The sequence below is a fragment of the Dermochelys coriacea genome, chromosome 2 (assembly GCF_009764565.3).
Source record: "Dermochelys coriacea isolate rDerCor1 chromosome 2, rDerCor1.pri.v4, whole genome shotgun sequence".
Lineage (NCBI taxonomy): Eukaryota > Metazoa > Chordata > Testudines > Dermochelyidae > Dermochelys > Dermochelys coriacea.
Window position 1 is genome coordinate 192,867,190 of NC_050069.1, and position 144,179 is coordinate 193,011,368.

The 144,179-nt window shown below is 43.2% G+C and overlaps 1 protein-coding gene across 1 annotated transcript; it reads right to left on the reverse strand.

Moving 5' to 3' along the window:
• Positions 1 to 21,562: 21,562 nt before the first annotated feature.
• LOC119850867 (collagen alpha-4(VI) chain-like) lies at positions 21,563 to 113,549 on the reverse strand. The gene is given in 40 exon segments (XM_043507126.1): positions 21,563 to 24,238; positions 26,634 to 26,899; positions 27,134 to 27,227; positions 28,749 to 28,805; positions 28,808 to 28,939; positions 28,942 to 29,418; positions 30,526 to 30,616; positions 34,489 to 34,502; positions 44,690 to 45,190; positions 46,322 to 46,333; positions 52,084 to 52,120; positions 53,381 to 53,416; positions 57,253 to 57,315; positions 57,688 to 57,750; positions 57,866 to 57,901; positions 62,099 to 62,149; positions 62,878 to 62,940; positions 64,514 to 64,576; positions 65,484 to 65,546; positions 65,731 to 65,756; positions 68,929 to 68,965; positions 81,492 to 81,527; positions 81,652 to 81,705; positions 83,048 to 83,113; positions 85,096 to 85,158; positions 85,462 to 85,515; positions 85,603 to 85,647; positions 88,336 to 88,362; positions 88,881 to 88,952; positions 96,495 to 96,844; positions 98,932 to 99,507; positions 101,993 to 102,577; positions 103,026 to 103,583; positions 104,613 to 105,164; positions 106,194 to 106,817; positions 107,562 to 108,167; positions 110,178 to 110,765; positions 111,181 to 111,786; positions 113,268 to 113,350; positions 113,494 to 113,549. Coding segments are annotated over 40 exon segments (7,956 nt in total). The 3' UTR covers positions 21,563 to 24,065.
• Between the last annotated feature and the right edge of the window lie 30,630 nt (positions 113,550 to 144,179).

Consider the following 144,179-nt stretch of genomic DNA (forward strand, 5'->3'; position numbering starts at 1 on the left):
GCTCAGTGTGCTTTAGGAGTCTAAACAGTTTGTTCTATTCTGGATGACACTTCATTCAACTACCTTCAAGCACACTTCATGTAGCTTTACATCTTTCATCTTGGACTCCTATATGAATGCAGCCCTATTTAAAGGGCTTAGATAGTAGGCCTTATATTGGCCCCCTGTACAGGAGATAAAGGATCACATTCTAAAATCAATGCAACTTGCATAGGGAGAATTTATCCTGTAAGTCTGTGATGTTTCTGCTGTCTCTCAAACTTTTTGGATTGTAGATTTATAAACTAATTTTGACTACCTCTAAATTTGTAAAAAGAAAAGGAGTACTTGTGGCACCTTAGAGACTAACAAATTTATTAGAGCATAAGCTTTCGTGAGCTACAGCTCACTTTATCAGATGCATCCGATGAAGTGAGCTGTAGCTCACGAAAGCTTATGCTCTAATAAATTTGTTAGTCTGTATTTGCAAAAAGAAAAGGAGTACTTGTGGCACCTTAGAGACTAACATGGCTGCTACTCTGAAACCTGTCTAAATCTGTAGTGACTTGAAACACAAACAAGGCAAAATATAAGAGAAAAGGTTCTGAAGGGAGAGAGCTCTCTGCACTCTGACAAGTTATAAAAACAAATTAAACAGCCTCTTACCCCAACAGAACTGAATCTCCTTCAAAACCCAACCAAGTTACTCCCCTTCCCCATACAGATTGAACCCCATCGAATGTGGCAACCCACTTAAATAGATACACCTAACCTTGCAGCAAGCCCTGAAGGCCAACAGCTCAGGGCTATTTGAGACCAAGTGGTGAAGCTTGTTTCAGAGCAGAAGGCTCTGAAAGGAGATTGCTCTATCACCAGCTGCGTTTCCTTTAAAGTGCTTGGGTTACAGCTGAAGTGTCTCCTCTGTGCACAACTGTAACCTTGTGGCATAATGAGAGGCTGTCTTCCAAATAGGAAGGTCTCAAGCCATTGAGGGGTTTATAGGCCAACATTAACACCTTAAATTCAATCCTGAAAACAACAGGCAACCAGTGCCATCTTGAAGTCCAGTTTTGGCTCATTTCTTGATATGAGGCCCTCCTCTGGTTTATTAAGTGTAGCACCCTTTAAGGCTATCAAAGTGGCAGCAGGAAAAGAATCCACAGGGACAGAGAAGGGATGTGTGACAAGGGAAATAATCATGAGTCATCAGGTTGAAGGAAAATGTGTTTCCTGAATGTTGGGCACCGGTTCTCTGTTCATTAAACTAAGGCTATGTCTGCATTGCCCTGCAGTTTGAAGAGGACTAAGTGGACATGAACTAGGAACCATTTATTTCGGGCCCGCAGTGTCCACATGGGGAGTTCCAGCACAGCATCTGGTGTGCATTACTACTCACGCCTCAATAGTCCAAACAGCAGACAGTATAGACAAGCCATGATCGCTGCCAGTCCACTTGTTTCTGACTACAGCATCTGTTTGATCTCCATAGCAAAATATTTAGGTAATTAATTTTATTTATTTATTTTTTAAGTAAGACCTAACCTCTCCTATTCAAATGTGAACTTTCCTTGGCTGTCTTTCATTTTCAGCCAGCCCAATATATCAACATTTCACTCCAGTGCAGAGGAAGAGCATGAGATCTATGCACCACGCAAAATAAGGCTTAAATGATGCCTAGACCTGGTGCATGGGTTGAATTTCACCCTTGGAGTAACATTTGGATGAGCAGGGTTCCTTTGTCATTAAATTTTTTTGTCAAACTTGGGTTATGCAGCCAGATACTGAAACAAAGGCCAGAAAACATACACTGGTCTGTCAACCTGACATATTCTACCCCTCCCACCCCCGAACTGTGCAGTGCTATTCCCTCCATTCTGGCCTCAAAGTAAATTATACATATTCCATTTATTTTAATGACCCTGTTATTTAGTGACATGCCTCTTAATCCAGGAATATGTGATTTGTTTAGGTTTCCACATTTCTTTTTAATCCAGAACATTTAATTTATTCTCTTTTGGTCAGCAGAGCCTGGTTACAGTGCTTTGGCTCTAGTGGTAATTGTTCACTTACTTCCAGAGAAAGGTGCTTCACGAGTTCACTGGTCCTAATCATAGTTGGATGAATATCTAAACTTGGGCTCACATGATCCCATTGGCATAGGCCTGGTCTACACACATTCTTGCATGGGTTAAACTAAAGGTAAACTTCTGTGGGTTTAAACCTCAGAGTATTTACACAGGGGTTGGATTGGTTTACCTAAAGTGATTTTTTAAATAGTTTGTTTGTTTTTTAAATTGGCATAACTTCTGCATTTAGACACGCCCACATATTTCCCCAAATATAACTTACCAAGGTTTCATATTTCAAATATGCTTCTTAGTCAAGCATGAATTTTTAAGTTTATTTTATAAATCTTCCTCAGATGAGGCTAATATGCTTTTGCCCACAATGCCACTAGGGACCTTGCAGAGGAAGCATTGCTTCCTTCATAAATATTTTCCAAATGACTAACACGCCAACTGGTACAGGATTTTAACATCTTCCCTACAGCAACTTTAAAGCCATAAGACCCTGGCATTTCTCGTTCACCTGCACATCTACCAATGTGATATATGCCATCATGTACCAGCAATGCCCCTCTGTCATGTACATTGGTCAAACTGGACAGTCTCTACATAAAAATAAATGGACACAAATCAGATGTTAAGAATTATAACATTCAAAAACCAGTCGGAGAACACTTCAATCTCTCCGGTCACACGATTACAGACCTGAGAGTGGCTATCCTTCAACAAAAAAAACTTCAAAAACAGACTCCAACGAGAGACTGCTTATTGGGATTTAAATTTGCAAACTGAATACAATTAACTTAGGCTTGAATAGAGACTGGGAGTGGATGGGTCATTACATAAAGTAAAACTATTTCCCCATGTTATTTCTCCCCCCATGCCACCCCCCACTGTTCCTCAGACATTCTTGTTAACTGCTGGAAATGGCCCACCTTGATTATCACCACAAAAGGTTTTCCTCCTTCCCCCCCCACCCCCCACTCTTTCCTGCTGGTAATAGCTCATCTTAAGTGATCACTCTCCTTACAGTGTGTATGATAAAACCCATTGTTTCATGTTCTCTGTGTGTGTGTATATAAATCTCCCCACTGTATTTTCCACCGAATGCACCCGATGAAGTGAGCTGTAGCTCATGAAAGCTTATACTCAAATAAATTTGTTAGTCTCTAAGGTGCCACAAGTACTCCTTTTCTTTTTTGTGAATACAGACTAACACGGCTGCTACTCTGAAACCTGTTATTATGCAAGGCACTGAATTTAGCCGTATAGAGTGGAAATCTATCAACTTCATGAAAAAACTCATACAGATACAGACAGACATCATCTTCCTCTCCAAATGCGAACAGATGGACATCATACCAAAAGGACTGGAGGTAAAAAATCCATTACAATCTCCATGCCACACAGACTAGGCTGACAGCTTGTGCCACATACTCTCAAAGAAACTGCGGAACCACCTGATCAACATCCTCTACAGCAAACAGGGAAAGATTAAGAATGAGCTCTCAAAACTGGATACTCTCAAAGAAGCAACCTTCCACACAAACTTCCTCGTGGCTGGACTTTACAAAAACTAGACAAGCCATCTACAACACACACTTTGCTTCTCTACAAAAGAAAAGGGACACTAAACTATCTAAACTACTACGTGCCACAAGAGGCCACAACAGTGGTTCCCTTAACCCACCCAGCAATATTGTTAATCTGTCCAACTATACTCTTAGGACAGATTCTTCTGCTGGGCTATCTCGGGGCCTCTCCTTTTGCCCCTCCACCCCCATGAACATGATACAGTTCTGTGGTGACCTAGAATCCTATTTTCGACATCTCTGACTCAAGGAATATTTCCAACACACCTCTAACCAATGTATTAACCCACAGGGACCCTCCTACCAACACTACAAAAAGAAGGATTCTGGGTGGACTCCTCCTGAAGGTCGAAACAACAGACTGGAATTCTACATAAAGTGCTTCCGCTGACGTGCATGGGCTGAAATTGTGGAAAAGCAGCATCACTTGCCCCATAACCTCAGCCGTGCAGAACACAATGCCATCCACAGCCTCAGAAACAACTCTGACATCATAATCAAAAAGGCTGACAAAGGAGGTGCTGTCATCATCATGAATAGGTCGGAATATGAACAAGAGGCTACTAGACAGCTCTCCAACACCACTTTCTACAAGCCATTACCCTCTGATCCCACTGAGGGTTACAGAAAGAAAATACAGCATTTGCTCAAGAAACTCGCTGAAAAAGCACAAGAACAAATCCGCACAGACACACCCCTGGAACCCCGACCTGGGGTATTCTGTCTGCTACCCAAGATCCATAAACCTGGAAATCCTGGGAGCCCCATCATCTCAGGCATTGGCACCCTGACAGCAGGATTGTCTGGCTATGTAGACTCCCTCCTCAGGCTCTACGTTACCAGAACTCCCAGCTATCTTCAAGACACCACTGACTTCCTGAGGAAACTACAATCCATCGATGATCTTCCTAAAAACACCATCTTAGCCACTATGGATGTAGAAGCCCTCTACACCATTCCACACAAAGATGGACTACAAGCCATCAGGAACAGTATCCCCAATAATGTCATGGCTAACCTGGTGGCTGAACTTTGACTTTTGTCCTCACCCATAACTATTTCACATTTGGGGACAATGTATACCTTCAAATCAGCGGCACTGGGATGGGTACCCGCATGACTCCACAGTATGCCAATATTTTTATGACTGACTTAGAACAACACTTCCTCAGCCTTTGTCCCCTAATGCCCCTACTCTACTTGCGCTATATTGATGACATCTTCATCATCTGGACCCATGGAAAAGAAGCCCTTGAGGAATTCCACCATGATTTCAACAATTTCCATCCCACCATCAACCTTAGCCTGGACCAGTCCACACAAGAGATCCACTTCCTGGACACTACGGTGCTAATAAGTGATGGTCACATAAACACCACCCTATACCGGAAACCTACTGACCGCTATTCCTATCTACATGCCTCTAGCTTTCATCCAGATCATACCACTCGATCCATTGTCTACAGCCAAGCGCTACGATATAACCGCATTTGCTCCAACCCCTCAGACAGAGACAAACACCTACAAGATCTCTATCATGCATTCTTACAACTACAGTACCCACCTGCTGAAGTGAAGAAACAGATTGACAGAGCCAGAAGAGTACCCAGAAGTCACCTACTACAGGACAGGCCCAACAAACAAAATAACAGAACGCCACTAGCCATCACCTTCAGCCACCAACTAAAACCTCTCCAACGCATCTTCAAGGATCTACAACCTATCCTGAAGGATGACCCATCACTCTCACAGATCTTGGGAGACAGGCCAGTCCTTGCTTACAGACAGCCCCCCAATCTGAAGCAAATACTCACCAGCAACCACACACCACACAACAGAACCACTAACCCAGGAACCTATCCTTGCAACAAAGCCCATTGCCAACTCTGTCCACATATCTATTCAGGGGACACCATCATAGGGCCTAAATCACATCAGCCACACTGTTAGAGGGTCGTTCACCTGCGCATCTACCAATGTGATATATGCCATCATGTGCCAGCAATGCCCCTCTGCCATGTACATTGGTCAAACTGGACAGTCTCTACGTAAAAGAATAAATGGACACAAATCAGACGTCAAGAATTATAACATTCAAAAACCAGTCGGAGAACACTTCAATCTCTCCGGTCACACAATTACAGACCTGAGTGACTATCCTTCAACAAAAAAAACTTCAAAAACAGACTCCAATGAGAGACTGCTTATTGGGATTTAAATTTGCAAACTGGATACAATTAACTTAAGCTTGAATAGAGACTGGGAGTGGATGGGTCATTACATAAAGTAAAACTATTTCCCCATGTTATTTCTCCCCCCATGCCACCCCCCATTGTTCCTCAGACGTTCTTGTTAACTGTTGGAAATGGCCCACCTTGATTATCACCACAAAAAAAGGTTTTCCTCCTTTTCCCCCCCCCCCCACCTCCTTCCTGCTGGTAATAGCTCATCTTAAGTGATCAGTCTCCTTACAGTGTGTATGATAAAACCCATTGTTTCATGTTCTGTGTGTGTGTATATAAATCTCCCTACTATATTTTCCACTGAATGCATCCAATGAAGTGAGCTGTAGCTCACGAAAGCTTATGCTCAAATAAATTTGTTAGTCTCTAAGGTGCCACAAGTACTCCTTTTTTTTTTCTTTTTTGCGAATACAGACTAACACGGCTGCTACTCTGAAACCTCATAGAATGTGTGTGTGTGTGTGTGTGTGTGTGTGTGTGTGTGTTGTTTTAGAGTATTATGAATGCCTGTTTATGCCACAATCATACAAAAGAGTGCTAAGGATTTCTGGACCTAAAAGGATAACTTTTTCCTCCCACGCAGAGCAGCATGGTTCTTATATATACAGAGGTACTAATTACAAAACCTGTCTTTCAGAGATAATGGTAGTTAGAAGAGTCAGCCCTAGGACTGTCTAATATGGCCATTCTGATGAACTGACACCTGATAATACTCAGATGGGGAGACCAAGGTGCCTGCATAGAGAATAATGGTAAGGTTGATACCCTATCTCTGTGGGGCTTCATTGTAGAACCCCAAACAACCGTCCAAGAGAAACTCTAGCATAGCTGAGATTGCCAGAGCTCTGCGTTATGATAGCGTCTAGAGGCCAAGCCCCCATTGTGCTAGGCTTTCTACAAACATAAAGGCAGTGCCTGCTCAGAAGAGCTTGCTGTTCCACCTCATACCAGAAATTAACCTTTTGACCGGATCAAAGATTGAAGTTTCCTAACTGAGTTCTTCAGGGAACCAAAATGCCTCAGTTAGGCTAGCAGAGGACTCTTTGCTGAACTACACTTCTTTTTTTTGATATCCAGGCTGTTAACTATAGGTGGTTCAGAATCATATGAAGAATGGGTTCCTGCTACAAAAAGTCTGGTCCCTTCTACAATTGCAGTGGAGGTTCCTTGGTCGTCTAAATTCAAGCAGTTGCCTTCTGGGTCAGTGGAGGATGTCAGCTCGCGCGCGCTCTCTCTCTCTGCCTCTTTACAAGACGGTTCAAGTAAAAAATAAGAAAAAGCATAGTAGTGAGGGCTGAGGCAGCTCTGCATTCTCAGCTACTAACTTCTCTAATGAATACCCAGATTAATTTACACATCTAAATTTGGAGGTATAGGAAATCTGTTTGGGAGGATTGGCAGGTGTAAACACAGTTTCTTTGTAGCCAGAGTTAGGAGTCCTGGCTCTTGCCACAGGTCACATCAAGGCCGAGGAAAAAATTGCCTCAGAATGAATATTTTATACACCGCTGCAGGGATTTAACCAGAATGCTGTTGCACTCAAAGCAAGGATCATACTGCGAGATGACACACTACTGGCTTGCCACCAAGTAGTGTGTATGTGGTACTTATTCTGGCTATTTACAAGAGGGAGGTTATGCTGTTCATCCTGGTCTGGGGACCACTTAACCAAGAAGTGTACTGGAACAAATACCCTGATAGTGGGAATAGCCTGTTGAATGTCCATGGGAACATGAATGGACACCTCCTTGCTCCCTCCCCACCCCCCGGCCAATACCCATGTAAGTACTTTAGGAGACCTTGTACCACTCAGGGCTTTACTCAGTAAAACAGGAGTCATTTTGAACAAGAGAGGTTTTCTCATTTACCTGCCTGTAATCCCACAATGGTGCAGCTGCATGAGGAATGGAGTCCTCACATGCCTCCATTCTGGGCATAGACTGCATGAAGTGCTCCTAATGTGGATACACCCTATAGAGGTGGAAGGGTGGAGAGAGACACTCCTTGTTGCCTTTCAGACTAAGCCCCTTTCTCTGGCAGAGTGGAGGATCCACGGGCAGGACCCAGACAGGTACAATTCCCGTTACCCTGCAGTCTGAAGCAGGGCTTCACAGGAGTAACGGGATTTCTGTGTAAGATGGGGGTAGGGCAGCAAGCCTGGCACAGAGAGAGACTCTGGGAGGAACAAAGGCCCAGGAAACATACACTCTAAGGCAACGAGGAGTCCGGTGGCACCTTAAAGACTAACAGATTTATTTGGGCATAAGCTTTCATGGGTAAAAAATGGGAGGTAAGTTGATAAGAAGTGGGGGTTTTACCCATGAAAGCTTATGCCTAGAGAAATCTTAGTCTTTAAGGTGCCATTGGACTTCCCATTGTTTTTGTGGATACAGATTAACACAGCTACACCTCTGATACTCTAAGGCAGGAAGGCAAAGGAGAAAGGGTTCAAAATGAGAGCTGGGAGAATAACTGATTTTTGCAGTTCAGTGGCAGTTTTTAAAAGACGTTCCGGTTGAAATTTTTCATGACTTGAAAGTCTGCTTTGGGTCAGGAGTCAAACCTGGGTCTCCTACAGCAGAGGTGTGTACCTTAACTACTGGGCTAAGAGTGATAAGCAGGATGGTGGTGCTAGAGAAGGAACTGGTGGTGATGCTCCTGCTCGCTGTTTTGTAAGTGACCTAAACTACTAGTGTCCAATTTGTATAGCTGAGTCAACTGAAACTGCTCTTTGACAAACTATTCAAAAAAATTCACCTGCCTCTACTCAAAACGTTGTTGTTGTTGTTTACCATCACCTGTTCCTGAACGGTATGAATTACTCCCTTGAGAAGGGACTGCCTGCTTTTATCTGTTTGGGATCCAGAACTTCTGGAGTTCACCAGTCTTATCCCTGAACAGGCAGGCTGTGAAGGGTTCTCATCTCCTTGGGAATTCTCATGCTCTTGAGTGAGTGTTGGGGTTTTTTCCATAGTGGAATTGCAGCTTCAAGGAGGCAGGAGAGTGTAACGCTACGTCCAACTCAAAACCCAACACCCCGAAACAGCAAGGGTTAGTGGCTTATGGCAGCATTATGGCTTATAGCTTGCCTTTGAGGCTCCTGAAAAGCTGCTTGCAGGACAGTGCTGCTGTAGTGGAAGGCAGAGGGAACCCCTCGAGAGGCGATGGACCAGAAGGTTAGTGTCTCAATGCCCCCTCAGATGAGGAAAGGGAGAGTAGAGCTAGAAGTTGAAATTAAGTTGCAACTGCACAAAAAACATGAGTCTAGAAAATTGGAGAGGTTGTGGGGGGCCCTTAGGGCCTCACCCCAAAAATATGAAGGGTTGCCTTAATAAAAGAAACACTGAGTTTGGAACAGAAGCTTGTTTCTCACTTTATTAAAAGTGTACAAATTCAGTCATGGTACAGAACTACTCATTAGAGCATTACTGGTCATTGAAAAGAGTTTCCAGGTCCGGAGGACGTCCTGGTAGAAGACCAGCAGCTCGGAGAGGTCTCGCGGAAGACCTCTCGGATGGAGATAAAGGAGCTGTCAGTCGTATCGGAGCCCTCGGAAGCGGCACAGGAAGGCGTGCGCCAGTACGCTCCACGCCGGACTACCTGCACCATAAAGGAGCCTCTGCAGGGCCTGGAGGTGGAAGACATGGACCTGAGTAAGCAGACATTTCAGGCCCTGCCCTCCCTGCTCCAGGGGTAGATGGAGAACCCCTACAGGGACCCAGTGCAGTCCTAACCAAAAGAACTCCAGAATCAATGTCCGGAGGTTGGCCAGAAAACCCGGGGTCAGGACCAGGGTGTTGAGCCGGTACCAGAGCATGGACAGGACTAGTTGATTAAGCACCAGCGTTCTCCCTAGAAGGGAGAGGCACCGGAATAGTCCTGTCCATTTCCGGAGCCGCTCTATCACCCCGCCCTCTAAATTCTGCCAGTTCTCCGGGGGAGAGGGATGCGTGGCAGAAAGGTAAACGCAGAGATAGAGCAGCAGACAGATGGCCTGAAGCGTGGGTGGGAGGGAACTCTCCTGCCACCAGTCCCCTACCATCAAGCCAGAGCTCTTGACCCAGTTGACCCATGTGGAGGAGGCTGCCAAATAGATGGCCTGGCAAGCCTCCACCCACGCCAAGTCGCCCGGGTCCTGGACCACGAGGAGCAGGTCATCAGCGTATGCCGACAGGACCAGCCGCAGCTCCGGCTCCTGCAGCACCAACCTTGTCAACCTCCTTCGAAGGAGAGAGGAAGGGCTCGATCACCAGAGCCTACAGCTGGTCCGAGAGGGGGCACCCCTGCTGTACTCCTTGCCCGAAGCTGACCGGTTCGGTCAGGATCCAGTTGAGCCTGACCAGACACTCTGCGGAGGTGTACAGCGCCCGGAGAAAACCCACAAACTGGGGTCCGAAGCCAAATGCTTGCAGAGTGCTCAGGAGATACCCATGATCCACCCTGTCGAACGCCTTCTCCTGATCTAAGGACAGGAGGGCGAACGACAGACCATCCCTACACCTGAGTTCCAAAAGGTCCTGGACCAGATATAGGTTGTCGAAGATGCTGCGGCCCAGTGTAAGTCTGGTCTGGGTGGACCACGTCCGCCAGCACAGACCCTAGCCCCAGTGAAATTGCTTTTGCCACGACTTTGTAGTCCATGCTGAGGAGCGAGACGGGATGCCAATTTCGTAAATCGCGGCGGTCCCCCTTCTTTGGCAATAAGGCGAGCACGGCTTGCCTGCATGAAAGAGGGAGGACCCCGCTCTGCAAAGACTCGGCCCAGACGGTGACTAGGTCTAGGCCGAGGACGTCCCAGAACACGCGGTAGAACTCCACAGTCAGCCCGTCCATGCCCGGAGATTTATTGGTGGGCATGCGACGGAGGACTTCCGAGAACTCTGCCCGAGTGAGAGGCAGCTCTAGCCGGTCTCAGTCGCCAAGCTGACCGTAGGGAGCTCCTCCCAGAGCACTCTGCAAGTGTTAGGATCAGTCGGTTCTGGGGAGAAAATGTTTGCGTAGAAGGCTCTCGCCCTCCCACACATCTCCACCGGATCCGTGACGGGGGTGCTGTCTTCTGCCAGAAGGTAGGTGACATGTTTCTTGGCCCCCCCTCTTTTTCTCCAGGGCGTAGAAGAAGCGGGAGCCGCGATCCATCTCCCAAAGGAGACGGATGCGGGATCGAACAAAGGCCCCCCGGGCCCGATGGTCCTCGAGGGCCTGGAGCTCCTCCTGCTTCTCCCAGCACGCTCCGCGGGGGGGGGGGGGCAGATCCTCGGAGCTGGTGGCCAGATGCCTCTCCAGCTCTAAGACCTCCCATTCCAACTGCTCTATCACCGCATCCCTCCGTTGGCTGGCACCCCGGGTGTAGTCACGGCAGAAGAGCCAGACGCGCACCTTCCCTAGGTCCCACCACCGCCGCGCCGAGGGAAAGGCATGCCGCTGCCTCGCCAGGCCAGCCAGAACTCCTGGAAGGACTCCACAAAGCCCGCATCCTCCAGCAAGCTGTTGTTGAAATGCCAATAGACCGGTCCCGGCCCCTCCGCGCAGAGGGAGGCCGTCACAGTGGCTAAATGAAGGTCAGAAAATGGGGTTGGCCAGATGCTGGAGAAGTGGGCTCGTGAAAGATGGAAGCATGATAAATAAATGCAGTCCAACTGGGAGTGGCTCGACCGATGGGCCTCCACCCGGACAAAGGTGAACGTGGAAGTGTCATCCAGGTGGTGGCCACGCCAGACGTCCACCAGGGAGTGGTGTTCGACTATCTCCTGGAGGGCAGCGGCAGCGGCCAGGCTCTGCTAGGTCCCCGAGCGGTCCTGCTCCTCGAGGGTGATGTTAAGTGATGCCCAGGTGATGCCCAGGACTAGGTACTCATGAGGCTCCAAGGTGCCGAGGAAGGCGGATGCCTGCTGATAGAATTGCAGCTGCTCCGGGCTCGCTGCCGGGGCATAGATGTTAACGAGGTTGACTACGAGCTCCTCCATGCAGACCCAGAGGTGCAGCTGGCATCCCGGCACAGCCTCGGCGACCCTCCCAGCACCTCGGGCCGTAGGTCAGGGGAGAACAAGGTCGCCACTCCAGCCATACGAACTGTGAGATGGCTAAAGAAGACCCTGTCTCCCCCAATCCAGCCACCAGCTGTCTTCGGTGGTCGGATCCGTATGGGTCTCCTGCAGGAAAACCACAGAGTACCCCCCCACCCCAAAGGAAGGAGAGCACCTGGGACCTGTGGAGACCCATCCTACAGCCGCCGGTGTTCAATATTGCGATGGTAAGAAGAGCCATGAGGAGGGCTGGGGGGATTCCTCGCTGGCAGGGACGCTCGTGGCTCCCGATGGGCCACGCAGCAGTCCGTGACCTACCCCGTAGGTGAGTAAGGAGTCAGGGAAGAGGTGGACTCGCTGGTAGGCCGCGGTGCCCTGCCTCCCGGTCCTTTTACCCTCCCCCATGAGGGCCCTTGAGGCCCGGAGGATTTGATGAAAGTCCCCCCATTGCTGGAGAGCAAGCTGTACTTTGTTGCGGGAGCCACGGATGTCTTGTAAAAACCTCCCACAACTCCTCTCGCAGTGCATGGGGGGGTGGGGTTATGGTCTCCTGGTTACTCCCCCACGGGGCCTTTGATACAGCCCCGTGGCCCACCAAGCCAGGCAGACAGGGTGCGGACCCCCGGCGGGGCTCCTGATGGGTTGGCACCACTAGGCCCGCCTGGAACCCTGGGGCGATAGGGGGTGGCGGAGGGAAGATAGCAGCACCTGGTGGGTCGGGACGGGTAAACACAAAGGCCGCTCCCTGGGGGTCATCGATTGGAAAAGGAAAGGAGACAGCCCCAGGGGAGGCAATAACATCTTGGGAGGTGGACGGGATAGGGGCAGGGGCAGGGTTAGAGGCGAGATTCTGGGCAGGGAGAGAGCTCTCAGTGATGCCGGGTGCAGGCTCTATGGTGGATTTGGCAGCCATGGCATCAGGAGGTGAACTCTCTTCTGTAGGGCCCCCTCCTGGGAAGGAGGTCGAATGCTCCTCACCAACGAGGGGTGCCCCGGTGGCTCGGGTCCCGGCCGCGTGGTACTGGCCATCGCCTGAACAGGCTCGGTGGCCCTCAACGGGGTGCCATCTGCAGCCGGGTTGATGGAGGAGTCCAGGCGCTCCTCGGAGGTGGGAGTGGAAGCAACGGTTAGGGGGAGGGAGCATGGGGAAAGGGGGGCTGGAGTGAAGTCGCCCAGATCAAGGCCCGCTAGCATAGGGTCATCCTCCCCCTGGGTGACTGGGGTCAGACCCAGGGCCTCGATCTCCTCATATATGGACGGGAGATCATTTTCCCCCACCCCGGGATTCTCCCCGCCAGCACCTGATGCGATGGTCGCCTCGGTGTACACTGAGGTTTCAGATGGCAGCAGGGCAGGGCAGGCTCCCTCGGGGCCTCAGAGGGGAGGGACTCCCGTGGAGAGGAGATACTGCCTTCCAGTGCTGCCACGTCTTCCCCAGCCAGCACCGGTGGATGGAACACACCCATGGGTAAAGCGGAAGGCTCGGCATCGGTGCCCCCCTTCCTGGTCTTCCGGGGGGCCTCCGCGTCAGATGGGAGGAGCGGAGCTCGAGCCTTCCACTTGCCCCGCTTCCCCTGGACTAGGGCCCAGCCCTCCATGGCATCATCCGGGGGCTGGCTAGCAGGGGTCGTGTCAGGGGGGCAGAGGTGATGGGTCAGGGACTCGAGGGGATAACAGTGGGGCAGCACAAGGCAGGGAAGACTCCCCTTGGGGCGGGCCCTCTCCCATGCCCGGTGGTGTCCCTACCGCACCCTCCTCCACAGGCCCCGCCTGATTACAAATGGCGGGGCTCTCTCGCTCGTCTGGGGTAGTTGGGGAGGTGTCCCTTGGGCCCGAGCGAGAGCAATGGTGGACTGGGAAGGAGGAGGGGTAGTTTCAGGCGCTGGGCAGCCAGGGTCGCCGGCGATGATGGGGCTGGTGCCCTGCCAAGACTCGGGGGTCCCGGATGCCCCTCCTTGCCGGGCCAAGAGGCAGTCCCTCCGGACGTGCCCCATCGCCCGGCAGAGGTAGCACCGGGCCTCCCCTGTGGAGTAGTGTACCCGGTAATGGGCCCCCTGGTAGGGGACTAGGAAGGACCCCTCCAGCGCCTCTCCATCACGCGCCGCCGGTGGCAGTTGAAGCTGCACTTGCCGGCGGAACGAGAGGACGTGACGGAGGGCGGGGTCTTTGCAGCCCAACGGGAGAGGGCTGATGACAGATATGGGTTTCCCCAGGGTGGAGAGGGCGGGTAACAGGGTGGCATTGGGAAGAAAGGGAGGGACAGAGGTTAGGACCAGGCGGACGCCCAGGTCCTCTAGTGGCTCCAGGGGAACGAACATGCCCCCTACGGCCAGGCCCTTCTCCACCCCCTCCTGGGCGGCGGCCTCCGATGCTAAGAAGAAGACGACCTTGCCATACATTTTGGAGGCCGCCACAATGGCCGTGGGCCCCACCACCCTCGCTAATGCCCGCATATAGGTCTCCACGTGGGGCGAGGTGGGCACCAGGAGGCAACGGACGCCGTGCTTCCTGGTCATGGTGGGAAAGGGGCCCCGGCCGCTATAGATGGCAGCGGAGGCGGTGGGCGGGAGAGACAATGTAGCGGCAGGCGGGGGGGCTGCTGCCACCTGGGCGTACACCCTGGGGGCCAGGGAGGGACACCCACAGAGCTGGTGGAGGGAACAGCGGGGAGGGACGCCCCAGCTAGTGGTGAGGCTGGGGCATTGGGGGCAGCCCCTGTCATGGAGAGCCTGGTCTTTTTAGCGGGGCCCTTCCCCTTCTTCTTACCCTGGCCCTTCCCGCCGGCTGGCGGGGCTCCCCCCCAAATCTGAGGGGGGGGAAGGACATGGCAGCAGCGGAGGTCACCCTAGTGCCCGTCGCTGCTGGCGCCCCAGCGGGAGCGGTGGCAGATGGTTCGGCAGTGGAGGTTGAGGCTTCCGGGGGTGACGGAGAGGCAGGCGGGGAGGGGCAGCTCGGGCTGCTGGAGGGGTCCCACCTGTCTCATCCCCCGCCATCGTGAGCAGGGAGGGAAGTGGAGATACCAAAAGAAGGAGGGGAAAGGGGAAGCAGGTCGACCACTCCTCCCCGCTAGGCTGCAGGCAGGGGAAGAGGGCGCCAAAAGGGGTGGGCTGGATGGGGGGCAATCAGGGGTTAGGGGTCAGTCGCCAACAAAGGGTGGAATTCCGGCTCCTCTAGCTGCACTGGGGGGGATACAACAACGTTCTGGGTGCAGTGAAGAGGGTTGAAACTAAAATGGGAAGTTGCACAAGCGCATAGGAGGGGGCATGGGCACACGGAGCAAGAGGCTAAGCAGGCCAGAGGTAGGGCAGGGCAACCAAGGGGCTAGCCTCAGAGGCTGGGGCAGGGCAAACAAACAGAGGCTGCAGGAGGAAATGGGCGGGGCAGGCAAACAAACTGAAGGTAGTAAGCGGGGGCTGGGGCATAAGGGGGGGCAAAAGCTGCAAAGGGCAAATGGGGCAGGTTGAAAGGACAAAGCTGGGGGTGGGCAGTCCAGGGGGTGGGGCATGTGCACCCACATGCGCTTGTGCAAAGTCTGTTTAGGGTGGTTGCTGCTTCTGGGCCAAAGGGTTGAATCAGGGCATGGCAAACCAAGCAAGCAGCTGAGTCCAGAGGCAGGAGCTGAGGCAGATGGTATACAGTCAGTGGGGGTGGTGGAGGGGGCAGCGGTAGTGGTAGTAGTGGAGGGGGGTGGGGGGACAGAGATGGATCGGGGGGCAGCTCCACGCCACACCCCCTGTGTCCCTGGAAACACACTCAAGACCCCCACCACAAGAGCACAGTTTGAAAGTTACTCAGTCTTAAGGCCCCCTCCACGGTGGTCTGCAAAGTCTCTAGGTGCTCCCCCACTGGTAGATGGTCCTCTTCTTCTCCTCCTCGGGGCTTCAGCAGCTCCAGGCAGCAGACTCCACAGCAGCAGCTCCAGGAACTCCAGGTGGTGATCCAGGCAGGCAGAAAGGACCCCTCTCAGGTGGTGGTGGTGTCCACAGCAGCAACAGCTGGGGTCCCTCACTCCTCCCTTCTGGGGAGTGGGCCAGCAGCCCCTAGCCCCCAAGGGGCTGCAATTGGAGTAGTAGCAGCACCCGCGGGTGGGGGGGTCCAGCAGCCGGCCAGCAACCAGGTAGCAGAGAAGAGGGGTGGTATCTGGCCTAGCCAGGGGAGCAGCTGGAGTAGAAACAGCAGCAGGGAGAGCCCAGGGCCTAGCAGCAGCAGCAGCAGCCCTCTCCTTCCTTCTCCCTCCAGGCCAGATAGTTACAGGAGAGCAATCAGAGGAAGAGCTATTGGTCCCCGATTAACCAGGTTCCTTTTCCCTGGGTAAGGGAACAGGAAAGGTTCCAGAACAATCAGGAACTTTCTGGAGACAATTAAGACAGGCTGATTAGAACACCTGCAGCCAATCAAGAAGCTGCTAGAATCAATTAAGGCAGGCTAATCAGGGCACTGGGTTTTAAAAAGGAGTTCACTTCAGGTTGTGGTGTGTGTGTGAGTGTGAGTGTGAGAGGAGGCGAGAGCGAGAACTTGAATGCGGACTGTTGGAGGACTGAGGTTTATCAAGCATTATCAGACACCAGGAGGAAGGTCCTGTGATGAGGATAAAGAAGGTGTTGGGAGGAGGCCATGGGGAAGTAGCCCAGGGAGTTGTAGCTGTTGCACAGCTGTTCCAGGAGGCACTCTAGACAGCTGCAGTCCACAGGGCCCTGGGCTGGATCCCGGAGTAGAGGGCGGGCCTGGATTCCCCCCAGATCCTCCCAACTCCTGGTCAGTCACAGGAGGAGTTGACCTGGACTGTGAATTCAGAAAAATGGCCAAGCTGAGGGCTGCCGTGAAGCTCCAGGGTGAGCAAATCTGCCAATAAGCGCAAGACCCACCAAGGTAGAGCAGGAACTTTGTCATATATCACATAAAATAACCTATATAGAATATAACAAAATAGAAGTTATAAAAGTCTATTCCAGAGTCTGCAATTAAAGATGGATGTAATTTGGTACAGATTTATGGACAAGGAGGAGATAGAAGTCTCTTTGAAGCATTATTCAAGTCACTTATTGGGAGAGAGCAGAAATCTCCTAGAAGTTTTTTATAGGCTTGAATATTTCATCTAATAAAAGAAGTAACCAAAAAATTAGCATGGGTGCTATTATTCTCCAAGTTCCACATGTATGATAGTAATTCTTATAAAATTTATAAAAATCACCTTTGCTTTTACTTATCTAAAATTACCACAATTTATCATTTTTGCATCAATATTGTGACTTAGCCCCACACACACACTTAATAGAGAATACTAATCTTTCTATAGCAGATACTTCTCAATTAAATTCCATAGGATAGTGTGAGGTCCCTAGAATAGAAGTTTTAGAAGTAGCTTCATATTGTTTCTATTTAGTAATAATTTTGAAGAGTGGTTTGTTATTGTATATAAGTCATACAATAGAAATGGACCTGTCCCTTTAAGAATAAGGTGCGGGCACATTCCAGGGGCTAGAGCAGTGGTTCCCAACCTTTTCTCTGCCACAGTACACCTTGACAGTTTTATTTATTTCAAGGCACGCCACAATATTGTCTCCAAATGTGGTCATGAATATTCATGAGCCAATCCAGAATAAGACTAGTAGGGCTAAAATCACAACAACCGTGGAGGCTAACATTAGATTGCGATCTGTCTTTTGTGCCAGAATTAACATTTTCAACAGTGGAAACTAACATTAAAGCTAAATATAAGAATTCTGGACAAGAGCATGCTCAGTGGAGAAAGTGATGCACCTGAGAATATTAATAATAAATCATTTCTTCTCATTCCCAAAATAGTTTTCCCAAATGTGTGTAACTTTCTCTCTCTCTTTTTTTAAATGCAATATAATTGTCCCAAACAGTCTTGCCAACCTCAAAAGATCAACAAATGAGTTGGACCCAACAGATCAGGAGCTTAGATCCCAAAATATGTGGTTATTTACAAAGATATTGGGGGTTTTTCAGTCTGTCTGATTGGTGAAGTGCCTCTGCCCAGAGAGCGAGGGTTAGTGCTGTCCATGCTCCCAGATGTACTGGATATGAGAATTCTGACCCCCTGCTGCAGGAGTTCCCACCCTCACATCTGCCCATCCCCTGCACAGCAATGAATTCTGCCCCCAACCTCCAAATCAATTCTGTGCCTCTAGTCTCCAAATCAGTTCTGTCCTCACCATCCACCAGTCCAGTGTCACACCAATTCTGTCCCCCCAACCCCCTGCCTCACCTCTGCTTCTCCCGGGGTTTTCCCCAACTCTGGGCGTACTGCAGCAGGGTCCCTGCTCCCTTCCAGGCTGGGGGAGGAATGACCTCCAGGTGCTCTTCCCCCTGTTCTGGCCAGTGGCTGTGGGTGAGCTGGAGCACAGAGGAGCCAACTTGTTGCTCACAGAAGGGAAGGGGAAGAAGGAGATTGAGCTTTGATTGGTTGCTCTGCCCTGGAGGAGGCGGAGCAGTGAGACAGATGACCAATCAGAATGCGGCTTCCTCTTCCCCTGTCCCCATTCTGCAGGACTCAGATTTGCTCTTTGAACCTCACTTTAGGGAATGGAATGTGACACATGTATAATACCTGAAAGGGGCCTCGTCCAGGAAAGCAAAAGTACAGACTGTGATCCAGCTCTAATTAAAATACTAATTAAAATACAAAGGAAGGGTTTTTGTGCTCACATGGAGTTTTTCCAAAAAATTCCACAGCACACCTGTTCAGGCCTGACAATACACCCGTGTGCTGTGGCACACGGGTTGGGAAACACTGGACTAGAGTGCCCTCAGTACCCCTGCCACTGCTCCAAGAGAATGCTGGCCTATAGCTGGATGGTGAGGAAGTCTCTCTTTTAGGAGCCTCTTACAGACAAAAGATTTGAATTTCCAGAACAAACCATGTTCTCTCTGAAGGCTTAGTCTTTTGATTAAGAATGAGATCATAAAAAATGTATGGAAAGGTTATTTTCGCTATAGGTCTAAGAATAGCTTATATAGAATCGTATTGGTTGCATATCTATTCTACAGAACATTTCTTTAAGTGTTCCGTTGAAGTCAATGGGCATTTAAACTAAGGACTTAGGATATGGTCTTGTGATTACAGGACAACAGCCACACAGCATGGAACTTCTTGAGGTACTTTTTACAGAGTCAGAGTAGGTTATTATGCTGTTTTCTAACTGAATGATACACTCTAGGGTTTGCCGTGGGACACCTGTACTTCATGGGTGCTGATGTCACTTGGATTCAGTCTTATGCCTAGCTATGCAACTAGGGTGAGATCTTTCATGTGTCTTAAAGTTTGATGCCCAGCTGCCTTAGGCACTTTTGAAAACTTTGCCTCTTCGGGCTTGTATGTACCTCACAACAGTCACATATTGTGTGGTGTTCTATCCATACATTGCATATGAGCACCTCTATCCCATCAGTCAGTATACATTGAATTGTTTCCAAAGAATTTGGAAACTAGCACAAAGTGTCTCTATAGCTCAGTGGTAATAACATGGTAAACTGTAAGCATGTATTTTGCACAACATTTTGTGAAGTCTGTTATAATCCATGTCAGGGCCAAATCTGGAGAAATCAGTGGAGAAAACTTCCAGGATCAAGCACACAGTAAATATAGTAGACTGCTGTTCAGTGGCAATAGAGGAGAGCAAGATAAGATTTTCTTTTTAAAATTTTTTATTTTTAGGAAGGTTTCAGTATATTCTCCTGGTTATTACACTTCAAGACATTTTCTGCTATCCGTTATCTCAATACAATTCCACTGCTTATTTTATATTCAAGTTCTTATGCCATACCAGTTGCTGTGTTGTCTGAGCCGATCAGTTTCAGTGCAGTTGCACTTAAGTAAAACTGATACACAGAGCCAAACTCTGATGTTAACCAAATTTAGTCAAGCCTAAGCACAAAAGGATAATAGCCAATTCAAAGAGAATGCTGGCACCCTGGTATTAACTGAAGAACTGCACATAACATTGCCAGAATCTTCTAAGAGAACTTCCACCACAGGTTTCCAGTTTAAATATATCTGTAGACATTGCATGTAAATATATAACTTGGAGGAAACTGTCTGATTTGTCTCCTTTCCTCATCACCTAAATTTCAAGTGGCAGTGTTTTTATACTGGAACTGTTATTGCTGATTCTAAGATGAGGGGAAACAGCCAGCAAACCGGATACTTCTGAGCACTGTTGACCAGAGAGACTTGCATGGCCAATTTATTTACCGGCATAAGCAAGCAAAACTATTTTGAGGTCAGTGGACATGAAAGCAATCTCTGGCATTAAACTCTACTGAAACCAAACCATGAACCCCATTTAAATCAACTGAGTTGCATTCTTTTATGCTAGTGTCTAATTTAGCTCCTAAACTAGATCATGTTTCTGACACTGTTTGGTCCTGTCAGCACTGGTTGATCAATTTATGCTAAAAAAAAAATTATAAATCTATGTACGTGAGATATTAGTTATAGGCTGATTATGCCTATGTAACCCCTACCACCACCACCACCAAACTGACAGTCTCAGAAAGGCCCAGGGGTGATTTACCTGCCTTTTTACCTCACAGGATCACTCTCCAGCAACTGATTCTTAGCATAACAGTGCGGTACCATGGATGACTGTTTGCACTGACATTACCTGTAATGGATAGTGCACTTAATTTCCCAATCTGCCAGTTTGGTACATATCACAAGTACTACATTAATTTTTTTTAAAGGATTGTTAAAATGTGTACTTTAGTTCTCACAGTCAAAGGAAACAAAAGGATTCTGTGTGGCTTCTTTGTGCTTGGACAGTTTGGTAACACATGCACATTTATTTTTATTCTACAAACTAAATTCCAATTCTGAACTGAACATTTTTAGTGGTTTCAGGCTCCCATTTGTACTATTAACTTTCAATAGTAACTAATGTTTAATAGTAAAATCTTTCCCTGAGGATTTGATGCTGATCCCACTTTTACAAGGGTAGTCTTGGCAGAATTCAATCTGTATTGTTCTATAATTATGATGGATATCTGTCTAAGCATTTTTTTCAATTTTTGATTTAAATTTTCATAATAAATGGGATCGGGTCAGGCAATTATTTAATGGCATTGAGATTCAAAAAGTCAAAGCTGCACACCTGTTAAAACATGGTCAACAGCACATATCAAAATATACAAAGTAAATATCTTTAATCAAACTCTAGTTCTCAAGCAGCATTTTTCTTGCTTATCTGTAAACTTTGATTATTACCAGTGGAAATGTTTTTTTTCATCTGTTTGTGTATATGTTGTAATTGACATTTACTAATTTTAAAATCTAATCCTTCCAAGCCTACATCGCGTAACTCCTTTGATATCAGTGAACATACGTCTGATTTACACCATGGTGGGGGGGGGAAATCAGGCTCTTTAGACCCCAATCCTTGCTTGGGGTTTGCTACCATGGACTTCTGGTTGCCTTACTGGAAGATGTGCTTTAACCAAACAAGACAGGCTTTTAGTTATACACAATTACTGGACTCAATACAGGGTAGTCTGGGTGAAAGTAAATGTCCTGTGATATACAGACAATCAGATTTCAGAGTAGCAGCCGAGTTAGTCTGTATTCGCAAAAAAGAAAAGGAGTACTTGTGGACTAAGGTTCCACAAGTACTCCTTTTCTTTTTTACAGACAATCAGACTAGATGATCTACTGTTCCCTTCTCAACTTGAACTCTATGAATATCCTGCTGCAAACTTGACCAGTTTCAGTGGCATTACTGACTTTCACCATAGGAAATCAGGAGGCCTGGAGGCTTTAAGATTGGCCAGAGTCTTTCAGCAGGATAGGCTTTAGAACATGTTTGCATCAGGTTTTTTTAAATAAGAAATCAATGAACTATTTCTCTAATCAACACAGAGAATCAGCCCCCTCCACCCCACACACACACAATGCAGTCCCACCACACAAACTCCCCAGCTGCAGCCAAATGGATACCATTTGGGGGTGATATCACTGTGATATCACGTCCTCCAGGAGGGAGACTAGATTGCATAGTAAGTGCTATGTGACCACCACCGATGTGGGGCAAGCTGTATACTGTTTCAAATAGGATGCTATGGGCTAGAGCCACAAAGGGGACTTAGGCTCAGTGTCGCTTCACTTTCTTTCAGATGCCTTGCCGCCTAATGAAAGTCACAGCCTCAAGCTGAGTGCCTAGGCTCCCATTACACTGCAAGGGGAGAGTTAGACACCGAAGAATAGGATGCACACTGAGTCGGGAGCCACCTAAGCTAGCCAAGAGGAAATGCTGAGGAGAGGAGTGTGGCCTATGCCCAGCCCCTCAAAGTCCTGATTGCTCTCCTAGAGTTAGGCGCCTAAGCCCTTTCTTGAAAAAAAAAATGGTGGTGATATTGCCACTGCCTCTACCCACCCCTTAACCTTTAGTCCAGTGATTAGAGCACTCACTGAGTATATGGGAAATCAAGGTGCAGATCACCGTCTGCCTGCTATGGAGCAAGGATTGGAACCCACCTCTACGGAGAGTGCCATAACCACTAGGATATAGGGTATTCTGGTTCACGTCTGTCTCTCCTGTTGAAGCTGTTCCACTTTGTGTAAGTAATTAAATATCCATTGGGACAGAAAAAGAGTGCGAGTGACTCTGTAGCCCAATGGCTAGGGTGCTCGCCTGGGATGTCAGAGACTCAAATGCCTGTGCCAATGACCATTTATTTAATTATTTATACAACGTGGCACAGCTTGAGCAGGTGGGATTGAAAGAGCCCCACCCCAGAATTTTCCATAGCCCAGCGGTTAGGGCACACGCCTGCCAGGTGGGAGATAGAGATTCCAATCCCTGCTCCAAATCAGGCAAAGGGATTATTTGAACATGGGGCTCCCACAGTCTGGGGAAGTGCTCTACCCACTGCATTAAAGGTCATAAAGAAACCATATCTTCCTTTGATATTTTGTGCATGGCCTGAACTGTTAGGTGTCCTCTGAGAACAGCTACCTGATTAGGCCCCACAGGTTAGCTAGATGGGGGAATATCTAGTCTGAGCATTCTGCTGGGCCTTAGGTATGAGCTCGGTGTCTGGACTATGGCAGTATGCACATGCTGAATGGCAAAATTTAAGGTGCCTAAGGACTTTGTCACCTGTCCTTGAAGGGGTCTAGCTGAGTTAGGGTTTTGAGGTCCTAAATTTTGGATTTAGGAGGCTAAAATGGCAGTTAGGCGCATAAATCCCTTTGTGTATCTAGCCCTATGGCTGTAAAGCCACATTGTTCCCTCGGCAATAAAACTCAGTGCCAGGTAGCATCATGAACAGGCTCTAAAAGTAGTAGCATAATGCACTTAAAAAAACAAAAACAAACCTTACCTGAAATTCTTTGCACTTTAAAGAAAAATACATGGTTTTCCCAGCAGTACCAAACACTAATGACTTAACTCTTCTGTATTTGTCCTACACAATCATTGGCATTTCGTCTGTGTACTGATCCCTCAGTGAAAGGAATTTGAGCTATGTTGATTTATATGCTGAGAAGCCAATCTACAAGGCTGTCAAAATCAATTTTAAAAAACACAGTGGCGTACACCTTAATATTTTAGGCAGAAAGAATTTATTCATATTGGGTTCTTTAAAAGAAGGCTGAGAATGAGGCTACATTAGATACAGACCAGAGTGACCTATCATAGCTCTACATCTTTTGAGAGCTAAAATATTGTTTTGGCCCATTTTTTAACTAGGATTAATACAGACCAATGAACCAAAACACTTTGACATTAATATCTCAGCGCCAATATTATTTTATAAAAATGTCTGAGGTATTGATTTATTTTCTTCAGTATGCTTAAAAAGTGCATGTTTTGGTGGTATGGAGCAATATCAAGAGTTAGTATTAATTTTTACCTTACCCTTTTAAATAATGCACTGTTGGCTAAGAAAATAATATTTCCTAGACCGGTTCTTCCTAAATCAGGCCAACTGACCAATTTTTGTAACTCCATTTTCATTATTCAGTTAGCAGCTAAGAAACAACTAAAAATGCCCTCTTGCAACATGGATTTTAATAAGAATGTATTTGTTTTACCTAAAATTTAGAAGCAGTATTGTTAACTTAGAGCTTTTTCTTTTAATCTCTTTTTCCCCATTGTCCTTACAGCATAGTTGAAGAAGTGAAGTGGTTTGACTATCTCCACTCTAAGAAGATGCTATGCACAAAGCTTCACATTCCTCTTGACTTTCAAATCTGTATTTGTTGCCTCCACAACCACCATACCAGAATGGAATGCAGACTTTCTGCTTTTTGTCATAATGCCATTTCAGACTGTAATCTTGACACTCTCCTCCATCATGATCCACTGCACAAGCATCTAAAAAAGGCAAATAAAGGTTATGGTTAAAGTTTGTGAGGGAGAGAACCAAAATCATCAGAGCTGGTACTTCAGAGGCAAAGAATATTCTATTCAAGTTGGCAGACAACAGAATTAGTAAGCTTTCTCGGGTCTTACTAGAGAACACGTTGTCTGTCTAGAACATGGTTGGTTGGAGGGAACACAATTCTATTCTCACTTCAGCTAGTGAGGTTTTGAAATGAGCGGAGCTACATAGGGGAAAACAGAAGTAAAGGGCCATATGGTTTTAGTGTCTAGGCTGGTTTATAAAACAGTTATACCTGGTCTATAGTGATCAAGCAAATCATGTTAGCATGAACTGTTCTAACCATGTAAAAAATGTTCTTATTTTATCCTATTGTAGATGTGTTCATCAAGAGGTGTTACCAACCACATATTCCTCCAGCAAACGACACTAAAGGCCATGCTTAACAGGAGAAATCCATGAAAGTCTCTGATCCGAGTTCAGTGGTAATAAGTTATATTGGGTATACGCTGTTCAGAAAATAAGTATAAGTAGTATAACCTGCAGCAATTTGATATACAGCAGACCAACTTTTGACCACATTTACACCAGTGTAAATTCAGACTCACTTGGCTGAAGTTAAAGGAGTGACTCCAAATTTTCACAAGTGTATGAAATCAGAATCTGGCACAGAAGGAAAGCCAGGTAACAGGAAAGCAAACAGGAGGATGTAAAATAGTGTGGGACAATAACTTTATCTTGTACTCTCCATCCTACCCTTCTTCCTCATCAGCATGGATATGCTGAATTGCAAATCAGTGCCAGTTACAGCTCCTTACAGCTGGGAATCCCAAGCGGTGGTAAGTGTATGCAGTGAATTGATGGAACATTTTTTTTAAGTAGGTGGTAAGTGAACCAATGAAGTTTGGGAACTGCTAGATTATACAAGTCTTTTGAGAAGTTTATATCACTATCAATGAATTAACTGATGGTTAAAAACCTTCAAGGTTTTTAACCATCAGAGGAGTGAAGTTTTGGAATAACCTTCCAAGGGAAGCAGTGGGGGCAAAAGATCTATCTGGTTTTAAGATTCTACTCGATAAGTTTATGGAGGAGATGGTATGATGGGATAATGGGATTTTGGTAAGTAATTTATCTTTAAATATTCAGGGTAAATAGGCCAAATCCCCTGAGATGGGATATTAGATGGATGGGATCTGATTTACTATAGAAAATTCTTTCCTGGGTATCTGGCTGGTGAATCTTGCCCATGTGCTCAGGGTTTGGCTGATTGCCATGTTTGGGGTCAGGAGGGAGTTTTCCTCCAGGGCAGATTGGAGAGGCCCTGGAGGTTTTTTTGCCTTCCTCTGTAGCATGGGGCATGGTTGACTGGAGGGAGGCTTCTCTGCTCCTTGAAGTTTTGAACCATGATTTGAGGACTTCAATAGCTCAGACATGGGTGAGGTTTTTCATAGGAGTGGTGGGTGACATTCTGTGGCCTGTGCTGTGCAGGAGGTCGGACTAGATGATCAGAGTGGTCCCTTCTGACCTTAGTATCTATGAATCTATGAATCTATGAAACTTGAGAACCATAAGCTGCAGCTTGTAAATTATATTGTATTTGCATTGCAGCAGTCAATCAACATACAAACGCTCCCCACACCCATGCATCTGCCGTTTGTCAACAGGAATTCTATTGAGTTGTAGATTTTCAAAAAGGTGAGGGGGAGCCACTAAATTAAATGTGGGTAACTCTTATGGAATTTTTGTGACAATATATCTAGTAACCAGATCTTTAACTTTCAGCCTGTTGTATCATGTAAAGAAAATCTGCAATGAAATACACACAGCTAGGTGGAAAGTAAACAGTTATCACTGGCAGGGTATGATGAGCCTCTGTTTGGATGGGGACGTACCTGATGGATGACGCAGTCCCTTGTGCAAGAATGGGTGGTAGGTGGAGTCATGGATGTACTGTCCCCATGCTAAGGCCTGTCGTCCCAGGAAAGGTTAGCGTTCAGAAGAAGCGACCCTGTTAGCTCACTAATAATAGAGCAATTTGCTGAAAGTGTCAATATCCTAGCAGGTTTTGAGGATTCAGTTTAATTTGGACTGACACGAATTAGCTGAATGTTTGTTTTGTTTAACTAGAACTGCTGCTGTATTTCTCTGATAAAACATTCTAGATCCAAGTTAAAGACTAAATGACAGCACCAGTTCTGCCCTCTGTTACACGCATGGAAATTGCACACAGCAAATTAGGCTGTATTTCATTTGTATGGCCAACAAAAAGCTTAAGAAGCCAGGGAACTGACTAAATACTATGAGTCTGAGACAAAGCCCATTGCAAGCAACAGCAGTCTTTCCACTGACTTCCAAGGGCTTTGCATCAGGACCTAGAAACCATACCATAGTTAGCATATGCAGCTCCAGTTTCTACTGTCTCCTCTAAGTTTTCTTCATTCTTATCTGGGACTTCTCCATATTCCTCTAGCTTGGTCTCTTTGGCATTGCCCTCTGAGAAATACTTCTCCTCAAAATCATATTTTTCTTCTTGTCTGACATCTACAGGTTCCTCCTGAGTGGCTTCTGTAATTTCTTCTATCATTCAGCTTTCCATTAGCTCCTCCAAATTCCCACCACCGTCAACTCCACCAAATTCAGGGAAAGGTATCCTGCAGGGGAAATACCTCACTTTAGCAATAGTTTGTATGTGAAGAAGATGCAAAAGGCTCATTCACTCAAGTTATTGCTAATGGAAAACTTTGGGCCTGATCCTGTTTCCAAGAAAGCTAATGGGAATTTTGCCATTGCCTTCAAGGAGACAGGTCCCTTATTTGAAGAACAGGCTGTACATATGCAATTGTACTCCCCACACCCCTGAAACAATTCAGAAGGAGTTACCCTACCTTTCCAGAACAGTTACTTGCTGTTGTGCATCTCCTCGATTTAAGGTTTCACACTCTTCTTGCAGTTCTGGAGAAGGATAACTGTTCATTCCTCCTGTAGGAAGAGCACAGGTAGCAAAGTCTAAAAAATGCATGAAATTATTCTTGTGAATTCAAGTAAGCATCTTTCAATAAATAAGCATAGCACAACTAGAGACACTGGAACCAAGAGACAGGACAAAGGGGAAATAAGTCCACAGAAAATAGCACTGGATATCACCCATATAGCCTGTCCCATAACAGAGGCTCAGGAAACTCCAGATTCACCTTGTGTAGATGCATCTGATTCTCTAATATACTGAATATCTTTTTATAGAAGTTGGAGCTTCTATTAAATGTATTCCTGATGTGGCTTGAAATCAATGACAGCTTTAAAATTAGAGTTGATGCTTCTATATTGCTTATCTCAAAATGCTTATGAACATTAACGAATTGTTCCTCAAATCTGTGAAAATAGGGAAGTATTATCCGCACTTTATGGAGGTGGGGAAAAAATGAGATAGAGAGTAAGTGATTTGCCAATGGTCACAGAGGAAGGCTGTGGTAAAACCAGGAATAGAACTTAGTTCTTCCTTGACTGCAAACCTGATCCTCTTCAGAATTTGGCCCAAGACATCATTAGAATGTAATGTTTTGTATTATAGGTATTTCTATGGTGCTCATCACCATAGTATCAGAATGGAGTTTACCTTCTTTTGTATACTAAGCGTAGTAAGATGAGGCCCTGAAACATGAACCCTTGTATCAGAGACCTGAACTAAAGTAATGGTCAAGACTTTGCTAACATAAAGCAAAGTTGAGCTGTGAGCCAGAGGCAGGCCCTGCTCCAGAAGTTGGCAAGAAGAAGGCTTCTAATTGCACGTATACACATATCTAAAAGGTATCAAGTACTAATAGGATGAACATGTGCAGAACATTCTGGTACAAACACATTCCACAGAGATAATGAGGAACAGGCTGTCCCATCCTAAAGGCAGGGTCAAAAGGATAATATGATGGATAGAGTCGTTTCTTCAAACCAACATGTACCAGAAGACAGGCAGAGGGGTTTTACCTCGATGCATCAGGAGTGATGTGTAACTTGTTTGTACCTGTGTATAAGAATGCATCCCTGAGTGGATAGCTTCGTCTGGCCTAAGGGGCAGTGGAGAGTCCTGCCACTGACTGAGCCGGTCCATTGTCAGGGGGCATATATTCGTAGTATGTCCTGTAGAGTCTATACGGAACTATTACTGTGCTTCGTTTGACAATAAACCTGGTTGGGTGCCTTCACACCTTATGAGTGTCTGTGGTCATTTGGGGTTCTCTCAGGGTCTGCTGTGTCAGCTATCTGCACAGAGCCAGGACAGCACACTGAGGGAACACACGTGCAACCAGCTGTTATCAGCATTGAACAGAGCAGAGCACCACACCGGTGAAATCTGACAATACTAAGCACGACACTATAAAAGCTCAAAGACTTCTATTACTAGAAATTCTTGCGTTTCTCATGACTGACAGTGAATGTGCATGACTGATGGTGAAGCATTTCTCATTGCTTCAATAACAGAAGTAAGTTGGATTGTGTGCTACTTACGTTTTAGGAGGTTCAGGAAGACACGACTAAACTTCTGAGCATATGCCATTTCAAGTTCAGAGCCCTGCCCAGTTGCACTAGATGCTGTTCTGCTGGGAAGCTCGAAAGCTCTGTCAGCTCGCTGCTGGTAATATAGTTTCCAAGTGCTAGGGTGAACATGATGAATCCTTGGCACTTGGCTTGCAGTGAGCCTCTCTCAGTTTCTGTCTGTCCCAGGAACTCGTCTTACTTCCAAGTATTGTAAATATGACCCTGTGTTGTCTCGGCTTGGGGGCTTTGAAAAATATATTGTCAATTGTCCATTGCAGAGCATGACCAATGGCAGATGGCCCTTCCAGCTGGTGAACAGATTCTTGGATATGTCTCTTCATCAAATTTTTACCACTGTACGTGATCAGATCAAACTCTTTGTTCACTGGGCTTGTGTTTCTGTTGGAGATAAAGCTTCGAGGAGCCTGCTGCACCAGTGCCACCCTTGCCCCTTCATCCGATCCCCTTGGCTGTGAGGTGATAACAAAGTGATTGAGCATGGTACTCACAAAGTCTTTGGCTCTCTCAAACTCATCGCTGTCAATGCTGCCAGAGCTGTCCATGACATAAGTGATGTCCATGTTCACCATGACTGGTGGGGGAACTGTCACTTCACAGTTTGTATCTGGTTTGCATTTATCTAGGCAGAAAGCATTGAACTGTAAGCTATTTTACAGTGTAACAAAAGCAATCACTTTAAAATTGCAGTGAGGCTTTTTTTTTTCATTTAAAACGTTTGTCCTAAAAATTATTTTGAAAGCTCTTCTAAGTTGGTCTGATAAACTACACTGACTGACTCCCTCTACATTATGTTCTGAGATCTCTTGGGACATAACACAGCAGTAGTAACAGAAAATGGCCAACATGTGTTGAAGAGCTCATCTGCTTTTTCTTTCCTTGAAACCTAAACAAAATAAACGATACTGGAACAAACTCTATTTTTTATAAAAAGAAAAGGAGTACTTGTGGCACCTTAGAGACTAACAAATTTATTAGAGCATAAGCTTTCGTGAGCTACAGCTCACTTCATCGGAGGAATGCATCCGATGAAGTGAGCTGTAGCTCACGAAAGCTTATGCTCTAATAAATTTGTTAGTCTCTAAGGTGCCACAAGTACTCCTTTTCTTTTTGCGAATACAGACTAACACGGCTGCTACTCTGAAATCTATTTTTTATCTGACTGTTGGCTGTCATTCCTAAATATATCTGTCTGTCAGTTCTCTTTTCCTTCTCCTTCCTGGAAATGTGTAAGTTATAGTAAATGAGCCTCCTTTCCCAGAAGCATAATTCTATTTTGAGTAACTTCCACTAGAAGGAAAATGCCAAATTTTATCTTTTCTTTCACCACGCAGTGGACAACTAAACAGCATTCTTATTCTTATCTCTAATTCTTACTATCTATCTTGGCTAGAAAATTATTGCGCTAATATCCGGAGGACCTGTAGCTGTGAAGGTCAGCGCATGGATACAACAACAGGCACAACTAACACTGATTTTTGTTACGTGAAATGAGCAGCCTTACCATAGCAGGTTTCAGAGTAGCAGCCGTGTTAGTCTGTATTCGCAAAAAGAAAAGGAGTACTTGTGGCACCTTAGAGACTAACAAATTTATTAGAGCATAAGCTTTCGTGAGCTACAGCTCACTTCATCGGATGCATTGAAGTGAGCTGTAGCTCACGAAAGCTTATGCTCTAATAAATTTGTTAGTCTCTAAGGTGCCACAAGTACTCCTTTTCTTTCTGCTTACCATAGCAGAGTGTGCAATATGTGATGCTTTCCAAGCGCTGATCCTGCTGCCTTTCCCAGATAAGCAGTTGAAATCTTCTAGTGTCATCCATCTGTTTTAAAGCAAACATGTAAGTAACTTAAACAAGAAAAACTGCACTCAAAGAATAGACCACTTTTCTGAACTCAGGGTATTTCTCTGCCGAAACAAACTCCATCAATAACTCAACAAGTTAATGGTTATAACACTGAACAGGGCCAAGCTAGAAATTGCATAACTTTATGGGTATTAGAGTAGCAGCCGTGTTAGTCTGTATTCGCAAAAAAAAAAGGAGTACTTGTGGCACCTTAGAGACTAACAAATTTATTAGAGCATAAGCTTTCGTGAGCTACAGCTCACTTCATCGGATGCATTTGGTGGAAAAAACAGAGGGGAGATTGATATACACACACAGAGAACATGAAACAATGGGTTTATCATACACACTGTAAGGAGAGTGATCACTTAAGATAAGCTATCACCAGCAGCAGGGGGGGGAAAGGAGGAAAACTTTTCATGGTGACAAGCAAGGCAGGCTAATTCCAGCAGTTAACAAGAATATCTGAGGAACAGTGGGAGGTGGGGTGGGGTGGAGAAATAACATGGGGAAATAGTTTTACTTTGTGTAATGACTCATCCATTCCCAGTCTCTATTCAAGCCTAAGTTAATTGTATCCAGTTTGCAAATTAATTCCAATTCAGCAGTCTCTCGTTGGAGTCTGTTTTTGAAGCTTTTTTGTTGAAGGATAGCCACTCTTAGGTCTGTAATCGAGTGACCGGAGAGATTGAAGTGTTCTCCAACTGGTTTTTGAATGTTATAATTCTTGACGTCTGATTTGTGTCCATTCATTCTTTTATGTAGAGACTGTTCAGTTTGGCCAATGTACATGGCAGAGGGGCATTGATGGCACATGATGGCATATATCACATTGGTAGATGCGCAGGTGAACGAGCCTCTGATAGTGTGGCTGATGTGATTAGGCCCTATGATGGTATCCCCTGAATAGATATGTGGACAGAGTTGGCAACGGGCTTTGTTGCAAGGATAGGTTCCTGGGTTAGTGGTTCTGTTGTGTGGTGTGTGGTTGCTGGTGAGTATTTGCTTCAGATTGGGGAGCTGTCTGTAAGCAAGGACTGGCCTGTCTCCCAAGATCTGTGAGAGTGATGGGTCGTCCTTCAGGATAGGTTGTAGATCCTTGATGATGCGTTGGAGAGGTTTTAGTTGGGGGCTGAAGGTGATGGCTAGTGACGTTCTGTTATTTTCTTTGTTGGGCCTGTCCTGTAGTAGGTGACTTCTGGGTACTCTTCTGGCTCTGTCAATCTGTTTCTTCACTTCAGCAGGTGGGTATTGTAGTTGTAGGAATGCATGATAGAGATCTTGTAGGTGTTTGTCTCTGTCTGAGGGGTTGGAGCAAATGCAGTTATATCGCAGAGCTTGGCTGTAGACAATGGATCGAGTGGTATGATCTGGATGAAAGCTAGAGGCATGTAGGTAGGAATAGCGGTCAGTAGGTTTCCGATATAGGGTGGTGTTTATGTGACCATCGCTTATTAGCACCGTAGTGTCCAGGAAGTGGATCTCTTGTGTGGACTGGTCCAGGCTGAGGTTGATGGTCGGATGGAAATTGTTGAAATCATGGTGGAATTCCTCAAGGGCTTCTCTTCCATGGGTCCAGATGATGAAGATGGCATCAATGTAGCGCAAGTAGAGTAGGGGCATTAGGGGACGAGAGCTGAGGAAGCGTTCTAAGTTAGCCAGAAAAATGTTGGCATACTGTGGGGCCATGCAGGTACCCATCTCAGTGCCGCTGATTTGAAGGTATACATTGTCCCCAAATGTGAAATAGTTATGGATGAGGACAAAGTCACAAAGTTCAGCCACCAGGTTAGCCGTGACAGTATCGGGGATACTGTTCCTGACGGCTTGTAGTCCATCTTTGTGTGGAATGTTGGTGTAGAGGGCTTCTACATCCATAGTGGCTAGGATGGTGTTTTTAGGAAGATCACCAATGGACTGTAGTTTCCTCAGGAAGTCAGTGGTGTCTCGAAGATAGCTGGGAGTGCTGGTAACGAAGGGCCTGAGGAGGGAGTCTACATAGCCAGACAATCTTGCTGTCAGGGTGCCAATGCCTGAGATGATGGGGCATCCAGGATTTCCAGGTTTATGGATCTTGGGTAGCAGATAGAATACCCCAGGTTGGGGTTACAGGGGTGTGTCTGTGCGGATTTGTTCTTGTGCTTTTTCAGGGAGTTTCTTGAGCAAATGCTGTAGTTTCTTTTGGTAACTCTCAGTGGGATCAGAGGGTATTGGCTTGTAGAAAGTGGTGTTGGAGAGCTGCCTAGTAGCCTCTTGTTCATACTCCGACCTATTCATGATGACGACAGTACCTCCTTTGTCAGCCTTTTTGATTATGATGTCAGAGTTGTTTCTGAGGCTGTGGATGGCACTGTGTTCTGCATGGCTGAGGTTATGGGGTAAGCGATGCTGCCTTTCCACAATTTCAGCTCGTGCACGTCGGCGGAAGCACTCTATGTAGAAATCCAGTCTGCTGTTTCGACCTTCAGGAGGAGTCCACCCAGAATCCTTCTTTTTGTAGTGTTGGTAGGAAGGTCTCTGTGGGTTAATATGTTGGTTAGAGGTGTGTTGGAAATATTCCTTGAGTCTGAGACATCGAAAATAGGATTCTAGGTCACCACAGAACTGTATCATGTTCGTGGGGGTGGAGGGGCAAAAGGAGAGGCCCCGAAATAGGACAGATTCTTCTGCTGGGCTAAGAGTATAGTTGGATAGATTAACAATATTGCTGGGTGGGTTACAGGAACCATTGTTGTGGCCCCTTGTGGCAATTTCCATCCGACCATCAACCTCAGCCTGGACCAGTCCACACAAGAGATCCACTTCCTGGACACTACGGTGCTAATAAGCGATGGTCACATAAACACCACCCTATATCGGAAACCTACTGACCGCTATTCCTACCTACATGCCTCTAGCTTTCATCCAGATCATACCACTCAATCCATTGTCTACAGCCAAGCTCTGCGATATAACCGCATTTGCTCCAACCCCTCAGACAGAGACAAAAACCTACAAGATCTCTATCATGCATTCCTACAACTACAATACCCACCTGCTGAAGTGAAGAAACAGATTGACAGAGCCAGAAGAGTACCCAGAAGTGACCTACTGCAGGACAGGCCCAACAAAGAAAATAACAGAACGCCACTAGCCATCACCTTCAGCCCCCAACTAAAACCTCTCCAACGCATCATCAAGGATCTACAACCTATCCTGAAGAACGACCCATCACTCTCACAGATCTTGGGAGACAGGCCAGTCCTTGCTTACAGACAGCCCCCCAATCTGACGCAAATACTCACCAGCAACCACACACCAGAACCACTAACCAGGAACCTATCCTTGCAACAAAACCCGTTGCCAACTCTGTCCACATATCTATTCAGGGGATACCATCATAGGGCCTAATCACATCAGCCACACTATCAGAGGCTCGTTCACATGCGCATCTACCAATGTGATATATGCCATCATGTGCCATCAATGCCCCTCTGCCATGTACATTGGCCAAACTGGACAGTCTCTACATAAAAGAATGAATGGACACAAATCAGACGTCAAGAATTATAACATTCAAAAACCAGTTGGAGAACACTTCAATCTCTCCAGTCACTCGATTACAGACCTAAGAGTGGCTATCCTTCAACAAAAAAGCTTCAAAAACAGACTCCAACGAGAGACTGCTGAATTGGAATTAATTTGCAAACTGGATACAATTAACTCAGGCTTGAATAGAGACTGGGAATGGATGAGTCATTACATAAAGTAAAACTATTTCCCCATGTTATTTCTCCCCCCCACCCCACCCCCCACTGTTCCTCTGATATTCTTGTTAACTGCTGGAATTAGCCTACCTTGCTTGTCACCATGAAAGGTTTTCCTCCTTCCCCCCCCTGCTGCTGGTGATGGCTTATCTTAAGTGATCACTCTCCTTACAGTGTGTATGATAAACCCATTGTTTCATGTTCTCTGTGTGTGTATATCAATCTCCCCTCTGTTTTTTCCACCAAATGCATCCGATGAAGTGAGCTGTAGCTCACGAAAGCTTATGATCTAATAAATTTGTTAGTCTCTAAGGTGCCACAAGTACTCCTTTTCTTTATGGGTATTGTGCCAGTTGTCCATGAGCTCCTGCAGCTGCTGTTCATAATTAGGACAATTAACATGTGGAGGAGACAAAACACTCAGAATGTAAGGAAAAGTTAGCAAAAAATAACAAAAATCAACCCCCACTCTGATAAAGTACATCTGAAATAAAACTTTATATAAATTCTGCATCCAAGTAGGAAGATCTAGTAGGTAAAGTGTTGTACTAAGATTCAAGATCAGCTTTCAGTTCTGGCTCTGCCACAGTCATTCTATATGACTTTAGGCAAGTTTAGCAACTCTCTCTGTGCTAAGTTCCTGTCTGCAAAATGGAGATAATAGCGCATCCTTTCTCCGACATTTTGTCTGCCTTGTCTGTTTAGATTTTAAGATCTTTAGGGTAGGTACTGACGTCTCACTCTGTGCTTGCACAGCACTAGGCACAATGGGTTTCAGATTTGGGCTGGGACTGTTAGGTGCTACTGCAAACAAATAACATAGCGTGGTCTCAGGTTCTGTGGTGTTTAACTAATGTGGAGAACTAGAAGAATTCTTACACTGTCTCCGCCTCAAAGAATTCTTTCACAACAATGACAACACCAATCACAATTACCATGTCCCCACTGACAATTTAAGAAAAAAGAATCATCTGACTGGATAGCACAGAGTGCAGAAAACCACACTCTTGATTACTTCAGGAAAAAAAATTGACTGCAAAATCCTTAACAAACATCACATCAACCATAATCTCTCCACCTGCCAAAAGAACAGCCAAATCGTACCCAAAATCTAAGCACCGGATAGTGATCAAACTGGCAAACAAAGAGTGTGCCTTTGTAGTCCTCAACACGATGACTATGTTAAAGAGGTCAACTGACAACTCTCCTATACCACCTACTATAAAGAACTCAGAAGACCCCACACCACAATTTACTCAGGAATTTAAGGATTCCATCAAATCCTTCCCCATACAACTCCAACAGAAACTCCACAATCTCACCCACCCACCCAAGCAACCTTCTACATGCTTCCAAGATACACAAACAAGGGAACCCAGGCAGACCCATCATATCTGGCCACAGCACCCTTACTGAAGAAATATTGGGACTCATAGAACCCATCCTCAAATCACTCATCACACAAAGGGCCAGCTTCATCCAGGACACAACTGACCTCCTCCACAAAGTCCACAGTATTAAAAGCTTCCCTCGGAACACCAGCCTCGCCACTCTGGATGTCACTTCCTTATACACCAACATCCCTCACAATGATGACCTCAAATATTTACAAGACAATGGACAACCCTCTGATATCCACCCCAAACACATCATCAAACTCATCCATTTCATCCTCACTCATAACAATTTTACATTCAATAACAAACATTTTGTTCAAACCATGGGAACAGCCATGGGTACGAGGATGGCTCCCCAATATGCCAACCTCTTCATGGCCACCTTTGAAGAATTGCTGGACCAAAGCACCATGAAATCAATAATACATCAATGATATTTTTCATCCTCTGGACAGACGGCTTAAACTCCCAAATAGATTTTCACCAAAACTTCAACAACCACCACCCATCCGTTAAGCTCTCTCTGGAACACTCCCACACTAGCATCGACTTCCTGGATACCACAATCAGTTTCAACAATGAAACCCTACAGACAACCATGAAGAAGAAACCCCCAGATCACCACACCTACTCTTCATAGATCCAGTAACCACTCCAAACACACCAAGAAATCAGTTATCTACAACCAGGTATTCAGATACCACAGAATACTCTCCAAGAGAAAGTCCAGGATATACAGTTTAATACTTAAATTTGCCTTTGCCAAGCAAGGACACTGCACCAGAGAAGTAGATTGCATCATGGAACCTGCCGCCCAAATGCCCCCAAGAGAACCTGCTTCAGTACAGAAATAAAACCCCCTATGACTGCACGCCCCTAGCTGTCACCTACCACCCCACACTGGAACTCATACAGGATATCAAACTGCCACCCATACTCAATGGGGACCCCATCCTTAAAGCAATATTTCCTGAACCTCCCAATCCTGACCTTCAAACAACATCCCCCCCAACATCACAAGCTCATCATCAGGAGCAAGCACCTTTCAAGATCCATGGATCCTACGCATGCCTATCACAATATGTGGTGTGCCTCATCCAGTGCACTAAATGCCCCAGTAACAAATATGTGGGTGAAACCAGACCCTCACTATGCTCTCAGATGAACTCACACAGGAAAATGATAGATAAAAGCAACCTATTACCTATGGGTGAACACTTTTCAGAAAGCAATCACTCTATATCTGACCTATCTGTCCTCATCCTCAAAGAAACCTGCACAACACTTTCAAAAGATGAGCCTGAGTGCTTAAATTCATAACTTTGCTAGACACTAAAAATCTGGACATAAGAGTGGCCATACTGGGTCAAACCAATGGTCCATCTAGCCCAGTATCCAGTCTTCCAACACTGGCCAATGCCAGGTGCTTCAGAGGGAATGAACAGAACAGGCAATCATCGAGTGATCCATCCCCTGTTGTTCACTCCGAGCATCTGACAAACAGAGGCTAGGGACACTCAGAACATAGGGTTGCATCCCTGATCATCTTGCATCTTGGCCAATGGCCATTGATGGACCTAACCTCCATTAGTGCTTTTTTTAAGCCTGTTACAGTTTTGGCCTTCACAACATCCCAACAATAAGTTCCATTGTATTGTGTGAAAAAGTACTTCCTTGTGTGTGTTTTTAAACCTGCAGTGTAATAATTTTATTGGGTGACCCCTGGTTCTTGTGTTTACCTAAAGGAGTAAATAACACTTTCCATATTCACTTTCTCCACACCAGTCACGATTTTATGTATTTCTATGATATCTCTCTGAGTCGTCTCTTTTCCAAACTGAAAAGTCCCAGTCTTTTTAATGTCTCCTCATATAGAAACTGTTCCATGCCCCAATCATTTTTTTTGCCTTTCTTAGTAGCTGTTCCAGTTCTAATAGATCTTTTTTGTGATGGGGCAACTTTGTTCCCCAGTCACCCAGTTCTGTGAGATCCCGTTGTCTCTTTGCAGTCAGCTTTGGAGGAGGCAGCATGGGCCAGGGGAGCTGAGGGTTGTGGGGATATGTGGGGAATACAAGAGCAGTTCCTCTGAAACTGTGACAATGATATGATATTTTATTTCATTTTTTCTAGAGGCCCTAATCTAGCACAGTGCTTAAACATGCTTAAATTCAAGCACTTGAGCAGTTCCACTGATTTCAATGGGACAACTCAGATGCTTATAGGTAAGCATATGCTTAAGAGTTTGCTCGATTGGGGCCTCAATGTCAGAATATATTTAATAAGAACTGGAAAGTCACACTATTAAACTTTGTAATATTAATAGCAAAAGTGGGCCAGTTATGAAGCTTCCATCCAAATTCAAGTTTCTAAACTTCAGATCCAAACCCAAGCCACTTCACAAGAGTGTTGGGATTCGGAATTCTGAACTGGTCATTCATAAAGATAAACTTCACCCGTGAAGGTGAAATCTGGACCTAGATCTGATCTTCCTCATGTTTCTGAGTGGTTTGGATTCTGTGTCCTAGTTTGGGGTCCATCTCTAGTTAAAAGTGAACTGTAAAGAGAAAACAGAATGGCAGGCAAGCTGAGAAACGTGACTTGACCATCCCTGCTAACTGGGCTGGGCACAGGAGATTGAGCAGAGAAATCCATTTTTATTTACTTTCTAAAAATTCTTTCAAACCACTATCCTCCTGCCATGAAATCTGTTTTTACAGGTTTGCTAATGATGCCCCATATTCATCATTCTGTGATACTACAGATACCAGAAAAGTCAGATGCCAGAAGAGACATCATAGCCCCAGGAGGGTTAGTATGAGATTTCTGGTACCTGTGGTGCCCAAGAGAGCCAATGTCTCCTTGTAAACCCTCAGAAGAGAGAGCAGATTTAAATGTTCAGAGTTCAAGAGGGCATGAAACTGTTAAGAGGTAAATGGGTGGGGTCCGCGCAGTCTGCCTGGAGGATTCAAGCTGGTGGGTTCGGACAGCCAGCCTGGGACGACGGATCCCCCTCGCCCCCCTCCAGGGGGTGTCAAGAGGGGACCACTGCTCGGATGGCCCCAGCCCCCATTGGGTGCATTTCCACCAAGGCGGTGCACCACAACTGGCTCTGGGTCAGCTGGGCCAGTGGACGGTGTGAGGCCGGTAGTGGCCCCCAGCGCGCCAGGACTGGGTCTTCTTCGAGTCGGGTTGCTTGGGAATGCAGCCCAAAGGTGGTGGTAAACTCCATCTAAGGCTAAATACTGGCACAAGACCGACAGTCAACAAATACCATAAGGGAAAGTTGAAAAGAACTTTGAAGAGAGAGTTCAAGAGGGTGTGAAAACATTAAGAGGTAAACGGGTGGGGTCCACGCAGTCTGCCTGGAGGATTCAACCCGGTGGGTTTGGTCAGCCGGCCCAGGACGATGGATCCCCCTCACCCACCTCCAGGGGGCGTCGAGAGGGGACCACCGCTCAGACGACCCCAGCCCGTTGGATGCATTTCCACCAAGGCAGTGCACTGCGATCAGCCCTGGGTCAGCTGGGCCCATGGATGGTGTGACGCCGAGGTAATGGCCCCGGGCGCACCGGTTCAGGGTCTTCTTCGAGTCCGGTTGCTTGGGAATGCAGATTTAAATGGGAGGGAAAGTAATTTTATATGGTTAAATTAGAACTGATTCCTGACATAATTATTGGGTGCTAATATTATCACAAGAGCTTTAAAAGAGCATATCAAAGGATTGGTTTACAAATATCTCTGTTCTTCACATCAGTGGTTGTCAACCTTTCCAGACTATTGTACCCCTTTCAGGAGTCTGATTTCAGCCCTAGGTGGCAGGGCTAGAGCTTTGACTTCAGCATGTATATCTTAGCTTCGCAGGGACCCTGCTTGCCACCCCCTAATGCTGGCCCTGCACTTACAACTCCACCCTCAAACCCATCCCACAACTCCCAGATTGAGAAATACTGATCTAGTATATAGAGCAGTATAAACACGTCAATGTCTGTATGAAATTACAGTTTGTACTAACTTTGCTAGTGCTTTTTACGGAGCCTGTTGTAAAACTAGGCAAATATCTAGATGAGTTGAAAACTAGGCAAATAGCTAGATGGTCTACCCTACGGAAGACCTCTACATACACCAGGGGTACTTGTGTCCCTGGTTGAGAACCACTGCTTCCAACTGATAAAATACATCAGTGCAATCGAGAGCTTTTTCATGTGTAGCTCTCTTTTAGAACAGTCTCCGTGTGTTATTACATAGTATCGTAAAACATGACATCAAATGTAGCTCTAGAAATCAAAACTCCTTTGTCTCTTGAGTACTTGACCTAAACGCTGCTACATACCATCAACACCTTTAAATTGTGCCCTCCCTGCCCCCCACTATCAGCAGTTATCAGTCGCCTCTGGTTTGAACTTTCATTTTCTTGCCTGGAGGGTTCCTGACATTTCTTGAATTTGCAACCCAGGGAAAAAACAACAAGACTGAAATGTAGACAATAAAGTAAATCTGAGGCTTCACAATAGTCTTATTTTGCTTGGATTACAGTTCCATATGGTCTTGCCCTTGGAAAGCATTTTTTACGGCAGGATTAAAATATATGGATCTGAAATATGTTGCTTTAGCTTGCCAGTGTGACCTTCCACTGTGGTGGTCAGACATATACCTTTTACTCATCCCGTTGATTGTAATATATTGCTACACAACAGGCAGATTAGCTGTGTTTAATAATGGAAAACAGAATCTGATCCTTAACTTCCTAATGGCAAAATTCCTCGTAGCACTGGTGGTAATAAGGACTGCCTCTTAAAATGTACTGTGAATACATGTAACGTGGTGGTCATTATGAGATTTTTGTTACTGCAGTTATCTGATGCTGTTAACTTCACTTACGGTGCTTGGATACACAAGTTGCTTATGCCAGAAGGTAGATATCTGTGCTTCTGGGTTTTTTTCCCCCTTGCATAAATTGAGGCAACAGTGGGATAAACCCTACAATCTTATTTTGAATCTATATTTTATTTATCAATTTTATTTTGAATCTGTATGTATGACACCAGTGGGACTTTTGCTTGAGTAAAGAATGCAAGATTTGGCCCTATACAGTCTAGTTGAGAGGAAAGAGGATGAGGAGCCCTGGTTAACCTTATTTTCTAATTACTGCAAATAGATTATTTATTTTATTCAGGTTCTTATACTACATGTATTACTCTGGTACCTGAGTACTAATTGGTTGTTTCACTTTGCACCTCTCCAAGTTGGGGCCAGAGCGATTTCATAGTCACAATATTCAAGCCAGTACTGGGAATTTATAGACTAGAAACAAATCTCAGGTTATCCTGTTTATTTTTTTGTATATCCATGTAATATAAAAGAACACTGATAAAGACACAAGGCCTAATTCTCCTTTCAAGGGTTGCACTGGTGCAATTGGAGAATTTGGTCCATTTTCTTTAGCCGTACACATAAGAAGAAAACAAGGAAAGAAAAAGTGGAACTACTAAGCATTGAGGTTGAGATGGAAATTAAAGATAATCTAGGTGTGGGCTAACACCTAAATGAATACTTTGCCTTAGTTTTTAATAAGGGTATTGAGGAGGTTGGGGAGTAGCAGGGTGGCTAATGGGAACAAGGATATGGAAGTAGAAACTACCACATCCAAGGTAGAAGCCAGATTCAAACATTTTAATGGGATGAAATCAGGGAGCCTGGAGAATCTTTATTCAAGAATATTAAAGGAACTGGCACATATAATTGCAAGCCCAATACTGAGTGGCTTTCATGAATCTGTGGACTCAGGGATTGTAACCTAGGAAAGGAGAATTGCACATATCAAGTACCTATATTTAAGAAAGAAATAAAAGATCTGGGAAACTGCAGGCCCGTTAGTTTGGCCAGAAGTGAATCAAAGGTCTTAAAACAAATTTTGAAAGAGAGAATAGTTAAGGATATCGAGATAAATGGTCATTGGGATAAAATACAACATGGTTTTACAAAAGGTAGATCATGCCAGACCAGCCTGATCTTTCTTTGAGAAGATAACCAATTTTTTAAACAAAGGGAATGCAGTAGATCTAACATATCTGGATTTCAGTAAAGCATTTGATACAGGTCCACATGGGAAATTATTTGTTAAATTGGAGAAGAGGGGGATGAATAAGAGAATTGAAAGGTGGGTAAGGAACTGGTTAAAGGGGAGACTACAGAGGGTCATACTGAAAGGTGAACTGGCAAACTGGAGGGAGGTTACTAATGCAGATCCTCAAGGACCAGTCTTATTTAATATTTTCATTAATGACCTTGGCACAAAAAGTAGGAGTGTGCTAATAAAATCTGCAGCTGACACAAAGTTGGAGATATTCCCAATATAGAGGAGGACCGGAATATCATACAAGAAGATTTGGACCACCTTGAAAACTGGAGTGATGGAAATGGGATGAAATTTAATAGTACTAAGTGCAGTGTCATAGCTTTAAGAACTAACAACAAGAGTTTTTACTATAAATTAGGGATGTATCAGCTGGAAGCAAGAGAGGAGTGGAAAGACCTGGGTGTATAGGTCAAAGACATGATAACTATGAACCGCCAACATAATGGGGCCATGAAAAAAGCTAATGCAAATCTAGGATGCATGAGACAAGGAATTTCCAGTAGAGATAGGAAAGTGTTATTACCATTATACAGGGCACTGGTAAGATCTCATCTGGAACACTGTGTGCAATTCTGGTCTCCCTTGTTTAAGAAAGATTAATTCAAATTGGAACAGGTGCAGAGACTGGCTACTAGGATGATCAGAGGAATGGAGAACCTACCTTACAAGACTTACAGAGCTTGGCTTGTTTAGCCTAACAAATACAAAAGCTGAGGGGAGATATGATTGCTCTTTATCAATACATCAGAAGGATAAACACCAGGAAGAAAGAGGAGTTATTTAAGTTAAGGGCCAATGTTGGCACAAGAACAAATGGATATAAACTGGCCATCAATAAGTTTAAGCTTGAAATTAGATGAAGGTTTCTAACCATCCAAGGAGTGAAGTTTGGGAACAGCCTTCCAAGGAGAGTAGTGGTGGCAAAAAAAACCTAACTTGTTTAAAGACTGAGCTTTACAAATTTATGGATGGGGATGATATGATGAGATTGCCTACAATGGCATATTCACGACTGCTATTAGCGAATATCTCCAAAAACTGGCAATGGGACACTAGATGGGGAGGACTCTGAGTTACTACAGAGAATTCTTTTCCAGGTGTCTGGCTGGTGCATCTTCCTGAGTTGCTCCAGATCTAACTGATTGCCATGTTTGGGATTGGGAAGGAATTTTTCCCCAGATCAGAGACTGTTGGGGTTTTTTTCCTTCCTCTGCAGGGTGGGGCACAGGGTCATTTACTGGTTTGAACAAAAATAAATAAATAGTGGATTCTCTGTAACTTTAAATCAAGTCTTGAAAGCATGATTTGAGGACTTCAGTAACCCAATTAGAGGTTATGGGTCCCCTACTACAGATATGGGTGGATGGGGTTCTGTGGCCTGCAATGTGCAGGAGGTCAGACTAGATGATCTTGGTTCCCTTCTGGCCTTTGAGTTTGAGACTTTGGCCTAGTAGGGCCCGATAAGACTGGTGGGTGACTACTGGTATGGTTAGTGTGTGTTTAAATCTGTTTAATTTGTTTTTATTATGTTTTGGGAATGCCTTTACCTTTAAAATAAATATGCTTGCCTAGAAAGAGCTGGGTGGTAACTTTTAACTGCTGGCAATACACTGTTCATAGCCCTTGAAGAGAAAGCAACACACAGGCAGGCACTGTCCATTAGGCAGATTGGCTTGCTGGGGATATCACAGTATGTGGCAGGGAGCTATGCAGCGTTAAAACTCCCTGGTCAGAACTTCAGAAGGGAATGGGTCAAGGCTTCCTGCCCAGAGAAAAGTGATGGCTGGAGAGCTGAGATCCAACTTGGCACTTCTGGAGTTGACCACAGAGGCGGGGATAGAAGTGCAGTTACCTGAAACTGTGACAGTAGCTAAGGCAGCATTTAGCCTCAAAGCCTGCCATTGCTGATGATACAGAAGGAGGAGAGAACTCAGCTTGCATCTTAGGTTGATCTGAAGGGCTGGCAACAAGAAAAAACGTTTTTATTTAACTTAAAACTGAGCATAGTTGATATAGAAATAATTCACAGATAAGGAATACGGAACCCATGGTACCATTTGTGGAGGGTTTCTTTGCAGAGAAAAACCAAAAACTTTAAACAACCCCTGAAATGTTTCCTTTAAGGTTTGGTAGCATATGGTATGCAACAGTTATTTTTCTATTTACTGTGCTTCAGCCTAAAATCATATTTTAAGACAAAAGCTTTCGTCTTTGTTGTAGCTAATGGCAATGCATTTATTAAAATGTTTCACTGAATTCAGTTTTCTTTGGGGAAAATAGAGTGGTTTGTCTGAAGTCTTCTGCATTTGAATGCTCCAGAAAATATGGCCCCAGGTTTGTACATAAACCAGGCTGTATGTGTTCCCTGACAAATGCTTAGCAACTGTCAATGTTAGAATGGAACCTTCTATGACACAGCAAGTGAAATGAGCATGGTGTAATCTGAATTTACACCAGGACAGACAATAACAGAAGTGAGTCAGTTGTTTGTTATTTGTCATGAAATAAATCAGGATTAATTTTAATTCAGATGTCACTAAAATATTCCCTTCTTAAAAGCTGTTATGATCTAAACCAGAGGTTCTCAAACTGTGGATCAGGACCCCAAAGTGGCTGGCTTAGACTTGCTGGGGCCTGGGACCCCAGCGGTGCAATGAAGTTTGAGAACCCCTGATCTAAACCTTCCTTTTATAAGTTATTAACTTGAGTGCATAAATATTCTCATGAACTAGCAAAACAACTGTTAATCAAAAGGATGATCACTTCTCACTGAGATTTCCCATTTCCCATTCCCATATCACTCCTGTGGTGAAGGCAATCACCACAGGAGTGACATCCAGAGCACCGAATTCCAGCACTGCTGTGTTGATGGAGGTAGCATCCTGTGATGGGCCACTAGTGAAAAATATGGCAACTTTTCTTACGAGAACACCCTGACGAACCCGCTTGAACACATTCCTTGCAATGAATCTCATGGCCATTCCAATATTGCGTCTGCCCGAGGACCTCTCCAGCGGTATTCTTTGGACTGCTTCCAGCAGCAAGCTGTTCCTCTGGAATTCCGGGAATCGGATGAGGTACCTTGTGTTGGTATTGTATGAAACTATGGAGATGCGGGCACCAGTCGGACAGTTGCTTTCACTGAGCTTGATGACCCGCAGCAAAGATATCACAATATCCCTCATTCTTTCAAATGCTGCTGGGGTAACATCTTCAGACATATCGAGGGCAAACACCAATTCAGTTGGATATACTGGACATTTGGCTGTACCTTGAAATAAACGTACTGTGTGAAAGGGTATCCATAAACCAATGTTGTCATTGCTTCTACAGTCTAAGGAAGAAACAGAGTATAGAGCTATTTACCTGATAAGCAAGATAGAAGGGAGTGAAGGGAGAGAAAAAAAGAGAGAATTACCCTTTGTTTTACAGTTACTTGATTAGATTGTATCCATTCATACAGTGGCATGAAATTACTATAAGGTGAGTGCACAACTGGTTGAAGGACCAAACTCAAAGAATAGTTATCAGTGGTTTGCTGTCACTTTGGGAGGACATATCTAGGCATACTGCAAGGGTCAGTCCAGAGCTATTTAATATTTTCATTAGTGACTTGGATAATGGAGTAGAGCGTATGCTTATAAAATTTTGAACATGACAACAGGCTGGAAGGGGCTGCAAGCACTTTAGAGGACAGGTTTAAAATTCAAAATGACCTTGACAAATTAGAGAGTTAGTATGAGATCAGCAAGATGAAATTCAATAAAGACAAGTGCAAAGTACTACAGTTGGGGGGGAAATCAAAGTACAACTACAAAATGGGGAATAACTATCGAGGTGATAGTACTGCTGGAGAGGAACCTGGGGGTTACAGTGGACTACAGACTGAATGTGTCATTAACGTGATACAGCTGCAAAAAGACTAATATGATTCTGGAGTGTATTAACAGGAGTGTTGTATGTAAGACACAGGAGGTAATTGTCCCACTTTATTTGGCACTGCTGAGGCCCCACCTGGAGTACTGTGTCCAATTCTGGGTGCCACAATTTAGCTGAGAAAGATGTGGACAAATTGGAAAGAGCTCAGAGAAGAGCAAGAAAAATGATAAAAAGCTTAGAAAACCTGCCCTGTGATGAAAAGTTTTAAAAACTGGGCATGGTTAGTCTTGAGAAAAGAAGACTGAGGGGGGAACCTGAGAACAGTCTTCCAATCTGTTAAGGGCTGTTATACAGAGAACCATGACCATTGTTCTCCATGTCCACTGAAGGTAGGACAAGTAATGGGCCTAATCTACAGGAAGGGAGATTTAGGTTAGATATTAGGAAAAACTTTCTAGCTATCAAGGTAGTTAGGCTTCCAAGTGAGGTCATAGAGCACCCATCATTGGAAGCTTTTAAAAACAAACTAGACAAGCTGCTCAGGAATGCTCTGGGTTTACTTGGTTCTGCTGCAGCACAGCAGGCTGGACTCAATGACTTCTTGAGGTCTCTTCCAGCCCTATACTTCTATGATTCTATGTGATACTCTTGCTTTGAATAAAGAGCCTGATTCAAAGCTTCTTGAACCTTTGGATTAGCTCCAGAATCTATATAATCTGCTTCTGTCATCAAGGGGGAAATTGTACCTTCTCTTCTATCCACTGGTGCAGAGGACCCTACAGCAGTCAAACTGCAGTTCTGCTGAGTAGAATTTAAGAAGGCCATGCTTAGGGTATTTACCTCCTTCATGGCCCGGAGCCCAGAGGTGTGGAGGTTGCATGTGTTCTATTGCACAGGAGGGTGGGGGCTCCATGGCTGAGGGGCAGGTGATAGGAAGGTACTTTCCTCTCTCCAGCATAGAGTTCCTCAGTACCCAGTTGAGTTACTTGCGCAAGGTGCTTTGGAGAGCAGGTTAGCCCAAATGAGAGAGAGACAAAGAGGAAGAAAATATTAATGGGAGCCAATTAAGGGAGATCATGTAGTGGAAGACACAATGAAGATGACTGGATGTGGAAGCTGCAGTATGTACATGATCCTGGACGGGGTACCTGAAAAGAGTTTCATCTGCATGAAGTGCCATCTGATAGAACTGATGGAAGAAAAGATCCGAGGACTGAAGATGCAGGTGGAAAGTCTGGTTGAGTTTAGAAGGGGGTTTGAGTGGATTATGGAGCAAAGACATGAGGCAGCTGAAGGGAAAAGCTCAGACTTGCAGATGGAAGCAGGACTGAAGAACTCTGAGGGGAAACTGCTGGGTGAAGAAAATGGACAATGGAAGCATGTGACTAAGAGAACCTGGCAGAGGAAAAGATGGGCTAGCGAAGGAGAAATAGAGCTCAAGAACAGGTTTGCAGAGTTGGAAAACGAAGAAGGGGCTCAGCAGGTGGTCACTGAAGGTGGAAGGGCAAGGAAGAAGAGAAGAGCAGCTAGTCTTATAGGAAAAGGGGAAGAGTCAATGGAGACTACACCAAATATGAGCCCAGGAGGATACAGGATGGGTTGAAGAGGATTACAAGGGAGAATAGGAATGGAAAGAACTTGCAGCCAGAGGGAACAGGGGGTAGACTGGAGAATCGCACTGTCATCAGGAAAAGGCAGGTCTACGTGATCGAGGACTCCTTACTGAGAAGAATGGACAGGTCTGTAACCAGAGCTGATCCAGAGAATAGAAGGGTGTGCTGTCTTCCAGGTGCTAAGATACGGGATGTGGACTTGAGGTTGAAGAGGATCCTAAAGGGAGCGGGAAAGAATCCACTGATCATCCTTCATGTGGGAACAAATGATACGGCTAGATTCTCGCTGGAATGTATCAAGGGAGACTATGCCACGCTGGGGAAGACACTTAAGGAAATCTAGGCTCAGGTGATCTTCAGTGGGATTCTGCCTGTTCCTAGAGAAGGGCAACAAAGGTGTGACAAGATTATGACTATCAACAGATGGCTCAGGCCATGGTGCTATAAGGAGGGCTTTGGGATGTATGGCCACTGGGAGGCATTCATGGACAGAGGACTGTTCTCTCGGGATGGACTTCACCTAAGTAGGGAAGGAAATAGTCTTCTAGGATGGAGGCTGGTAAAACTGATTAAGAGAATTTGGGGGAGATGGCTGGGAGATGTCCAGGTAATCTCCACACTGGATTTTAGCATTGAGAGGGAAGAAATCAAAGTAAGAAAGGATACAGCTGTGAGTAGGAGAATGGACATAAGGAGGAAGAGCAGTGTGGATACAAGTCTAATAGATCATACTGGCTGTAGAATGTCTGTGCCTAATCGGGTAAAGAATGTGAGCGAGGCCAAACAGCAAAAATTAAAATGTTTGTACACCAATGTGAGGAGCCTAGGTAACAAAATGGAGGAACTAGAGCTACTGGTGCAGGAAGTGAAACTAGATATTATAGAGATAACAGAAACATGGTGGAATAGTAGTCATGACTGGACTACAGATATTGAAGGGTATGTGCTGTTTAGGAAAGGCAGAAATAAAGGTAAAGGTGGTGAAGTAGCATTGTATATCAATGATGAGGTAAAATGTAAAGAAATAAGAAGTGATGGAATGGATAAGACAGAGTCCGTCTGGGTAAATCACATTGGGGAAGAAAACTACTAGAGCCTTCTCTGTGATAGTGCTTGGGGTGTGCTATAGACCGCCGGGATCTAATTTGGATATGGATAGAGCCCTCTTTAATGTTTTTAATGAAGTAAATACTTCATTTTTTATACTTCAAATACTAATGAAAACTGCATGATCATGGGAGACTTTAACTTCCCAGATATAGAGTGGAGCACAAGTGCTAGTAATAATAATAAGGCTCAGATTTTCCTGGATGCGATAGCTGATGGATTCCTTCATCAAGTAGTTGCTGAACCGACAAGAGGGGATGCCATTGTAGATTTGGTTTTGGTGAGTAGTGAGGACCTCATAGAAGAAATAGTTGTAGGGGACAACCTTGGTTCAAGTGATCATGAGCTAATTCAGTTCAAACTGAATGGAAGGATAAACAAAAATAAATCAGCGATTAGAATTTTTGATTTCAAAATGGCTGACTTTCAAAAATTAAGGAAATTAGTTAGAGAATTGGATTGGACTGAAGAATTTATGGATCTAAAGGCAGAGGGGGCCTGGGATTACTTCAAGTCAAAGCTGCAGAAGCTATCGGAAGCCTGCATCCCAAGAAAGGGGAAAAAATTCATAGGAAGGAGTTGTAGACCAAGCTGAATGAGCAAGCATCTCGGAGAGGTGATTAAGAAAAAGCAGAAAGCATACAGGGAATTGAAGATGGGAGGGATCAGCAAGGAAAGCTACCTTATTGAGGTCAGAACATGTGGGGATAAAGTGAGAAAGGCTAAAAGTCAAATAGAGTTGGACCTTGCAAAGGGAATTAAAACCAATAGTAAAAGATTCTATAGCCATATAAATAAGAAGAAAACAAAGAAAGAAGAAGTGGGACCGCTAAACACTGAGGATGGAGTGGAGGGTAAGGATAATCTAGGCATGGCCTAATTTCTAAGCAAATACTTTGCCTCAGTCTTTAATGAGGCTAATGTGGATCTTGGGGATAATGGTAGCATGACAAATGGGAATGAGGATATGGAGGTAGATATTACCATATCTGAGGTAGAAGCAAAACTCGAACAGCTTAATGGGACTAAATCGGGGAGCCCAGATAATCTTCATCCAAGAATATTAAAGGAATTGGCACCCGAAATTGCAAGCCCATTAGCAAGAATTTTTAATGAATCTGTAAACTCAGGGGTTGTACCATATGACTGGAGAATTGCTAACATAGTTCCTATTTTTAAGAAAGGGGAAAAAAGTGATCTGCGTAACTACAGGCCTGTTAGTTTGACATCTGTAGTATGCAAGGTCTTGGAAAAAATTTTGAAGGAGAAAGTAGTTAAGGACATTGAGGTCAATGGTAAATGGGACAAAATATAACATGGTTTTACAAAAGGTAGATCGTGCCAAACCAATCTTATCTCCTTCTTTGAGAAAGTAACAGATTTTTTAGACAAAGGAAACGCAGTGGATCTAATTTACCTAGATTTCAGTAAGGCATTTGATACCGTGCCACATGGGGAATTATTAGTTAAATTGGAAAAGATGGGGATCAATATGAAAATTGAAAGGTGGATAAGGAATTGGTTAAAGGAGAGACTACAGTGGGTCATACTGAAAAGTGAACTGTCAGGCTGAAGGGAGGTTACCAGTGGGGTTCCTCAGAGATCGGTTTTGGGACCAATCTTATTTAATCTTTTTATTACTGACCTCGGCACAAAAAGTGGGAATGCGCTAATAAAGTCTGCAGATCACACAAAGCTGAGAGGTATTGCCAATACAGAGAAGGACCAGGATATCATACAGGAAGCTCTGGATGACCTTGTAAACTGGAGTAATAGGATGAAATTTAATAGTGAAAAGTGCAAGGTCATGCATTTAGGGATTAATAACAAGAATTTTAGTTATAAGCTGGGGACTCATCAATTAGAAGTAACGGAAGAGGAGAAGGACCTTGGAATATTGGTTGACCACAGGATGACTATAAGCCGCCAATGTGATATGGCTGTGAAAAAAGCTAATGCGGTCTTGGGATGCATCAGGCAAGGTATTTCCAGAAGAGATAAGGAGGTGTTAGTACTGTTATACAAGGCACTGGTGAGATCTCATCTGGAATACTGTGTGCAGTTCTGGTGTCTCATGTTTAAGAAGGATGAATTCAAACTGGAACAGCTACAGAGAAGGGCTACTAGGATGATCTGAGGAATGGAAAACCTGTCTTATGAAAGGAGACTCAAGGAGCTTGGCTTGTTTAGCCTTACCAAAAGAAGGCTGAGGTGAGATATGATTGCTCTCTATAAATATATCAGAGGGATAAATACCAGGGAGGGAGAGGAATTATTTAAGCTCAGTACCAATGTGTACACAAGAACAAATGGATATAAACTGGCCATCGGGAAGTTTAGAGTTGAAATTAGACGAAGGTTTCTAACCATCGAGGAGTGAAGTTCTGGAACAGCCTTCCAAGGGAAGCAGTGGAGGCAAAAGACTTATCTGGCTTCAAGATTAAACTCGATAAGTTTATGGAGGAAATGGTATGATGGGATAACATGATTTTGGCAATTAATTGATCTTTAACTATTCATGGTAAATAGGCCCAATGGCCTTTGATGGGATGTTAGATGGGGTGGGATCTAAGTTACTACAGAGAATTCTTTCCTGGGTATCTGGCTGGTGAATCTTGCCCACATGCTCAGGGTTCAGCTGATCACCATATTTGGGGTCAGGAAGGAATTTTCCTCCAAGGCAGATTGGAAGAGGCCCTGGGGGTTTTTCACCTTCCTCTGTAGCATGGGGCACGGGTCACTTGCTGGAGGCATCTCTGCACCTTGAAGCCTTTAAACCATGATTTGAAGACTTCAATAGCTCAGACATAGGTGGAGGTTTTTTGCAGGAGTGGGTGGGTGAGATTCTGTGGCCTGCATTGTGCAGGAGGTCAGACTAGATGATCATAATGGTCCCTTCTGACCTTAATATCTATGAATCTATGTATATATTTTTTCTCTTTCAAAGGCATAGTTGAAATGATAAATTTCTATAGCTTTACTTTTTCCCTGATGAGTTTGACAGTGTTATCAAATGTAAAATGGATGGGCTAAAATCTGACTGTGTGTGTGTCTCGTTTATATTGTTAAAATGAGCATAGTACATGCAAGTGCAAGGTACCCCTGGAGGCTAAGGCATTGTATTTATCCATGGAATGGGTACAGCACAGGCAGTGGCAGTGCAAGATTCCCTGAACTATTCATCAAGGTGACCCAGCTTGTACCTGGAAGGGTTAGCTCTATGGGGGAGATGGTAACTCAGTTTCCACATCCTTTTCAGTCCATGGCCTCTGTGCTGAGTCTGCCAACAAGGGTGCTCATTAACAAGGACTGTGACCTTGGTGAATGATTCAGATACAGAAAAAATAAACGGGGAGTACAAACTTGTTTCTCATACGTTGCTGAATAGCCACAAGAGGTAACAACTTTCAGTCACTACCAGCTTGTGTCAGACTGATACCAGCACCTAGAGATCTCAAAGCCTCAGATCCATCCCCTGAGCCATTGAGTTGCCCATTATGTTTCCATTTAAAAACTGTGGCTATACAAATTCCAACGGGGGAAAAGAAATAAACCCAGTACTTACGGCAGTTTTCTTGTGTGAAATTAACAAGTCCACAAGGCTATGGGGGGGAAAATGAAAAGATGATTAAGGGCCAAGAGCCCGAGCCAGCTCCCATTGGAAAATCCATGGGACTCTTTCCATTGACTCCCATGGGAACTGGATCAGGTGCCAAATCCTGAGCTCACTTAATCCTGCATAAATTCAAAGTAACAACCTTACAGTCTGTGCAGTTACTCAGGATGTACACTGGTGTACTTGACAGCAGGATCTTACCTAACGCTATAGTAGAAGTTTCCTATATTTCATTGGACTCTTAACCTTTTTCAAATGTATGAAGTAGATACATTCTGAACTGTTCATTTTGTATAATGTATCTGTGCATTAAGATCTATAAGATCATGGGACAGTCATTGGCCTGGTCAGTGCTGCTGGAGGAGTGGAGAGGGTGCTGGGGGAAACCTGATAGTCTCAGCAGGATTCTACAAGATGAGGGGAGCACTATTCTGTGAAGGGTATATTTCTGCACCTTGGAAAAGGAGCAGCAGGTGCCCCCTAGTTAGCTCATGCTATTGACTGCTGAGTGATCTTGCCTGAGTTGGACATGTGCCTTAGCTAGCAGACATGTGACAGACCTGCAATAACCTGGACAAAGCTTATGGAATTAAGATAAACATTATTGATTTAAGTTTAATAATTTGAGGGTCCGTTGTATTAAAAATGTAATTGTGTATGTGTTGTTGTGGAATTGTATGTAACTGCTTCAGGAGACTGACTTGTGCAATCTCTGGAAAGTACTAGGAACTTCAAAGGGCTTTGGGGGACAATATGTGTGAGGTTGATTTCCAAGCCAGTACTTGGGGGGGAAGAAAATGCTAAGGGAGGGGCAAATTTGCATTTCCCTTCTCCCAAGTTACTTTGCTGTTTACCCTGGAAGTGTGTGTGCTTCGGTCAAGGCTTCTTTTGCCCTCTTTCCTCACTCTAGCACACCCGTATAAGAGGGCAGGGTCTAGCCCGAAGTCCCTTTTGAGGTTCTGTAAACTAGTCCAAATCACATAACTGAGAAAAGAGTTTTAATGTTTAAATTGTTTGCAAAACTTTTGCCTGGTTTAAATCCATATTAAAAAATTGTTTCTAAGTCCTTGGTTATTTATTTCACACAGGGCTGTAATTGTTTTACTGCAGCAAGTACATGAAGGAAGCTTTCCTTCAATGGCTAGTAGCAAACTCTGTACAGTCAATGCTTCTTCAATGGAAAAAAATGAAACTGTTAACTACATGCAGCATGCACTTAGGTTTTAGAAATGAGATGATTACATACAGCCATGGCTATGGTGCCCTTTGGTCCTTTGGTGCCCTGGAACAAATTTAACAGCGGGTTAGAAAATCACTCTCATACTAAGAGCAGGAACATATTTAATATATATTTAATGATGACAAAGGCCCTAGGAAAAAACCAGGCATTTCTGTGTTAGTGCACGTGTTGTTTTCTTGACAACTATTTATGACTTTCCAATGTGATTGCCCAGAATATTTCCCGACATGGATGTCTGTAGACTGTTGCACAGTTGGGATGAAGACTGTCACTTTGACGTACTTTCTCCAATGAGTTTTTCCTGCATGTTACCTAAATTCAGCATTTGCTGCTGCTGTGAAGTGCCATCATTCAGGATTATATTAGTTTCCAACGTTCTTGCTAGTAGAGGGTGTCACGGTTCAGATATATCTGCACATTCGACCCCTCTCAGTATGCAAGTGCAACCCTGCCAGGTGACAGACCTCTTGCCTTCGCCTCTCTGGAGTGGAATCCCACGATTCTCCCCTTCTCAGACAAGGTGCTGGGGTATAGCACCTTGTGTACCAATCCTGATTGTTTAGCAGGCCCAACTGTATTTTGCTGCCCCGCAAGACTCCCCTTGAGGAACTCTGACTTGTGTGTGAAATAGGGACCCAAACAGCCTTTTCAGAACAAAGTATTGCTTAATCTTATCTGCAGGAACACAGCATAATAAGAAAAGGGGTTTAACAGAACAGTCTGCATGCTTCTGTCTTACCTAAAGTGTAGGCAGGCCTATATATCCAAACACTCCTACCTCCGGGACTGGGTGGACATTCTGTACCCCTGCAATCTCTGCCTCTCTTTCTCCTCATTTTCAGGGGCTCATGTTTTTACTCACTCTAAAGTTCTTTGTTTCAGCATCTGAATGGAATTCCCCTGCCTCTGTGTCAAGCCAGGCATGTTGAACCCAGCATGTCAGAGGTAATCTTTAAAGGGATCAACACCTGTATTGTCTCTAAGTATCAGTGAATGTGTAGCTACCAGCAATGTTTGCCCACTTTCCTGTCTACATGCAAACTAACCCATGCCTAAATTTACCCATAAGTAATTATATAGCAAACACCACAGGAACAATAAAACCAGTGGATGGAACATATAATATTTGGAAAATATTACAGGCAGCTCCCTTCCTTCATAGAGGGATCCCCTGTCCTGGCTCCCCACAAGGATCCTGCTCCAGTGTGAGGCAGCAGACTCCCTTAAGGACAAAACAGGGAGGATTGATTGAAAACAAAGTGATTTAAGTCACCAATTTTAATCATTATCTAAAATCATCAAGGAGGAAACCTTAATTTAAATAACTGATTTTAATCTGGGTTTGCAACTGTATTTAAAGAAGGGTTCATTTAGTTGGTTGGTAACCATTACATGTTGCTTTGCAACTCAGGATAGCCTTTACGCTAAATTTGGTACTTCTCTTTGCTAACCAGGAGGATACACAATCGCTACACACATTTTTAAGCAATTATACCGATTAACATACATTTATTCGGATTTTTTATTTTTGCATTTCTCATTATTTTTTTAAATGGTGAATGATATAACTCTTATTTCCTAAAGTAACTTCATTCTTTCTTTAGGGAGGCAGTGTGGGGTAGTGATGAGAGCACTACACTAGGACTCAAAAAACCTGTGTTCTAGTCTTAGCTCAGCAACTGGTCCTGCTGGGTGACCTCCATGTCTCAGTCCCACCTGTGACTTGCACTCCATATGTTTTATGGAAATATGCTTATGAGTGTGAACAGGATGTAACTGGAAAATGCTTTATGCAAAAGGTCTCTTGTAAGGTATCATTAAAAAGCTTACAATCTACTGAGTGTGTTCATCCTATTTGTATGACTGTATCATTCTTGTACCTAAAACTAGAAATATGAAGTATTACTCTGAGGTCCTATTGTAATTATACAAAGTGTGGGCCATTAATGGTGGCTTAGGATCTTGATCGCTCCCATTAACTAGAACAATTGGTTGTAAATGGCTCTGTTTACTTGTAAGCCTTCCTGTGTCTCTGTAAGTCAGGCCAGAAAGAACGGAGGCTTGGGGCCTCACAGGACAAGTGACCAGGCCACCTGGTACTGGAATCCATCTTAAACCTGGTGCTTTTCCATTAAGAAGGAGGGGTGGGGACCCAGAGAGACAAAAGATTCCCGCCTTGTGCCAAAGCTATAAAAGGGGGGTGGAACAGAACAAAGGGGGCTGCCAGTCATGAGAAATCCCCTAGTTACCACCTGAGCTGGAACTAACAAGAACTGTACCGAGGAAAGGATTAGGCCCAGACTAAGAAGGAGTCTAGTCTGTGAAAGAAGCTTATTGGAACATCTCTGAGGGTGAGATTTACCTGTATTCAGTTTGTTAAATGTATTAGGCTTAGACTTGCGTGTTTTCTTTTATTTTGCTTGGTAACTTACTTTGTTTTGTCTGTTATTACTTGAAACCACTTAAATCCTACTTTTTATATGTAATAAAATCACTTTTATTTATTAATTAACCCAGAGTAAGTGATTAATACCTGGGGGAGCAAACAGCTGTGCATATCTCTCTATCAGTAGTAAAGGGGGTGGACAATTTATGAGTTTACCCTGTATAAACTTTATACAGAGTAAAACAGATTTATTTGGGGTTTGGATCCCATTGGGAACTGGGTGTCTGGGTGCTGGAGATGGTTGACTTGCTGAGCAGTTTTTGGTTAAAGTCTGAAGCTTTGGGGGCATGGACTAGACCTGGGTCTGTGTTGCAGCAAACTAGGGTGCCTGGCTCAACAAGGCAGGGTTCTGGAGTTCCAAGCTGACAGGGAAAACGGGCTCATAGGTAGTTTCAGCACATCAGGTAACAGTCCCAAGGTGGTCTCTGTGACCGAATCCATCACACCCCCCATTTGTAAAATAGAGATAATGATGCTTATCTCCTTATAAAGTGTTTTGAAATCTATCGATGAAAAGTGCTATGTAAGAGCTAGCTATTCTTCTCAGCAGTTGGTATAACCACTGAAACATGTTTATTGGCTAATACATGGTTCATTTTTTCACTTGGGATTTGTGTCAAACTGTATTTAGCTGGAAATAGGAATTCAATTTAAAATATACCAAAAAAGCACTATTTTTATTTGTTAATTAAAACTATCTTATGTGTTGGGAACATAAGAAATAGAAGTAGATTTATCAAAACATGTAAAATAATAGAGTTATTACACAAAGGTGGTATTAATTTAGTCAGTGAATTCACAGATTGTTTTGGGTTATCACAGACCAGATTTTCAAAGGTATTTAGGTGCTTAAAGATGCAGATAGGCACTTTTAAAAATCTTACTAGACACCTAAAAAGATTATAATATTCATAAAATATTACAGACAGTAAAGAGCTCAATTAAGTGCCTAACTCCCATTGAAATAAATGATATTCCCCCCAATTGTGTACATAATTAAAAAAGCAGCACTGTTTAATATTTGAGGTGGCCTCATTGATGCCGCATTGTATGTATGTATTTAAACAATTTCAATAGACTATAGTAAATTTTGGCCTTAACACAAGTTGTCATAATTTCACATTTAATTTTAGACACGTTTGTTTTTTAAAATAAAAGTGTGTTTAAGTTAAATAAAAATCCAATTTTGAAATTTTTCAATCAATTTTTATCTTCCCTGGGAGAGAAAAGATTGGGGAAGGTACAATTCTGCCCTCAGTTAAACCCATGCCATTCCATGGCCTCCAGCAGGTTTTCTTGGGCATAACTGAGGGCAGGATACATCTGTCTATTCATGCTTGACTCGTGAACTACATTTTATTGTGAGCAGCATTGTCAAATGCATCATTAATCCCAAATCCCAAGGTTAATATTCAGTTTTTAAATGTGGTACCTGTGGTCCTGGAGGCCTTTGATCCCCTGGATTTCCCTCTGAACCTGGAAATCCAGCATTTCCCTAAAAATAGAAACTCAAGAATAGTTATCAAGTCAAATTTTCAGTTGATTCAATGTTTATAAGGACAGACATGGGGACAGATCCATCGCCGACGAACATCTCCATAGCTTCATTGAAATCCAGTTGAGGAGCTGGCTACTGCAATTTAAATAAAGACGGTGTAATATACAATATAGAACAGCCCTCAGAAGTAATAGAAATCAGTGAAGAACATTAATGATTGAGATCATCATACCTCTTAGACCTTGAAGCAATAAAGTAATGAGACTGATTTTCAATCCCTTTCTGACTAGGGGCCACTAAACTCTAGAAACTTTATTCAAGACCCCCTTAACATATACTTATCAGAAAGAGTAAGAACATTATAGTTACCCTTTTTCCTCTAATTCCTTTGGACCCTCTATCTCCTTGACTGCCTGGATCACCATCTTCTCCCTACAAGTGAATCAAAACCAGAATCTCTGTAGTGAAGAACACACAGACAAAAATATAGACACACACAGTACAAAGCAACATCTACCAAAATCAGAAAATATCCATTTTATTGTACGTGTGGACCGGGATATCCTGGGAATCCAGATTCTCCCTGGTATCGGGAAAAAAAACAGACCTTAAAACTTTATTAACCTTTTCACTGCTCCTTATTTGAAGATGATATTTTTTAATCAGAAAAAAATTAAAGATTTCTTAGTTACAGTCAATTTAATTTACAACAGCCATTTCTCAGCCTCAAATGGCACCAGTCCATTCTGCCCATTTAAATCTACAGCAATTTAAATATTTCCAATGTTTTTTATTTCTCTTCTAATTACTATTTATACATTTTTTTGTTTCATTTTTAGTGAAATTAAGTGGAATTCTATTTTAGTGATCATATGACCATTGTATATGGTTCAAATCTCACTTTCCAGGAGCTGTTTCCTAATGGTACCAGTGTGTTGGCCCCTCCCTTATATCAATCAAAGGGGCATTCAGGTTCAAGGGATAGATCAGAAGTAGGGTTGTTTTGTTGTCATGTTTATGTTTACTCAAAGAAAGGAAATCATTTCACAATCTTTTGTGTGCTATTTGTCGGCAGGTAAGAAATGTAATAGCTTCCGTGACTACCAGTCAGAGCTAAAGTACATCCTTTCCTGACCAAGAAACTAGCAGAATTCACTCTGTGTCTTTGTAAGATTGTCCCATGCATGTGTCTGATTTAGGAAGCTCACTCTTCTGAATCTGGACACAGTGATTATTCTCACACAACCATCAAAATGGACGGTTGCCCAAGAGATCCTTCAAACATGATTCTACCACAACTATTTATTTCCATGGTAGACTTGTTTTCCTAAGGCATTGCATTTAATGAAGTGTAAGTTAGTTAGTGAACCTATACAATTTATTGTAACCTTTGTAGATGACTATATTTAAGGTTGTTCCCTTTGTTGTTAGGAGGATCCCAACCTTTTTTGGATTAGATTCTGTCTCCGCTTTGGCCAGGCACACCATGAGGGAGAAAGGAAATAAGGAACCTTGTATGGCTCACAGAAGGTTCAGAAATGGCCAAGCTCACCTAGTGATTAGGCAGATTGCTATCCATTTACTCCCCCAAATGGTGGGAAAGGGTGGGGAATGGATGGAGCCCTGGATCCCCCTTCTGCTGTGGAACTCATGGCCGCAGGAAGTTGTTGAGGGCAAGAACTGTTCAAAAAGGAACTGGATATTTACACTGGTAACAAGAATATCCAGAGTTAACATATTTAATAAGATTTTTGCAAGGGATATTAAATCTCATGCTTCAGAACTAATCTCTAGCACTTAGAGAGAAGGATGAGATGTTTGGACAGATTACCTCACTTCTGCCTACTACAGGGTTTAAACCAGTGGTTCTGAAACTTTTTTTTACCGGTGACCCATTTCACATAGCAAGCCTCTGAATGCGACCCCCCCTTATAAATTAAGTTTTTATATATTTAATACCATTATAAATGCTGGAGGCAAAGCAGGATTTGGGGCGGATGCTGATAGCTCAAGACTCCCATGTAATAGCCCCATGACCCCCGAGGGGTCCCAATCCCCAGTTTGAGAACCCCTGGCTTAAACCTTCCTATGGAGCATTTGGTGCTGGTCACAGGCAGGGATAGGACACTGGACTAGATGGACCTTGGGTCTGATCCAGTCTGGCAATTCCTTTATTCCTTGTTTCATGTACAGCATGCTGGATAATAACATGAAAGGATTCCATGCTTGGGGCGGATGCTGACAGCTCAAGACTCCCATGTAATAGCCCCATGACCCCCGAGGGGTCCCAATCCCCAGTTTGAGAACCCCTGGCCTAAACCTTCCTATGGAGCATTTGGTGCTGGTCACAGGCAGGGATAGGACACTGGACTAGATGGACCTTGGGTCTGATCCAGTCTGGCAATTCCTTTATTCCTTGTTTCATGTACAGCATGCTGGATAATAACATGAAAGGATTCCATGCTTGGGGCGGATGCTGACAGCTCAAGACTCCCATGTAATAGCCCCATGACCCCCGAGGGGTCCCAATCCCCAGTTTGAGAACCCCTGGCTTAAACCTTCCTATGGAGCATTTGGTGCTGGTCACAGGCAGGGATAGGACACTGGACTAGATGGACCTTGGGTCTGATCCAGTCTGGCAATTCCTTTATTCCTTGTTTCATGTACAGCATGCTGGATAATAACATGAAAGGATTCCATGCTTGTAAAACTACACTGGCTCTTTATGAAGAGAGCTATGATATTGACAGTGATATTGCAACGGCAGCTAGAATTCTAGCCAGGAGCACAGCAAATGACTTCCAGTGCCTCCTCCAAACTCTTCCCTCCTGCAACCCATGCTCCTCCCTCCAAGCAGGTTGCTATATTACTAAGTAAAGCTAAATTGCAATAAGCATGTCCACATAAGGTTTTGAACCAGTTTAAATCTTTTTTAAACAGATTTCAGTTCAATAAGAGAGATGCCCAAGACAAGGCCCAAGGTAGCTATCAAGGAGTTAAGTGATTTAACCAATAGAAATGTATTCAGAACTTCCAGGGAACAATTTCTATTGGAGCTGTCATTATCACCCTTAAGAGAGCTCAGGCTAACTGCAGCAGACTGGTAAAAACAGATAATTATTTAGCTGAAGTATGCCTAGCATAAAATTATGAAGGAGTTTTCTCTTTCTCTTAATGAAAGAAAAGACTCAAGGGGGAGGGGAGAAGGAGGGGTGGGGTTAGGAAACTTTGCTAAGAAGAAAAGATACCAGGAAGATGGCACCTGGTATGCCATTTGTTTACATATGAACTAAAAGGAATTATTAATGCATGCTTAGATCAAGACTGAGAAGATTCAGAGTGTTGTTTGTGCACAACACACTATCTAACATTGAATGTGAGGTGTATCAATATTAACAGCTAACATGGGTATGCTTGTCGGTTCTTTCTATATTTTTCAAAAACTTCCTTCCCAACCTTTGTCCTTCCTTTTATTTCTTTTTTTGTATGGCCTTTAAGTAGAACAGTTGTTGGGGATTAACTAGATAAAAATTTTACACAGAAGAAAGCAGATGCAGTGGAGCAAGTTCTGAGATTGATACTCATCTATTCCCCTCAGATTTATTTTTGGAAAATATTATTATAATATTGTCTGTTGATAGACTTTCTTATTTCTTAAAGCCAGTTTTCAGTGGATGGTGTCCAGAAATCTTTTATCATCTTTTGTTGTATGCAGGGTTTTCTGTTTATTCCAATCTATAAATATGCATAATGATTGGAACGAATATTATGGGATTTTTATTTATTTTGAAAAAGTATTATAAAATTTTATAGTCAGATTATTTTTCAAATGGGTCCCTGCAAAGTTACACATTTTTTGTTAGCAAATCATTGCTATCTCTCGATGTACTCGGGAAAGGGAATTGAGCGAGAGCGTGTAACAAGCTGGTTTTGCTCATATTTCCCCCTTTCTGTCTCCACATCCAAAACAAAACAAAAAAACAACTACTAAATACAAATATCTGGGGAGAAGTTCACAGCTTAGCGGACCAGAGCCTCAACTAGTGCAGAGGAGTTATCCATTGATTCCAATGGAGCTACGCAGAATTCTATCAACTTTGGACCTGGTCCTTACTTTAGATCTTTTATTGTAAATAATTTCTATATTTTTAGAAGAGATTATTTAATTATTTTTGTAAATAAATATTAACTTAGGGCTAGATGGTCCCTAGCTCTTTCTTGCTGAGCATAAGTGCATGGGGATGTAAGTTCCCTCTCCCTCTCTCCTCTGATACCCTTGCTCAACCAAGTAATGGCTCCTCAGATAGCTACTGCTCTCCAGCCACCACAGACAGGGAAGCAGCTTGACCAATACTTCCCTCGATGAACAAATTGGTTGGATGGAGCAGGGAATGGGAAGAGCCTTGGCTCTGCCCTCCACATACCAGCTAGAGTGGCTGGTTGGGTGCACTGGGGGGAGGAGAAATAAGCTGTATCCCAAAAGTCAGTGCAATAAACTGATTCCCCCATCTTACCCCCACAACAAGGAAGGAATGGTGTCTGCACCAAAGCAGTGTCCCAGGAGCCACTATGCCAGAACTGGAGGTAACTACCACTACTGCAGCTCCAAATTCAGAAAGCCTGATACAAAGGTACATATAACCGGGGATGGGATTAGCCTCTCGCATTCTGGGGAGGGACTCAGACAGTGTCCGAAATTTCCTTTGTCACAACAAATAAATGACTGGTTATTTATTATTAGGCATGACATTCCATGACAAAGACCTCTGCTTGATCTCACCTTTGCTCCTTTGCTTCCTGCAGGACCATACCCATTATTGCCATCTGGGCCCTGCATAGGTTGGAAAAGATACTGTTGGTTAGTTTCAAATGTAGAGTTAGCTGTAAATTCAATACTCCACTGGCCTAAAGGAGCACTCATGATTTTGAGACCTTAGAAGCTATGGCTGATTATGTAGTGGAGGGTGTAACAGACACAGTCTAGCAGCTATGGCAAAAGCCACCAAGAGATGATACAGCCTAAGGCCAATATCCTCCTCTCCAATCTACAGGGCACCTCACTTATATTTTCTCTCTTCCTCCAAGGGTCTGAGAGCAAAATTCTTCACTCCAATTCACAATGAGAGAAGAATTTTTCCCTGGAAGTCTCGAAAAGAATTTACAATAGGTCCAGTACAGAGATTGCATCTTGACTGGCATATTCATTTGCCTGGACTCCATACCAAATAAATATGATTGTAAGATAGTTGCTTGAAAATGAGAATAAGTTCTTTTGTCTGATGGGTGGCTGAAAAAGCGCAAGTATCTTCCTTGCAACAAAATAAAGATACATAGACACTAAGACCAGAACACACCACTGATGATCATCTAGCCCGACCTTCAGCATAACCCAGCCAAGAAGGCTGTGACATTAATGAGAAGACTGAAAACTGAGCAAAAAGATTTTAAAATATCCTAAATGGACAAAAATAGAATGAAAAAGAAAATGAGATGAACTGCAAGGCCTCACAATTCCCAGCAGTCAACACAGAGAACCTGAATAGGAAGAGCAAGACTTACAGGCGTGCCCCTTGGGCCAGTGGGTCCCAGCAGACTCATCTCACCAGGATCTCCAGGTTCACCCTATTATAATTTAAATACAAAAGAGATTACACTTTTTATATTTGACTTACCAAGGAGTATTTTGATTTTAGTACAAAGGAGTTAGTCACTGGGGTAAGAGTTGCGCTTGCATTTTCTGTAGATTAAAAGATGTAAATCGTAAAAGTTCAATAGCAGTCCAGATTCAAAGCTTTTATGGGGGCTTCTTCTCATAGGAACTGGAAGGCACAGATCGAGTCAGACAATGCTGTGTGCACACATGCAGCCAATCCCATAGGCCTTACTCTGGCAAAACTCCCATTGTTACCAGTGGCAATACTGCCTGAATAAGGACAGCGAAATATACCAAACACAATAGAAACCTGACTGGAACTCTACTGGCATGAAACACAAGTGATGTCAGAGTGAATTGAATTATTCAGCTTGTCATTGTAAAGTATGCTCTTCGTTATGTTCTTGGTTCTAGTTGGATTCCTTTCCACTATCTCATGATGCAGTTTATTCCAGCAAGAACCACACCAACTAAATAATAAAGCCAGACTTAGGAGACTGAGTGTGGCACAGCACTTCTTAGATGGTGACTTATTCCAGTAGGAAGCAGCATTATCTGGTGGCTACAGGCTGGAGACAGGGAGTTAAAATTTCTAGATTCTATTCCCAGCTTTGGTCTTCTCACTTCCACTATCTTAACCTCAATCTATCTCTGTACAAATTGAGTTTAACAATACCTACTTCAGAGAAGTTGGGAGGCTGAGTTAAGTAATACTGGTAAAGTACTTTGAAATCCTTGGATGAAACACCATGTATAAATGATACTGTTGCTTTTCTTTAATAGATTTAGACTGCATATCAAAGACATAACCACAGGTAATTCAATGAAAGGAAAGGAGGGGCTAAAAAGTCTTAAAAAGAAACAAATCATAAATCAAAACCTCCTAATGTGATATCAGACTAAAAATGTGGATTTCAATCCATTTGGTCTAACATCCTCTTGACCTAATCATCCCCACAGTACTCATGCTTGGTGGATTCCAACGTGATGGCCACTGTCTTGCTTGACACAAAAGGGATTGATTCAAGGACCGCCAGCAGTAAAACCATAAACTGCAACAGCTTGAGCTAAAGAGCCAAGGATTTCTTGTTGGGGTTATAGTGGACACATATCTTCTGCAGATTGAGCACAGAGGGGGAACTATAACACACATCTATGGGTTACCCCTGCACCCCAGCATGCAGGAGCTTTTTGTGAGTGACCCACGCCAAGATGGGAACCAAGGCATCTAGTGGTTAGAACAAGAAATGGGAAGTCAGGTTCCACATGTATCATCCTACTGTAGCTCTGCCACTGATTGGGCAACCTCGAATAAGTCACTTAGGGCCTGAGCCTCAAATATATTTAGGTACCTAACTCCCATTGAATCAGAGAGTTAAAGTGCCTAAACACACTGGACCTAAGCTTTGCTGCCTATATTTATCCATATGTAAACTATACTAATACTTACCTATATAAAAGGGGTGTTGTGTTTGTAAAGTGCAATGAGATCATTGAATGAAAGGTGCTGCAGAAGTACAATGTACTTCTTAAAATACTTACCTGTGGTCCTCTAGGCCCTGGATTCCCAGGAGAGCCTGCTGCACCTGGGGCTCCTGGATTAGCCTACAATCAGAAACACAAATTAAAGGATGCATTAGAAAAAAGATAATGGCTAATGTTCACCAGAGCTTGGAATGACTCTAGAAGTATTCATTACATTTGGCCCATCTACTGGCATTTCTCAAAGCTTTCAGGAACAACAGTAATAGTGATGTGCAAGACAGCAATGCAAATTCTTTTCTCTTTTCCATGTAAACACTTTGAGATTTCCAATATTCCTAAGATATTATTTGTTAAAGCATCATAGAGGCTATATATATACAAAGTAACTAGATCTGAAAGCACGAGTTTCATCACACAATTGAAGTTTATGCCTAAATCTTGATATATTTGTCCAGATCCTGAGTTACACTGGTGTAACTCCACAGTAATTCTGTTGAAGTCAATGGTGATACACCAGTGTAAGCGAAAACGGAATTCCGCCCACAGCCATCTATGCTGTCCTCTGTTCTTTCATCAGATCCCAGACTTGAATCTCATGGGCAAGTCCCTGTAGCCACTCCCAAATGAAAACTCTTAATAACTAAAAGGGTTTAGTTACACTGGTGTATGCCCAGAGCAAGCAATGGAGTTACTCCAGTATACACCAGTATAACTGAGAGCAGAATCTGGATCTAAGCGTTTTCACTATAACCGTGAAAGAGCTCAGTAACACAAAGTTTCTCTTCTCTCCTGATTTACAAACCAATATTTTCTTTCAAGTCCATTATTTTGGCACCATATTATCAAGGTCTACAATGACTAGTGTAACTCTCTCAGTTGGATATTCGTTACTAAGCTTTATTGCGAAAAAATCTTCCACTTGCATAGACCTTATTTACAAAGGTCCAAATATAATTTTGAAAAAACACACTATCGAGAAGTAGACAAGCATAAGGTGCAAAATAAGGATATATTCTTTAAAACTAACCTGAGGGCCTGGTATGCCTTGTGGTCCAGGAGGGCCTCTGACCCCCTGTGGTCCTCTTAGACCCTGGTGGATAAAGGACATTTTTTAAAAAATTATAATGTTGCTAATGTGCCAGGGCAGAATTTCACCCAGGATATTTGAAATCGATGTGAACAAAATATTCCAAAAGGAAAATAGAAAATTGAACCTAATGGCATGCTTTCTCCATACATGTCATGTAAAATAACTTAGACTTTCTTTCTGCTACCTGTGAGCCTCGTATGCCAGGATCTCATAGATCATAGAATCATAGAATATCAGGGTTGGAAGGGACCCCAGAAGGTCATCTAGTCCAACCCCCTGCTCAAAGCAGGACCAAGTCCCAGTTAAATCATCCCAGCCAGGGCTTTGTCAAGCCTGACCTTAAAAACCTCTAAGGAAGGAGATTCTACCACCTCCCTAGGTAACGCATTCCAGTGTTTCACCACCCTCTTAGTGAAAAAGTTTTTCCTAATATCCAATCTAAACCTCCCCCATTGCAACTTGAGACCATTACTCCTCGTTCTGTCATCTGCTACCATTGAGAACAGTCTAGAGCCATCCTCTTTGAAACCCCCTTTCAGGTAGTTGAAAGCAGCTATCAAATCCCCCCTCATTCTTCTCTTCTGCAGACTAAACAATCCCAGCTCCCTCAGCCTCTCCTCATAAGTCATGTGCTCTAGACCCCTAATCATTTTTGTTGCCCTTCGTTGTACTCTTTCCAATTTATCCACATCCTTCCTGTAGTGTGGGGCCCAAAACTGGACACAGTACTCCAGATGAGGCCTCACCAGTGTCGAATAGAGGGGAACGATCACGTCCCTCGATCTGCTCGCTATGCCCCTACTTATACAACCCAAAATGCCATTGGCCTTCTTGGCAACAAGGGCACACTGCTGACTCATATCCAGCTTCTCGTCCACTGTCACCCCTAGGTCCTTTTCCGCAGAACTGCTGCCGAGCCATTCGGTCCCTAGTCTGTAGCGGTGCATTGGATTCTTCCATCCTAAGTGCAGGACCCTGCATTTATCCTTATTGAACCTCATTAGATTTCTTTTGGCCCAATCCTCCAATTTGTCTAGGTCCTTCTGTATCCTATCCCTCCCCTCCAGCGTATCTACCACTCCTCCCAGTTTAGTATCATCCGCAAATTTGCTGAGAGTGCAATCCACACCATCCTCCAGATCATTTATGAAGATATTGAACAAAACGGGCCCCAGGACCGACCCCTGGGGCACTCCACTTGACACCGGCTGCCAACTAGACATGGAGCCATTGATCACTACCCGTTGAGCCCGACAATCTAGCCAGCTTTCTACCCACCTTATAGTGCATTCATCCAGCCCATACTTCCTTAACTTGCTGACAAGAATGCTGTGGGAGACCGTGTCAAAAGCTTTGCTAAAGTCAAGAAACAATACATCCACTGCTTTCCCTTCATCCACAGAACCAGTAATCTCATCATAAAAGGCGATTAGATTAGTCAGGCATGACCTTCCCTTGGTGAATCCATGCTGACTGTTCCTGATCACTTTCCTCTCCTCTAAGTGCTTCAGGATTGATTCTTTGAGGACCTGCTCCATGATTTTTCCAGGGACTGAGGTGAGGCTGACCGGCCTGTAGTTCCCAGGATCCTCCTTCTTCCCTTTTTTAAAGATGGGCACTACATTAGCCTTTTTCCAGTCATCCGGGACTTCCCCCGTTCGCCACGAGTTTTCAAAGATAATGGCCAAGGGCTCTGCAATCACAGCCGCCAATTCCTTCAGCACTCTCGGATGCAATTCGTCCGGCCCCATGGACTTGTGCACGTCCAGCTTTTCTAAATAGTCCCTAACCACCTCTATCTCTACAGAGGGCTGGCCATCTCTTCCCCATTTTGTGTTGCCCAGCACAGCAGTCTGGGAGCTGACCTTGTTAGTGAAAACAGAGGCAAAAAAAGCATTGAGTACATTAGCTTTTTCCACATCCTCTGTCACTAGCTTGCCTCCCTCATTCAGTAAGGGGCCCACACTTTCCTTGGCTTTCTTCTTGTTGCCAACATACCTGAAGAAACCCTTCTTGTTACTCTTGACATCTCTTGCTAGCTGCAGCTCCAGGTGCGATTTGGCCCTCCTGATATCTTTCCTACATGCCCGAGCAATATTTTTATACTCTTCCCTGGTCATATGTCCAACCTTCCACTTCTTGTAAGCTTCTTTTTTATGTTTAAGATCCGCTAGGATTTCACCATTAAGCCAAGCTGGTCGCCTGCCATATTTACTATTCTTTCGACTCATCGGGATGGTTTGTCCCTGTAACCTCAACAGGGATTCCTTGAAATACAGCCAGCTCTCCTGGACTCCCTTCCCTTTCATGTTAGTCCCCCAGGGGATCCTGGCCATCTGTTCCCTGAGGGAGTCAAAGTCTGCTTTCCTGAAGTCCAGGGTCCGTATCCTGCTGCTTACCTTTCTTCCCTGCGTCAGGATCCTGAACTCAACCAACTCATGGTCACTGCCTCCCAGATTCCCATCCACTTTTGCTTCCCCCACTAATTCTACCCGGTTTGTGAGCAGCAGGTCAAGAAAAGCGCTCCCCCTAGTTGGCTCCCCTAGCACTTGCACCAGGAAATTGTCCCCTACGCTTTCCAAAAACTTCCTGGATTGTCTATGCACCGCTGTATTGCTCTCCCAGCAGATATCAGGAAAATTAAAGTCACCCATGAGAATCAGGGCATGCGATCTAGTAGCTTCCGTGAGTTGCCGGAAGAAAGCCTCATCCACCTCATCCCCCTGGTCCGGTGGTCTATAGCAGACTCCCACCATGACATCACTCTTGTTGCACACACTTCTAAACTTAATCCAGAGACACTCAGGTTTTTCCACAGTTTCGTACCGGAGCTCTGAGCAGTCATACTGCTCCCTTACATACAGTGCTACTCCCCCACCTTTTCTGCCCTGCCTGTCCTTCCTGAACAGTTTATAACCATCCATGACTGTACTCCAGTCATGTGAGTTATCCCACCAAGTCTCTGTTATTCCAATCACGTCATAATTCCTTGACATCACCAGGACCTCCAGTTCTCCCTGCTTGTTTCCAAGGCTTTGTGCATTTGTATATAAGCACTTGAGATAACCTGTTGATCGCCCCTCATTCCCAGTATGAGGCAGGAGCCCTCCCCTCACAGACCTTCCTGCCTGTGCTTCCTCCCGGTATCCCGCTTTCCCACTTACCTCAGGGCTTTGGTCTCCTTCCCCCGGTGAACCTAGTTTAAACCCTCCTCACTAGGTTAGCCAGCCTGCTGGCAAAGATGTTCTTCCCTCTCTTCGTAAGATGGAGCCCGTCTCTGCCCAGCACTCCTCCTTCATGGAACACCATCCCATGGTCAAAGAATCCAAAGCCTTCTCTCCGACACCACCTGCGTAGCCATTCGTTGACCTCCACTTATCTCCTGGATAACCTGGTTCCCCCCGATCTCCTTGCCCACCCTGCCAGAAAGTGAGAGGGAAAAGAAACACTTTACTTCATGACACATTTACATCAGTTTAAACTGATCAAGCAATATTACTGCTGTTTACAGAAAGCTACAGTGATTTGCAAGCAGCAATCACCACTGAAGAAACATCAGCTGAAAAGAGAGTGGGTCAGGTAGCCTTTTTCTTGTTTTGGGGTCTGAGATGGATGGAGGAGAGGGAGTAGGAAAGGCTAGTTGTAATTGTTTCACATGGTGATGAATTCATTTCAACAGGCCAATGTCAGCACTAATCTAGTGCAGCCCACTCAGTCAGTGCAAGAATTATCACTAGCCACAGTATAGAGGCAACAAGGGTGGTGGGAGCGGAGAGTTTCTTGAGTCTTCTTCCCCCTCCACATGCATATCTATATTGGACTGCTCAGAATCTAGCCCAGCACTTAGAGTTTTCCCAAAGGTGGGCACCAGTATATGCCTCCCATTTTAATTCCAGTTGCTCAGAAAGCTGCATCCCAAATCTCTGTGGAAAAATTAAGTTGTTAGTTTTTAAGATCAGCAGCAGAGTGTCACTCACATAAAGCTGGCATCTGCACATGAGTCAGTTCAACTGATATCCATGAGAAAGATCTCTTCATATTGTCTGTGTTGGACTGAGTCAAGTGTCTGGGTTAGATTTAAGCAGTTCTGGAGAACACTGGAGGTGGTCTTTCATTGGGGAAATTATAAACATGTCCAAGGATTCTGTGGAACTCAAGTAATTCTGAAAGACAAAGTCCTGGGGAAAATTGGATTTAAAATACTATACTCCACAGTTCTGAAGAATTATGAACTATGACTGAACTGGGAAGGAAATCAAAGGAAGGAAAAGAAAAAAAAACACATGGATCTGAACAAACCTAGTGGTAGCCAAAGTTAAGATACTGCAACATTGGGCATCTAATACAATGCCAGCTGTAGAAAAATGTGTGTCCCTCTATATTTTGCGGTATGCGTGATTTTCTCATACAAGACTGCCTTGTATGAGAAAAGGCACATTGGAGTTGGACCCAAAGCCCATTGAAATCAATGGGAGTCTTTTTGCTGACTTCAATGGGCTTTGGATCAGGCCCAGAGATAACTCTATCTTTTTCTTATGTGTTTCCCTTTTTTCTTTATTTCTTTATTTCTCTTTTCTTCCTTAACACTTTCTCTTTTCCTTTGCAACCTTACCTAAAACTAGTAGTGTTGTTCATGTGTACAATGCACACATCTTCTCCTAGGCTCTAGCAGACTTACTGTCTTTCTGCCCATTGGTTATCCCTGTCTCAGAATGGTTGCCTTTTGTACTTCTTGTAATCAAAAAGTCATTGTCACAAAGTATTTAAAGTCTGCCTTTTTTGTTTTCATGGAACGCAGAAGCTGATTGGAGGTGAAACTCCAAAACATTTTCCTCTTCAGAAAATAGTGAAAAAGTGCCATGTTGCTCCTGGACGGCAAAGTACTTTATTTTTTTGTACCACTTTAACTCTAGTGCTGTCGGTTTAGCACCTCTTAGAAGCCATTAAAAATCATAAAACTGCACAGACATTAGTGAGTGCCGTTTTGGCCCTCTCTGTGCAATTAAAAGACATCAGAAGTTCTTTGTCAGCCCTGATCACAAAACACTAATATCTGTCTTAATTTGAACGGCATTGTTTTTTTGTTTGTTTGTTTTAAACACAAAATCCTCCAGGCTGCCTGATCTAGTAGGAGCAAAACTTTCCCAAGCTGTTTATTTCAAGAGCCAAATCCTGTGGTCTAAAGAAGGACTGCTGAAGACACTAGATGCAGTAGAGGCCAGGCAATTCTGCTTGCTGTATAGGGGGGAACAGCATGTGGGTCCCCCTGCACTAGTGTGCCGTGGAGCTGTGTTCTCTGCATCCCGGCACACAGATGGTGTCTGGGGTCAGACGAGGCCAGAGGATCTATGACTACATAGAACCAGCAACCAAACCTGCTGCAGAAGAGTGCTGCTGCTACCCTACAATTGCAATAGCAAACAAGGAGCATCTCCACTGTTGCTGGAAGCTTTCAGTCCAGGCAGAGACCTTAGCCCTGAATGCCCATTAATTCACGCAGATGGCTATTCTATTTTGAAAAGCTGGGATGTAAGTAATTAAGAGGAATTGACACCATTGTAATTTGTGTGCAAAGTTCTCAGTTGTGGGCCCAGCTTTGCCCCCGACTTTCTGAAGGGATGGCTGAGCATTAGGGTTAACTGCCCTAAAAGGATTTGTCCGTTTCTGCACCCAATGATTTTATCAAGAAAGGTCAACATTTTCTCTGACAACCACCTCAGAACTCCATTGCTTACTAGCACCACATACCACATAGTACAGCCAGACAAAGGACAACACCCCTCATTCCCCGCCCCAACATTCTCCAAAGCTGTGATTTGTATTGGTCTTAAAACTGGTCTGTTAATCTCACAGAACATCAATTATTACTTTTTGGCTGAAGCCCTAGAGGAAGATGCAGTCTTAAATCACTTAGATTTCCTGCAGTGACACCTCCCCCTCCACCCCCAAAAAAAGGGGCACCAGGAAAGAATGTAATTTTCTGTTTGTAACAGTACTACATCAGTGCAATATCAGTACTACATCAGGTATCCTTTAGTTTGCACCAGTAGGGTTTACATTTGGCATCTGAAGCACAAGAGGTCTACAATTCACACCCCCAGTGCAGCACACCACACAGCCACACCAAGTAGAAAAGACCTAAGACAAGGTTTATTGACACCAAAGGCAGTGATTAAGAAAGAGACTAAAGGGGAATTCTAAATAAAGGAAATTCAGAGGCAGCAATACTAATGTTTAATATTTCATTTTAAATACCCAGTCTTTCTGCAACATTTTAAATTAAGCATTTGTCACAGGAACAGGAGATCAATTTGAAAATGTCTGATCCTTTCCAAGGAAATCCCCAGATACCACTGTAATATGTTCATTAGAAAATCATAAGATATAGCAGGCTTTAAATCCAAACCTTGTTAAAGAAGGCATTAGACTAAAGCTCTGTCTTTTTAAGGCTGTCTGAGGGAAAGGGTAGCTGAGTAACAGTTGGTCATTCTTGTAACCTCCCTTAAGGTCCAATTTTGGTCCCCACACTACAGAAGGGATGTGGACAAATTGGAGACAGTCCAGCAGAGGGCAATGAAAATGATTAGGGGGCTTGGGAACATGACTTAGAATATCAGAGTTGGAAGGAACCTCAGAAGGTCATCTAGTCCAACCCCCTGCTCAAAGCAGGGCCAATCCCCAATTTTTGCCCCGATCCCTAAATGACCCCCTCAAGGATTGAACTCACAACTCTGGAGAGGCTGAGGGAACTGGGGCTATTTAGTCTGCAGAAGAGAAGAGTGAGGGAGGATTTGATAGCAGCCTTCATTACCTGAAGGGAGGTTCCAAAGAGGATGGAGCTAGGCTGTTCTCAGTGGCAGCAGATGACAGAACAAGGAGTAATGGTCTCAAGTTGCAGTGGGGGAAGTATAGGTTGGATATTAGGAAACACTATTTCACTAGGGGGTGGTGAAGCACTGGAATGAGTTACCTAGGGAGATGGTGGAATCTCTATCCTTAGAGGTTTTTAAGGCCCCGGCTTTACAAAGCCTTGCCTGGGATGATTTAGTTGGTGTTGGTCCTGCTTTGAACAGGGGATTGGACTAGATGACTTCCTGAGGTCTCTTCCAACCCTAATATTCTATGACTCTATGATTAAGCCTAATCCTTTAGAAAGTAGGGCCTGATTCAAAGCCCAATGAAGCCAATGGCAAGACTCTCGCTGAGTTCAATGGATTTTGGATTAGACTCTTAGGATATGTCAACACTGCAATAAAAGACTCACGGTTGGCCTGGATGAGCTGACTTGGGCTCACAGGGCTCAGACTGATGGGCTATCAAATTGCAGTATGAACATTCAGGCCTGGGCTGGAGCACAGATCTGAGACCCACTGAGGGGGAAGAGTCCAAGATCTGGGGTTCCAACCCCAGCCAAAACATCTACACTGCAATTTTATGGCCACACAGCCCCAGCCTGAGACAGCTGACCTGGGCTAGCCATGTCTGTGCTGTGGGTCTTTTATCACAGTGAAGATGTTTCCTAAGACTTGTGCTACAGTCTGAGGTATGACTGCAGTACAAGTAGACATCCTGGCTTAGCTTGAATAACAATAGCAGTGAAGCCGCAGCAGCATGGGCTAGCCACTCAAGTACATCCCAGGATCCAAAGCAGGTTTGTACAGCTTGTACTACTGCCTGCGTTATTCAGATCAAAGCTAGTTCAGGTATGTCTGCCCATGCAGCAGTCACACCTCCAACTGCAGTGTAGACATAGCCTTATTGGGTAGGCAGACAAGATGGATGGAAATAGAAAGTGCAAATGAATGAACTCAGATGAGGAGTGGTGGCAGGAGCAGTAGCAAAGACCAGTGACAGAATGAAATGTACAACTGATTAAGTGAGCAGCCTCAGGATGCATTGTAGGTAGGTAAGTGACCATATAGTAGGTACAGTAGAAAGGTCATGAAAGACAGAGACAGAGGAGCCTTAAACACAAGGGAAAAGGGCTTAGAAGCCAGAAAAGATAGGAGACCCCAGAATCAAGGAGAAAAAAAAAGAGTAACGTAGAGCAAAAAATTGACCCTGAAAATGAAAAGAAGGGAATACTGTGGCACAGAGACCCCCTTGGGAAAGAGCAAACAACTCTCACTTCAGACCTGACAAACTCACTACACCAAGCACATCTTACAGGATATTTATCCATAAAGCACAGCATGTAAGGTATCTACAGAAGGCTCATAACTTGTCAAGATTTATAATCATTGCAAGATGTGTGTGCGGGTAATATTTAAGGAATACTGTATTTATATTGAAAATATGCTTTAGAGACTTGTAGTAAAAGTTAGTCAACAGGGGATAGTGTAGCTGAGTGATAGCCCCATTGGGGCTGTCATCCCGTCCTGTTTAGCTGGTGATGCAATGCAAAGCTCTATTGTTTAGCCTTTCACAATACTAAGACTTGCAATGTAAAATCATCAGAGGCAAAGCATCAAAATCTCTTAATGGTAAAAAAAAACAAACATTATAACAAGACAGGGCTTTGCCCTGTCCGTGAATAGAAACAAAAGGCTTTTTCAGTGTAACACAAGAGGGAGAAACAGTCTGTATCCATTCACTGAGGAAAACCCGTGTGGAGCTGGAATGTTTTGTGAATGTTCCTTCTTGTGGAACCAGCCAGCTCTGCCACAGATTGAACTCTGGGAGGCAGAGGCAGGGGAAAACCTATTTTATTAGATAGGAAAGGTAACAATTAATAAGGGTAGAGTCAGGTTATGATTTTGTTTTATATTGTAGCCATTTCCATCACTGTCTCTCATTTCTAGTTAAGTCTTTACCCTTCTTAAACCGACCTATTTTTGTTTCATTATAAGTGCTCATAAGTGCTGTGTAGTTTACAGAAGCGGTAATTTAAGGTAACACTGGTAAACTGGGGACACTGTGCCTTTGGGAGCAGAAGATCTGGGATTTCCGTGAGCAGCCAGTGTCAGGGGCTGGATATCCAGAGGAATGATTCAAAAGGGACTGGGGCACCTACTTTTAACCTACAAAGTGAAGACAGAGCTGGCATAGCCCAGAGGAAAGCTCTGGAGTGGCTGAAGGGCTAGTGGTATTACAGAGCAGACATCCAGCCGGGCACAAGAAAGACTCCCCTCATGGCGGAGGCAGGGGCTATCAAGGTGTCTCACAGTTCTGAGTGCCCCAAGAACAGTCATAAACACATAGGATCAGATTCAACTCTGGTAGTGAAAAAGGGCTGGACAGTGGCTGGATCCGGAATTGGGTCCCTGGCATACAGCAGCTCCCAAAGGGTGCAGAGCTGCTATAATCATCTCCTGTGCCATTCCCTCCAACCTACCCTGCAGGGGGTACATGCTGAGGGTGAGGGATGCTGGACTCTGGCTACCCTCAGCTGACATACAGTCTCTTGGGTACCATTGCCACAGCATCAAAGGCCAAAATGCTTGTAACGGATTCCAGCCCGGGTGGTTCCTGCCCAGGAAGCCAATGAGACAGAGGTTTCGTATTTAGATATAAACTCACACAATACGTTGTGAAGTAGGAATGTGACAAAGGCACTATCTGAGGGGTCACCTGGAGACCAGACTGCTGCTGTCATGTTCCATTGGATACTGAATTTGAATCAGACTGCCCCCGATGTCACAAACTCGCAATGCCTCACTACAGCTCATAGTAAGCCAAAGATCAGTGTGTGAGAGCCACCTCCACCAACAAAGAGACCCCATAAGCTACTGGGAAGTGCAGAAGGACAAAAATTCAATAGGACTGTATATCTATTCAAAGACTGGTTGGCTGAAGAAAGTGTTAAGCCATTGAAGGGACTCTTCTGTAGCCTACATTTTCTTTGTGTAAATTAATGTTTTATTCAATTTTGGATGCTATTGTTATTTATTAAGTTCCTCTTTGTGCTTGGCACTCAGTTTAAATTTATTCACAGCATTACTTTCCTTATGTTGGAGAAACCCTGCAGCCCTTAGTCCTTTCTCATGCTCCCTAATGGAAATGCTGCCAGAATAAGAAGCAAATAAGCATGTCAGTGCCTATCCTGTGCATATGGGGGGAAATGTGACAAACTCATTTAAAGAAAAGGAGTACTTGTAGCACCTTAGAGACTAACAAATTTATTAGAGCATAAGCTTTCGTGAGCTACAGCTCACTTCATCGGATGCATTTGGTGGAAAAAACAGAAGAGAGATTTATATACACACACATAGAGAACATGAAACAATGGGTTTATCATACACACTGTAAGGAGAGTGATCACTTAAGATAAGCCATCACCAACAGCAGGGGGGGGAAAGGAGGAAAACCTTTCATGGTGACAAGCAGGTAGGCTAATTCCAGCAGTTAACAAGAATAACAGAGGAACAGTGGGGGGTGGGGTGGGAGGGAGAAATACCATGGGGAAATAGTTTTACTTTGTGTAATGACTCATCCATTCCCAGTCTCTATTCAAGCCTAAGTTAATTGTATCCAGTATCCCCGATACTGTCACGGCTAACCTGGTGGCAGAACTTTGTGACTTTGTCCTGACCCATAACTATTTCACATTTGGTGACAATGTATACCTTCAAATCAGCGGCACTGCGATGGGTACCCGCATGGCCCCACAGTATGCCAACATTTTTATGGCTGACTTAGAACAACGCTTCCTCAGCTCTCGTCCCCTAATGCCCCTACTCTACTTCCGCTACATTGATGACATCTTCATCATCTGGACCCATGGAAAAGAAGCTCTTGAGGAATTCCACCATGATTTCAACAATTTCCATCCCACCATCAACCTCAGCCTGGACCAGTCCACACAAGAGATCCACTTCCTGGACACTACGGTGCTAATAAGTGATGGTCACATAAACACCACCCTATATCAGAAACCTACTGACCGCTATTCCTACCTACATGCCTCTAGCTTTCATCCAGATCATACCACTCGATCCATTGTCTACAGCCAAGCGCTACGATATAACCGCATTTGCTCCAACCCCTCAGACAGAGACAAACACCTACAAGATCTCTATCATGCATTCCTACAACTACAATACCCACCTGCTGAAGTGAAGAAACAGATTGACAGAGCCAGAAGAGTACCCAGAAGTCACCTACTACAGGACAGGCCCAACAAAGAAAACAACAGAACGCCACTAGCCATCACCTTCAGCCCCCAACTAAAACCTCTCCAACGCATCATCAAGGATCTACAACCTATCCTGAAGGACGAGCCATCGCTCTCACAGATCTTGGGAGACAGACCAGTCCTTGCTTACAGACAGCCCCCCAATCTGAAGCAAATACTCACCAGCAACCACACACCACACAACAGAACCACTAACCCAGGAACCTATCCTTGCAACAAAGCCCGTTGCCAACTCTGTCCACATATCTATTCAGGGGATACCATCATAGGGCCTAATCACATCAGCCACACTATCAGAGGCTCGTTCACCTGTGCATCTACCAATGTGATATATGCCATCATGTGCCAGCAATGCCCCTCTGCCATGTACATTGGCCAAACTGGACAGTCTCTACGTAAAAGAATGAATGGACACAAATCAGACGTCAAGAATTATAACATTCAAAAACCAGTTGGAGAACACGTCAATCTCTCTGGTCACTCGATCACAGACCTAAGAGTGGCTATACTTCAACAAAAAAGCTTCAAAAACAGACTCCAACGAGAGACTGCTGAATTGGAATTAATTTGCAAACTGGATACAATTAACTTAGGCTTGAATAGAGACTGGGAATGGATGAGTCATTACACAAAGTAAAACTATTTCCCCATGGTATTTCTCCCTCCCACCCCACCCCCCACTGTTCCTCTGATATTCTTGTTAACTGCTGGAATTAGCCTACCTGCTTGTCACCATGAAAGGTTTTCCTCCTTTCCCCCCCCTGCTGTTGGTGATGGCTTATCTTAAGTGATCACTCTCCTTACAGTGTGTATGATAAACCCATTGTTTCATGTTCTCTATGTGTGTGTATATAAATCTCTCCTCTGTTTTTTCCACCAAATGCATCCGATGAAGTGAGCTGTAGCTCACGAAAGCTTATGCTCTAATAAATTTGTTAGTCTCTAAGGTGCCACAAGTACTCCTTTTCTTTTTGCGAATACAGACTAACACGGCTGCTACTCTGAAACTCATTTAAAACTCAGCAGCTATTTCCAGGTGATCTGCAATGGATTTTTGAGGGGCTAACTCCATACACATACACCCAACCTGAAGAAAAGCTACAGTGCTGTGGAACAGCTGTACCACAATTGCTATTTGAGCCCAGTGACTGGAAGTGTGCTAACTGCCCTACTACACCAAACCCACCCCCATGCAGTTCTTAATCACTGGAACCACATCTGCATGAATTGGAATGAAGGGGATTGCACAAGGTGTAAATCAGGAAAGAATCTGTTTCTTACCATTTTTTAAGAGATAGCAGCCATGTATAGCATCATGTATTCAGTAAGGTGGTGGAGCTCTGCTCTCTCCCGCAGTGTAGAGCAGGGCCCTAAAGGCACAATCTTAGCCTGAAGATAGTGCCATAGAGCCAGAGGCGAAAGCGCAAAGCTTCTCTACATTTAATTTTTGTTAAGACAAACAAGCAAACAGCTCTGGGAAATTGCTTGGTGAGATCTAGAGAAAGATGCAGACTAGTAAAAGGAGAAATGAAAAATCAGAAAAATTAATATTATCCAAAACATATGAAGAATCACATTAAGACACGCCTATTGAGGCACTATATTTTACAAAGTGACTGGTCACACATCACTAACATCATTATTTGCACTGAAAGAGCACCTAGAGGTCAACCAAGAACAGGACCTTATTGTGCTAGGTGCTCTACAGAGTAATATGGTCTCTGCCCTTAAGAGCATAAAACCTAAGCATACAAGACAGAAGATGGGTAGAGCAAAGGGATATAACATGCAAGCAGAATAAGCAAAGTCCTGGTTTATGAACATCATCACAGTCCCAACATATTTTCTTAAGGTACCATGGGGAGGGTTTGTTTCCCTGCTTTTAAAATCACAGAACCTTCTTGAATTTCTTCAATGTTATTTTACTTTTGCCCGCTCATTATTAGATCCATCTGCTTTCAGATTTTCTTTGATAACTGCATTGTTGAAGTGACTCCTGAGATAAACAATTCTTTTTCAAGTACACTACCTAAAACTTAACCAGCGATAGAATGGAGACAGAAATGTCTTCATCAATTAAATCTCTCTACATTGTTTCTCTTCTTTGTTGCATCACAGGGGTTAAACAGTGCTAATGGTTTTATAAGGGAGATACATTTTTTTCAGATTGTGATTTAGGGTTCTTTCCTGGCACCTCCAATCAGTAGTAATTACTGTGGTACAATTGTGTTCAATCTATTCCTGTAACAGGTGTGGGCCCAATAGTTTGGAAGTTAATTTTTCCCATAAATTCCACTAGTTCCTGGAATTCTCTGTCCACTGTAATTCACAGAATTCTGTATTTTAATTGGAGCTGATTTGCTAGTTTTGTTTGCAATTAGAACACAGCTTTTGATTTTTTTGGGGGGGGGTATTTTTGTTTGTTTGTTTTTAAGGCAGCTTCATTTAAAACTAACAACCAGTCTGAAGAACAAATTATTATAAACTTGCCCTGAATCAATTTAGGCTGGAAATTAGAAAAAGGTTTCTAACCATCAGAGGAATAAGGTTCTGGAACAACCCTCCAATAGAAGTAGTGGGGTCAAACAACCTACCTAGCTTTAAGATGAAGCTTGATAAATTTACAAATGGGATTGTATGATGGGTTACCTATGATAGCAGGGGACTGGATTTAGTGACCCAGGTGGTCCATTCCTGTCTTATATTCTGTGTCTCAGATGTATATCTACTATCCCTAATCAAAACCATCAGTATTCCAGCGCTTGGAATTTCTCTTCCTGGGCCGGCTGCAATCCTGCGTGCTATTTTTGTGAGTGCCAGAAGCAGCTCATGTGTTGCTGGTGCTCAGAGCTGGATGAAATTTGGAATTCCCAGTTCATGGGGAAATTCTACCATTTCAAAATTTCCTGATAAATGGAGAGTCCAAACATTTCCATTTTGAAAACACAGTCTTTCCAAAATCAAATATGCTTCCCAGATTCCAGTGCCCCCCCAGCTCCAGGGCAGACCACAGGGCCCAGAGGGCTTCCAAACTCCCAGGCCAGCTGGCTCCCCAACTCCCACGGCTTGGGCAGCAAGCTGACCCAAGGGTCAGGCAGCCTGGGGAACCAGCTGGCCCAGGTGTCTTGCTCTGTGGCTGGGAGTCTGGAACCCTGAGAGCCACAGATCAAATCAGGGCTCTTACTGCTTCCAGGCTCCCTGATGCAATGCCAGGCACCTAGACCCTGAAAGTCAGGGCTTGAGCTGGGGCTCAGAAGGCTCCCTGGGTTGCCACACTCCTGATTCCAGTGGCAGGAACCTGGAACCCCCACTAAGCTCGGAGCCAGGGCTCCCAGGCTCCCACCTCAGCAGGAGAGAGCCTGGATGTCCTGAGATCTACATTTTCAGGACTTCCAGGCTCCCTGCCACAGAGCTAGAAGACAAGCCACAATCAGAACCAAGGCTCCCAGGGTTTCCAAGCTCCTCATTCTGATTCTGGAGACGGGAAGCCTTGGGGTCCCTGGCCCTGGGGCAGACTGTCCCCAACAGCCCACTAAGTGAGCTGGCAAGGAAATAACAGGGTTCTGTTTGAACTCTGCTTGTGACTCAATGAAACTTCATTTAACCTAAAGTGTTGTCACAAAATTTCTCAGGTTTGACTCATTGCCATTTTCCAACAAAACTCTGTTTTGTTGGAAAATTTCCAATCAGGTCTCATTGTTGGTATCCCTGTAGTGGAAGAAGAAGGAGCTCTGGTTTTGTGTGTGTGTGTGTGTACAGGGGAAGACAAGGCAGACGTAGAAGGAATCACTCATCTCTGTCTTGCCTTGTCAACAGTAGTGCAGATGTTCACAAACCTTCAGCCAAGTTTTGTGTTGGTTTTAAGGAGGCTTAATATAATGGATCTGCACCAGCCTGCCTCCCTTCTTCTCAGTGGTCAGCTATTGCCCCTCGCTAACTTTTTAATTTTTAAATGGTTGAAAAATATGTGTAAGCCTTAGAAGCTAGAAAATTCTCACATTCTTATCTAGCAGTGGTTATAGCCCCATTATTTGATAGAAATGGCACCAGTCCCTTGGTTTAGCTTTAAAAGAAACAAACCATCCACTGAACAGTGTTATCCTATGTACACCACAGAGGCAAAATTCTGACTTTGGCTATCCATATGCAAATTTCATCAGTTAAAATGGAAATTTCACATGCATATTCCAGTGGGAAATTTGGACATCTACTTTCTGGATTTTATTCTGAAACCAGAGACAATTTAAGCATTTGTTGAGCAAGGCTGCAAGATGGCATTTTGTTGCTTTACACCAAACACGACCAATCCCTGTTCTCCATTATCACATTGCTATACACAAGGCTGGCATAAAGATTCTTTGGACATACCCCACATTTAATGGGGTCATTTTACTTAGTAGTGTGTGTCTTCAGGTAAGGACTAGGGAGAAAATCATCAGGTCCCTCAGCCTTGTGTTGCAGGAATGAGCCCAGCTGCTCATTCCTTATAACCTAAGTGATTGACTTACCTCAGCTGATGTCAGTTTACGTTGATGAGGCTACTGTCACAAAAAATGAGCTAGAAACAGGCTTTTATTTCAGTGAAAGCTAAGATTCTCCTTTACATTTTTGGCCCTTCGAAATCAAAAAGACCACTGGTCAGGTGTTTCCTGGGACCTAAAGGCTGAGTAGGCTTGCAGTGGACTTCCTGATTATTAAATACTTGAGTTCAGTTTCTGTGATCACACAGAAAATATCCCCTCTAAGACAGGCAAAAGCTCAGATTTGAGAGATAGCTATGTACACAGCATATATCAGTAATGATCACTGACCTTTAAGCCCTGGAAACCTCTCTGACCTTCTGCACCCTAAGAGTGAAAGACAAGTGTGGATAAAAAAGTGGGGAGCAAAATAGGGCTTATAAATGGCAACATCATTGCATCCTCAACTATGGATCAGCTACTTCCATTCCATAAGAATAACTGCTCTTACATCAGTGCCCTCTTCACCCGACTCTCCTGGCACTCCATCTGTTCCCAGTTCTCCCTGCAAAATGAAAAAACACAATCAGCCTTTTTAAAAAAAATATCAAATACACATATTTCTTTTTATAGCCCTTCTTTGATATTTTTCCTGGAATTTTTTTCTTCTAATTGCATTGTGATCACTCAAAGCACAGCATGTGTTAGACCTCGGTCTGTGGAAAAAGTGGTTAATTAAAAGTATCTAGCCAGAAGGAACTGGTCTGCTTTTCAATTCCAACCCTTCAACCATAATCATCTGAGAATAGACAAAGGCTTTTGTGGGATCTTTTGTCTGTCCCTGTCTTCAAGAGAAAGCAGATGGTGGGGATTTTGAGGAAAGATTAATCAGAAAGCAGTGACTTTTGATGCCAGAAATTTATTAAAATGCAGCTTTTCTCTGAAAAGCACTTATGCAAAAAGGGCAATTTCTTAAGGTCCAGGGCCTGATCCAAAGCCCACTGAAGTCAACAGGGGGGTTTCCATTGACTTTAATGGTCTTTGGATTAGATCCTAGATATATTTTCACACAGTGAATCAGCTTCCCGTAGGCCAAGGAGTTTTTGAGATGTAACCAGATTTCATATGGATATGTCTATACCCACTGTATCTCTAACTTTGGTATTTGAGTAGAATGTAGATAAACCCTTCCTTACAGCTTGGAAATCAAGAAATGAGGAACTATGGGCAGAGCTCCTTTGGTTATTTTATTTGTACTGCATCATTGCCTATCAGGATCAGGGCCACTGTACACACATATGCTAAGTTTCAAGTTCCTGCCCCTACGCGCTTACAGCAAATCTAATTTAATCAGAAGACATTTTGTAAGCATATATCCAAATCTGAAGAAACAGATCAGAAAGGAGTTCAGTCTACTCTTAAGGAATAAATCATTTTTAGCAAGCTGACAAGGATGTTTTTGCTATTCAGAATGCTTGATTTATTTTTTTTCGAAGCAATATAGTATGAGAAATCCATGGTATTTCACTCATCAGAGTCCTATGAGAAATGAAGTTGGTGGCTCAATCCACCTGAGAAGTCTTCTGTAGAAATATATTCACGCTGAATCCAGGTAACAAATTACAAATGATCTTCCTTCTGGTCAAACTGCATTCGACATCCATCAGCAAGTACAAAAATGTTACCAGCTGTAGGCACAGCATGGCATTTCTATGGATTGATACAATAATAAAAAAGGGGCACACCTCTTCAAAGCCCTACGTGCTGCAGACACAGGTTATAAAGTAACATATAAAATTAAATAGCAGCTTACCCCCAACAACTGATAGAACTCAACCCTCTAAGAAACACACAGATCTCCTCCCCACACAGTCCTGTTAGCCCTTAACAGTGCAAAGCTGTGTTACCTGCTGCCCTGGCTTTCCTTTTTCACCCTCTGGACCAGAGACATTATTGCTAATTCCAGGATCCCCCTGAAAAAGTCAAGACGATGTTAATTATTTTTGGTAATTTCCTCTTTGCTAGTGTAGCTGCAAAGGCAGGATATGGAAATAGGAGCAGAGTAATAATAATAATAAAAAAGGATTAATTCAGAAGATGATGGTAGCAAGAGGTCTCTGCAGATGCATTTCCACAATCAAAAACGAAAAGCTCTTTGCCCAAAGAGATGAAAAGAAAGTATCTGGATGGGCAATGAATTCAAGCTTGTAATTAAATGGTTGATCAGTCTGTTTAGGTATAATGACGCAGGGTCTATATAATAAGATTCCAGGATTGTCACTGTTTGTCATTCTGAAGCCTAAAATGTCTATTGAGTCAGTGAAAGTGATGGAAACAGCTACATGCATGGCAGAGAGTTTTTTGTTAAGAATATCACCAGGTTCATTCATCACTAGGATTCACGGTCTGTTAACACACAAATTGTAAGTTCTCAGCCATTTTGCCTTTACAAACAACACCTGTGCAGTACAGTACAGTACAGTAGCTCCGTGTCTAAGACCTGCCTAGAGTCCCAGACCATTGTGATATAAGAGTTAACTCAACCAATCCTACCTTTACCCTAGAGCTAATTTGTATGCAACAGTTTCATTGGTTGCATAAGGGAGACTGCTCAGATGGTGGATTAACAAAAGTGGGGGTTTACATGTGCTGGTAAGAACATAATCAGTGATCTTCAGCAAGATTTTATCCTGAAACTAATTGAATTATGCACAAATATTGTCCTCTTTGATTACAATACAGCTGGACTTAGGGAATGAAATCCTGACTGAAATCCACTGAAGTCATGACAATGGCTAAATTCTCATTTGCTTCAGTGGGGCCAGGATTTCCCTGATTGTTACTAGGACATCTGACAGTGTTCCCGTCTTAACTGAGCATTAGAAACTGGAAGGAGCCACATGATACTCTTTGCTATTTGGAGAAAAGGGCTGCAAAATGCACCTGAAAAGGTCCTCAACCTATAGTGTGGAGAGAGCAGAGCCTCCACTGCATTCTAACTCCTGGTCCTCAGACATGGCTGAAGTCACTCCATAAGATTAAGGCTCTGCAGTTCATAACAAGGAGGGGTGAAGTCAAAAAGCAGCTGCTCTCTCCATTAGTGTACATTTCCAACCAGAAATCAGCCCCTGAGTTTCTTCTAGTGGAATCAGCAGTAACTCTTCCAGATGGCTGCAAATCTGTTTAGAGGATGGGGTTTCAGTTCAGCCAGCAAGTAGAGATTGCATGCCAGGATGGTTCCAGAAGGGGCTGTGTTACCATGGATAAGGAAGCAGTGAGTCCTGTGCTCCTGCCCCTTTCTGGTATTATTAAAATGGGTATGTATCTTGGGGCATCCACAGATTTCAGGTGCCAAACCTCCAGCCATTAATGAGAAGGGAACTCTCAAAATTCCCTATCAGAGACAGGCAGGAAATAGTTTTCCCATCCAGCAAAAATCTCATCAGAGAGAGAATGAGAAAGAGAGAGACTCCCCTCCCTGGAATAGCCAAAAGTCTCCGGTCTGTCTGAGTCATAGCAAGGAACTAAACCTGCGTCTTCCACATCCCAATTGAGTTCCCTAATCACAGGTCTGTTAGATATTCTGGGGTGGGGATTTCTCTCTCTGACCAGAAATTCCACCCTAGACCTGAGAAACTGATACATTTCCACAAAATGTTTCAGTTTTATCAAACTGGCATTTTCCAACCAAAAGCCATTTAATCATAAAAATTCCTGACCAGTTCTAATCCCGATTTCCTCAGCAGGGTAGTGCATGGTCCAGGATTATCAGGATGCCCTCAAACATTACAACAAAATTGACATTTGAGGCAACTTCAACTTCAAAGGCCAAAATCTGGACATAACATGACAAATCTTTACTCAAAGATGAAGGTTAAAAGCTCTATTGCTATTCACTTCACTGAAAGTCTTTTCAGCCTGTCAAAAGTTAAGAGATACCACAGACTTTATTTACATGGTCTCCTCTTAGACCAGGCTCTCCATGCTCACCCAATTCTCCTCTAGGTCCTTTTCTACCCTTAAGTCATGAAAAAAGCACATACAATTAGAATACAGGTAGAGCGCTACAGTATTAATGTCATCGTTAGATCTTTAGGGACAGGTCCTCACTGCTATAAATTTGCATAACTCTATTAAGTCAATGGAGCTACACTGATTTGCACCAGCTGAGAATCTGGCTTTTACACTTAAAATATATCTAACCAGTTTATATCAAATAATTAGAGAATGTGCAGCTGTTAAGAGGTCACAGAGGTTGCAGATTTGGCAGTCAAGGTTGGAAAGGCGACAGAAGCTTCCATCAGGGCTAAATACACTTTACCTGTCTTCCTGCACTGCCTTTTTCTCCAGAAGATCCAGGAGATCCTCGTTTTCCCTAGAAAAATAAAAATACAAACAAACAATGTTCTTTCTTTCAGGTGAACCTCATTAATTTAATTCAGTACATGTGAATAAAGGTTACCTCAGCTCCATCAATCCCATCAATTCCATTTTCACCATCTTCACCCTGTTGGTATAAATAAAAATCCACATTAGCACACTAGTGAGCATTTTGGGTCAAGGAACTGTCTTTCTATATGTACAGTAAAGTACCTAACATGCTTTTGAATACTTTCAAAAGTAAGAATAATAGTTATTAAAAATATGAACTTCTTCAAGAATAAGAACCCTCTTTACTTTGCCATCAGTCATTTTTTCACATCTCTTTTACCACTTGCAGCATCCTTAAAATCTCAACAGCTTCCAGTATATAATCAGTTTGCATTTGATCTAGCATTTAGGTTCTCTCATATTTTTGGTGCTCAATTGTTTTACTTATTTACAGTGTACTGTGTTCTTTTTAGGGCATTTTATATTGTGGTTGTTATACTTAACAGCTGGTAAGAATTCATACATTTATGGATTCAAAGATGTCCTCCTATATAACACAGACTAGCAAACTTCCCCAAAATAATTCCTAGAGCATCTCTCTTAGAAAAACATCTCTTTACTGGAAGTACAAACTATTTAAGAGTTTTGTAGACTTTGGGACAAATAAAGGCAATCCATTTTAATGGATTGTTTTAATAGAATTGTACTTATTGGCATCAGGGTGGATTTTGATACTTTGACTCTAAAACAGCTTTACTCAAAACTGTGAATGCCTCCATGTTGTGTTAAATATGTCATTTATCCAAACATTCTTAGAGCCAATCTGATGGGTGTGTAATTAGTTTTGAGACACCTGCTTTTGATTACTCCTTTCCCAGGGCAGCAAAGGCTAAGAGCTCTGAGAGGATGACCTAGTCAGATCCAGTGGAAAGCCAATGATTCCTCTGGTTGATCTAGGAAAAGGGTTAATGGGATCTGAAAGTAGTCCATTCAGTCCTTCATAACTGAAATTCTTCACCCAGGAGTTTTGTTTTTTTACAGGACTGGTAGGACTAATACATTACACCATCTACAGTCACCTTTTTGTATTGCAGCTGAGATCATATCACTACAAAAATCAGAACAAATATCAGCCATTTCTGGAAGACAATGTCTTATAAAATAGCAACCCAAACCTCGGAAGCTTGTAATGTGAACTTGCTGTTCAGATGAAGAATTTGACCTTTGAATGTAATTGTCCTGAAGATTTACAGCTACAAGACATTAATTTCAGTGAGGGAACTTCTGAAATGTTTTAGAATTGCCCTAGTAGTTTTCTTTTAATTGAAAACTAAACGGTACTTGGAGTGCTCATCTTCTCCTTTTGTTTACCCTTTACAAAAAGAAGGAATTTATTCTGATGCTCAGCTGAAATAAAGAAAGAGATGAAAAGGGACATAAATTGTTTTATTACCTTGAGAATTGAAATGGGTAATATGCAAATACCTTGAAAGTGATTTTAAGGCCTCTTCTCAAGACCACTGAAGTCAATGGGACTCATAATCCGATAGCTTTGATATCTTTGTAAATTGTTGTTAGCTTGGCCTTGGCAATAATTAACACTATATATTACATGCTTATGAGGCAAATTTCATTAGTTAGTGAAGGAGAGAAAAGTAGACTGTTCCAAATCTATTAGCTCATAAATCAGTGTTTATTGTATAAATATTCCACAACCACATCCTAATGGCTGATCACCACTTTTGTTTTTGCATTTTTTTATTTTTCTCTTTCTCGTGTTAACAGATCTGACCCCAAGTTTATAGTATCACATACTAAGTACAGCTTTTTCTAAATAACTGTCTCTAAAAGGCTTGCATGAGACCAAAGTTCTGATTCTCTTGACCTTACTGAGTTACCAGTATTGAATCCTTTCTTTGAAGTGGAGAGTTTCATTTTTAAAAAACCTAAGAGGACACAATTAGCAGAGTGACTGAAGCATGTGGTATGGCTGAGATGCACATCCCAGATGAGAATGTTTGCAATGAAGGATATATGCTTTCCAAATGAAGTTTTGTAATGGTAGCCAAAAAAGGTGAAGGAGTCTTTGTATGTCAATAGGGTGGGCTTGATTCAAGGATTGCACTAGTTTTTAGACTGCACTTTGTCTACGGAACACACATTAAGGCTGACATTTTCCTAAGGCAATTAGGCATTCTACTATCATTGAGTTTCACCGTGATTTGGATAACTAACTCCCCTAGGCTCTTTGAAAATCCCACCCTAGATTTCAATCCATTTGAGCCAAAATCAGTAATGGTTTTGAAATCAATCATCGGGGCTGGATTGACCCTTCTTTTACTGTTATGTGTTTTAGATCTTTAGAAAAAGAGAAAGGTAAAGGAATTCAGGAAACAGACTTCCCTACTCCCAGCACCTTTGCATTACATCCTAGAACCAGCTAACCAGAGCTAGGGGAAGTTCTGGCAACCCTCTCTTGTGTCCTCAATAGTCATAATTTGGCCCTTGGAATAGTGTCACATTGGTAATTAGTGCTGACTTTTTCACTGTGAGCAATTGAGGTCAAATTTCTGCAGTCATTCAGTTCAACTGAATCACACGTCCATTGTCTCTTAATAGTCTAGGAGCAGTTCACAACCCAGCATACATTTGCACAATTATATTGCAAATCCACACAATGTTTTTAAAGTCAATTTTTGATACCCTTTGCCTTTGGTCTTTAGCTAGCTTTCATACTTTCATCCTACAACATAAAGTAGAGATGACAGGACTGTGTATAACCAAGAGCTGTTTTACTGGAAGAAATTATAGAAAGAACACATACCCAAATTCCTCGATAGCCTTTTGCTCCCTGAAATTAAAAACAAGTTCTGTTAAAATTTAAACTATACCAAAAAACAGCTGAAGTGTTTTCTAGAGCTGGTGCAGGAGCAAGAAGCAGCTTGCTGAATTGATCACAGGCAGCTGCCAATGAGGGATCGAGTTTCAGGATCTACCCCATGAAGGCTCCTTGGTGCCCCAGGGCAGATTGACATTTCTGTTCCTGTCCTAACAATCAGGTTGGTTCGGCTTTAACTCCTCATTAGGGCTCTGTAGAAGCTCCACGGGTGGGAGATTCATTGGAGAGCTGTTGATTCAGCAGACTGTCCAGCCACCATTGCAATGTTCTTGTCCTGGCCAGCGCCATCTAAGACTAGATACAAGACCAGCACACCCAGAAACTAGAGGGTCACTCTGGTATTCTGAAAACAGGGCATAGCCATCCATAGGTCCTTAAAGAATGCAGAGAAGGGAACTCTTCTAGGTGCAAAATAGGTATATTGAAAGTAAAAATAAAAGGGGGGGATAAAGAATTCTTCTAACACTTGCCTTAGGACCTCTAACAGCTGGGCATCCTCCTTCTCCTTGAGTTCCATTGAAGCCCATTGGACCTCTCTCCCCCTGCAAAGCAAGATAGAGTGTTAAAATTCATGCCTTAAAAATTGGTCACTTGTTATTTAAAAAGCTACAATTAAAGCAAGCCAGAGTTCTTTAACTATCATCATCCAGTGCACAAGGGACCTGACTAAGGCCCACTGAACTCAATGGGAATCCTCAGATTGTCATCAAAGGGCTTTGAGTCAGTCCTTGCCAAGTTTGAGCTGTATCACCGTTCTATGTATTTACTATCATGTTATGTTTTGTCCCCCCCCCCACCAACACATAAAACTTCCTGACTCTGAAATCTTGATTTTTGAAGATTGATTCTTTTTAAAACTTGTCCTGAACTGAATACCCCTTTCCTCTCATATGACATCTAGTCTTAGAAGGATTATTCTATGTGTCTCCTAGGGATGACATGTAGACTGGTGAAAAGATACAGATATTTTGTTTGCAATGTTGTTGTAGCTGTGTTGGTCCCAGGATATTAGAGAGACTAAGTGGGCGAGATAATATCTTGTTTCGACCAACTTCTGCTGGAGAAAGAGACAAGCTTTTAAGCTTACATAGTGCTGTTCTTCAGGTCTGGGAAAGGAACTCAGAGTGTCACAGCTAAATACAAGGTGGAAGAATCTTTAGCAACAATTTTGTCTCAGAGATCATATCTGTAATCTTTGAAAAAACTGAAGACAATTTAGGAGCATCCAGGAGCAGCCCGCAAAGACAGCAGCAAAATCTTTCATGAAGAGTCATTAGAGTATTGTCTTAATAAAAAAAACAAATTCAGGGTAAGAGAGAGAGAGATCATTTGGTAGTCTGATTGTGAAAGACCTTTGCAAAGACAGACAAGGGAGAAGGAGAGCACAAGGAGCCTTGTACCTCTTGTGCAGTCCCTGGGCCCTCTTCTCTACCAGTGTAATTACTCCAGATTTACACTAGTGCAAATGGGATCAGAATCTGGTTTCAGGTATAAAATAGTGATATACTGGCACAACATTATACAAAAGTGCAAGGGCAATAATGCAGCAACATTCTGGCCCTTACGCATAGCCCCGTGTACTACTGGACACATTAGACCTAAATTATAAGCTGGTTATCATGGAATAATAAAGCAGGGAGCCTGTAGTTATGTGGTACTGCCCCTTCAAGTTCTCCCCTCCTCAGTGTACCACCCACCTTAGTCCAGCACAGTGTAATCAGCACGATATACCTTGTGTTAGTTATTTTATTGCATTTGATTGTTTTGGCTTCCTCAAATTCTCAGTGTACTGCAGATTTTTATATTGAAGTCAGGAAAAGCTGGAGAGTTTAGCAGCTGATAAGGGAAAGTGGGACCATGGGAGTTGCTTTTAGTTTATAGCACCCATGAGGCAATGAGGAATGAATACATTTCCTTTTTCTCTCCCCCTTCTGGGCTGGGATGGAGGTGACCTGAAATTTTGGAAAGTTGATTTCTTCCATCTATCTGCTGCTTAAGGTGAGTCATGGCCTCCGGGGTTGGAGGGCATAGCAACAGAGAGTGCTTTCTCCACAATCCCAGTTTGGAGGCATTCTCCCACTGCCGGCACCGGGCTGTCTTCTGGTCAGCCCCATATAGTATCTCCAGCGGCAAGGTCAAGCTAGCCAAGCACATGCCAAAAGCAGAAATTACTCCCATGGGGCTTGCATGCTTATATAAGTTATCTCAGAATGGGTTTTTGGTGTGCATCAATAAAGTCTTTTAGGAGAGATGTTCAAGTGACGTGGCTGCAACACTATAAAACTAGTTCTCTGTTTATACTGGAAAAGAAATTAATTTTTGTTGGCCTTCTCTGGGTGATGTCTCAATAGAATTTATGGTTTTAAAAAGGAGGAAAAGAACATTTCTAGCCTTTTCAGTGTGTTATGCTGAAATCTACAGCAGTAGTAAATAACTCATTGCAAAGCCATTGGTAAATGCACCAAAAATAATAACCTTATGCCTCTATACTTGCAATTGGCTTTTCTTATGATATGCTGGTTTATGCCTTGTGTGAGAGGCACATGACTGTTAATCAGGACCTCTGAGTTCTACTCTGAGCTCCGCAACAAGTAGATGTGATATTGGCAAATCATTTGGTGCTACGTTCACAAAAAATTATGTGCAGTAGAAGTCGTAGGCAATCCCCTTTCTGTGTACAAGCAGTGGTGGTACGTTTTCCAAGGTCTGTGGGGGGGTTCCCAACATCCCCCTTAAAATGAAGGAAGGCAAAATGTTTACTTACAATTCCACCTTCCTCACCAGGATGGCCAGGAGATCCCTTGAAGCTACGCCTCCTTGAAAGAATCAAATGAATAAGATAAAGCTGTCTCAGTTTTCCTCTTCCTCAACACAGTGCTCCTTTACATTTGATTACAGGAGGGTGGCTGCAGAACTCTGCATGTGCAGATAGAAAACATACCTTTCAAACCAGAGTCGACTGTAAAGGGGAGAAAAAAAACTGCAACATGGACATTTCCACAACCACTACTAAAAGCCGTACACACTTGAGAAATAATAATTAGAACAGTGTTCAGTATTCAGGATAAGCCTTTGGTGTGCTCTCTGGTGACAGCCAGAGAGATCATTGATAGGTTTGATTTTATTCAATATCTTCTTAATGATCTGGAATAGGAAATAATAGACAGGCTAACAAAGTTCACAGAGGGTACTATATTGTAAGGAGTTAGATACCATTGAGAACAGAGAAATAATATATTCCAAAGAGACCTAGAGATATTAAAAATATATGCAAAGACTAAATTTATATTTGATTTGGAATGATGAAAAATTCATCCTCTTGGGGAAAATAACCCAAAATGCAACTATTCAGTGTGCAGGAGAAACCTGGAAAACCAAAATGTTGAAAAAGAACTAGGAATGGCAGTGGACGGGCAATTAGTCATGAATTTTCAATATAATACGGTGGCAAAGTTTGCTTGAACGATTGTCAGCTGCATTTGCAAAGGCTTCATGTCACAGGACAAGGAGTTAACAGTCTTTCTCTACACAGTCCTGCTGAAACTGTGTCTTGCATATTGCTTTTATTGTCTGGGCACCATATTGCTGGAAAGATATTGACAAAATAGAGGGGCTCATTGAAGAGCAGCAAAAATAAGCAAGGAGCTGACAGGATTGATTTATGAGTAAAAATAAGAACTGCATACATACATCTTGCCTAAGTGAGGACTAAGAGGGCTATGATAACAGTGAACAGATATCTGAAGAGGGTGTTTACATTTTTCTGTGACTATTAAAAATAACCGGAGAAACTGTCTTTCAGAAACCCTGGGCATTTGCAATAAAAGAGTGGTTTTTACATCTGTCTTTCCTTTCCTTCCTACTAAGTATACACTGTCAAGATGATGACTTATTTATAGGAAATAGTTAATTAAGCCTCTTTGGATGGCAAATTATCCATGAACAGGTGAATTTTGTCTGCTACTGGAAATTGTTTGAGCATTATACAGGCGCATATTCCAATATGTGGGTTATTTACAAATTATTTGCTTCAATTATTCAATATTTGTGATGTCAGACAATTCCCACTCTAATCACATGATAAAGTTTCACCTTCCTGAGTGGACGACAAATTTTTATAAACAGCAAAAGGGAAAACAAATCCAGGTCAAACAGAGTGACCAGTGCACAGATCTGCACAAGTCTTTGCTTTCTGAGAATATACTTGTAACTAAAAGAATGATGCTATGAATGTTAGCCTAGAATGAAAGAAAAGGTTGTGAATCCAAAAGGAAATGTATGGCCCTTGTTTGAATCAATGTTTGCAAATACTTCCCCTCCTTCCTCTCCAGCCCATATTCATTCAGCAACAGTGTATTATAATCAATTGTTTGTCTCTCTTCTAAGTGAGACACATTTTTCACTCTACATTTTATTAAAGAAGCAGATCAAATGGAGAGGGCCAGATCCTGCCATGCTCTGTGACAAGAAAAAGGAGGCCAGAGCTGAAATATCTGGAACTTAATCTCTGGGCCTCAGTTTATTCATGTGTAAAATGGTTAGAACAACAATACAGGGGTGTTACAAAGCAAAGCTTAATTAATTAATAACGAGTCTCTCAGATAAATGTCACTATAGCAACTCAAAGTAGTATTATTAAATATTATACAAGAAAAATGGCTACAGTTTGTTTTATAAACCAGCCTTGGTTTGGAGTGGCTGGCATGCTCCACGTTATAGAACCATTCCAAGTGGGAAAACTTCAACCAGTAGAGCCCCCCCATAACCCGATCTGATGGATTTCAGGAAAATATCTGAGAAAGCAACGTGAGTAACAAGATTTTTTTAAACAGAAAGTTTTGGAAGAACAGTACAATGCCAGGTGTGGCACTCTGGCACATGGATGCAGTGGTGGGATGAGAAAGAAGAACGAGAAAGCACAAGAGAGGTGAAGTTGGTGACTGGTGGGAAGGTGGCTAGCGTTCAAACTGCTCATACAGCAGTAGTAAGCTACCAAAGGCAATTAGCCATAATTACTAATAAAGCTTATGGTCAAGTGAGGAAGGGAGAGGGTTATTTCTGATTACTGAATTGGCCTAAGGAGCGTGTTCAACGGCCATTAGTGTCAGAAGTCACCCAAGCCACCTGTTTTTCTGTGTGTTTTACTGGTCAATATTTTTATAAGAAAAACATATACTAGGATAAAATTTACACTAGAGAAATGATCAAGCTTTTGTTTCCTGTTGTACTGGCAAGATTTGCAGGTATTTTATGTGTGTAACACTGAACTACTTTAAAAAAGATTGGCAAAACAAAATAACTAACCAGTAGACATTTTTATACACTTACCTTCCTCCCAGGAGGTCCAGTTACACCATGAAAACCATATTCTTCAACACACTTAGCAAGAATATTGCAGCATTTTCTTTCAGCAACCACGTCCTGCAAAACAATTTGTGATATACTAGCTTATCAATCAAATTGTCAAAATGTGATGGATTTTGTCTTTGTTCATATCACAAAGGGACTTACAAGTTCTTTCCGTAAGATGTTTGGAAGTTCTGGAAATCCAATGCTCAGAGGTTGCTTGTATCCAAATCCTCTGCCAAACTCTATTTCCTGAAGTTCATTCAAATCCTGCATATTTTCCAGGCCAACTATTAAAAGTGCATCAAGGCCTTAAAAAAGAAATATGTTAAAACTGTTGTTTACCTGATCTGCTTTAATAATTAGAATAATGACCATAAATTATTTGTTTTTTGAAATGACTCATAGATAGAGCTGGTCAGGAATTGTTCAATTAATCTGTTTTGTCGAAAAAATGTGGATTTGTCAAAACCGAAACCATTTGCAGAACAGGGTTGGGAACAACAAATTTACCAATTCAAAAAAATGTTGAGGAAAGGATTTTAAAAACGTCAGTTTCATTTTGATATTTTCAAAATGAAAAGTGCTGGTTTTCCTGTTCAAAATGACTTTTTGTTTCAAAATTTGAGCTAACTGGAGGTTAAAAAAGAAAGAAGGCTGAAACCAAAATGAAACATTTCAAAAGGTTTCAACTGACCTGAAATGAAAAATGTCAACTTTTCAGTTGGTAAATATTTTCACAAGCAGACAGCTACTTTCTGTAGTAGAATTCCTCCCAAAGTTATGTTGCCTCCTGAAATGCAGTGTCTTAGGCAACCATCTATTTACTCTGTGCTTACATCTATTCCTTGCTATTGCAGCAAGGTGAGAGATCATCATATAGTCTCTGTTCTTAGACTTAGAAAGGAAAATAGAGGAAACTTGACATTTAAATCACACTAAAAGTGGCAGAAACAAAAACAGTCAGCCCTCTTGGTTTAATAAAGAAAGATTATTAGCCTAGAATGAAAATGGAGCTGGTGGCGGACACCCTCATGATCATACTGGGAGAGGTAAAGTCTATAATTTATTCAGGGAATTGAGATCCCTGGCTCACTCAGAGAAGGGAGGGTGCTCACCAAGAATTCTTGGGCAATGCCATAACCATGCAAATCAGCATGAGTATGTGGAAGGTCTGCAGTGGGAGAGGAATGTAGTACTCTTTGAGTATGTCTACATTGCAAAATAAACCAAAAACCCCACAGCAGCAAATCTCAGAGCCCAGGTTGACTTATTTAAGCTTGCGGAGCTAAAAATAGCAGTGTAAACATTTCCTTTTGACCTGGAGCTTGGCCTCTGAAACCCAGCAAAAGATGTGGGTTTCAGAGCCTGAGCAAGAACGTCTACACTGCTATTTTTAGCCCCATAATGTGAGTCTGGGTCAGTTGACCCAGGCTCTGAGACTCCTGCTTGTGAGGTTCTTTTTGCATTGTAGATTTATCTTCTAATGCAATGCAATGCTGGGCTGTCATAAGAGGCCATACCTTTAATGCGAAGGGAGTCTGCTGTTGTTCTGAGCATTTCTATAGTATCATCCAGCCCATCTGTAAAACACTAAAAGAACCTATGAACAAAACACTGAATTACCATGGGGGTTAGCAGAAAATATGAAAAAACAATAACCATAATAATATCACCACCACTTTTCCTGGGTAGTTCTCAAAGCGCTGTGCAATCTTTGATGAGTTTATATTTCAGGTTAACTTAAAAATTACAATTTAGTATTGAAAATTGGTGACAATGTAGCTTAAAAAGGACAGAGTCATCATAATTAAGCCCCAAAATATCTCTGGTTTGACAGTGGCTCCATTTGGAAGGATTTGCCTTGTAGACTGCAACTTTTATTAGTGTAGCCAGTTCAGTTAAGTACCCAGGTGTTCTGGGCAAGGGGCCAATTCTATTCCTGTTTACAATTTGAAGGACTTTCACTGAAGTCAGTGGAGTTCTCCAGATTGACCCTGGTGTAACTGAGAGAATTTAGAGAAAGCAGTGTTTTTCCTTTGGATGATGGCAGTCCAGGACTGGATTTGTCAGACTAACAACATAACAATGCTGGGCTGGGTTCTCTTGTCCATTCTGCCTACTTGATGCTTGGTTCAGCCATAGCTGGACAGCAGAGAATTCCCCAAGCACACAAGAACTCTCCACTGGTGTAAGGCTGCCATATGCAGCTGAGTCCACTCCTGTGCCAGCCACTCCACACCCCCAGGGTAGGAGGAGAGAAGGGGCATATTAACACCAAGACAGCAGGTATTGGTGAAGCAAAGCTTCACTACCCCTATCCTCCAGTGGTATAAAGTCTCCAGTGGCATAAATTAGATCAGACCCCCATGTCATGTTTCTGACATGAAACATTCACAATGATGTTTGCTTTGAGTTATTACTACCTGGGTTGTGTGATTAGCTATCTATTACAGAGTACTGTTCTGCTCCTTAATCTACTAACTGCTTCCAAGATGGACATGTGGAAACTTCCCAGGTAAATACTTGCAGGCATATGGATTTGCCCAAGTATTTGAATTGCAGGAGCAAAAATTCATTCACAGAATTGTTTGCAGTAAGGGGTCATGAATGCTGTCAAAATGAATTCAAGGATTTATCTAAAAGAGCATTAATGAAGTTTTTATTTCCCATGCAATGTTCATCAGCATTAGACTTAATATACTTTGAAACAATATAATTTATTCCATTTTATTTACCTTCACTTTAGCAGAGGCCAGGCTGAGGGATTTCTCCCAAAATGACTGTAAGAAGTCTGCATTCAGATATGTGTCCACAATTGTCTGTACAACTAAGAATTTCTGGAGGATCTCTTTGTCATAGGCTTCAAAATCAGAGTCAAACAAGGACTGGCCGTTCTGTGCAAATACTTGGTACTTGAACCTGATGTTGATTTGAGACTCAGCAGTACAGCTGTTGTTATTCAAGGACTCCATCCGGTGTAGAAGTTTGGGCAGGTACTTTTGCAGTTTCTGCTTCTCATGCAGTGCAGATATAGACTTCATGCGCCTCGAAATATCAATTCCTACAGAAACGTCTATGTTGCAGTCTGAGAAGGGGGCAGGGAAGAAAATCAGTCATCAAATCCAAGCACTATTTTATGATCTTGTTTTCTATCTGCACCAGTGACAAAACATGCTCAATTTAAAATTGGAAGAATTAGAGAGCCAGATCTTCAACTGGTGTAAATTAGTGTCACTCCATTGACTTGCATGGGGCTACGTCAATTTACCCCAGCTGAGAAGCTGGTTTATATTGTTGCACATAGTCTCTCTAAACCACCTAGCTAGGCAATAGTACCAGCACTCAAGCCTGTAAAACTATTTCTATGTGACATTATTTACTGCTGGATTTGTTCTTCTGGGACCACATGCAGAGAGCCTGCCTTAGCCCCCCGGCACCAGGGGTGGTGGCAATCCTGTGGGCTGGATCCGGCCCATCAGGCCATAGTTTGCCCACCCCTGCTTTAGCTACTGTCTGCATAGGTATGGATGCACTGGTCATGTCCCACCGACCCAGCTTCCCAGCTGCAAGTCTCCCAAATCATCTGTGGTGCTCAGAGCAAGGAGCCTGATTCTGTGTCAGTCTTCCAGACCGGACAAGAAGCTGGGAGTCTAGAAGCCCTGAAAGCCATGGCTGAGCTGGGAGTGTCAGAGCATGGGCTGTATTTCATTTCAAAAGTTTTCTAAATGAAACATTTCAATCATTTCTAAAGAATTTTTGTTTCAGATTTTCCCTTCCACAGGAAGTTTCTAAAACTGTTACTTTTCATTCCAAAATGGAATGTTTGTTTGTTTTTTAAAGAATTTCCCATGGAACAGAATTTCCAACTTTCACCCAGCTCTGCTACTGACTCTTGCACGAAAATAGGAACTTTGTGTTTCTTATGAGTTAGTCTGCACCCGCTGCTTATATCCTGCTGAAGTTCTAGGGCCAGATTTAGTAAAATAGGAACTTTGTGTTTCTTATGAGTTAGTCTTCACCCGCTGCTTATGTCCTGCTGAAGTTCTATCTGGCTCTAGAACTTCAGCAGGACATAAGCAGCGGGTGCAGACTAACTCATAAGAAAAACAAAGCTCCTATTTTCATGCAAGATTCGGTAGCAGAGCTGGGTGAAAGTTGGAAATTCTGTTCCATGGGAAATATATATATTTAAAAGTTTCATGTTTTGGAGTGGAAAAAAGAAGCCATAGCATGCTTATATATATATTGTGATAGGGCCGGGCTAGATGGCTACAGGAGAGTGATAGAAGGCAGATATATTAGCCCCAGATTAAGCAGGTCCCTTTTCCCTGGGTAAGGTAACAGGCGCAGTTCCAGAACAATCCGGAACTTGCTGGAACCAATTAAGGCAGGCAGGGTAATTGGGACACCTGGAGCCAATTAAGAAGCTTCTAGAATCAATTAAGACAGACAGGCTAATCGGGGCACCTGTTTTAAAAAGGACCTCACTTCAGTCAGTGAGGGGTGCACAAGGAGCTGAGAGTGAGAGTGCGTGCTGCTGGAGGACTGAGGAGTACAAACACTATCTTTCATCAGGAAGAAAGTCCTGTGGTGAGGATAAAGAAGGTGTTGGGAAGAGGCCATGGGGAAGTAGCCCAGGGAGTTCTAGTTGTCATACAGCTGTTACAAGAAACACTGTAGACAGCTGTGATCCACAGGGCCCTGAGCTGGAACCCGGAGTAGAGGGCCTGGGTTTCCCCCATGCCCCCAACTCTCTTTTGGATACAGGAGGAGTTGTCCTGGACTGTGGGTCCCACCAGAGGGGAAGGTCTCTGGCCTTTTTTCCCGACTCACTAGGTGGATCAGCAGAGCCTGTGGGGATTGTTCTCCTTCCGTTTCCCCATGCTTGCCAGTGATGAGGTTAGCTGAGTGAATGGCAGGTTTGAGCCACTAGCAAAGGTGGCCAAACTGAGGGCTGCTGTGAATCTCTGAGGCAAGCAAATCCACCAATAAGCGTAGGACCCACCAAGGCAAAGGAGGAACTTTAACTATATATATATATATATACATATATATAGTTAAATTATCTATGATCTACAAAAAAGTGATTTCTTTCCTTTGCTTAATCACAAAAGTGTGAGACACAGAGAATCTGTAGATAGATATACTCAATAAAAGATTTCTTTGACTTACCCTGTCTAGGACGATCTTCCAATTCACAAATTTCAGTGACAACCTTCCTCTCTATGGTTTTCAGCACTTCAAAATTCTCCAGCACATACACCCTGCGTGCATCACCGGCAATTCGAAGCAACTCAAATGAGTTTGGACTTCCTAGGTCAATTGCAAAGATGTGTGTCCCATCATTCCTCAGAGCAATAGCTGCCTCATCCACCATGTCGTTAGACTGCCCACCAGTAATCACTACTAGGCTTTGCAAAACTCCTTGTTTTTTCCGGCCACCATTGGCAGTCTCAAAAAAGCTCTTGACAAACCTCAGACCTTTGCCAGTGAAGGTGGAGGTCTTTAACTGGACAATGCTGTCAATCCGTTCCTTTATGGCTGTGTCAGAGTGGAATTCATTGAGATATATTTCCTTCTGGGGATCTTTGCTGTTCTGGATCACGCCAACTTGGACTTTGTCCTGAGCAATAATAAAATTGTCCACGATTTCGTTCATGAATGTTTTCATGACAGAAAAGTTATTTGCAGATATTCTTTCTGACCCATCAATCAAGAATATAAGATCTGCCTGTTGGTTGCCACAAGCTGCGAGGGGGGGGGGGAATTTACTTAGCTATGCAAATCTGGGATAATTCAGTCGTTGCCTTCATTCTCATCCATTTCACCTTTCCAACACCCTGCTCTCTTTGTGTGAAATTTCCCTCTGGGCAGAGATGCCAGCACAAGGGCAATCCATCACATAAGTTTCACTTAAACCCTTAGGTCCTCTGTGCAGAAAGAAACGTCACCATGTCTCAAGTAGCAAATGCTGGGAGAAACTAACTCCTGGACACTTTATACACCATAACTATGACTTATTACAGAGAGGAGGTGAGACTAGGCTATGCAGAACCTGTGTCTGAAGTCAGGCTGTCAGCGGAATGAGGTTAATCTTTAATTCTCACTGAATGACAAGCAAGTGGTGGACAGTCAGCAGGTGTAATCAAGTAAAACACCATCCCTTTCTCGCCACAATCTGAAGTGTCAAACTAAGAAAAATTGCTTGCATTCTAGGAGAAGAACGATGAGCTTCCTGACTGCCTTGAATGGCATGGGAACCAGAAGGTCTGTTGGTTTGCTAGAAGGTTGGGCAGTTTCTTTTTTGTGAACAAGTTTGTGCTGCAGGAGCTATCTCAGATGCATGACATTTATTACAGGCAGCTTCTCGTCAGTGAGCTTGGTACTTCAAACTGAAAGTTTACATCAGAACTGTACAATGCTTGTATATTTCAGTGAACTCAATACCGTACATAATGTAGCAGTAAAAAAGTGATTGTGGTGAAAAGAAACTAGCACAATATGCTAGGAGAAGAGTGTGTAGAGCAGTGGTGGGCAACCTGCAGCCCATCAGGGTAATCCGCTGGCAGGCTGCCAGACAGTTTGTTTAAATTTGCATGGCCCACCACAGTTCCCAGTGGCCGCGGTTTGCCGTTCCCAGCCAATGGGAGCTGCAGGAAGCAGCAGCCAGCATGTCCCTGCGGCCCACACCACTTCCTGCAGTTCTCATTGGCCGGGAACAGCGAACTGCAGCCACTGGGAGCTGCGGGCAGCCATGCAAATGTAAACAAACTGTCTGGCGGCCCACCAGGGGATTGCCCTGATGGGCTGCAGGTTGCTGGTTGCTCTCTACCACTGGTGTAGAGAGTCTTTTTTCAAGAATTGTTTGAAGTGAATTGAGAAGTAGGGTATCCAAATAATGTGGGTATTTTCCCCATGTCCCAAAAGCACTTTAGAAAGGGAGGACATTCTTCTGCTGGGAAAATCACCCATTTTGCAAGCCTAGGGCCACACTCTCAGTGGGTAAAGACCCATTTGATTTTTCAGCAGACAGAACATTTGTGCATATATTTACCACAACTGCAGACACTGTTACCACAAATGTTTACACACTTAAATACACATTTGCAGTTGTCCTACTAAATATAGGTGTGTTATGGTGTGGTACATTTCTACAAGCACAAGTGAGCCTCTACATGCTGAAAATTTGCCTCTCGTAGCTTAATTCTCACATGGTCAGAGATCACAGGTCCAGTCCAGTACAGCATACCAGAAAGAGCCGGTACACAGCCGACCGTACGCAGGACCGCTGATGAGGGGGGCCAAAAGGGGCAGCTTCCCCAGGGATCGTTCATTTCAAGGAAGCCTTATATAGGATAATTATGGAGTAAGGTGCCTATAAGGGATGTTTAAGCTAACCCAGGCAATTGGTGCTTACCTTATCTCTGGAAGAACAAGAGTTTTTATGCTTTATACATTTTTATTGGCTGAGTGAAGTGAGGCCCTTTACCTCAATTTCTCTGTCTGTCTGTGACAAATAAATAAGAAATAATGGGGGGAGAGGGCATGGGGATGCACATAGAGCCCCTGATTTGGGGAGGAAGAAAGGGAGACCCTGGCATAAGGAGAAGGGGGCACAGGGGGCACACAGAACCCTGGGAGGGGAGGGAAATGGAGGACCCCAGTATGGAGGGAAGAGGGATATGGAGAAGAACACAGAGCCCCTGGCATGGGAAGGAGAAAGGGCAGCCCTGGCATGGGGTGAAGGGAAAGTGGCGGGACACACAGAATCCCTGGCATGGGGAGAGGGACATAGGGGGGTCCTGGTATAGAGAGAAAGAGGATGGAGAGCACACAGAACTTCTGGCAGGAGGAGGAGGAGGAAAGGGGGGACCCTGGTATGAGAGAAAAGGGAAACAAAAGCCCTGATCCAACAAAAGCACTCGAAGCACACGAATGTTCCCACAAACATCAATGGGCTTAATTGTGTGCTTAAAGTAAAGAACATACTTTGCTGGAAAAGTACATAAGAAAATGATAGTGAGGGGATCTGATTTTTGACATATGTGCTGCTTTCCATACTGGAAACTGTCTCTACACTATTTCCATCCACCCCTTAACCTTGTCTCAATAGAACATTTTAAAAATGGATATTGCCTGTGGCTGACATTGCCTGTGACAACCTAGATAATCTGAATAAATGGGAGAAAACATATAAGAAAAAAAAACAGCTCAATTTAAAGGTCTCACTTACCTGGCTTTGCCTTATCACATACTGTATAAGTGAGGTTTTCGTGTAAGCTTTCCAGTTCATTATAGCTCTGTGCAAAGAACAATTTCTCTCGCTCTCCCACAATTTCTTCAAGCTCTGTTCTACTGGCTTCATCCACTCCAACAGCAAAGACATTGATACCATCTTGCTTCAAAGATTTTGCTGCTGCTGGAAGATTGGGTTTATCCAAGGGTGAAGTTGGCTGATCAGTAATAAACACAAGAATCCGGGTGATACTAAGAGATGATATACGACCTCCATAAGCCATACCAAATCTCTCCCTGGCAAAGTTCAAAGCTCTTGCTGTGAAGGTTAGCCCCAGTGTAGGTCTCAAATTAGAAATTGCTTCTCTGACCTGCGATTTAGCAGAGTACGTATTCAGTGAGAAATAATCCTGAGGATCAGTGCTATAGACCACAGCCCCAAACTGAACATTGTCTTTTCCAACCACTGAGTCATTCACCACAGCCTCCATGATCCTCTGCATGCCCTGGAACGTCAAGTCTATGACGCTTCTTGAGCCATTCACTACAAATATGATGTCTGCAACTTCAGTCCTTTTGCATGCTGTTGTTAACAAAACAAAGGAAACAAAGCAGCAATGTTATGATCAGGTCTCTCTCCTCCTTGCTCCCTCCCTGAGTAGTAGATCCAACTGCTAGCTGAAACCAGAAAGTGCAGGGACATTCCAAAAAGCAAGATACAAAGAAAAACGAAAAAGGAGGGCTGTGAGCATTTCTTTTTGTCCAAAAGAAAAATATATACCTGCCTAAAGGAAATAAAATATGGCTCCTGAGGAAAACCATGAAACTATGGTCTGTAAAGAGAGTGGTCTTATTTTCTGCTATTGCATTTCACTTTACTATCATTAGTTAATATCACAATGGAAGAAAAGCTGAAGATCTCTACTAGAAATATGTTGGCAGAGAGGAATCAAACCTTATAAAGGATTAATAGTAAACACAACAAAATAAAGAAGAATTAGAAAGACCCAACAGTTATTACTATCACTTACAATCCTCCGGGTTGCAAATTTCAAAGAGAATCTCCTTTTCCAGAAAGGCAAGGGAATCAAAGTTATCCTCGAGGAACACTTTGTCTTGACTGCCAGCAATCTCCACAAGTTGGGATTTGTTTGCCTGGAGAACACCAATGGCATAGGTAGTGATACCTTTGTCCCTAATGGTCTCAGCAGGCTCTCTCACGATATCTTGGGCCTCCCCATCTGTGATTACTGTGAGATACTGGTTTACTCTGGGTCACCCTCCTTTGGGTTCATCAAAGTAAGAGGAGGCAAAAGTTAGGGCTTTCCCGGTCATTGTTCCGGATTTAATTTGCCTGATTCCCGAAATGGCTCTCCTTAGGTCAGTCTTGCTGCCGTAGCTGTTGAGTTGGAACTCCTCTTGGGGCCCTGAACTGAACTGCAACAAGCCAATCTGAACTTTATCAGCCCCAATATCAGACCTGTTCACAATCAGCTGCATGAAATCCTTCATCTTCTGAAAATCAACAGGGCGGAAACTCTCAGAGCTGTCAACCAGCAAAATAATGTCGGCTTTCATATTCTTACAGGCTGGAAAAGAAAAGAAAAGAAAAGAAAAGAAAAGAAAAGAAAAGAAAAGAAAAGAAAAGAAAAGAAAATTCTGAATCTCCTCCTGAATGTATTTGCCAACCACTCAGACTGAAAACTACACAGAAAATCGTGTCTTCCGTAGCAGACCTCAAAGAAAATAAAAGCCTGCTGTTTACTAACAGCTAACAGTTACTGTTAAATTCTAAATAGTAAGGATTTATGTTCTGGTGCTGAAGATACTGAGTTTCATCTCCATTGATGACCATGGCATGTATAAATATGTAACTACATCTTGTTACACAGTCTCCTTCCCCCTATCTCAGAATGCGGCACCGTAAGATTTATACACGGCCCTTGATCCACAGCCGCTCTGGATAAGGTCAGTAATATGGCCCTAAAATGAATACTTCATTTTTTTGACAAACTCATCTGCTCATGCTCAGACTTGGGGATCCAAAATCAGAGCCTTCATCTATCTCCTTTAGAAGAGCAATGCGCTACAGTCACATGTTGTTCTGGACTGTACCAACAGTGCTCAAAACGTGCGTATGTTTAGGATCTCAAATAGTCTAGCATTAGATTATAGGCAATTCAGAGCACAGGGCTGCTCTTTGTTCTATATTGTATGGTACCTAGCACAATGAGGTAGGAACCTTCAGGTGCTACCATACTGTAAATAGTAAATATATATTTTGTACATACATAAGGCCATCCTTAAGAATTTCAGCCTCTGGTGTCAGACTTCATTTTCTTTTGTGAGATGTTCAGTCAACGAAATTATACCTTCCCCTATGTCAGAAGGCGAAGGATAGCCTGGATTTCATCTGGCAAAGCATGTTGCGTCTTCTGAGACAATTTACACAAAAGAGTGAAGTTGTTTATTCCTGTTTATTTAGCAAAGCTATCTTCAAAATGCACCACATCTGTGCTGGGCTAATGCAAATAGTAAATACTACTAATTATTATAATGAGCACATCAGGTGCTTTCTACTTTCTAAGCGATTGGAGTGATTTAGGAAAACCTCTTACCTTCTGGGGAGCAGATATCCTGCACAATATCATGTTTGATGAGCTTTAAGGAATCAAAGTCGTTCACAAAAAACATTCGCTCTTCTGTTCCTGCGATGTCTTTCAGTTCCTTTTTAACGGCATACCTGACGCCAATGGCATATATAACAATCCCTTCTTGTCTCAGCTCTTCTGCTGCCTTTGTCACCTGATCCTGGGATTCAACATCCGTAATGACTATCAGCAACTTGGGAACACTGTCCCTGGTGGCCTTTGCAAAAAGACTTTTCATATACCTTAAAGCATCTCCAGTATTGGTGCCACCTCCTGACTGCTGAATAACACGGACTGCTTCCTTTAACTGATTCACGCTGTTGTACTGGCTAATCACGAATTCTGTTTGAGGAGTGCTTGCATACTGAACCACGCCAAAACGAACTCCATTGGCACTGACCTGGAACGTGCGGATCATCTCATTCATGAATACTTTCATGTCCTGGAAATCATTTGGGTATATACTGCCAGACCCATCGATCAGGAAATAAATATCAGCTTCCTCTGTGTCTACACAACCTAATTGAGAGGAAGCAAAGGGAAAGGTGAAAGATCTTCCAATTACTGCAGTGCTACAGTATGGTTTAATAGCAATCACAAAAAAATGCTGGCTGTAATATTTAGTGTTAGAAAAATTACTACATTTTCTAAGCCAAGGGCAGACAAAAATCATAGGAGTCAGGATAACATATGGGACCAAATTTTGCCTAATTTACATCCTGTACACACATATAACTTAATCCATGCACTTGGCATGTGGCCATAAGGTGTTGACAAGTGTTGCAGGACTTGCAATGCCAAAGTTCTCCAACACGAGCAAGGCTATTGACAACCTATAGTCTGCATCAGTGTGCACACAGATCCATGTGTATATATGTATGCATTTGTGTGTATACAGGAGGACACACAACCAATTTTGTTTAACTTAAAACATGGCTACTAACACTGTAGCAAAGCACTCTTTCAATAGGATAGAGCCAGCTGTAAATCAATGCGGTACTTGTCCCATACAGTTGAATTATTTTTGAGCCACCACTAAGGCCCATTGCTTGGATCAAGGGAATACTGATTGTACCTCCGAGGATGATGGCGATGGTTTGGCACACCAGAGGAGGCTTGGCCAACCCTGCGGGCTGACCTAAATTGTGCCCCTTCCTACCACAGCCCCTATGGGTGTTGCAGTGGCATGGAATAATTAGGGGGGAGGAACAGCCCAGCTCCTAACCCACACCTGCTCCTAACCCAATATGCCCCCAATGTAAGGGTCTCCTGCACAGCTGGTTCCTGAGTGGGAGAGAGTCCCCTCCTCACCCCAAGCTGTACATTCTGATATCATCACAAGTCTCGTTTTTCAATGATAATGTAAAAAGAATATGACTGAATTCCTGGCCCTGGATACTTTATTTGACAAAGATAGAGGGCCACAGTCTGCTCTCAGTCACACTGATGCAAATTCAGAGTATATCCTTGAAAGCCAATAGAATTACTGAGTTTCCATCAATGAACTTGAGCAAGATTTTGGGCCAGATGTTCATATGTCTCTCTTACCTTCTTTCAGGGTCCATGATCACACTGGGACTACAAAGATTTGTGACACAATCTCACTGCAAAGCTGTTTCTTTATTTTCCATTCAATATTTGACAGCTGCAGAAAAGATTCCAAGTTGGTGATGTGTTTCCTTGCGGGATAAGATGCAATTTTATCCAACTGGCTACTCTCTGAGATATTCTTGGTGCCCACAGCATAGACAGCAACTCCATGATGTCTCAGTTTAGAAGCAGGCTCATCAAAGTCATCGTAAGACTGGCCATCAGTGATAACCACAGCTAACTGCTGCACTCCTTGATTTTTCCTGCTACCTGCCTCTTGAGTAAAAACCTTCTTCCTCAGGAAATCTATGGCAGCACCAGCGTATGTACTCCCACCTCGATATGGCAATTTTGTCAGGTAGTTCAAGATATCTGATTTGCCCTCAAATGTATCCAGGATGAACTCTAGCCTTGGTTCATCACTGTACAACACCAAGCTAACTCTGATATTATTTGGGCCAATATCCAGAGCATTGACTATTTTGAGCACAAAGGTCCTGGTCAGCTGGAAGTTTCTTAACCCAATTCTGCTGGATTCATCCACAAGAAATACAATGTCTGCTACAGATGAGCTAGAACATACTAAAAGCAAACCAATCAAAGGAAAAGGAAGATAACAAGGTTACTGTAGGTTAGACTCTGGGATCATTGAAGGATACAACTGGGATAGTTTATTAAAAGAAACCAACAGCACAAATAATGAGCTAGATGGGAATGAAAGAGAAAACCAGCTCCAAAATCCTATAAACTTCAGAGAGTTCAGATTTAGATCTGAACTTCATGGTTCAGGCCCATTTTATAATGAGTCTGAATCAGGTATTAAGCAGATATAAAGGGATATTAAACTCCCTTTTGTCCAAATTATGGGGAAGTTTGCAGATTGAGTCTCTCTCACAGCCCAACCAAGACACTTAAACTACCATAGGACTTTAGGGAAGTTCTTCTTTGGATCTGAATTTCTTACTACAGCCCATCTCGAGAAAAAAAAAAGTGAACAGAAAAACACTGAGCAAAATCCTCCTCTTAGTCACAATGGGCCACCCCTCTGAAACCAGTGGGTTTCCTGGGTGTAACTGAGAGCAGAATTTCACTGCATATAATCAATGCAGGTAAGTATTAGCAACTTTATGTACCTAGATACTGCATCCTTACTGCCATGTGGCTACATAGGCGGTCCAACCTTTCGCAAGCACTAAATTCAATCATCTGCATTCTGCCCCTTCTACCTAGTCATTTGATATTTCTCTTGTTTATGGGTGAATTATAGAGTTTCTCTTCCTACAAATGTATTCAAGCAGCTGTTTTCACTCTGGTGACATACTATACCTGCTGGCACTTTTGCATCTAGGGCAGAGTCATACTGTTGTTGAACTGGGGCTTCCAAAACATCAATAATGTCCTGGTGCAGCTGACTGATGCTCTGCCCTCCATTGACTTGGTAAACCAAGGGAGAGGTGGCTATCACCTCCATTTCTTTCCGATCTGAATTTTGGACACCAACTGAGATGACTTTTACTCCGATCTCTTTCAGCTCCTCTGCAGCTTCTGCAACACCATCCACTGATTTGGCAGAAGTGATGACCACTGCAAACTGGGGGGTGCCTTGGCTAATTCGGCTCCCAGCCTCTTCTTTGAAAAAGACTTTGTGCAGAAACTCCAGGGCACTTCCTGTCTGCAAAGGGCCCCCCAGGAATGTGACACACCCCTGGATGTGATTGAGCACATCTTCCTTGTTCTTATAGGTGTTCAGTAAAAACTCCACATGGCCTTCCCTGCTGTACTGGGCTAGACCGACCCTGTATTTGTCAATCCCAACATCAAGCTGGTCAACAATTTGGTAAACGAAATTTTTTATTTGCTCGAAGGTAGAAGACCCCATATTCACAGAAGAGTCAACGAGGAAAACAATATCAGCATAGTGCTTTGTAAATGCTGAAGAGAAAGAAAAAATGTGACAAATTAGTGAAAGGGGTGGCTGTCAACTTGGAATCAATTCTGGATTTGAATTGTAAACAGAACTGAAATTGTAACTACTGCACTCATTGTTCTCTACTATTTTAAATTGAGAATTCTACATCCTATTGCGTGGATGGTGCTGAATTATGACAAAGTAACATTATATGACTATTGTTCCTGCAGCTCTCTGGAATAGACAAGCATCCCACGAAGCTATCCCTGTGAAAACTTCCATGGGGAAAAAAAAATCCCATTTTTGACCAAATCTACATCTGACTATATTTATATATGTGGGGCCCTAGACTTGCTCCCACTGAATCTCCCATTTACTTCTACAGGAGAAGGATTGAGCCACTGATCTTTATGCTCTGGGGCTTCCCATTCTGTTAAATCAAAGCTTGTATATCCATATACCAAACTGCACTTCTACTTTTGTTATTGAGATATAATTTCCATTGAAGGAGTTTATCTAGCTAAGGCTATGTCTATCTAAGGCTACACTTACAGCAACATGTAGAGTATGGGCACAACACATGTAGCTGCACACTGAATTGAAAAGCAGACTGCATCCACACTTGTTACTGTGGTGTGTATCTACACACTGAAGCAAAAGACCTTTTCCTGCTACCTCCTCTCTGCCCAGAGCTTTTCTCCATTGCTGGAGCCTTTCACTGTCGCAGTGAAAGGCTCTAGCCACAGGGTGGCAGTGGGAAACTGCACTGCTAAAAATAGCTGTGTAGACATGGGAGGTACTGCTTGGGCATGTGGAATACATACCCTGGGGGTTCAGGCATGCAGGCATTCTCTTCTACTCGCTTAAGCCATGTTTCACTGTCTACATTGCTATTTATACCCATGCTACCTGAGAGTGCAGTGTCTTTACTCTACATTCTGCCGTAAGTGTAACTGGACCCTAAGGGGCTTATATGAGCCCATCACTGTACTATCTGAGCTCCTTGCTATCTTTAATGTATTTATCCTCACAAGATTCCTGTGAGGTAGGGAAATGCTAACACCCCATTGTAAACACAGGGAACTGAGGCAGAGAGAGACTAAATGACTTGCCCATGATCACACAGGCAGTCTGTGGCTGAGCAGGGAATAAAACCACTGTCTGAGTCCCAGGGTAGTATCCTTGCAACTGGATCATCTTTCCTATGTGATACTTTTTGTGAGGAAAAAAATCCCTACTGAAATGTGATTTGCCATGGGAAACATCAAATGGACACAAAAGTTTTCATTTAGTATCACAATACTATTTCAAACTAAAAATTGTTTCATTTTAAACTGAAAAAATATTTTTTGTTTTTTCAAATTTGGGGGGAATCCCCTTATTTTTACTTTCCCTCCTTTTCCCCCTTTGGAAAAGGAAGGGGAATTGAGAAAGTAGAGAAAAAATGCTTTTCACACCTTTGACTATTTAATCAACACTATGAAATGGTGTGAAAATATAGTTACTGCCCCCCTGGCCACACACATACTTTGTTTTCCAAATTCTGGGAAACAGTACAAAAGTGTTGGACAGTGGAGAAATCCCAATCTCGAAATGAAAAATGTTGGGAAAATAAGTTTTCATTGAAAACTACATTGATTTTATTTAAAGAAAAAACGTCATCAGAAAATTCTCAACCAGTTCTGGTCAGATGGAATTTTAGCTATTTCACCTAATCTGTGAGCCTGAGCCTGATTTCATTTAAACCCTGACCTTGGAAAGCCCTTAAGCATGTGCTTAACTTTCAAGTATATACTTAAAACCCACTGACTTCAATGAAACTCACCTACATGCTACAATTTAAGTACAAGTTAAAGCTCCCCTCCTGAATAGAGATGCTTTCCTGAATTGGGACCCAAATCAAGATTAACTCCATGAAAGCCAGTGGAGTTACACCAAGGTAAAACTTGTGTAAGTCAGATCAGAATCAGGATTGGTGCATTGGTGCACCAAAAATGTCTGAAACGCCACCATTGTAAGGGCAAGTTATTTACCTTTAATCTGGCTCTCAACTGCAAAGCACATGGTTTGCAAAAGGCTTCTGGGGAGATCTTGAAGGACATCATAACTGTCAATACCAAACAGAAATTTATTTAAAGGCTTGTTGGCTATTTCCTGAAGCTCAGTTGAATCCTGGACATTGATTCCAACCACATAGATAGAGATGCCTCTGGCTTTCAATTTGTCGGCTGGCATTTTGACCTCATCATTGGATTCCCCATTAGTGACCAGGATGACTACCTGGGGGACATTTTCCAGAGCTCTGCTACCAGCAGATTCAGTGAAATACGTTGTCCTGACAAAATCCAGAGCTGTGCCTGTGTAACTCCCTCCGCTCTTATATGGCAAATTCTGTATCTGTTCCAGAATGTCACTTTTCAGTGAATATTGATTCAGCAAAAACACCTTGAAGGTCTCATCGCTGTACTGGGCCAGTCCAACCCGGGTCTGATCGCTGCTCACATTAAGGCTTGAAACCAGGATGTAGAGGAAGTTCTTCACTTTCTGAAAGTTTTCTGGGCCAATACTTGTTGAAGTAGCCACTAAAAATACGATGTCAGCCAAGGTGGCTTTTGTGCAAACTACATGAGAAAGGTGACACAAAAAATGAAAAGGCAAGTTGTTTCATTTTTTTCACAGTTGTGAGCTATCTTCATACTAAAGGGTAAGTTGACCCCCTACCAACCAAAATTAAATGGTTTTCAAACTGATTTTTTATTTTTGATTCAACAAAGTAGGTTTGTGTTTAGAGTCTGCCAACTCATGGCGCTGTTTTGGATATTTTAAGCTAAACAGATACTGTAGGAAATTTTCACAGTCAGTGTGTGTTAAAAGTTAATTCCTCCAAGTGCCTGTATGAGGTAGAGAAAGGGATAAAGAAGATGCAATGAAGTTAAGACCCACGATTTGATTGCATGTCACAGTTTTAAACACTTCACCTATGAACATGAAAGAGAAAAGGGTGGGAGAGAGGAGAACAGGGGCTTGTGGACATACCTTGGGAGAAGTGGGTGATTTGGTTCACCTCTTCTACTGTGCTACAAAGCGCCTGTAGCATATTATGAGAGATATCCTGCAGATGGGTGAAGTCTTCCCCTTCATAGACGTGCTTGTCATCTGGATCACTAGCTATCTCTTGAAGCTCCTCCAAACTAGCATCTTTGATGCCAATGGCATACAGTGTGATGCCTGCATCCTTGACTTCCTTGGCCGGTTCTTGGATATTATCCTGAGCCTGCCCATCTGTTATCACCACTGCAATCTGGGGAATGCCTTCCTGCCTTCGACTTCCAACAGTTTCCTCGAAGTGATTCTCCAGTATGAACCGTAAGCTCTCCCCAGTTTTTGTGCCCCCTCCTTTGTAGTGTAATATCTGTATCTTCTCTAAGATGGCTTCCTTGCAGTTGTAAGTGCTCAAGAAGAACTCAGTGTGTGGAGCATCACTATACTGAATCAGACCTATCCGGATTTTATCTTCCCCAACATCAAAGCTGCTGACCATGATGTACAAGAAGTCTTGCATCCTTCTGAAGTTCTCTTTTCCTATACTCCAGGATCCATCCACGAGGAATACAATGTCTGCAACAGAAGCTTCCCTGCAGACTGAAGAAACATAACTTTTTTCAATTCTTACTGGATGTATTATCTAATATTACAATCTCAGTTCTTGTTTGCTTCCTGGGGAAAAAAAGGCTACTTAAAGTAAAAATTCAGTAAAAATCTACCACTCCTGCCTGTTGAAATTCCAGCTATCAGTTTGCCTGCAAACCCTACATACTGAAGCCAGCGATCATGGATGTGCAAGTTCCTGGAAACACAAGAATGCAAAGGGATGATGCAATGTATGTTTGCAGGTCCATTCTTATGAACAGACAGGATATTGAAATTCACACATACCTGACTTACTTATCTGGCCTGGTCACAAGAACAGATTGTAAAGTATACACATGCATGCCTGTTGATATATGCACTTAAGCATCTTTCACCACAATGCCCAGCACTTGTGATTTGGTGATGGTGTGTTGTCTTACTGCAGTTTTAGATAACAGGGAAAGTTACTCACGTGTGTTTTATGGGCCCAATACTACAATCATTTACTACAAGGCATAATGTTTATTAGCATGGGACTAAGGGCTTGTCTACACAGCAGGGTAATGCACACAGTCTGACAGTGTGACTTCTAAAGCGTTTCAAACAGTACTATGATAAAATGCACTAAACAACCTTTAGTACCCACTAGCTGGGACCACACAGACCAATTAATGTGCAACACACCAGTGCATTTCAGAAATCACACCCCAGAATGTGCATTACCCCAACAGATAGACAAGACTTTAGTCATATTGACTTGGAGTAAGGACTATGTCATGCAATAAATACTTGCAGTGTTAGGGCCTTGGGTTTTTTAGTCATTCCAAAATGGCACGTCACCACCTGACAAAAGGGTAAAATGGTTATGACCCCCTGAATTGTTAGACATAAGGAAGATGGCCTGCATACTGACAGATTGCCTTCCTCAATTCTTCTATCTTCCAAAAGGGCTAAAGAGTTGATTACAATAGTCAAAATGTTGGAGTGCTTATAACTTATCTAGAGTTGATAAGCAGCCTTGCAATTAGCAATCAGTACTAGATCTGAACTGTATGTGTTGATGGAATAATAAGCAAAGCTGGCATGAGTCAACTCCCAAATATAAATATGCTAATTGTCAGTTATTGCATGCTCATTTGTTTTTAGTAATAAGATTTTTCCCTAAATTTTGAAACCACTGAACATCAGTACACTTGAACCAAAAACAAACAAACAAAAACCCCCAAAAGAAAAAGAAACACCACTAAACCATTTGCCTTAAATTTAATTCTGTACAATTGTCTTTAATATCCTAATGCAAATGTACTCCTGGTGAAATTAAGTTGCAAGAGCTGTCTGGAATTACACAAAGAATTAAATGGCACCAGGGGGTTGTTTTTTTACATATATTTGAATGGATAAGAAGCACAAAACCCAATCCTGCTTCCATTAAAGGCAAAGGGAGCTTTGCTGATGACCTCAATGGGAACAGGAGCAGGCTCATACTGTATTACCAGTTGTCTGGTCAGTGGAGCAGAATTTGGCTGCAAAAAGAAGAAGAAGAAGTGTTTTCTAGTTGTCCATTCTGAAAGCCTCCCTAGAGAAAAAGAAAATAAAGCCATGAGAAACATACAGAACATCTGCCTGATAAAGAACTTGTTAGTCTTGAAAAAGAAAGTTTCTATAGCATCTTAATGAATTTAAGGACATTAGCTCATATGATGTTTCCTAGCAGCATACAGGACTGCAATGTACTTCACCATGCCTTGATCTTTCAAAATGCTCCCATCCAACATATGGACATTTGCATTCAGATGCAGACAGACTGATACTGGAATGAATACAGATAATCTAATAACCTAACTGGATCAGGAATAGTCAAATCCAATACATATAATACAAATCAGTGCTGACTCAGCAAATATTCCTATTCCCATTCCTGTTGTCAAGTTTACATTTTAAATACTATGAACAGTATTTTATCTTCATATTTTCCTCACACACAATAGGGGATAAAGTGTTTGATCCTGGAGTGGATGAGAGTTGGGCTACTGACTTGAATGGGAACATGATCAGAGCCAAAATGAACTGGTGCTGATGTATACGTACGCAATGAGCTTTTGTTGCTATATGAATCAAAACCTACCTTGAGCTAGGGTTAAGATGTTCAAAGATGAATAGGAGCTTAAAATTAAGAAAAATGGGAGCTGTGTCCCTAAATCCCTCATTTGGCTTTGAAAATCTCAACCATATGGCTGTTAAATATTCATATGTTACTTGGTGGCCTTTGGTTGAAACAGACATCAATTATTAAAACAATAATGAATTTAGAAATGGAATACACCAAAAGAGATAAGACCAACAGTAACACAAACTGACATTACTGAATCCATGAGCAAATGACACAAGTATGGTCATCCCAATTCAATGTTCAATTCCCATCTCCTTTCCACCTAGGGTTGCCAGGTGGAACAACCAGTTGAAAAGGGACCCTGGCAGCTCCGGTCAGCAACGCTGAGTGATCCCTTAAAAGTCCGGTTGGCGGGGCTGGCAGCCTCCCTACATGGTTCCACGCAGCTCCCGGAAGCAGTGACATGTCTCTCTGGCTCCAAGGCAGAGTGGCAGCTAGGGGTGCTCCGCACGTTGCCCCATCCCTAACTCCACAGCTCCAATTGGCCGGGAACTGCAGCCAATGGCAGCTGCGGGGCGGCACCTGCGTGCAGAGGCAGTACACACCACACAAAGCCACCTGGCTGCCCCTACGCCTAGGAGCCAAGGGACATGTCGCCGCTTCCAGGGAGCCCCCTGAGGTAAGCACCGCCTGGAGCTCATACCCTGCGCCCCACCCTCCTGCCCCAGCCCTGAGCCCCCTCCCTCACCCAAACTCCCTCCCAGAGCCTGAACCCTCACCCTGCATCCCAAACTCCTACCCCAGCCCTGAGCCCCCTCCTACACTCTGAAACCCTCATTTCTGGCCCCAACCAGGAACCTGCACCCCCAGCCCAGAGCCTGTACTCCTTCCTACACCTCAACTCCCTGCCTCATCCCAGAGGCCCCTCCCACACTCTGAACCCCTCAGCTCCACCCCCCTCCTGCACCCCAAATCCCTCATCCCCGGCCCCACCCCAGAGCTCACACCCCAACCCTCTGCCCCAACCCAGAGCCCCCTCCCACACCCTGAATCTCTCCATTTCTGGCCCCACCCTGAAGCCCACACCCACAGCCGGAGCCCTCATCCCCACCTCCTACCCCGGCCCAGTAAAAATGTGCAAGTGAATGAGGATGGGGGAGGGCAAGCAACAGAGGAAGGGGAGGATGGAGTGAGGGGGGTGGGGCCTCGGAGAAGGGGCAGGGCAGGGGCGGGGGAAGCGTGTTCTGTTTTGTGCGATTAGAACATTGGCAACCCTATTTCCACCCTCTTTCCTGACTCATGGAAAGCACAAGTTTGAGCCACGTATTCAGCATAGGCAATGGAAATTGTTGAAATGGGCAGAGACTTCTTTTTAAAAATGTTTTAGCTTGTGTAAACTATGTGACAACAACCTATTGACCAAAAGAAAAAGAAATGTTGAACCACAGCAACGGAGCCTAGGCTCGTCTATTTTTGCAAGCTCAGATGGGAAAATTTCATATGTTGTTTTTGTGACATGGCTGAAGAGCCGCTTCTGCTCTTTCTGACTGATTCCCAGCTGCCCTTCAAAAGCTGCCTGCTCTCTAATACTCCCCTCAAGGTCTGGCCAGGATCAGAACTGAACTCCCCAGTACAAAGCACAGAATGTTAGCAGATGGAAGAAAATATATTTGGTAAAGATTAGTAATAAAAGGGCTGGATGGCCTCCTGTGCTGACAGGAGCAGAGGGGAGCCAGGTGGGTTGGTTCTGTGTAGAGGAGGGAATGAGAAAATGACGTACGGTGACTATTAATTCTATGGCCTGTGTTATGTAAGAGACCAGACTAGATGGATCCAAATGTCCCTTCTGGTGTTTAAATTCTACAAATATATGAGCTCCACATCATGATTGCCTGCTGCATCAGAGGCCTGTCAAAGGCCCTCCAACCCCTATGGTGTTGGGGCTCTGCATGTCAGGAGAGAGGGGTGGGAGTTAATGGCTTCCATGTTTGCCCTCCTCCAGATCCTGTAGGTAGCTTAATATATATTATTCACACACAAATTAATGCTGCTCATTATCTCAGGCTTCCCCATGGCTTCTCAAGCATAACTCCTGGGCAAAGCAGTTGATAGCAGCACAGACTCTCCAAGAACCATGTTCAGGGAGGGGCAGAGGAATAGTTCATTACAGAGGTCAGGCCTTCCCTGCAAAATCCCCCAGATCTGCAAAGATGGGAGAGGAGTTTCCCACAGACACCTGTACTCCTCCGGCTTGGATCCCTTGGTCTGAGCACTTCCATTGCCCCCAAACCCTTCCACTTTTAGGGGAGCAGTAGAATGAAACTCCACAAGCTGAGCAGCATGAAGCTTTCTGGACCCTCTGTCCCCCTCCCTCAGTTTTTCTGCAGAAGAATATAACATGGCCCAAATCAGTGCCTGAGGTAAAAACATGCACTCAGTGCCTGAGGTAAAAATGTAGCTCTGTGCTTTACTGTCATTTTCAAATTGCTTTTTCTGAATGCTACCTCCCCTACCACTGAAACTTCTTTGCTAAGATGAATTTTAAAATTTAAATACATTATCCTATGAGTTGGGCAGAAACTATATAAAGTACATAAAATGCATTTCAGAATCATCTTAATAAGACAAAACAGTTCTACTGATGCTGTAACCGGGGTCCTCGGGAAGCCAGCTGAGGTCACTCCATTAGGGTGAACTGCAAAGAATGGGGTAGACAATCCCCAAAGCTGGTGGATATTCCAATGCATAGGTTTACCAAGCCAGCACAAAACAGCTTCTGTATTACCTCACTGGTTACTCAGAAATCAACACCACAGTTTCTTAAATGCATCCGATGAAGTGAGCTGTAGCTCACGAAAGCTTATGCTCTAATAAATTTGTTAGTCTCTAAGGTGCCACGGGTACTCCTTTTCTTTTTGCGAATACAGACTAACACGGCTGCTACTCTGAAACCTGTCATTATGCAAGGCACTGAATTTAGCCGTATAGAGTGGAAATCTGTCAACTTCATGAAAAAACTCGCACAGATACAGACAGACATCATCTTCCTCTCCAAATGCAAACAGATGGACATCATACCGAAAGGACTGAAGGTAAAAAATCCATTACAATCTACATACCACACAGACTATGCTGACAGCTTGTGCCACACACTCTCAAAGAAACTGCGGAACCACCTGATCAACATCCTCTACAGCAAACAGGGAAAGATTAAGAATGAGCTCTCAAAACTGGATACTCTCATAAAGAACCAACCTTCCACACAAACTTCCTCGTGGCTGGACTTTACAAAAACTAGACAAGCCATTTACAAAACACACTTTGCTTCTCTACAAAAGAAAAAGGACACTAAGCTATCTAAACTACTATATGCCACAAGGGGCCACAACAATGGTTCCCGTAACCCACCCAGCAATATTGTTAATCTATCCAACTATACTCTTAGCCCAGCAGAAGAATCTGTCCTATCTCGGGGCCTCTCCTTTTGCCCCTCCACCCCCACGAACATGATACAGTTCTGTGGTGACCTAGAATCCTATTTTCGACGTCTCAGACTCAAGGAATATTTCCAACACACCTCTGACCAACATATTAACCCACAGAGACCTTCCTGCCAACACTACAAAAAGAAGGATTTTGGGTGGACTCCTCCTGAAGGTCGAAACAGCAGCCTGGATTTCTACATAGACTGCTTCCGCCGACGTGCACGAGCTGAAATTGTGGAAAAGCAGCATCGCTTACCCCATAACCTCAGCCATGCAGAACACAGTGCCATCCACAGCCTCAGAAACAACTCTGACATCATAATCAAAAAGGCTGACAAAGGAGGTGCTGTCGTCATCATGAATAGGTCGGAGTATGAACAAGAGGCTACTAGGCAGCTCTCCAACACCACTTTCTACAAGCCATTACCCTCTGATCCCACTGAGAGTTACCAAAAGAAACTACAGCATTTTCTCAAGAAACTCCCTGAAAAAGCACAAGAACAAATCTGCACAGACACACCCCTGGAGCCCCGACCTGGGGTATTCTATCTGCTACCCAAGATCCATAAACCTGGAAATCCTGGACGCCCCATCATCTCAGGCATTGGCACCCTGACAGCAGGATTGTCTGGCTATGTAGACTCCCTCCTCAGGCCCTTCGTTACCAGCACTCCCAGCTATCTTCGAAACACCACTGATTTCCTGAGGAAACTACAGTCCATTGGTGATCTTCCTAAAAACACCATCCTAGACACTATGGATGTAGAAGCCCTCTACACCAACATTCCACACAAAGATGGACTACAAGCCGTCAGGAACAGTATCCCCGATACTGTCAAGGCTAACCTGCTGGCTGAACTTTGACTTTGTCCTGACCCATAACTATTTCACATTTGGTATACCTTCAAATCAGCGGCACTGCGATGGGTACTCGCATGGCCCCACAGTATGCCAACATTTTTATGGCTGACTTAGAACAACGCTTCCTCAGCTCTCGTCCCCTAATGCCCCTACTCTACTTGCGCTACATTGATGACATCTTCATCATCTGGACCCATGGAAAAGAAGCTCTTGAGGAATTCCACCATGATTTCAACAATTTCCATCCCACCATCAACCTCAGCCTGGACCAGTCCACACAAGAGATCCACTTCCTGGACATTACGGTGCTAATAAGCGATGGTCACATAAACACCACCCTATATCGGAAACCTACTGACCGCTATTCCTACCTATATGCCTCTAGCTTTCATCCAGATCATACCACTCGATCCATTGTCTACAGCCAAGCGCTACGATATAACCGCATTTGCTCCAACCCCTCAGACAGAGACAAACACCTACAAGATCTCTATCATGCATTCCTACAACTACAATACCCACCTGCTGAAGTGAAGAAACAGATTGACAGAGCCAGAAGAGTACCCAGAAGTCACCTACTACAGGACAGGCCCAACAAAGAAAACAACAGAACGCCACTAGCCATCACCTTCAGCCCCCAACTAAAACCTCTCCAACGCATCATCAAGGATCTACAACCTATCCTGAAGGACGACCCATCACTCTCACAGATCTTGGGAGACAGACCAGTCCTTGCTTACAGACAGCCCCCCAATCTGAAGCAAATACTCACCAGCAACCACATACCACACAACAGAACCACTAACCCAGGAACCTATCCTTGCAACAAAGCCCGTTGCCAACTCTGTCCACATATCTATTCAGGGGATACCATCATAGGGCCTAATCACATCAGCCACACTATCAGAGGCTCATTCACCTGCGCATCTACCAATGTGATATATGCCATCATGTGCCAGGAATGCCCCTCTGCCATGTACATTGGCCAAACTGGACAGTCTCTACGTAAAAGAATGACTGGACACAAATCAGACGTCAAGAATTATAACATTCAAAAACCAGTTGGAGAACACTTCAATCTCTCTGGTCACTTGATCACAGACCTAAGAGTGGCTATACTTCAACAAAAAAGCTTCAAAAACAGACTCCAATGAGAGACTGCTGAATTGGAATTAATTTGCAAACTGGATACAATTAACTTAGGCTTGAATAGAGACTGGGAATGGATGAGTCATTACACAAAGTAAAACTATTTCCCCATGGTATTTCTCCCTCCCACCCCACCCCCCACTGTTCCTCTGATATTCTTGTTAACTGCTGGAATTAGCCTACCTTGCTTGTCACCATGAAAGGTTTTCCTCCTTTCCCCCCCCCCTGCTGCTGGTGATGGCTTATCTTAAGTGATCACTCTCCTTACAGTGTGTATGATAAACCCATTGTTTCATATTCTCTGTGTGTGTGTGTGTGTGTGTGTATATAAATCTCTCCTCTGCTTTTTCCACCAAATGCATCCGATGAAGTGAGCTGTAGCTCACGAAAGCTTATGCTCTAATAAATGTGTTAGTCTCTAAGGTGCCACGGGTACTCCTTTTCTTTTTACAGTTTCTTAAAGTAACCCAGCCTCGGGCCTCCACATAGGCACCCAAGTCAGATATGATGAGGATTAATGAAAATCTTATTTCGTCATATAAAAAAGGTTCTACCAATCCCAAAGGATCTGACACATGTTACACTTTGTATTAGATTCATTGCAATTATATAACAGTGGTAGAAATAATGATCTGTATGGTTATATTTTAATTAGACAACGTCACACCCCCAACGCAAGATTGGTGTAGAAGGGAGCAATTAGAGCTCCTGGATACAACTTAAAGACCTTCCAACATTGACATGAGCTGTGTTTATACTGAATTCCTTGCAAGGCCAAATTATTGATGCATACTTTGGCCCGCGTTAAAAGCTTAGTCCATACTTTGTGAAACACTTTAGTGATTCCAGGGTTTAGTCTATGTGTTGACTTAATATAGCCGTTAAAGTTCTTCAGAGAGCATTTACTCTGGCATTCAGCCATGAAGGTTGTGCAGTGTTGTACCTCAGTTTCCCTTTGTGCACAGCAGTTCAAGCTTGTAGCGATTTTTCTGTTGTGGAAAGTTTTAGGATTGTGTACAGGCATTAGATGTGAAATCTCAGCATTATTAGGCCTTTTAATACAAATCCCTGGTCTACACTAGGTGTTGAGGTCGAATTTAGCAGCGTTAAATCGATTTAACCCTGCACCCGTCCACATGATGAAGCCCTTTTTTTCGACTTAAAGGGCTCTTAAAATCGATTTCCTTACTCCACCCCCAACAAGGGGATTAGTGCTGAAATCAGTTTTGCTGTGTCGAATTTGGGGTACTGTGGACGCAATTAGACAGTATTGGCCTCCGGGAGCTATCCCAGAGTGCTCCATTGTGACCGCTCTGGACAGCACTCTCAACTCAGTTGCACTGACCAGGTAGACAGGAAAAGGCCCGCGAACTTTTGAATTTCAATTTCCTGTTTGGCCAGTGTGGCATGCTGCAGGTGACCATGCAGAGCTCATCAGCAGAGGTGACCATGATAGAGTCCCAGAATCGCAAAAGAGCTCCAGCATGGACCGCACAGGAGGTACGGGATCTGATCGCTGTATGGGGAGAGGAATCCGTGCTATCAGAACTACATTCCAGTTTTCGAAATGCCAAAACATTTGTGAAAATCTCCCAGGGCATGAAGGACAGAGGCCATAACAGGGACCCGAAGCATGCCGCATGAAACTTAAGGAGCTGAGGCAAGCCTACCAGAAAACCAGAGAGGCGAAAGGCTGCTCCGGGTCAGAGCCCCAAACATGCTGCTTCTATGATGAGCTGCATGCCATTTTAGAGGGTTCAGCCACTACTACCCCAGCCGTGTTGTTTGACTCCTTCAATGGAGATGGAGGCAACACAGGAAGCAGGTTTTGGGGATGAGGAAGACGATGATGATGAGGTTGTAGATAGCTCACAGCAAACAAGCGGAGAAACCGGTTTTCCCAACAGCCAGGAACTGTTTCTCACTCTGGAAGTATTCCCCGAACAAACCCAAGGCTGCCTCCCGGACCTCTGGTGAGTGTACCTTTTAAAATACTATACAAGGTTTAAAAGCCAGCATGTTTAATGATTAATTTTCCCTGGCATTCGTGGCTCTCCTGGCTATACTCCCAAAGCCTTTGCAAAAGATTTCTGGGGAGGGCAGCCTTATTCCATCCACCACGGTAGGACACTTTACCACTCCAGGCCAGTAGCACATACTCGGGAATCATTGTAGAACAAAGTGTTGCAGTGTATGTTTGCTGGCATTCAAAGAACGTCCGTTCTTTATCACTCTCTGTTATCCTCAGGAGAGTGATATCATTCATGGTCACCTGGTTGAAATAGGGTGCTTTTCTTAAGGGGACATTCAGAGATGCCCGTTCCTGCTGGGCTGTTTGCCTATGGCTGAACAGAAATGTTCCACGCTGTTAGCCACGTGGTGGGGGAAGGCAAAATGCGACCTTGTAATGAAAGCACATGTGCTATGTATGTAATGTTAACAGCAAGGTTAACCATGAAAGAGTGTACCCATTGTTCTATAAAATGTGTCTTTTTAAATACCACCAGCTGCATGTGTTTCAAGGATCACAGGATCTTCTTCCCAGAGGCTAGCGAAGATTAGAAGGCAAAAAAAATGCAGTTGCGATGAAACGTTCTCTGAGCTCATGCTGTCCTCCCACACTGACAGAGCACAGACGAATGCGTGGAGGCAGACAATGTCAGAGTGCAGGAAAGCACAAAATGACCGGGAGGAGGGCTGAAGAGAGTAAGTGGCGGGCTGAAGAGAGGGCTGAAGCTGAAAGGTGGCGGCAGCATGATGAGAGGAGGCAGGATTCAATGCTGAGGCTGCTGGAGGACCAAACTAATATGCTCCAGTGTATGGTGGAGCTGCAGGAAAGGCAGCAGGAGCACAGACCACCGCTACAGCCCCTGTGTAACCAACCGCCTTCCTCCCCAAGTTCCATAGCCTCCTCACCCAGACGCCCAAGAACGTGGTGGGGGGGCCTCCGGCCACCCAGCCACTCCACCCCAGAGGACTGCCCAAGTAACAGAAGGCTGGCATTCAATAAGTTTTAAAGTTTTAAAGTGCTGTGTAGCCTTGTCCATCCCTCCTCCACCACCCCTCCTGGGTTGCCTTGGTAATTATCCTCCTATTTGTGTGATGAATTAATAAAAAATGCATGAATGTGAAGCAACAATGACTTTATTGCCTCTGCAAGCAGTGATCAAAGGGAGGTGGTGAGGGTGGTTAGCTTACAGGGAAGTAGAGTGAACCAAGGGACGGGGGGGTTTCATGAAGGAGAAACAAACGGAACTTTCACACCGTAGCCTGGCCAGTCATGAAACTGGTTTTCAAAGCTTCTTTGATGTGCACCGCACCCTCCTGTGCTCTTCTAACTGCCCTGGTGTCCGGCTGTGCGTAAGCAACAGCCAGGTGATTTGCCTCAACCTCCCACCCCGCCATAAACGTCTCCCCCCTTACTCTCACAGATATTGTGGAGCGCACAGCAAGCAGTAATAACAGTGGGAATATTGGTTTCACTGAGGTCTAACCGAGTCAGTAAACTGCACCAGCACACTTTTAAACATCCAAATGCACATTCTTCCACCATTCTGCACTTGCTCAGCCTGTAGTTGAACAGCTCCTGACTACTCTCCAGGCTGCCTATGTATGGCTTCATGAGCCATGGCATTAAGAGGTAGGCTGGGTTCCCAAGGATAACTATAGGCATTTCAACATCCCCAACAGTTATTTTCTGGTCTTGGAAGAATGTCCCTTCCTGCAGCTTTTGAAACAGACCAGAGTTCCTGAAGATGCGAGCGTCATGTACTTTTCCTGGCCATCCCACGTTGATGTTGGTGAAACGTCCCTTGTGATCCACCAGTGCTTGCTTGGTGCTCCGGTGCCAAGATAGAGATATGGGTTCCGTCTATGGCCCCACCACAGTTAGGGAATCCCATTGCAGCAAAGCCATGCACTATGACCTGCACATTTCCCAGGGTCACTACCCTTGATATCAGCAGATCTTTGATTGCATTGGCTACTTGCATCACAGCAGCCCCCACAGTAGATTTGCCCATCTAAATTGACTCCCGACTGACCGGTAGCTGTCTGGCATTGCAAGTTTCCACAGGACTATTGCCACTCACTTCTCAACTGTGAGGGCTGCTCTCATCTTGGTATTCTTGCGCCTCAGGGCAGGGGAAAGCAAGTCACAAAGTTTCATGAAAGTGCCCTTACGCATGCGAAAGTTTCGCAGCCACTGGGAATCGTCCCAGACCTGCAACACTATGCGGTCCCACCAGTCTGTGCTTGTTTCCTGGGCCCAGAATCGGCATTCCACCACATGAGCCTGTCCCATTAGCACCATGATGCCCACATTGCCAGGGCACGTGCTTTGAGAGAAGTCTGTGTCCATGTACTCATCACTCTCGTAACCGCGCTGACGTCGCCTACTTGCCCGGTTTCGCTTTGCCAGGTTCTGGTGCTGCATATACTGCTGGATAATGCATGTGGTGTTTAATGCGCTCGTAATTGCCAAAGTGATCTGAGCGGGCTCCATGCTTCCTGTGGTATGGCGTCTGCACAGAAAAAAGGCGCGGAGCGATTGTCTGCTGTTGCCCTGACGGAGGGAGGGGCAACTGATGACATGGCTTACAGGGTTGGCTTACAGGGAATTAAAATCAACAAAGGGGGTGGCTTTGCGAGAAACTGAATGGCCGCCTCACGGATAGAACTCAAAACTGGGTTTAGCAGGCCGTTGATTTCACAGAGGGAGAGAGGGAGGAGAAAATGAATACAAAACAAATCTGGTCTATTTCTTGTTTTGAGCCACTTCATCTATCTTTATACATCTTGCTGGCAGCAGACTGTGCAGTACGACCGCTAGCCATCGTCACCTCCTGAGTGCTCGGCAGAAGACGGTGCAGTATGACTGCTGGCCATCATCTTCTGCTGGCTGCAGATTTAAAGACAGTGCACTGCCGGTAGGACTCAATCGCCATGAGACGAAACAAGGGAAATGACCTGGCTAAGTCACTCCCGTGTCTGCCCAGGTGCCCGGTTAAAAGAGCACCCAGGACTAGGTCGATGATGGCTACCAGTCATACTGCACTGTCTGCTGCCAAAAGGCAATAAACTGCTGCTGTGTAGCAATGCAGTACCACGTCTGCTAGCACCCAGGAGACATACGGTGACGGTTAGTTGAGTGGGCTCCATGCTTGCCGTGGTATGGCATCTGCACAGGTAACTCAAGAAAAAAGGTGCAAAACGATTGTCTGCCCTTGCTTTTATGGAGGGAGGGAGGGAGGGAGGGAATGGGGGCCTGATGATATGTACTCAGAACCACCCGCGACAATGTTTTAGCCCCATCAGGCACTGGGATTTCTACCCAGAATTCAAATGGGCAGTGACGATTGCAGGAACTGTGGGATAGCTACCCACAGTGCAAAGCTCCGGAAGTTGACGGTTGCCTTGGTACTGTGGACACAGACCGCCGACTACATGCACTTAGAGCATTTGTGTGGGGGGACACACACTCGACTGTATAAAAACGCTTTCTACAAAACCGACTTCTATAAATTCCACCTAATTTCGTAGTGTAAATATACCCTACAAAATGTGTTCTTGTTGAACCAAGCAGCATAATCATAAGGGTTTCTATTATATACCACTCTTAACATGTTCAAGGATTTTTCCAAAAGACCATGCATATTGTACATTTTTACAGTTTTTAGTGTCAGCAACAAGTTAGTTACACTCATTAGCAATAACATCAGTTCTATCAAAAGTGTACATTTACAATTATTTTTGTCATGCCAAGCCTTTTGTCAGAGATGAAAGTAAGCCGGTACGCCCCGGTATGGCGTACTGGTAGGAGCCGGTGCGCCGTACCAGGACCAGCTTTCCGAGAGGGCAATTTAAAGCCCTGGGGTAGCAGTGGCGGGGCTGCAGCGGGGATTTAAAGGGCCCCGGAGCTCCAGCCACCGCTACCCTTCCCCCCGGGGCCCTTTAAATCCCGGCATGAGCCCTGCTGCCCGAGCCCCGAGGTAGCGGCAGTGGCAGGGCTCTGGTGGGGATTTAAAGGGCCCCAGAGCTCCAGCCCCCGCTACCTTCCTGGGGCCTTTTAAATCCCCGCCTGAGCCCTGCTGCCGAAGCCCTGGGGTAGTGGCAGCAGGGCTCCGGAGGGGATTTAAAGGGCCGGGGCGGTAACAGCGGCTGGAGCCCCAACCCCTTTAAATCCCCACCTAAGCCTTGCTGCCCGAGCCCTAGGGTAGGGGTGCGGGGGGGGCTCTGGTGGGGATTTAAAGAGCCCCAGAGCTCCAGCCACTGCTACTGCCCCAGTCCTTTAAATCCCCACTGGAGCCCTGCTGCCAAAGCCCTGGGGTAGAGGCAGTGGGGCTCCAGCGGGCATTTAAAGGGCCGGGGCGGTAGCGGCAGCTGAAGCCCTGGGGCCCTTTAAATCCCTGATGGAGCCTGGCCACTGCTACCCCAGGGCTCGGGCAGCAGGGTTCAGGCGGGGATTTAAAGGGCTCGGGGCTCCGGCAGCTGCTGCCACAACGGAGCCCCAGGCCCTTTAAAGATCTGCCAGAGCCCAGAGCCCCAGGGTAGCGATGGCAGCCGGGAGCCCCCAGGGCTCCTCAGTGATTTAAAGGGCCCGGGGCTCCACTGCAGTAGCGGCAGCTGGAATCCTGGGCCCTTTAAATTGCACCTGAGCCATGGGGCTCCCAGCCGCCTCTGCATCGGGGGTGATTTAAAGGGCACCAGGCTCCCAGCCGCCACGACCGCAGCTGGAGCCCTGGCCCTTTAAATCAAGATTTAACGGGCCCGGGGATTTAGAGCCCTGCCTTTTTCGGTTGAGGCCACACCTCTTCCGGCTGAAGCCACACCCCCTGCTCAGGACTCCCACGTACTGGTAAGTCCTCTCACGTACTTTCACCCCTGTCTTTTGTTTAGATAAATTATTCTTTAGGTCAGCTTGTTTAAAATCCCTTTTGAACCTTTGTACTTTTTCTTTAACTTAGGGTTTTCCTTAACATAGGCTCCAATTTAACCAGTTTTGGGGTTTTTGGTATTTTAGAGGTGAGTGAGGCAAGTCTATAAGGACACTTTGCCTTTCAATGGTTAACTTGCCTTTCTTTTTTCCCTTGTTAGCGAGGTAACTTGCATGGACACCATGCCTTAAAGTGACACAACCATTTTCTATCGTTATGTTTGAACTATAGTTTTCTGCTTTTCAACTACCAATTTCTGCATCCACAAGGCATCAGATGCATTATAGCTTACGAAGAAATCACATGACAAATCCAAAGTGTCCATGGGTCTATTCACAAGGCTGCTCTGCTGTGTAAAGCCAGGAATCCAGCCTTTTCCTTGAACCTGAGACACAGACTGTTCATTTCCAATATTAGTTAAAAAAGCCTCCTTTAAGCTATCCACACTAGATTTTTCCAAAGCAAATTCAGTGGATTCATTTTTACTTGAAAGACTTTGGCCATTAAGCACCAACACACTTTCCTCAGAAGAGAGACTGTTTAATATCAACAATGGCCCATAAAGAGTTAATGGAAGTAATAATACCTTTTCATCCACACTAGGCACAGCTATTGACTTTTTACAGACTTCAAAGGCTTCACTAAGAAATTGCTTCCCTTCTGCAATATTCTTAACTGCAACAGATTCTTTCTGTGCTTTATTGATGTCCAGAACCGACACTGGCACAACAGACAAATTACAAAATTCCTTCTGAGTTTCACTTACATCCAGAATCACCTCTGGTCCATCAGGAGAATTTTTACACAACCCCCTTTCAGGTAAGCTGCTAGACTCCATGATCAAAAGGTTAAAAGCATTCTCTTCCTTGTTACAAGTTTCCACACTGTCACTGAATAACATAGTCAAATCACACTCATGCTTTTCTCGTGCCCTGGCTATGATATCAACCTGATCAGACAAGACTGTCATCTCTTTATCCAGCAACACACTAGCAACAGGCAAAATAGAAGCATCAGAATTGCTTAGTCCCTGGGAGCTATTTATGACATTAACCGGATGCACCCTAGTTCCAATGTCATTCTCCCTAGTAGACACAAACTTAAAAACATTTCCAAGCTGGGCTTCAGTTAAATCCAGAATCAGCTCTGAGACAACTGACAAATGTTCAACCATGATAGGCTGACAGCCTTCTTCTGTCTGCTTTACAAACAGAGAAGAGCTGGAGAAACATTCCCATTTAACAGACAAACAGCTTTTAATATTATTTCCCTTGTCCCAGCACACATGGCTGTTCACAGACAATTGCTTGGAGCGTGGGACAGCTTCCTTAACAGACAAGTTGCCACTTCCAACAGACACATTGCTGCTTTTCACAGACAGCAGCTCATCATCCATTGGTTAGGTTCACTTTCACATGCTTTCCAACACTCACCAAGAATGTACCCTTTTCTTCCTCAGCTAGGGTTTTAACCTGATCACCAAATTTAATTTGCTCTAGAGAAGCATTTCTCTGATCAATGAGTACTTTCTGAGCTTTATCTAATTCCAGATTCACTTCTGAGATATTAGACACACATTCAGAAACTTCATTCACAGACAAACAGCTATCTTCCTCAGACACATATTTGGAGAAACCCTTTCATAGGTAAATCATTGCCCCTATTGGACACAAGTTTAGGATAATTTCTTTCCTGTGACTGATTTATGATATCAACCTGACTGAACAAAGCTTTAATATCATCCCCAATCAAAAGATCGTTAGGCAATAACTTTCTTACATCCACTATAATTTCATGTTTAATAGCATTTCATTCAAGATGGATTCTGGCTAAAGGCACGCTTACAGTAACCTCAGAGGATTACAATATTCACACTCTGATCTGGTAAGTAATCTTCCTCTTTGACAAGATCTGCTTTAACAAGAGTGATATTAGAAGCTGTAATTTGCCTAAACAGCTTTTACTGTTGACTTTTACATTCTCTACACAAGTTATAGGGTTACCTTCACCTGAGCTTACACCCCGATACTGTCACGGCTAACTGGTGGCAGAACTTTGTGACTTTGTCCTGACCCATAACTATTTCACATTTGGTGACAATGTATACCTTCAAATCAGCGGCACTGCGATGGGTACCCGCATGGCCCCACAGTATGCCAACATTTTTATGGCTGACTTAGAACAACGCTTCCTCAGCTCTCGTCCCCTAATGCCCCTACTCTACTTCCGCTACATTGATGACATCTTCATCATCTGGACCCATGGAAAAGAAGCTCTTGAGGAATTCCACCATGATTTCAACATTTTCCATCCCACCATCAACCTCAGCCTGGACCAGTCCACACAAGAGATCCACTTCCTGGACACTACGGTGCTAATAAGCGATGGTCACATAAACACCACCCTATATCGGAAACCTACTGACCGCTATTCCTACCTATATGCCTCTAGCTTTCATCCAGATCATACCACTCGATCCATTGTCTACAGCCAAGCGCTACGATATAACCGCATTTGCTCCAACCCCTCAGACAGAGACAAACACCTACAAGATCTCTATCATGCATTCCTACAACTACAATACCCACCTGCTGAAGTGAAGAAACAGATTGACAGAGCCAGAAGAGTACCCAGAAGTCACCTACTACAGGACAGGCCCAACAAAGAAAACAACAGAACGCCACTAGCCATCACCTTCAGCCCCCAACTAAAACCTCTCCAACGCATCATCAAGGATCTACAACCTATCCTGAAGGACGAGCCATCGCTCTCTCAGATCTTGGGAGACAGACCAGTCCTTGCTTACAGACAGCCCCCCAATCTGAAGCAAATACTCACCAGCAACCACACACCACACAACAGAACCACTAACCCAGGGACCTATCCTTGCAACAAAGCCCGTTGCCAACTCTGTCCACATATCTATTCAGGGGATACCATCATAGGGCCTAATCACATCAGCCACACTATCAGAGGCTCGTTCACCTGCGCATCTACCAATGTGATATATGCCATTATGTGCCAGCAATGCCCCTCTGCCATGTACATTGGCCAAACTGGACAGTCTCTACGTAAAAGAATGAATGGACACAAATCAGACGTCAAGAATTATAACATTCAAAAACCAGTTGGAGAACACTTCAATCTCTCTGATCACTCGATCACAGACCTAAGAGTGGCTATACTTCAACAAAAAAGCTTCAAAAACAGACTCCAACGAGAGACTGCTGAATTGGAATTAATTTGCAAACTGGATACAATTAATTTAGGCTTGAATAGAGACTGGGAATGGATGAGTCATTACACAAAGTAAAACTATTTCCCCATGGTATTTCTCCCTCCCACCCCACCCCCCACTGTTCCTCTGATATTCTTGTTAACTGCTGGAATTAGCCTACCTGCTTGTCACCATGAAAGGTTTTCCTCCTTTCCCTCCCCTGCTGTTGGTGATGGCTTATCTTAAGTGATCACTCTCCTTACAGTGTGTATGATAAACCCATTGTTTCATGTTCTCTGTGTGTGTGTATATAAATCTCTCCTCTGTTTTTTCCACCAAATGCATCCGATGAAGTGAGCTGTAGCTCACGAAAGCTTATGCTCTAATAAATTTGTTAGTCTCTAAGGTGCCACAAGTACTCCTTTTCTTTTTGCGAATACAGACTAACACGGCTGCTACTCTGAAATACATAAAAGGTGGCAGTGTTGGGGTATATTTGGTTACACACAGACAACTGCTTTGAGTCAAACAACAACAATGTTGTTATAAACTGGATAGATTCTATCCCCATCTCTGGTGTTGAGAGGAGCTGGCTTTTCAGGATGATACAGTTCCTGTTGTTCCTTCATTCTCTTGACTTGAAGCTTAAGTTTGTCCACTTTTGCCTTAGCCTCTAGTTCCTGCAATCGAATATATGCCATTCTTTGTTCATGTTCAAACTGCAGCTGGTTTCTTACGGCAAGCATTTTCGCTGGGTCTGCTTCCTGATCACTATTCATTAGCAGATTTTTCTGTTCTTGCTCTGGGGTTTTTTTCTTAAAAGACAACCCCCTCTGTGAACACAATTCTTCCAGGCTGTTTCTGTCAGGATCATCATACGATCCTGGGTCACTCACTGTAACTGATTTTTAGCCCCTAAACTCTCCATATCAGAATTAATTTTTACAACCATGTGGTTCTGATCCAAAAACCCAATTAACCTGTGATAATTTGTATCCAAGCCAGACTACGGCACTGTAACTGGGGCCCCAGGGGAGCCAGCTGAGGTCATTCCATTAGGGTGAACTGCAAAGAATGGGTTAGACAATCCCCAAAGCTGGTGGATATTACAATACTTAGGTTTACCAAGCCAGCACAAAACAGCTTCTTTATTAAATCAGTGGTTACTCAGAAGTCAACACCACATTTCCCTTAAAATAACCCAGCTTCAGGCCTCCACCTAGGCACCCTAGTCAGATATGATGAGGATTAATTAAAATCTTATTTCATCATATAAAAAGGGTTCTACCAATCAAAGGATCAGACACATTACCTCCCAGGTAAATGAATATTCTGGATCTTACCAAAATACACGCTTACAGCCAATTCTGATTAACTAAATTAAAAATTATTAAAAAACAAGAGAGAAAGAGTATGGTTAAAAGATCAATATACATACTGACATGAGTACAGTTTCTGAGATCAGATTAATAGCAGCGATGGTGAGCTTTGTAGTTGCAAAGAGTTCTTTCAGAAATAGTACATAGGTTATAGTCCAATGTTTATATTTCAGGGCAGTCCAATCAGAACTGGGATCTCAATCTTGTGACTCAAATGTCCCCTGATGAAGCTGAAGCAGATCTGAGATAAAAAGGATTGGGACTCAAGGGTCTTTTATACAGTTTTCTAGCATTCACTTGACCATCCTGGGTAAACAATAGGCTTTTGATGTAACCTTCTGTTTCCTAAACCCCACCAGTAATTAGTTACACAAATTAACATAGGGCAATTTATCCATTAGGAAGTCTATTACAACTTCAAAGAGACATATAGACAATGACATTATTTCACCCAAGATTCATCTAAATGTTAATATTCCCTTCTGATCTCTGAATTAATAGTTATAGTGACAGACAGAAACTGTCTGTTTACATGGCTAGCATCTAAGATACACGCAATTAATATCACCTCTAATTCTCTAACAATATAGGTTTGCATTTCAAAGTTCTAGCCAATCTAACATCGAATGGCCCTAATTACCATCTGCATACTTTCTAACATGCCTCTAAAGGTTGGCTTTGGGTTAGTTGGCCTGCAAGCTGTTCAAGCCTTTCTGGCCATGTGTTACTCTTTGTATAAGATTTGTTGCAAATATATCACAGTGGTAAGAATAATGATTTGCATGGGTATATTTTAATTAGACAATGTCACAAATGCTATAGTACATTAGATGGAATGTGCTTTGTAAGCATCCTGTAGATATCATGTTGCTCTATGCTAATACATGATTAACCCTCTGAGCATGCACACACTGTGAACTCGCTGTTTCAGGTGCTTGAGCAGACTCAGGGCTAGTCTACACTAGAAGCATCTGGTGAAGAAACCCTTTGCCAATGGGAGAGAGCTTTCCCATCAGCGTAATAAGACCACCTCTGCAAGAAGCGGTAGCTATGTCGGTGGGAGAAGCTCTCCCCCTGACATAGCACTGTCCACACCGGTGCTTAGGTTGGTGTAATGTATGTCGCTCAGGGGGGTGGCTTATTTACACCCCTGAGAGACATATGTTGTACCAACATAACTTTAGTGTAGGCAAACCCTCAGTCTGAATTCAGTTCTCATGCAGCTAATCAAAGTGCTGGGCCTTCCCTCCTGACAATCTTGTCTCCTGACATGAATGGAGTGAAATTTTTCTATCAGAACTTTTTTTGCGGGAGAGGAGAGGAAATGAAGATTTAGTTTGACTGAAACATTTTGTGAATTCATGTCAAATTTAAATTGTTTCGGACAAAAAAAAACCAAAACAAAAAAATCCCCCCAAAATGAAACATTTTGTTTCAACATTTTTAAATGAAATGTTTTGATTTGAAACAACTTGTTGTTTAAAAATTTCCTTTGACTTTATTTATAAAAAATGCAATTAAAAATCTTAAAAACAGTTTTAAGTCAAAACAAAACTTCTCATTTCAGATCAAACAAAACATTTTGTTTGACCCAAAATTAATTTTTTAAATTTTTTGGAACTGCCAGCTAGCCAAAAAAATTATTTATTCACACCACTCTACTCCTGAGTTCTTGCTAAATATTATTGTAACGTTGCACTCCATATGTTTTATGGAAATATGCTTATGAGTGTGAATATGATGTAACTGGAATATGCTTTATGCAAAAGGTCTCTTGTAAGGTATCATAACAAAGGTTATAACCTACTGAATATATTCCTCCTATGTGTATGTATGTATCATTCTTGTATCTGAAGCTAGAAATATGAAGTATAACTCTGAGGTCCTATTGTAATTATGCAAAGTGTGGGCCATTAATGGTGGTTTAGAATCTTGATGGCTCCATTGACTAGGACAATTGGTTGTAAATGGTTTATTTACCTGCACACCTTCCTGTGTACATGATGGCATATATCACATTGGTAGATGTGCAGGTGAACGAGCCCTTGAAGGTGTGGTTGATGTGGTTGGGACCTATGATAGTGTTCCTTGAATAGATATGTGGACAGAGTTGGCAATGGGGTTTATTGCAGGGGTTGGTTCCTGGGTTTGTGTTTCTGTCATGTGGTGTGTAGTTGGTGGTGAGTATTTGCTTCAGGTTGGGGGGCTGTCTGTAAGTGAGGCCTGGCCTGTCTCCCAAGGTCTGTGAGAGTGAGGGATCATTCTTCAAGATAGGTTGTGGATCCTTGATGATGCGTTGGAGAGGTTTTAGTTGGGGGCTGTAGGTGATGGCTAGTGGCATTCTGTTATCTTCTTTGTTGGGCCTGTCCTGTAGTAGGTGACTTCTGGGTACCCTTTGGCTAGCAATGCCCCTCTGCCATGTACATTGGCCAAAATGGACAGTCTCTATGCAAAAGAATCAAGAATTGTAACTTTTAAAAACCAGTAGGAGAGCACTTCAATCTCCCTGGACACTCAATAACGGACTTAAAAGTCACCATTCTTCAACAAAAAAACTTCAAAAAACAGACTTCAACGAGAAACTGCAGAACTGGAATTAATTTGCAAACTTGACACCATCAAATTAGGCCTGAATAAAGACTGGGAGTGGCTGGGTCATTACAAATAAATAATTTTCCCTCTGTTGATACTCACACCTTCTTGTCAACTGCTGGGAATGGGCCACATCCACTTTGATTGAATTGGTCTCATTAGCACTACAAAAAGTAATTTTCCCTCTTTTGATATTCACCCCTTCTTGTCAAATGTTGGGAATGAGCCAATTCCACCCTAATTGAATTCGCCTCATTAGCACTGACCCCCGACTTGGTAAGGCAACTCCCATCTTTACATGTGCTGTATATTTATACCTGCTTACTGTATTTTCCACTCCATGCAGCTGATGAAGTGGGTTATAGCCCACAAAAGCTTATGCCCAAGTAATGTTGTTAGTCTCTAGGGTGCCACAAGGACTCCTCATTGTTTTTTGTAAATTGTGTCTCCCAGTTATGCATGAAGGTGTAGTGTGTAGAATGACAACGAAGAGGAGAGACTGAAAACTAGCTAACACTTTCAAACAAAGGATTTATAGACTGAGGGTTGGTCTGCAAAAAAAGAAATGCTTTGAAAAGATTTGCATTGTATGTGATGGCCTAGTCTTACAAAAAGCAGAAAAAAACCCCATCCATCTGGAGATCAACTGAGGTCAACAAAGTACAGCATGATTCACATGCAGAGAAAGGCAGGAAGCAGACAATGTTTTCACTACCAATGAACACACTGTCATCAGTATCCAATTTTTCTTTTCAGTAATGGCAGGCCAGCTGATGAATAAAATACTTGTGGCAAGTATCTGTGATGATTAAGAGCATTGAAAGTGCAATCTCAGTTACCCAATAAACTATTTCTTAACTGTCAAGTAACTAATACTTGTGCATTTAAAGAACTGTTTGTTTGCACAATAGAGTAGACTGGTTTCCTTGGAGCAGTTTGGTCTGCCATGATCATATGCTAAGCAAAACCAGAAGGGTCTGGAGTTTAGTCTAAATACAGAGGGGAATAAACAATATGCACTTTATGGTGTTTTAAATGTGACCCATGATTGAGGAAAGCCTGTGTTTCTTCACAGAGGAGTTCCCCTTCCCTTACTTTAGCCCTGTTTAGAATAATTGCAAGTTGGCCCTGCTCCACTGATTTGCTGGAAGAGGCTCTTAGGAAGCCCATGTTAGAATTCTAACAGCTGGAAAGAAGGTTGGGACTCTTTTCCTGCCTCTGGTGAAATTCCACCAGGATCTAGTGGATAAGGTACTGCACTTGGACCCAGCAGATCTGGTTCTGTTCCTGGCTCTGGCACTGACCTGCTATGTTACCTTCAGTATGACAAAAAGTAGAGAAGTGACTTTATTTCACTCTCACCCTTTGTCTGTTTTGTCCGTATAAATTGTAAACTCCTCAGGGCACAGGTTGTTTCTCTTATGTTTCTACTGTGCCTATCACAATGGAGTTCCAATCTTAGTTGGTATCTCTAGATGTTATGGTAATATTACTACCACTAATAATAATAATGGTGACCAGGTGTGCAATATTCCTTGAAGTGTGGCAAATGTTGAAGTTCTTCAAGGCACCACAAAGAATTCTTCAAATGCCAGAATGTGGTTGGATTTGGTGCTAGTAGGAGATTATTTGTTTTGCCTTTATTGAAGGTGGCAAGGGAAGCAGAGTATATTAGAATTAGTCCCCTCTGTATTTAGGATAAGGGTCCCCCAAAGGATTAGAGCTGCAAAGCACAGGACGCCTCTGAGTTTATCAGATCAAATGAGCCTATAGTGTGAAATAAAATCCATGTATACAGGCTTTTTAAAATTCCAAGAAGAAATATATTCATGGCCATGACCTGTGCTAGGAGCTGGCAAGATTTCTACAGGAGGTTTTTGTTTTGTTTTGTTTTTACTGGGGAGTTTTTTATTTATATTTCTGCCATGAGTGCTGAAATATTAATGGAAATCTCAGGGTAATGAAACATGATTAACAATTATTCGTCACAAACATTTATCCCCTCTTGGCTTACTTTTCTGAGTGGAATGTGTTTGAGGTTTGAAATCTCATAAATACAGATTAACAGTTTAGAGATTTGTGACTTCTCTAGTTGGAAACACATAAAAGTGTCTCCAAATATGATAGAAGAAATAGGGGGAATTGAATTTATAAGACTGGGATTGTGTGTACATTTCTGAATCATTTCTCAGTAGTTCTGTGTAGAAACCCTGCCTGCCTAAATTCTAATATAATCTTCTTATACATTCTACACAGGTTCCTTCTCCAGAGCGATGACTCCAAATCTGCCTGGTCTGATTGCTTTTGAGAAGGGCACAGATAGATTTCACTAAGCATGCCTAGGAAATACTCCAAATACTACAAAGAAGAGGCTGTCCAATCTCCCCGGTATACCTTCACATATTTTTCTCTCTGAATTATTAATAATTCTGGGCAATATTCCTGCCAAAGTTATTATACTCAATTAAATTGAAATGGCAATGTCAGAGAGGCATATGCTAGGGAAATTTGGATTTAAGTCTTAAATATGAAATGCAACTCCAGATGTACTGGTCTCAGCATAATACCAGAAATATAGACCCCTAAGAGATGTATGACCTAAGAGAGGTGGGCTCTGGCTGAGCTAAGCTTGGAACGACACACAAGTTTGGAGAAAAAGGGGGCTGTAAGACACCTTTTTTGTTCCCCCCAATCCTGGGGTCAGCAAGGGGCTGATTCAACCCCAGAAGCAATTGCTCTATGCTACTATCAAGGTAATGGCCCTCCTAGAGTTCATTCTACTATATAGGGATTGTCAGAGCATGAGGTTCTAAGGCCACACCAGCTCCGGTCTCCAGGCCAATACACCACCTCCACTGGCTGTTCACCACTAAGAGATTTCGCTGCACAAGGGGAATCACCAGCTGCCCATTTAGGTAGCTTTTCAGGCACTGAGCAGCACAGACCAGCTCAAAGGGAGCTCAGGATCTGGCCTGTATAGGACTCTCTCTAACATCTGATTTAGGATGGAATGTTGATGTGACACTTTGAACGTGTTAAATGGGCTCTTTTTGTCCAGAGCCAAAAGGCAAGTGATCTTGGTTTAGAATCAGTTTCAAAGGCAGAGGTACATGACTAGTGATGTGCTTGCACACCCTTGAGCTGACTATTTTAGTTTTCAAGTGTGAAATTCCTCTCAATTTTGGAAGATGGGATCAAATTAGAAACTAGACTTCAGCTGTGGAAATTGCTCCTGACTTTAAGGTCCATTTAAAGGCAGTGCTCAGTTTTAGCACATCTCCAAAAGACACCACAAACCAACCGCTGATGCTAAACAACAGAAATGTAGATTGATGCCTATCCCAGGAAAACCCTCACTATCCATGGTGAATAGCTGTTGCCAATGTTCCCCCACCAGAGCCATTCTGATGAGCAGGAATTGCGGGGTCATATCTGCCACCCACCTTATGCTACAGCAACCAAATTATGGCCCCAACACAAATGCTGGCTGGTGCTTTCTCCTGCCCTCCCTAACACCCTCACGCGGGTATAGCCACAAGGCTTACTTAGTTGATAGACAAAACAAGTTCGGTCAAAGCCCTCATAATTCAAGTGTGGCATAGTCCATGCCATCATGGTTCTGTAGAAAGTTATGGAAGTGGACTTTTCCCCCCTAAACTATTTGGAATAACATTAAATGTTTCTCTGGACCGTGAAATAGAATCCATTTTATATGATGATTTGTGGAAAAATTGATGTACGACTGTAGTTTCACTCTCAGCAATCCCTTACAAATTAGGCAGAAATGAAAGCAAAGTACCAAATTGAGTTCCCAAATCCGATGAAGTGAGCTGTAGTTCACGAAAGCTCATGCTCAAATAAATTTGTTAGTCTCTAAGGTGCTACAAGTACTCCTTTTCTTTTTGCAGAAGTACTTTCTTTTCTTTTAAGTCCCAGAGTTACAGTTCAGGCTCATCTCTAATAGAAAGAAGCATTTGCATCAGAAAGTATGCGAAAACAATGTTCTTAGAAACCAAGATTATCTCTTGTAAACTCATTTTATCTTTTAACTGTCTTTAAGCTGACCTCCCTGTGCAGATGCATTTTATATTCATAGTTAACGTGGCATTTGTGTTCTTCTCACAAACAACACTGCTAGAGAATAAACATCTGGACAACATTATTAAACCAAATACAGTAGAAAAAACTGGGGTAACTTCCTGATGTTCATGAAAAGCTATGGACCACACAAGAGTGTTTGTCACACATTAGTTTACAACCAGACTTATTCCCATGGAGTTTTTAAAAGATAATATGCAAGCAGCATGTAAACAATATACATTTTGCTAAGTTTAGTGTTCTTTTCTAAGGACAAGACATACAAATACACACACAAGTGGAAAGTCTGTCAAGAAAAACAAGAAGAAAAGGAGGACTTGTGGCACTTAGAGACTAACAAATTTATTTGAGCATAAGCTTTCGTGAGCTACAGCTCACTTCATCGGATGCATGCATGCTGTAGCTCATGAAAGCTTATGCTCAAATAAATTTGTTAGTCTCTAAGGTGCCACAAGTCCTCCTTTTCTTTTTGCAGATACAGACTAACACGGCTGCTACTCTGAAAGAAAAACAAGGACATCCCTATAAGTTATACGTGTTCATGGGGGGGAAGGACTTGCTTAGTATGACTAGCTAAGGAAGACAAGTCTAAAGTGAGAACATTATACTGATACAAACTGTGAAACCCCTAAAGCAACATTTCCTAAAATGTGGGACACATGTCCCTTTCTTTTCACCCCTCCCCAGAGGACCATGAAGGACTAGTCAGGGGATCAAGAAAGATCCATACATCAGGATGGGAGAGCCTTTAATAACAATGGAAGGGATGAAGGAAGGGTGCAGTCAAGCCCCACTTTCATAAAAATGAAACCAACTTTCAAAAGTTTGGGAAACATAGCCCTAATGGATGGCAACTATGCAAAATTATCACAGCTGCTGTAACATGAAAAGGATTTCCCAGGGGATATGGAAACAGCACAAGATTCTGAAGACAAACTAGAAATGCAAGAGAATCCAATACTCAAGTTTTCAAAGTCCCAGCAAAGGTCAAAAGACAAGCCAGTTTGTTGGAGACCAGAGTCAACAGAAAGGAATGGGCTACGCCATTTGGCTAAGATTTGGGGGATTTAGTCACACAGCTCCTATTAATTTTCAGGAAACCAGTGAGGCTGTATCCTTTAGTTGGCTTTGAAAATCTCAGATGTTATTCCTGTAGTGAAACAATCTGGGTCAATATGAATTTATGGAGATTTCAAAGTGGATTAATAGCCACTACCATGCACCACTATATTAAGCCTACACTTATCATAAACTATTAAAATAATTGAAATTAAATACAAATAATTATACTACTCAGTACAAAAAAGTCAGACCACTGAATTGGTGGAAGTCAATGGCCCAGCACCTGAGACCAGCTGAAGTGCTAACTAGTTTTTGACAGCAATAGCCTCTTCTGCAGGTACAGAGAGACTATTTTTTTCATTTTCAGTTTATTCACCTAGTTCAGTTCAATGACGAGTTCATTCAGAGTTACAAAACTAATTCAGAGTTTAAAAAAAAAAAGCAGGAAAGCTTGTTTTTTTCTTCTAATCTATGAATAGAAATTAGGTCTGAGAGAATGAGAGCTACCACTTCTAAAATACTGAAGGACATAATGGCCAGAAACAATCAGTTCAATTCTCTAACTACAGATAATACTGCCTTTGTTTAATAAGTCAGTTAATTTTAAATGCAAAACATGTTTAAATAAACTTACTTTTTGTTTCTTATATATCCAGTACATAAGGTAGTTTTATTCAGTGAATTTTAAAAAATTGGAAAATACTGTTTTTGTGCATTTTTAACTGAATTCTAATTTCCCTCCAAATGTAGCTTGACACAAATCACAAATAGAAAATTAATTATTATCTGGTAAATAAGAATTGCATCATTCACCATTTTCTAACTTAATACAAAATATAAACATTAAAAATGCAAATACATGTAAATTAAGATCCATAATTGCTTAAATAAATGTGTATAGATTTTGTGCATCCAGCTGGTTAGCAAAAAGAAGAACCAAATTTAGCATACAGACTATATTTAGTTGCAAAGCAACATGTTTTAATAGTTACCAACCAATGAGAATCAATCTTTCTTTAGGCAAATAAATACAAAGGAAAAACACAATTAAAACTGATTATTTAAATCAAGATTTCCTGCTTGCTGATTTAAATGATAACTAAAACTGGTGATTTAAATCTTTTTGATTGAAATCAATCCCTGCTGACTGTCTCCAGCCTCCTCTTGGCAGCTGCTTTAAATAAATAAGATTATGAATTTAAAGCAGGTGGTGATCAAGCTCTCCATTTGCTATTGTCTATTTTGCCTTATTCCCCAGAATCACAGGGACTCACTGCTTCTTACAGACTGCATAGATAGTCAGCATAGGATGACTTCATTCCTAGCTCCAAGAGATCATTTCATGGCCCTACCTTAGGAAACTCATGTAGCAAATCATTTAAGAGTACAATATCATGGAATCACATCCTGAATAATCAATTCAGGAACATGATGCCACCCTAATGCTGCCAATTAGGTTAACAGTCCTTTAACTCCACATGTATCAAAATTTCTCTGCACACTCTGCTTATTGCTGTATACACATTATTCTTCATTTTCTCTCTATTTTTTTGCTTCAGTTAAGCAGAAAGAACGCGATCTTGCTCATAACAAGTTCTAGCCCCACCTCTGTCTGTTTGAATGAATGTGATCAAATAGATTCCTCCTACCTGGTGAAGCACTTCAGTTTGGTCTCTAATTTTTCCGTACTGCCTTCATTCCTTAGAAAGTGTTTTGGAAAAGCTTAAGCTCTGGAGTACAAAGAGAAAGATACATACAGCTTCAGTCCATATGTCTAGTTTTTTACATCAGTTTCTCTCATCCTCTCTTTCCTCCCCCAAAAGCAAATTAGAAGTCTACATTCCTCCAGCACAACTTTCTTGTCCTACAAAACAGTGAAACAAGTAAATCTCCCTACCCCCACCCCCATCTGGTTTCACTGAAACATTTTAATGCTAAGAGAATGATAATGCACTTATGAAAATAATGAAAATATTTTCCAAGTATCAACTCTATCCAGATAAGGAAAACTTTGATCATTAGAAGTTTATCTACATGGAGGACCAATGGAAAATACTTTCATTATTTTTATAAGTGCATTATCAATCTTTTAGCATTAAAATGTCTCTATGAAAAAAGTTCCATACATCTAAGAGGCTGTAAGGGGATATTTTTCTGATGGAGCCATACACAGATATATGGCAAAACACTAAATCACTTAAGAGAGGATTGGAGAAGCAAACATAATACTGTTGGTGGCTTATCTAATTGCCTGGAGGTCAGTGTGACTAATGTGTCATGGGCCAGATGTTCCAGAGATTGTTCTCCCTCAGGCTTCCCAGCAGGGTGAGTGGCTGCAACTGGCTGGAGGTAGGGTAGGCTGGGAGCGCCCTCCACCCAAGCAGACCCTTCTCAGTATACTCCTGGGATAACCTGCCTCCTGCCTCAGCCTGCATTCATCCCTAATATCAAGGCATAGGCTGCTGCAAGTAGTCAAGGGTCTGCCAGACACTAGGAGGAATTGGTCTGTGCTAGGAAGTTGTATCTAGACTAACTGAAAAGGCTGGTCACACTGAAGTTCATTCATTTACTGCTAGCTTTTTTATAAAGACTTTCCATCTTTCTTTCCCCAAGTGGTGGTTTAAAAGTTTACTTGCTTAACCATTTCGATGAATGGTTAACTATTTATAAGATAGAAAAACTGCCTTCATTTTGTGATGTGATTATGAGTTTCCCTTTGGTTGTTTGTCTGTAGCTTTTAAATCAGCATTTACATTTTTTAAAATGTCTAAAGATTCATTATTACTAGTGCATTTATTTTTGCTGCTGGTGTGAAATGAAAAAAATACAATGGGCTCCAGATGTAAAAATTCAGATCCTGATCCAAACTTTCTTAAAGTTCCAGTCATCCAATGTGAGCCCCATCTGGAGAAAAAAAGGGTTTACTAACCAGACCAAAGAAAATAGCAATATTCCTCTCAATTCAGGAGCCCACACATATCACTGGACCTAGTAGCAGCACATCTAAGAATAACCTGTCTTAAACTCAATTCAACCCTAACAATGGGGCCACTAATGAAACCAATGGGATTACTCGTGTTTACAATTAAGCACATGCACAAAACCGGAGTGTTCAGCACCTTACAGAATCAAGCCCTAAACACCTATTTTCCCACTCAGGAAATGCATTTCCCCCTTTTCTGTACAAAGTATGTTTCTGTTATTTGCATCCAAATAACTGCCAAATATAGTTTCATCCAACTTGGTCTGTGGCCTTGAGATCAGAGCAGTTTGAAAAAAATGGATTTTTTTCCCTGGGGAAACTTCCATGAAAATGGGGGGAAAAATCATTTTCATCAAAATTTTTCATGGACATTTTTGATTTTTGGTGGAAATTTGGAAAAAAAATTGGCTGAAAACCAAAATATTTCAATTTGCGAATGCTGCTGCAATGTCTCTTGGGAGTTGTAGTTCAGGTGCTTCAAGAGCTTGTTCTCCTTTATAGGCCAGGATCTCTGGTTGGACAACATCTCCCATGATTCACCACAGTCCACTTTCTTTGAGAGAGGAAGAAGCACATCATGGATGATGTAGTCTGGCTGGGCAGCCTAACCCATAGAGAAGGGGGACATGAGACAACTTAACTATAACTCCCACAAAGCACAGTCCCCAGCATTTTCTAAATCAAAATATTTCAGGTTTGGGTCTTTTGTTTCCTTTATACAAAAATCTATTTTTGTCCAGAAAGCAGATGCTTTTCATGAAAAAAATCATTTATCCATCAAAAACAGTTTCGAAGGAAAAATTTTAACCATCTCTATTTTATACCTTTATCTAGCTCCTTTGAGAATTTCACAAATTATGAGTGCTTATAGCAACTCCATATAAGTATTATTTGTAATTTTATTATTATTTTAGTTACAAAAGGTTGATGTGAGCTTAACTTTAAGCACGAGTCACCTCATCAAAGTCAGTGGGACTATCACATGCTTTAAATTAAAACATGAGAATAAGTGTGCGCAGGATCATAGTAAGGGAGTTCATTAAAGCTAATTTCCCAGAAAAGTAACCAATCCCCTTGAAATTTCACATGGCACTTCTCATCTCAGGCTAGAATGGGAAATTTAAAACTTAAAATTAAAAATAGAGTTTTAAAGTTAAAATGTTTTAGTGTCCCCATAGTTGGCACTGACAAGGGCCAGCCTTACAGTGTTTACTAGTAGAAAAGAAAGAAACAATGGTCAATAACAAATATTATAATCATAACCTAAAGCTATTCTTAAAGTATTGTAAAATATGGTGTCTGAACCCCCAGGATGATACAGACATCTATAGGTATCTTTGTTACATTCATTTACTGGACTAGTAGAAAAATGTCAGTAGCCTAAAGGTTAATAATATCAGACTTACTTACAAGCTTCACATCTCTTCACTGACCCATTTAGTAGAGGATAAGAAGTTGAATAAGCACAAACATTTCATTCATGACGATACTTTCTAGGCAGAGCCAAAATTGCTTAAGTCAGTGGACAGATGTGAAACTCTTGCTCCCAAGAACATTCAGAAAAGCAGCTCATACACAGGAGTAAGTATTAAAATCCAGTCTCATCTGGAATAAGTTATTTATTAAAATCCCATTTTAGAATAGAAAAGGTGTTAGGCATTTAACTCTCATTTGGCACTAACTAGGAAATTCAGAATCCTGGCCAACACAATCCACCATTAACATAAGAACAGCCACATTGGGTCAAACCAGAGGTCCATCTAGCCCAGTATCCTGTTTTCCAACAGTGGCCAATGCCAGGTGCCCCAGAGGGAATGAACAGAACAGGTAATCATCAAGTGATCCTTTCCCTTTTGCTCATTCCCAGCTTCTGGCAAACAGAGGTTAGGCACATCCTGCCCATCCTGGCTAAAAGCCATTGATGGACCTATCCCCCATGAATTTATCTAGTTCTTTTTGAACCGTGTTATAGTCTTGGCCTTCATATCATCTTGTGGTAAAGAGTTCCACAGGTTGTGTGAAGACATACTTCCTTTTATTTGTTTTAAACCTGCTGCCTATGAATTTCATTTGGTGACCCCTAGTTCTTGTGTTATGAGAAGTAAATAATACTTCCTTATTTACTTCCTCCACTCCAGTCATTATTTTATAGACCTCAATTATATCCCCCCTTAGTCATCTCTTTTCCAAGCTGAAAAGTCCCAGTCTTATTAATTTCTCCTCATACAGAAGCTGTTCCATACCCCTAATCATTTTTGTTAACTCATTGTCTATTGATCTTACCAGAGCCTCAGAGCAATGGACCCATCAGTATGTATCCTGCTAATGTAAGGGGTACAGACATTTAGAATGGAGCTTTATAGTATGTGTATGACCATAACAGGCACATCTAGACAAACCAAAGGTGGAGTGATGACCTGAACTCCGATTTGCTGCTTTTTGTTCCTTTGAGGTATCTGTCTATACAGTGTTTCCATTTGCAGACCTGCTGTGAATATACAGCCACTTAGAAGTCCTCCACAGCCATTTTGAAG